Source organism: Molothrus aeneus, chromosome 8 (assembly GCF_037042795.1).
Source record: "Molothrus aeneus isolate 106 chromosome 8, BPBGC_Maene_1.0, whole genome shotgun sequence".
In the NCBI taxonomy this organism is placed as follows: domain Eukaryota; kingdom Metazoa; phylum Chordata; class Aves; order Passeriformes; family Icteridae; genus Molothrus; species Molothrus aeneus.
The window spans coordinates 21,065,026-21,209,204 of NC_089653.1; the positions used below are offsets into that span (position 1 = coordinate 21,065,026).

The window sequence follows — 144,179 nt, forward strand, 5'->3', positions numbered from 1 at the left end:
ATCTTTGTGTTAGGAGTTTGTTTTTTCCCAAAACCTTTATGAAAAGTAGGCAAATGGAAACACTAGCCTTTCCTACAGTAATTTGCAGAGAACTGTGTGCGTAACTGTTCTACTTACGTTTTGAAACCTATAATTTTCTCCACCAGTGCCAATCAGAAATCAAAATGACTAAATTACACTTAAATTCAGCTCAACAATGAGGACTAAGTAGCAGATAAATTGTCAATAACCTAAGATGAAAGAGGATAATATACCATGTACCTTTCAGAAGGAACTGTAATAATTTTTTTAACAGCTAATAACTTCTTTCTTGTAAACTGCAAGAAATAAGAACACCAGCAAACAAACAAAACCAAACATTTAAAAAATATTTCCAGAATATTATTATTCTAAGCTAAAAATATTTGCTCTGAAATGACTTTAAATTAGATGACTTTAAATGACTATAAATTTAAATTCTATAAGTTACTAAAATCACAATAGAAACATACTAAATAAACCCAGTATTATTAGAATACAAATGATCTATTTCTCATCTGGTGGATGTAGGAAATATATCCTGAAGCTATTCTGTATCTTCTAAAATAATGGACTGTTTATCTTCTTTGCTCTAGCATAAAATCATGTATTATTTCTGAAAACCTGGACTCTATAAAGCTCTAACAACCTTGATGTTTGTAAGGTGGAGAATATTATACCTCTCTCATGTGATTTTCCACTCCACATTGCTGCAAAGCTTGACATTATTGGTTTCCAGTTCAGAGCCAGTACCTGCAGATGGGGCTGAATCTTGGTGAGGTTATTTCCCTTCCAGGCTTCTCAAATCAGCAATTCACTAGACATTCAGGAGTAAAAAACACATTTAAAGGTGTAGTTAGTCAAATTAAATCCAAGTGCCTGACTCTTAATAATTTTTGAATTGATAATATGATATTTTTTGAGAATTAGCCTGTGCTCATAAAGATGTATGTCAGTTTCTCTGACAATAACTTTATGTACTGGAAAGTCTCCTACGTTTTCAGAAAAGTAAGTAAAAAAATAATCTTAAAAATGCCTAATTTCAATCCATCCAGGAAATAATCTATAAATGGGAAAATTATTCAAGGCGAGGAGATAAAGGGCACTAGTGTACATTTAAATATTAAAAAGATTTTTTAAAAGCACTGCATTTACCTGATGTATTGTGCAAATTGTTTAATCTAGTGCAGACAATTCTATAATTCTGGAGGTCTGCTTGGGATCCCAGAAGATCAGAAGAATACTCCAGCACCATAACAAATTTCTAATTTTTTTTCTTTTTTAATAAAGAAGCACCTTTCCTCGCTTACAGTGTTCAGATAATGCTGTTAATGATACCTCACTGAATTTTCCTGACAGAAACAAGAGCCATGCAAAGGGATGTGAACTGCATGAGCTTTCACTATTTATTTATTGATTTTTCATTCAGTTTTTAAGATACCTATTTGTCTAATCTAGAAAAACAGTCAAAGCTTGACAGAACAGTTGGCATCTGTTTTTTTCCTGTTGTTCTATTCATGGTCACACTAGATATTCCTGAGCTTACTGAGTGTTTTCTTTCCTGTTCCACCACAATGTCAAAGTGTTTTTTGTGGTGTGTGGTTTCTTTTTTTAATAGTGCTTTCCTTCTTTAGCAGATACTCCTGTCTTCTCTTTTATTTGACCTGTACACAGATTGCTTGGGTCAAAACCAATTTTGATGGTGGTGCAGGAGTCTTACGTGGCTAAAAGCAATATGTACTTCACCAAATGTCCCAATTAATCTGTTTCTAGATTTTATATTCCTGTGTTTTACTTTTTCATTCAATATTACTTTTAACAACATGCTTGGATAAAATTAATTTAATGTTATTTTTAATTCTTTAAAATGTTGCATGACTCACTCATGCCAGCAATCTACATGGGTAGGGTAGGTTTCTTCAAATGTAGTGTCTTAATGTATTTATTTCTAAGATTTTCTTGTGCTTTGACTTTGAGAAATCATCTCAGTCATACTGTGCATTTGGTGAATGTTTTTGGGTAGCTTTTAATAATTCATAATTTCAACATCCTCAATGAGAAGTATGTTTTAATAGAGATGTGTTTGGTATGGCAGATTTATTTGAATTTTCTTTCTCTTTGTATTTTGTTATATTCTGTGTGGTACTACATTTTAAACATACTTTAGATCTGTAAATGTATGTATACCATTATATGGTGTTTGGGGATTTTTAAATTATTTTGCATTGCACAGGTATTAAATAATTACTTCCCAATACCATAAAAAATTTATTTCGTACTTCATGTGAAATTGGGCAATGCACAATCCAGTTGCAAAATAACTTTATTTTCTAGGTAACATGAACTGTCTCCAAGTACTGATTGCCCAGTCAGAGTAACTGAGGCAAATAAAATTTATTTATGTATGTAATAAATCTTGTAAAAGTACTCCTTTTTCTCGATTAAGTATTCTTTTATTGTAATTTATGTGAGTGGCTGTGGTCTGGTAGAATATCTGTTCAGAAAATAGGAGCAGTAGGGTTGAACGGGTTTTGGACACTGGGTGGGTGGCAACTTTGAGTGTTTATAATATATTTTGGCTGACTTACACACTGCTTTTTTGCTGCATTAATTTTTTTTTCTTTAACAGAGAGGCGACTAAGAACAAATAGCACATTCTGTGTGCTTATTTACAACCCTTGCTTCCAATGTACACACAAAAAGCAAATGCTGAAGTGTGTGTTCACTCTGTATAACTTCAGGCATGTCAATGTAATACCTGGGTTGAGAGCTGCTCTGAAAATTGTCACATTAGATGGTGAAGCAGAAGGGTGCCTAATTGTATTCTGGATGTTTTACTGGAACTATTAAAAAATTATACTAAGCACAGAAGAGAAGGAAGTGCAGGTAGATCTTGTACAATGAGCTTGAAGAAAAATATTCAGTGAACTACTAAAACATTCAGGTTGTTAGTGAATTTAACAACCTGGATTTAACCCCTTTCTCTGCAACGTATAAAGCACTCAATACATTTCAGACTCCTTATAAGCTTTTCTCACTTCCTTTGCATTAGAAATTAGTAGCCTCTTTACAAAATTTTAATGAATATCAATGATCCTTTAAAGCAGACAGAATAGAAAGAACTAACTAAATAGGCATCTACCTGAAACTAGGATGTAATGTAAGTTTAATTACTTTTATCACAATCTATAATACTCAAATGGCACAGAATAACTGATTAAGTTTTGAACTGATTTTTGTTTTGTTTTTGTAAAACAAGCCCAGTAGCACACTGGCCTCTTTTCAATTGATTAATATTTTGTTATGGTCTCTGGCTTATTTTGGACAGCCATCAGCTTTTCTTGCAAGATGCAGAGGTTCTTTCAGGAGGTCTCCTTTTTGTCTTGACTAGATCTAGTGCTGTTTAGATAAACTTTCAGCGAGGCCAGAATTCTATATGCTTTACTTGTCACAAATTTCTCCTGCAAAGAAAAAGAAAGGTAGGGATTATGAAGGAGACAGTAAAATTAATGAAAAGATCAGAAATGAGTGACCTTTGCTGTATGAGCCAATAAGGGTTTGGTGGGGATAAATGTCAGTCAGGAGCAGAGACCTTCAGCTGTAAGAGTTTGCGTGGCCTTTATGTGGCCACATCCCTGCCTGGCCTTTCAGACAAAGACAGGAATGGGTTTGGAGCTTGACATGGGAGAGTGGCTTGATCTTACTGCCATCATTAAAAGTGGTTCTGGGAATCACTGGGATGAACATACTTTGTGTGTGCAGTGGGTGTGGTGTCTGTAGGAAGGGCTGCAGTATGCTTTTAGTGCTAGCAGAAAAATGCACGGGACCTGCAGTGGCAGGAAAATAGGGAATGATTGCCACGAAGAGAAAAGATGTTATCACTCCTGCTGTAATTTCTTTTGGTGACTTGAAGGCACATACTTGAGGTTGCAAAGTGGTCCTGCAAGCTCTCCACTCACTTTTAGAACAGACACAACTTTCAAGGGCTACACATCTCTGGTTATAGAGATATTAAGATAATACAGTGATCGTGAACTGAGATGAAAAAATTTGGACCTCGTTGAAATACACTGAGCTTTTCAATACCTACAAAAGTTCATCTGCATTATTTTAACAATAAAACCTACCTCTATTATAATTATTTCATAGGCATCCTTTGGAGAGAAGCACAACGGTAATTTACTACACCTTTGTAAATAGCAGATTCTCTTTGCAGAGTCATCAATATAGTCATTTATCTACCTCTCTCCTTTTAAAACTATGAAAAAATGTTTGAAGCACTTCAGCAAAACCCCAGTATGGTTGAAGGAGCTCTGCATGCTTTTTTAAAATTATACTTCATCCCCTGGATCACATCTGTCAACAGTCACACTTAAAAACATTTCAAACATGACTCCAAATTTTTTAGATGCTAAAAAATTAATCTGCCCTATCTCATATGTTTGCCATATCTTAAATCCCATTTGAAACTTATATCAGTTTACTTTAAAAAATTGCTACACGTGCTTCATTCGTATTAAATTTTTAATACATTCTTAATAAGATTTTTACTTTGGCAGATGATTGCTTTGTTAAACAGTACAGCAAAATTTTTGAGTAAATGGAGCTTCCTAACTGTATCTCAACAAACCAGCTTCATTTTGTTTTCTCTCAGTTACTTAAGCAGAGGGTATATTTACTTACTGATATTTATTGACAGCTGTGTATCAATCCTGTTCTCAGCTGAAATACCATTTTTGCTGCTGTGTTTGGAGGCCCTACTTCTGGGCCAGAATGAAAGGAGTATTTCATGTAGCTGTGCTTTACAGAGGGAGATTAGAAAGAAAGGTTTTGTTGGGTATGGAGGAGCTGTGGGGAGAGGAGGGTTTGCAGCAGAGTTGCTGCAGGACTCCAGTGCCAAAGGTGGTTTTGCAGCAGAACTTCCCCGGGCTGTGCAGAGGTGGTGCAGGCAGATGTGCTGCAGTGCAGAGCAGGGATCCTCTGCTTGCACTCACCTCCGTGCCTGGGCTGCAGGGGAAGGGCAGGGGGCCTGGCCTGGGTGGTCCCCAGGCTCCTTTGGGGCTGTCTGGCTGTGCCCAGCCAGCAGGAGCCTGCTGGGGATGGAGAGCCAGGCTGGGGGCAGGAGCCCTGGTGCAGGGCGCTCACCTCACTGGTCAGGGGGCCTTTGCAGTTCCTGATTTACAGCAAGGAGTTAATGGCCGTGTTAATGTCTGAGGTTCTCTCAGTATTCACAAGGGCAGAAAAGTTGCTTAGTAAGAGTAAGTACTGTGCAAAGACTGAATCTCAAATTGTCTTATGAATTTGTAAGCCAATACAGCAGAATGTTGAGGTAACACTAATGGGTACCAGGCAATAGTCCTCACAGGTTTGGGGGTCAGAGGCTGTGCAATATAGGCTTTTCAATGTTCATGGATCAAAAAGAGGGAAGAAGAGAAGTTTTTTGAGATTTGAGTCAGTGTGAATATGCTTTTGTACTGTGCTCCAACTCTGGGGTTATGGCACCTTTGGTCTTGGGGCAGTACTAGCTTGGCATCCCAAGGGCATGGAAGGAGCCCAGAGGGAATGCACACATTTTCCATCTAGGTTAGATCCCTGCTGTATTTAAGTAGATTATTTTCCTTCTGTTTAACCCTTCATGTTTGCTACTATTTTAATAAGCAATAATTTGTAGACATGAAGGCTCTCCGGTGTAAGTCAGCCACATCCTGAGTGTATTCTGAGATTTATAAATAAACCTACAAGCTTTTCAAACTTTCTTTTTCAGCAATTTCTTAAGGGACAGCTAGTTTATTTCAAAAGTGGATTAACTCTTTTAAAAGCACTTTTTCGCCCCCAGCTACCAATTAGAATTGTGAATTTCTTCATTCTTAGCATCCATCTTTATATTTTAACAGTGATTACTATTATTACCTGGAAATCTGTGCATAACTTTTTCATATAGACAGCATCTCACTTTCTAAACCATATACAGTCTTTCACTGGAAACTTCTGTCAAGGCAAATACCCTATTATTTTCCACCTCCATAACACACGCACAATGCATATTACTCAAAAAGTAGGAGAGGGATCAAATGATTTTCCTTTCTCCAGTATAAACAACAAACTGCTTTATATATGTGTGGAGAGTTATGGCTTTGGCCACACTTAAGTGTCACATAATATTTTCTGTATTCATCTTCCTGATTAAAATGTTTATCAGAGATACACTTGGTAACTCTTGAAACTGTTCAGATACTCACTTTTTAAAGAATTAATAAAGGAGAATTTCTTTGATTATAGTTTACTAGTTCTTCTTAAACTGTCCATAACGAGACAGTTAAGGTTTTCTTTTAGATGCGGTAGATTGTGTTTAGCAATGACCTTTAAATGTTCTCATCATGGCACATTTTAGTCACTGCTTCTAATCCTGCAGGAAAAAAAAAAAACTAAGCAAAAACTGTCTGGCTAAAAATACACCTAATAATATTATAAATAACATAAAAGATAACTTTGGCCTTTTTCAAAGCTCTTAACCTGTCAAGCCATAAGCTGCAAATGGTATTACTATGCAGGAACTCCAGGTTTTGCCAAAACCTTTGAGAAAAATGAAGGAAATAGCTGGTATTAATGGCCCTCAAAATTCAGGAGAACTTGCACAGAATAGGTTGCTTCTAAAAGGCATTAGCTCTTTATTTTTGTCAGAGAAGAGCAGTAAAGAATAAATTGTTCCCTTTTTCTTTCTATTTTTATAGTGTTTTCTGAAATACAATAATAGACTAGAGAGGCATACTCTTAAATGTTTTTCTTGATCATGGTAAAAAGAACAGTCCGACTCATTTTATTACTTAGAGTTAATTTAACCTTTAATATGAGTAACTAATATTCTCCATACTTTTCAGTTGACAGCCTTCCAGTTTGGCTCCCATTCCATTTTAAAGTGCAGTTTCATCAATTCAGATGTCATCTTGACAACAAAGGGGGTCAGATTCAACTGGTTCAAAGCAACTTGACACAATATAACTTCTAACTCAGCTTATATATGAAAAGAAAAATATTTCAAGGTCCCTCTTTTGCATTCAGATCTGTACGAATGATTCTTTTAGGTTATTAGTCCAGTGCTATCTTGCAGACACTAATCCAGAAATAATAACTGAGAAAAAAAGCTCAGTAAATGTCACTGAAGAGCATGAGTGATGATCATCATTTGACAACTAAATTCAAGTCCTCTGTTTTCTATTTTGCAAAAATCCATGTTTGTGCAGTTTGATTTTGACAATATGGGAATAAAACAAATAGGCTAAATGATCTGAGTTCTGGTGAAAGACAACTGTAAATCAAGAATAACCCTCTGTTGGGTGTTGTATCTGGTGTGCAGCAACCTTGTTTTTGAAAAATCATTCAGGGCTGAAAGTCAGGAAATTGAGTAAGTAGAAGAGGGTTAAAAGAGGACCACATCTATCTTTTCATGTCTTACAGCTGGACTGTGTGACCTAATTGGATGAAAAATTAAGTTACGTGTTAGTAAAACAGATTTACATGACTGATACTGCTCCTAGTGAAGTAAGTGATGAGGAGCCATTAATTTCAATTTAATAAGGAAGGTTTGGTCTCATATTTGATATTCAGAAAGATTTTATTTGCAAATTATGATTAAATTCTGTATTGATATGGCTTCTCTGAAGTTTGACAATAAAATTATTGCCTGTCTCGAGGAGGCTGGAAAAGAAAGAATCTTCAGTGAAGGTCCCAGCTGGGTGTTAAAATGTAGTTCTCTTGTGCACAGGGGCAAAGTGCCTTTTATTGCTCATTCCTAGGATTGTATGAAGTTGGTGTTTGTTTTTAATGTCAGTTCCCTCTTCCTTTTAGGTCCCTTCTTGAAAATTCTAAACATTTCCCTTCTTTCATCCTGTGCACATGTTTTCTTTATTCTGTTATAGTAAACAGCATAAATAGGAGGTCCTATATACTTCTGTATGGTACAGGTTGAAGGCATGAGAGAGCACATTATTTGGAGAGGAACACTGTTTTCAATGTTTACAACACAATGGGAAATCAGTAACAGAACTCTGATGCTCCCAAAGAATGTTTGGAGTACATTTGCATCTTGTTATTCCTTCTCATCCTCTTCTCATTAGGGTATTAACACATTCTGCCTGTTCTCAAAGTGGAAAACTGCAGCCATTCTCCAGGTGATCAAATGGCCACTTGTTTTAAATTAAAAAAAAAAAAAATTGTGGACTGAAAGCATAGAACATATGACCTAAAATTAAAGGTCTGAATGATGTAATATGATTTAAATTTCATATTTCAATCCACAGACCAAATTTAGGCTAGGAATGAATGGCACAACTGCCTTCAAAATGAATGGGATTTTTTTTTCCATTTTTGGAAGGCTGGAACTTAGCCCTCAGGTTCACATGATCTGCTGTTTCTTGATTGGAACTAGCTCTTGGTCTCTAGTTATCCACCAATTATGGCAAACTAATTTCCACTAATGACAACTCTCAAATCGTCCTTCACAAGTTTTAATCTAATTTCTTTTTTGGCCTTGGGCTTTCAGAACCATACACCAAACTGGCTGTAAATTAGCTCTAGAGTAAAGAACAAAATATTACACAGAAATGTGACCCTGTAATAATTAACAAGGTGCCCCAGAGGGTTTTGTGTGTTATGATACTCTTCTCTCTTCAGAAACATTAGTGGCCCTTGTGATTCCTTGTAGGTTCCAGAGTTGCTTTTATGCAGATGACTTTGCAATCTGCATGAGTGGACCATCTGTCACACACCTTCCAGTTGAAGTAAAATGTATTTTGAACCTTGTGCAATTGATTGCCTAAAAATGGATTTTAACAAGTTGTTCCTATTTCATCTTGAGTTAGAATTCTGAAGTATTTTTTGCAAAATATGCTATTTACATGTTGGGGTTTTTTTTAAAGGTTTAGGGATTTCTGCTCATTTTTTTAATAGACATAATTTTTTAGCTTTTAATGCATTTATTTAATTACTTTATCAATTAATTTTGAATAAGACATTATTATTTCTCTACATTAGTAAGAGATGATGTTCATGTGAAAGACATTTAGGATTAGTTTCCTGTTTTTCATCGCTGCAGATTCATTTCAGTGATCATGTACACAGTGTAACTTTTGTCATTTTACTTAAGATTCAAACAATATGCCACATTTCTGTTTAAATTATTTTGTTTTCACCTTTGTGATTTCCACAAGGACTCATGAATAGACTGAACTGATTATGCTGATATGAGGATTTTACCTGTGTTACTGTACATTATCTCATAGACTCATTTATAGAAACATGCATATTTGCATGCTTGCATGTAAATAAGACTGCAAGTTTCTGAGATATGGTCCTAATTATAATTTATTTAACAAGTAACTTACTGATATTCAGTGACCTGCATTTGACTTATCATTTTTATAAAGTCCTAGGTATACCACAATGGACATAAAACACGTACTGAACATATTTTTAAACTACTTTCATTTGTTGTTGGTTTTGGGTGTGGGTTTTTTTCTCCGGCTTATTTTTAGGTCCTAACATTGGAGGTTGTCATTTGAATGAATGCACGAAGGTCTCCTCAGGGTTTTCATCTTGTTTAAATAAATTGAATTGAATTGATTTTAGTGTTCCTATTACAATTTGTTAAAACTACTCAGGCTTTTGAAGGATGTAATGTCACTAGCTTTTATTATGAATTACAAAAGAAAAAAAAAGGGAACTGGTCAGCAGGTTGTTTTAACATTAGCTCAGCCATTGTATAATATGCACAAAATGCTCCCTTTGTGGCAAGATCTTTGATTATGTTTAATTGTTTTATATTCAGAAAACAAAACAGGTAAGCAAGATAATTTTTATTTTCCTTATGTAGTTCTTAGTTTTAAATCAAGAGTCTCCATTAAGTAATCATAATAAGCATCTTTATTATAGTAAAAAAAACCCCAACTATGATATTTTTTGATCCATCAAGAGAAGAAATAATGAAAGAATATGAAATAATAATGTTAAGAACATATTTCTTATGTTAAGAAATAAGAAATAATAATGTTAAGCCATCTAGAAACTAGGAATGTTGGCTTTACCTATGACATGGGAGATGGCATGCTGGACATCAGTGATTTTGAAAATTCTTTGGAGCCAGGGTAGAAAACTAGTTGACCATTGTACTGATGGCAATTAAAAGGGCCAATGTGATTTAAGGTCTAGAGCAGAATAAAAACAAAATGCAGTGGAAAGATGGATACTACCTCTGCATCAACAGGACAAAAGAGTTCTTGGAGTACTAAGATCCCTTTAGGGATTCATACTTTGAGAAAAATGTTGTCATGTTAGAATATGACACGTTATGATATTAGAAAGGTTTGAAGAAGACCCACAAATGTGGTAGTAAGATTGGAAATGAAGGACTTTGAAGCTCTATCTGGAATTAATTTATGGAAACCCTCCTGTCTGTGTGACACAAAGGAACAAAAGATCTGATTGGAATAAATCCTGCTAAATTGAAATAAAATTACTGCTAAGTAATTTTAAGTGAGTATGAACTATTGATTGTTTTTATAAAAAAAGTTTTGTTCTGAAAAATTCCTATGGAATGAGACATTCTTTGAGATCTGTTTTTTAAAACCCCTTTTTGCTATGTTATTTTATTGGAAATATCAAAAATATTTTCATAGAGTAACTTTTTTAAAAGGCTCTAATTTAGACTAAATAGAATATATAATGCCTGTCTCCAGTATATTCTTGATGGCATCACTCTGATTTATTACTCCAATCTCTCATCACAGTAACCACTCTTTGATAATGTGCAGAAGTGGAACAATAAATCTCCTGTGTAACATCTGAAAAGCTGATACATTCCCGAGTTGAATTTAGCAGTGTGTGAAGGTTTGTGTGTGTTGTGGTCTTAGGAATTTAGAAATCTTTAGCCAGTGAAAAACCAGACCCTTTCAGAGGCTGGGTCAGGTTCTGGATGGCCAGGTTACACAGGGACAGTGTCTCACAGCAGGCCTTGGGGTCCTGTGTGACAAGTCTCATAACTGGATTTGAATTGCAACCCTAAAAATCAGAACCTTCATCTCAGAAGTATTTAGGTAACAAAAATCTCATTAGCATGTTTTCTCTGGGATTCAACATCTAAATAATGTTAAGGATCTCAGCCTGAAGATACCTATGCAAGGTACAGGGGAGCAAAACTGTGAATCTGCAGGTTGATGTTCTTCCCACCAGGCAGTATTTGCTCACTCCCCAGTGTGCCCCACACCAATTTTTTTTAACAACATGGGGAAGAATGTGAATTACTTACTGGTTATGACCTATTCCTGAGAAAGTACTGAAACCAAAGGAATTTAGACGTTGTAGAACACAGCCAGAAATATAAGATCTGCAAAAGTAATGCTGTAGCAAGCAGAGTTCCTTGTTTCATTGTAGGCAAATAAGTGATGCTGTATTACACCATGTGATTGAGACCATTATATCTATGCCCTCTATGCTTTAAAACAGATATTGAAAATTGAAAAAACATTCCCGCAGGAGCCACAACAATGATTTAAGGTCAGAAAACCTGACAGGGAATGAAAGCCAAGAAACACTATCTAGTTATTTTACTTTTTAAATCCCTACAAAACCCTGAGAAGCAATTTAATATACTTATTGACATTTCCATGGAGAGAAAATTTCAGATGGCAAAGAGCTCTTTAATCTATCTGATAAATGTATAAGAGTCTAAATGTGGAAATATTCAGATTTTATCTGGCAACTTTGGGAAAGCTAAACAGTGGGTGCATTTTCACTCCAAGTATTTAAATCTGGAGGGATGTTTTTATGTTTTGGTTTGAGTTTTGTTTGTTTTTTTAAAAAAGGAAGTTTTAAAAGTTACTGGATTGATTATGGACATAGTTATGTTACAGGACACAGGTGTCAGGTGATGACTGATGGCAATAACACTTTTTTCTTACCTTCCTCAAATATCATCTTAGTGATTTGCAACTGAATAAACTATTAAGATGCAGAAGTTGTGGGGTTTTCCTTTCTTTAGGAGTGCTGCTGTCTTATAGATTTATTAGCAAGAAAAAAGCAGTAAAATTCATGAAGGGTGAAATCCACTCCTGGCAGAAAGCCAGAAAAGAGAAAGTGCTCCAGTTATATCGTGGTTGAGACCTGTTATGACATGGCTTTATTGAAAAAATGGTGCAACTAGGATTCTTGAAGAATTATTCTCCAATGATTTCTCGTATGCTGTGCTGATACCACTGTTATATCAGAACACCTCAGAAATTCAATTAATTTACAATCTGTAGCACTCATGAGGAACTATTATTTTCCCAGACAGAGCTGAGTGAGATTAAAAAGTTTTCCCAAGGTCATTCTCAAAGTTACTACTGAGGTAGGCACTAACTAGAGCCAAAAGAAAATCAAATTTTTATTCTATTAATTTAAAATTTCTTTGTGGAATACAGAACAAAAGCAATTGAGAATTCTTATTAAAATTTATTACAAATTTGTATGTGGGTAAAAGCATTATGGTTTGTTAAAGTATTTTTCCTTGAGCTAGAGTTTTTGAACTTCTTGTGTACATAAAAAAATCACAAACAAATTACAAGTCCCATTAAAAATGGTCAATTTTTTGCTGTTATAGAAGAAATGTTTGGTTTTGATTTTGTTGTTTTACTTTTTTCACTAAACTGAGTTTGTGCAAAATCAGCAGATCTGCAGGTATTCCTGTTAAAAAGAAATAGTGCTTTTTTCCTTTTTTGGAAACTCTTCCAATTAAACAGTTATATATGCTGCTTTCACTGTCCAGTTCCTTAACTGAAAGTTTATTCTTATTTTTTTTAGGGCACACTAAGAGATATATGGCTTTAAAGAAATAAAAGGTGTATGATTTAAAAAGAGAGACTTGGCAAACTCTGATTCAAGGTTTATTTTATAGCCAATGTAACCATCCATTTTTCTTTTTACAATGTAAATTCTGAGTACATTGTAGCAGTAATGATAGAAAATGCTAGCATTTTGGTATAGAAGTAGTTTTGAAATTAATTTTAATTCAGATAATCAGAAATACATTCTGTATTATGGAAGAATAGGATCTTGAAATGCTTAGGTAAAGTAGAAGTTTATTAGGTTGCCATTAGGTTTCTTTTAGGTTGCCATTTTCCTACCAGTGCCAGAGGTTTCCATTCAATTACATCCTCAGGGGCATTTTGCTTGTCTTTGGAGAGGTACATCTATGCCATGTAGCTATTTCAGTCCAGCCCTCTGGGGTTTTATAACTTTTTTTGACAGAAAAATCTAACAATGTTTAAGATGATAACAAGGGACTGTCAGACCCTTAAAGACTTCTGACAATATCAATCATAAAATTCATTTGACTTCTAAGATAATTAAATGCTAGAAGATGGAAAGAAAAGAATGGAATGGAATTCTTTGCATCTCCTTGTGCTCAAATTTCTGTTTTGGAATTGAAGTGTAACTCAATGACACACGAAGCACAGACTAATGAACAGACCTGGTAAAGTTTTGCCCTACTTTGACTCAGTTCTGAAAGACTGAAAAAAGGCAATTCTGATTGAGTACATCTTTCATAAGAATTACTCACAGATTAGTTCAAGATGTTTACAGACTTTGCAGGTTCTTCTTGTTCTCTTGAAATACTTTCTTTTTTTCCCCCCCTGCCAGTTCACACTGTTACCAGTGCAAATCAAATTTGTTTGACAATCACATCTGGAATTTGGAATGCAATTACATTATGTAGTTAAAAATAGTTATAATATATTCTAATTTCATATATGACCATGGATTGCTATGAAGCATCAATAAACCATGAAAGATCAAAATAATAGTAAGTATCATGAAAAGTGATTTAGAAATATCTGCTTTTTTTACATCTGTCTGTATACATACTTTTTATAAAGAACTTAATTACATACTCACCTTGAAAGCTGATGTATTTTTAGAATTGTTTTGCAACTTTGCTGCTTTGATTTGCAATGGATTTAGATTTCTTTTTGTAGCTCTGCATCTGCACCTAGAGATTGAGTGTGAAGGTAGGCATGGATAGCAAAGTTTTTCATGCATTTTGAATTGCTTTTCTGCAACAAAATGTTGTCTGGCAACGTTCCAGAAAGTACAATAGTACTTGACAAGGAGACTGAGAATCTTCTCATTCTTTAATACATGCACACTTCTGTCTACCTCCATTTCATCATTATTCTCAAAGATAAAGCTGTAGCTCCTATTCCCTTTCTGTTGCAATCACAAGGAAGAAGGGGAGAGTATTTTTGGTTTAAGCCCCAAGTAACGGAGAACCCAAGGGAAGTTGCAACCTAAATGAAACCTGTGAAATTTGGCCTGTGAAATAAGCATTTGAATTCTAAATCCATGGGTGACTGAAATACTTGCTAGAAATAGAGGTATTTCCATGGTTTATCACTCAGTGCCAGTATATGTATTATGGGCTTACCACTGCATACCTGCGTAGTAGAAATAGTCAAATCCACTTAACTGGATGAAGGTTACTCTTTGTCTGACAAAAATATTTTGATGTTCAAGGAAGAAAAGGAATACAAAAATAGACACCTACAAATTCATAGGACCATGAAAGCAGAAATAAACCCACAAACACCCAAAAGGTGCTGAGCCAACTGTCCACCCTCTATCATTTCTAAGAATTGCAGACTGAAAGGACAAGAGGCAGCAATTGCAAACTACAAGGGAAATTCCAGCTGAATATAAAAAGAATAATAAAATCACAATGTTTAGATCTGGAGTGTTGCCAAGAGAGACTGCGAAAACACCATCCTTGGAGATATTTAAAATTTACCAGGCAAATGTTCAACCAGATACATTATGTGGTTATTTATTCTCTGCTTTTAATCACCCTCCACTGCCCTTTGGTCAACTGCCAGATAATTCAATATAATAAGTACTAGCAGTAGTAACTACTGAAAAGTTTATTTTCTTGAAATAATTCCATGGAATTTACTGGTACAGATAGCTAATTTTCTAAATTACAGTAAGACCAAATGCTTGAAATAGAGAGCTTAGAAAATAAATTGTCAGGAAAGGTTTCCTTTCACATAAAAATGAATTAGAGGGATATAATACTTCATACTCAAATACAGCATATTGTAATTAGTTTACTCTATCTTTCTCAAGGGAAAGAAGGGAAAGCACCAAAGTAGTATTTCAGAATGGAATTAAATTCTTTATGATGAATACAGTTATTCAGTAGCTGACATCTAATGGCCAGTATTTTTGCACGAGCCTAACCTGCACACCTGATGTTATTAAACAATGCAGTGTTGCTTATTAACATTAATTTACTCATTCAGTGCACTGGAGTATTGATCTGTCTTTTTAGGAAATTGCAGTGGACTTTTACTATGAATCACGTAGCATAAAATCCTAACTCTGAGATTTAACTGCATACATTTTTAAATCCAAATAGGCTTAGTAAGTGAAATAGTCTAATGGAATACTCACAGTAGACTTTCAGCTGTTTTTCAGTACACTGACCTGCACACTTTTCTAGGACTTCTATATATACCAATGTCACAGGCTCCAGATGTCCAATAATAATATTGAATCTATAGGAATGTTACTCTAGTAATATTTGTAAAAATATTTTAGGAGAGTTTTAAAAAACGGTTTAGGTTGTCAATTCTTCCATTACATCCACATTCTTCTATAGTCAAGAGGACCTCGTAAAGCAAGTCAGAATAGAAAATGTAGTTATAAGCAAAACAGCAATTCTTCTCAATTATTGTAATTTAAAACCAGACTGGTTTCCTAATTTGACTGACTGGTCCCTAGACTCTCTTGAATGATAGAGTACATCTAGACAGTTTATCTTATTTTTATAAATGGGATAACCTGTGGGAACAATTAGTTTTACAACACAGCTATAAAGAAAGTGTTCTCTTAGTTGATATTCAGAAAATATTCAAAGCACTGTGTCGAGAGTAGATGGAAAGTTAAGGAGAAACGTTGACAAGGCTTTTGTAATGCTCAAATTGAATAAAAAACAGTTAGGAAGAACTGGAAGAATTAGAAAATTTTTGCTCTATTTCCAAATATATTTCATTACTCCCTTTAAACTTCCAATTTTAAATTTTAGTATTCCACACATTCCTGTATACTGCCACTAGGCATTGAAAATGAAGTTTGCTAAACAAATTAAAGGGATTTTTTTCAATTTTACCAGTTTAGCTAAAACTTACATACTTAATCTTCTATTTCAGTGGTAAAGGATGAATCTGACTACAGGGGTGGGGAAGAAAATCCTCTAATTTTAAGAAACAGCTGTTTAAAACCACATTTATTACTTTAGTAAAAGTCAGGAATATTCAGGAAAAATGGTTTCATATCCCATGTTCTGTCCTCAACCAAATACTAGCTCAGCATTCCTGGATTTATTTACATTACACTCAAAATGATGGCGGGTTTCCCTCAAGAATTACAGAAAATGCATGTGTTAAAAAAATTTTTAAAAACTTTTTAGCGTTACTCTTAGAATAGTACACAAACAAAAATTCAAACAGATTATAAACTGTGATTAAATCTAAGACATACAAATCAAGTATTCTATCAGAGTATCTTTTTGGTGTTAAGGATAATAGCAGAAATAATACAGATCGTGTGATTAGATATTTATTGAAATTAATCATTTTAATTATTCATAATAGTTTAATGCTGGAATTTAATTAATTGTATCTGTCATACTTTGATGTGGGAATCTTTGTGCAGCTGATAAGTGGTTATATAAATTATATAAAAATAGGATTCTAATGTTTCAAATATCAAGTTCTCAGACTATGTCTCCAGGTCACCTAAAATAATTTGCTAATATTCATAGCTTTGTGGATTCTGTAATTATAAAAAAAACCCCAAGCAACTAAACCTTATGACTTCGTACTTCTGTAACCGAGGTTCCTAAGGATATCTTAGAGCCTTATTACTAATATTTTAACTGTAAATTTGAGAAGGGTGGATCTCATAACTTCGTTCTTTTCACCTTTTCATTCTTAGCTTGTTCTATTATACCCATCATTGCATTGTGAGGGCTTTAGGATGGTTTTTAGCACATTATCAGTTCAGAGTGCATTTTTGCTTGAAAAAAAGAAGAGCCTAACAGATTCTGACTTCAGAAAAGCAAGCTTGTTACGGCCAACTTCATTATGTTTGGTTCCCTCTAATTTACTATTCTTTGAGTGTCATGGAATAGGTAGCAACATACCATGTAAAAATGCAATTGTCTTCACTGCAATGCCAGAACCTGACTAATCTTGTCCCTTTAAAGATACATTTTTAGGGGTCCAATCCAACAACCATATATATCAGACATCAGGAAATTTCTACCAAACCCAGCAAGGGCTGTGGCACTGCTAAATAAGAGGTGATTCATGTACCAAAATGCAGAATTTAAATAAATAATTTCTATGTAAAAAGCAACCTTAAATGAGTCCTACAACTACCAAAAACCCCAGAAATCTTTTTAACAGTGTTTGGAGCTGATGAAATTCTTGAGCTGCTGTTCATGGAATCACAGAATGGTCAGGTTGGAAGGGAGCACTGTGGGTAACCTGGTCCAACCGCTTGCTCAAGCAGGCTCACCCCAGAGCACATGGCACAGGATCCCATCCAGGCACTTCTCAAATATGTTCCTTATTTGATAAAAAAATTCTGATCTTCTTCTGTAAAGCATGTTCTTCCTGTTTGTTTGAGCTGACAGTTTCACCATCAGAAACACAGAGAGGAGATGAGCAGGATTACCAAATCCTAAGAGGGTTTGTCTACTGCTTTGTCCCTCCTCAATTATGTTTTTTGAATTTATGTATCTCTGACCCAAGAAATCAAATACTTAATTGTGCTTACAATGCAGAGGTAAATCCTCAACAGCATGTTGATGTGATTTTCTGATTGTACTTCAGAAGATTTTTAGCAGTTCTTAGTAAGAATAAATATCATACATATTCTACAGTTCTTGAAACAGAATTTTAATGTATAGCTGAAGTAAAGATCAAGTTATATTTGTTACATGTTAGGTTTTTTTTGCAGAAGTCAATAATAAATTTCTGTTTGGAGAAAAACTACTTAAAAATGTAAATGGACTAAGTTAAGAAGAAAGTATCAGAAGTTATTCCTCATTTAAAGATTGAATGGGATTCTTGTTTAATTTTGTAAATGCGCCATGCTTTCTTGAGCACAGTTAAATCCTGTTGCCATAGCAATCCATTCTCCACGGAATAAAACTCCTGTACTTTCCTGTGTATTCATTTATTTAGAGCTAGTTTCCTTCATTCTGATGCGTTTCAGTTTGTATAAACACTAAAAGGAAAAAGTATTTAGCAAACAAATTCTCAGGTTACTGCTCTTGATGACATAATGACACAGCACAGCAAAGTTTGCTTCATGTTTTCTTTGGGAATGAAGGGATAGAAATATGAGACTTTTTTTGCTTTTTTTTCCCTTGTAAAGCTCAAGTTAAGAAATCAAGGATAAAAATTCAAGATACCTGGATGTAATGTGGATTGTAAAAAATCTCTATTCTTTAATATGAGGTATGAAAAGATGTCTGGCAAAGTTCTGAACTTCAATTGACTTTGGTCACCGCCAAATTGCAGATATCTTGCAGATGCACATTGAAATGCTTCCTTTGTATATTTTTAAAATAGGTATTATATAAGAAAGCAACTTGACTTGTTTTCATGAATCTGATATTGCACCCACCAGAAGATCACAACAGTCCTTATCTAAGTTTTCTATATACAAACCTACATATGCATATGTGATACCACCTTATTATTTTCAGATAAAAATTCTATGTTTTTTACTTTCTACATTTAAGGAAACTGAGAAGAATCAGTTGGAATTCAGAGTGATTAATTGAATAGTTAAATGAGGTATGTGTCTTGCAATGAAGCTGTGTATGTCGATGGTTTACTCTTATGGTGTAACTAACACTGAGTGCTGCATTATGAAATGTCCTCTGGTTGAGAAGGGCTTGTCCCTGAGGAGTGCCATGGCTTTTGTGGGGGTACCTTTTGTACTTGGTTGTTTTTTTGCTAAATATAAGACAGAAATAATAAGCTTTATGTCCTCCTGAAATTAACTTCTTTTAGCCTTATTAACTGTACCATGGAAATTTTTTGTCTGCTGTTGAAGATGTACCACTTCCTCAACGCCTGCTGGTCTAAATTACTTGGAGACACTGGGAGTATACTTGCTTTCACAGGTATTTCTAGCAACTAATTGCCTGTGAAAATTCATTTGGTTATTTTCAACTTGAAATGACAGGAAGTGTTAGGAGAGCTGTAGGTGAGGTATATTCCCAGCTCACCAACCTCTAATTTTTAATTCTGTTGATTGAGTTTTACCATGTAGACTGTAATGCTGCTCCACTTACTACTGTATCAGTAATCAAATAATCCAGGTTTTATTTCTATATGAAATTAATTCTCTGCTATATTCTATGTACTACTTATGGAATGGTATTCCATTTTATATATTTATTTTATATAAATGGTATTCCATATTTGCAGGAAAAATTATTCTAGCAAATTGGAAGGAATGGCATGTGCTATTCTGGACTTCCCTCATTATCCCTTTGTATCATCAAAATCATAGGCTTGATCATCAAAGCTCAATAGAACTGTTACTTTCCTGCCCTCCCCCCTCAAAGTCCTGTAGGATTCAAATATTTTGGGACCATATGTTCCATGTCTTCAGATTTCACCCAACACCTTTTGAAAAATTAGCTTGTTAGCCAAGGACCCAGAGTGCTACTGCAAAGAAAAGCCTCAAAATTGGAGTAGTTCTGCCACTCATGATTCAAATTTTTCCCAACAGAGCATTTAAAAGAAACATTTGATTTGGTAGAAGTTGGAGGCTGTGAAATCACTGGTATTCTCTGTTGTGTAGCAACCAGACTTGATTCCATGATTTATAAATTTATGCTACGAGATGCTGCACATCTTCAGCATTTATTTGTCCATGAATATACAGATATACATAAATTGTCTATTTTCTGCAAGTATTCTTTCCCAATTTCATCAGTGAATTAAAGGAGGCATTTTAAAATTATAGTCTAGCTTAAATAATACAGCAAAGACTTATTTCTGTATGGTGTACCTTCTGTCTGTATTTTCTTTCCGAAGGTGTGCTGATTGCCTGAGTTTCACTGCAAATTACCCACCTGTTATTCAGAGTGCAGTGCCTAAGTAGACTTTTGTTGTTGTACTGGATCAACATTTTGGAGGAAGAACTTTTTCCATAAAAATAGAGGCATTCACTCTTTTAGAAGTAATCTGTAGGCAATTGTTATTACTTTGTCATCACTTTTTCACCCAGTAATTTTGGCTAAACTCTATACTCTCTATTCATTTATTGAAGAAGGCAAGTTAGTCATAGCCACAATTTTAAATCCATATAAAAGGTTACTTCCAAAATGGATTGTTCATTGTGGCTACATATTTTCTTCATAACAGAGTGTATAATATGTGCTACATCCAGGTGTCTGGGTTAATATTGAAACTGCTGGTTTCAGCAGCACTTCACTGCCAATGCAGATGCCCATTACAGATCATCTGCTTGTTTAGGTAATTTCAGAGCACACAGTCTATTTCCCCAGTATTTTTTGTGGCAACCTACCCTGCATAAAAGGGCCAGGAAGCAGCCATGGTACAGTCCAGGCAATTTTCCTGGAAGGATTGGCAGGTTAGGTCTCTTGGTTTGCTCTGACCTACATTCTTACAGAACCCCTGGTTATTCTTCACACCCCTTTCCAAGTCCTGTTATGTCTTTGCCTTATCTTTCCCAATCCTATTTCTAAACATTCAAGCCATATTCCAGCACTCTTCCCAGGCCACTTGTCCCTGCTTCCACTGTGCACTCCTTTTTTATTCCTCAGTTTGAGGAACAGGCCCATGCTCATCCAGAATCTATCTATTCAGACACAAAAATGGTTAAGAAAGCAGAGCAATGAAAAAGACATTGTGTCATTGTCCTGTTTGTTCTGGATTACAAACAGTTTGTGAGTCAGTCAAGGTCAGCAATTTAATTCTTAAGAATAAAGATTTTTGTGATAGTCCTGACTGAAGTCTGAAGACCATAATATCCAGTTCATTAATAGGCATTCCAACTTAGACACTTCCATCCCTTTTCCCTTTTTTAGATAAGCTTGTGAATTTTGCTTGAAATATTTTCTGTGTCTTTCCCGTTGTGATGCAAAATACATTTATAATTAACAATACCTCTGATTTTATATTTTTCAATCTTTTTACCTTATCTAGCTCTTTATTTACATTGTCTGAAAATGGATTTTTGGAAGCTCTTCAGCACTCAAAGGTCTCATATTATCTGTTGGTTAATGTCTCTGATTTCTCTATTGATCTACTATCTTTTTTGTCTGCCTTTCATTTTTAAGCTATCTCAAAGAATATCTGTCCCTTTCTTTTACTGGTTAGACAACAATGAGAAAATTGTTCTCCAAAATAAGCACAATTGATGCCATTTTTTGCTTGTAATTGCTTATTTGATCTGTCAGTCATCCCACCAATTTCAAACACAGAAATAAAAGTTGGACTAGAGAAAAATAGAACAAGGTTGAGTACTCTTTAGCCTTCTACACAAGCCTATAAATACAAAGAGATTTCTGACTGTAACTTTTGTCATATCTTTGAATAATGCACTTTAAACACAATGGTTTTATGCATGATTTAGCAACTGAACAAAAAAATAGGCAGACTTGGAATATGAACATGTTTAAAAGACAAAAATATCGTTTTATTCAAAGAAAGAACAAGTCTGTAAGGGAAAAGTTCCAGATATTTTAAAGGAGGGAAATATGTAAAAGGAAAATAGAAATTTCTAGTGTCTCAAGCAGATAACATATTACAAACATTTACTTAATCATTTTTCCTAGAACAATTCCGTGTTTTCCACTTAATTAAGTGTGGGTATCATTTTCACATGGCTTTCCATTTTCTGTAGATGTTAAGCTGAATAGGACTGCAATAAGAGTAACAGAAACAGCTGTGTTAGAGCTCCAATTCTGAAGGAGAAACAGCTACATCAAAAACCAGTAAGTGTTTTGTGAGCCAAACAATTGGCCCCACATGTTTGTGCATGTAATGAAAAAACCCTTCTAGTTCAGGTGTGTCTGCACACCAAGTGTCAAAGAAGATGGGTAACATTAAAAGAGATAGAGGACAAAGGAAAAAATTATATTTAAAATATCTGGAGCAATCATTATGACATGCACACCATGACACTATGTAACACTTATCATTTTTGTTCCCAATTTTCTTCCCTGTCATTTTGCTACCCTCTGTCATACCTGAAGATAACACTGTAGAATCCTTGGAGACAAAACCTCCGTCTTAATTTATTTTGAAAACTGCCAGCAGTCTTTGGGTGCTGTATAATAATATTCTGGATCTCATTAGCTTGCAGATGTATTTTGATACAAGTAACAGCATGTGATTAGTTTGCTAACAAGGTTTGTCAAAATCAGGGTTTTTTTCTCCATTATTTCTTACTACCTTCTCCTCTCTCTGTGTAAATCTATGTGCACATGGACTTTCATGCAATTACTTCTTTGTTAGAACTCTGTTCTGCATATTTGTTAAAACAGGATAGTTTCAGGGTATAACTGGACAGTATTTATTTCTTGTTGGTATTTCATTGTGGCTTAACAGGAAATGCAGGTGCTCAGAATCTCAAAGGATGTTCTCAGAAATTCAGCCTGTTTATGCTTAACTCAGGAAAACCTCTTGATGAAATCAGAGCAGCTACAGCCTGTAAGTCCATGAATGTCTGCTGTTTGTAAAGTATCAGATCTCAGCTGAGGGCTCAGTGGGAATTGACCTTGTGGGGTACCGGGTTTCTTCATCTCTCATTGGCTTCAGTGAGAGTTGAAAGGTGCTCAGCACACGATGGCAGAAAGCAGTAGAAATGTAGATGCCCAAATCACTGAGTATCTGAATATTATGACTGAGTAATAGTAGATGTTATACCTGCCTAACAGTGCGATGTTCTCAAAATGGGCTGTTGTGGTTTCTCTTCCCTCGATTTAGTGATCTCATGGAAAACAAGTCTTTTGGGGGTCTTTGAAGTATTTTTTTATGTTGAAATTATGGAATAGCTCCATATGTGATCACATATTGTAGAGACTGGATCTGAATATTAAATGATGGACGGAAAATGTGGAAACTAGTTGATCGTATCCTGTTATTAGGTGCTTTTCAATATATCTTGAAACTATACCCAGTGTAGAAACTACCCAGTGGCAGAAGAGATTTCACAAAATTTTGATTATTTATTTACTTACCTGGATATAGCAGGACTGCTTTAGTTAGAAATCATTGGCATGATGATGTTCTATCAGGTTTTGCATCACTGTTGGACATTAGATTGGTTCATATACATGGAAATTTCCTTTGCTGGTATTTCTCTACAGATTCTGGGTAATTCTGGATTTTCAAAAATTTAACATAAATAAGCCACAGCCTTTAGCTTTTTTTGTAATCAATTTACTATCATCTAGAAATGGCTCATTTTCTTCTTGGAAGCATTGGTCTTTAAAAAGTAAAGTTAATTGTGTGACAGAAGAGTTAATGCACTTGCTTCCTTTATATTCAGATATACCCCAATACTAGTGGAATATGCTCTCCTACAATAGATGGAGAATATATTGTTTGGTGACCTAAATAACACAAATTCAATTGCATTCTGCAGTACACCAACTCTTTTGTATGACTATATTATCTGCATCTTCCACTTTGAAGACTGCAATACAGGTAAATTAAATCCAAAATCAGAAGGAATAATTATTCTTGATATTCATTGGACTCAGTGACTGCTGAAGGGCTTTCAAGCCTGGATTCATTAGCAGATTTAATTCAGACATGCAAAAGTTATTTGTCACTCTGTTAGTCACCAAAATTCCCTTGGTAACTATTAGAGCAAAAGAGGAGCTGCCAGAAGGCTCAATGCTTCCATCTTAAATACCTAAAGAGGAATCATAAGCAACAAGCTCAGTGAACCTGTTTCAAGATGACTAAATTTAGGTGAAAATACCTTTGTTAATCTATGTTTGTTTAAAATAAGAAAAAAAAAATGTCTTGAAGATTGACTTCAATGGAACAAGAACTGTGTCCAGTGAGCTAGATCACTGAGCTGGGTTTTAAAATTTGTTTTAATAAGATACTAATTGATTCTGGCTATCTGACTGTAGAACTCTATAGTTAGTAGAAGTTTGTCATTAGGAACTTCATCAAAGGCTTTCTAAAAATATAAATCAGTAATGTCATCTGCTGTTAAAAATTGTAAGTTCCACTATAATATCCACAAAGCTAGTTGGGTAGAATTTTCCCTGTGCTGTACTATGCTAGTTATCCCTCTCTAAATTATTGCTATCCCTTAGAGGCATGCTCTGAAATACCTCCTACCTACTTATATTTTCAATGCTATTTCTCCTTGCTAATTACCTGGAAAGATGTAGGTGACACCTGACCTAAATTTTTAAGAGTAAAAATAGTGTTTTCCAATCTTTTTTAAAAAAACAGCTTGTGCTTTTCTTCTGATTAACATGAGATTCTATGTTCTGTATGATGAGACAACCTCAAAACATACATGAACTATAGATTGTATCTTCACAGATTCTTCATGGTTCAAACTAGAAGGCAAAGAAAAAGCAATGAAGGAGCAAAGAATTAATTTTGAAAGTCAATTGCTTGCCATTTTGTCTACAGTTTATTCAGGGTCTGAAACAGCCCACAGAACTCAGAATAGTTAACAAGACAATTTGCATGGTTGTGAATTGCTGAAGTGTAGTGAATCTGCTTTGTACTCCTCAGACCAAGTTCACCCAGCAATGAACCCATGTTCCTCACAGGCCAAACAAGTAGAAAGGTAAGTCCAGTACTCTGACAGAAATGTTCTCTTCCTCCCATTATTCCTGTAAGAACATTTTATTTTCTGTTTGCAAAGAAGTTAGTGAGTGTGATGACAATTGGGTCCAAAAATACAGGGCACAAATAGACTTCTGCCCCATGAATGAAGGCCTCTACATCCAGAGCTGCAATGCAAACACCTTGTTGAAAGATGAGGAGTTCACGATTCTCCATCCCTCTGCCAAAGGAAATCATAGAACTTTGGTTTGAAAGGGACCTCAAAGATCACCTAGTTCCAGTGCCCCTGCCATGGCCAGGGACAGCTTCCACTAGACCAGGTTGCCCAAAGCCCCATCCAACCTGACTCAGAACACTTCCAGACGTGCGGCACCCACAGCTTCTCTGGGCAGCCTGTGCCAGTGCCTCACCCCCCTCTCAGTGAAAGATTTCTTCCTTAGATATAACTCAAATCTCCCTCTCTCTGTTTAAAGCTATTTCCCCTTGCCCTAAACATACTGCAGTGTTTCTCCAGCTCTTTTGTACATTTCCTTAAGGTACTGGAAGGAGCTCCATGGTCTCCCTGCAGCCTCCTCTTGCCCAGGCTGAGCAGACCCAGCTCTCCCAGGGTGTTTTCACAGGACAGGGTTCCAACCCTCTGATCATCTTTGTGGCCTTCTCTGGGCTCTCTGGGAAGAATACTGGTGGTATGAAACCAACAATTTTCTAATTCAGTAACTTCTTATTTCTAGTGCTTTGCTTCCAGAATTGTCTGCAGACAATTCATGAAGTGCTCTAGGCAATGTTGATCAAGAAAGTTATGTAGAAAAAGAATTAACCAGAACTAATAGTTTACATCTTGCAAGTCTTAAATGGCTTGGTGTATTGCCAGGGAATAATGGTTTGTTTTTTCAGAAAATATGCTTTTTTCCAGTGTAAAGAAGTCAGTGGTGTCTAAGTACACTTCAAAGATTTACTGTGTGATCAAGGACAAGAGATTGAAGTGAGAACTTTACAGGTGAATAATGTTGCTCTGTGCCATTATTAATGACAGTCTTTAAGTAATATTCCAGGTTTGTAAAAAATTAAAAAATAATTATGTCACCACTTGAAAATGATAAAATTTATAAACTGATGCAATATCAACTCATAATAAGGCCACTTATTTTATTCTCAATATTTTAAAAATATTATTTTTTGAAAATTATTTTCAATTTATTCACTAATTTGAGAGTAGATTCCTTCATTTTATATTTTTTACTACAATTTTAGTCTTTATCCTTGTTCTCGATGCTTTATTCCATAGTTGGCAAAAACACTCAGAAAAATACACCACCTTATCAAAAAAGGAAATTTTCTATTTTCATGAAGAGGATAAAACTACTTACTCTCATCTTCACTGGAGAGATTTACAGAGAATATTCCTAAAGGAATAGTATTTGTATAATCTGATTTGAACAGAAGTTACCTCAACAACATTCTATTTTCTTTTCACTATCATTCAGTTTAAATCAACTATATAGGGTTTTATAGATGGCATTATGGGGGTTTGGACGTCAATCATTATCACTAAAAGGACTTTAAAACTCTGACAGGTTATTTTGCCAATACCTGCATTGCTCTGCATCCCTTGTGAGTTGTGGGCTGGCTGGGGGAATAAGGATCCTGCAATGGGAAAAAGTTAAGCTACACCCAATAGAGAGGCCCAGTGCTTACATATCCTTATTCTCATCAGTCTTATCAGTGTTGCATTGGCATTGTGAAATTGTGGTCACCCAAAGGTTGCTTGAATTGAATAATGAGATTATAGAAACTAACCCAAGATCAGAAAGGACAGACACATTCAACATTTTGAGCTAAGCTGTCTGGTCTCAGAGCTGTAACTGATTTATTAGAAAACTCATCTTTGCCTGGGTAGGACCAAAGGCTGATTGCAGGGCATGTAAACACCCTATTGTTTAATTTATGACATGGCGACTTACTAGTTTTTGTCAGATTTAGTAAGGTCTCCAAGTAAATAAATAAATACCTCTGATTAGTCAAGGGATTCAAAAAAGAAAGAAAAACATCACAGACTGCACTGAGTTTTCCTTTATTCATTTCCAGGCACCATTTAGTTCAGCACAGGAGAGAAACAAATTTTCTGAGAAGAATTAAAATAGTCTAGATGACAAAAGCCTCAAATGATAAAAAGAGGTCACCTAGGGAAATGCCTAAGGTAGGAATTTTTTCCCAGCTCAGTGAGAGATTCCTTGATGCACATTTTTTGGAGTTTACTGTTGAAACAAAAAGAGTGTGATGTTTATTTACACAGTCTTGGTTAGTGGTGGAAATACTTATGAGTGGAGCTACCTTATTGTCACTTTAATATTCATTACAAGAACTAAATGAGTTGATATGTCCTAAACAAATGTATATCCTCTTTTTAGAAAAAAATCCAAATGATACAAGTTAAATATATTAACACAACACTTTACAAAAAGATAACTCATGCTGTATCACTTATTTCTATAAGTTACAAATGATCTCATAACTCACAAGTGATTTAGCAAAAACAGAACTGGAAGTGACTTAGGAAAAATTTTCAGTAGAAATAAATAGCATATGCAGAGTCAGTCTGCTCGACAAGTTCTCTTTATGGAACACCCATTTTCATTGATGGACTGTAATAATTTATATCAAGTGCTGAAGCATCATTAGTGCCTTGGTTGAAGGGGGGTATTGACAGCAGTTTCAAAGTAAATAATAAGCAGGTATGTGAAGGTAACCAAAGGGTTGTGTTGCACTTTTTTACCCTTTCTCCTGAAACAATTGCTATTAACACAAGCAAAGAGAGACAAGAAGGAGGAGAAAACAATTTTTTTGCAATTTTTGGTAAATGCCTTATCAAACAGCACAGAGATCCTGTTTCCCAGAATTTTCAGACAGCCCTCTATCAAATACAGAGGAAATGGTGGAGCCAGAGGAGAATTTGGTAATGAGTTTAAAGGAGTTTTTTGTCCTATTAGCTGTAGCATTTTCAAGGAAAGATTAAAAAAAAATTACTGTTTCATTGTAGAGACCTGAATAGACTTTCTGTAATCTCCTACTCCTACAGTGTTTTATTAATACCAAAGTGTGAGTGAACGTGGGTAGAGAGGTTAGCTTTACTTTGACCAGTGCAATAACTGGGGGTGTGGATTGCTAAAAACAGAAGGGTTAAAAAAGGGGAAATTTATTAAAGCTGGAGAAAGTTGACTTTTAAAGAGACATTACAAAAATGAACTTGTTCTGTATGGCTTCCCAAAGAAGAAGTGACTTAATTATGATGTAGAAGTACAAAAAAAAAATATACTAAATGTTAAAAGATTATTTAAAGTAGCAGAAAAAAAAAAAGAAAATTCCTGGCTGGAAGCTGAAACCAAACAAATTCAAATGAGAAATAAGGCACAATTTTTCTGCAGCAATAGTATTTAACCTTCAGAGCAAAAAGCCAAGGGCAATGTGACTTTCCATCTCTCTGCCTTCAAATCAAGAGTAGACGTTTTTCTGTAAGATGTTTAACATATAAACTACTAAGCCGAGTAGAACTGAAAATGAAATCTAATGACCTATGACATGTAGGGTCAGAATAGATGATCTAATGGATCCTTCCTGTCTTGAACTATATGAAAAAGTTAATGGAGCTGAACTATTTTACAAAGATGAAGAATCTGTCTTTCGTGTCCATTACTCAGCACATTTTTTCCTGTTCTTTTCAACAGATCTGTGTAAGTAGATTGTAAAAGCGTTTTCCTTTGAAGATTTATTTTCCATGCATTACTGTGATGAAACACAGACAGCTATCAACTCCTCACATAGAAATTTTTTTCAAGACTATTTCAATTTTCTGAAAGTGTTAATGCCATCCTCATCTCTATCTAATGCCAAACAAATATACTCAGCAGTAGAGTCTTTGCTCTCAACATGTTTTTGTGTTTCTAATTAATTCAGATCTAATCATTCACTACATCTTCATTCCTATATTTCTCCTCCTCTGTGTCTCTGAGGTTTTTGGTAATTAGAGGGTTGGAATTACGAATTCACATAGTCTTGTGTGGGTTTCTTTTACCTTCTTTTTCTTGCCTCATCTTTAAGCAGAATTTTATTCTCACCTCTCCTCTTGCCCTGGAGGTCTCTACCACATCCCTTGTGCTTCTGTCCTTATTCTTTTTCCTATCTAGTAGCTTAATCCCAGATTGATTCATTATATTTCTCCGAGGCTCACTATAGCAATTTTTCAGATCTGATTTTTCTCCTGATACACACAGCTCTACTTTCCCCCCAGTCTCTTTCATGTTTTTGTCTTCCAGAAAGTCTGGAAGCCCTGTGTTTAGAATTAATATTCTTTCCTGGGAATAAATCATGCTTCTCATGTAAGTACTACACTGCCATGCATTTGATTACCAGATGTTCACATTTTGAATATCATATTTCTGTAATGGCATCTCCAGAAACAGTATCCTGGTTACACACTGGATGTAGAGGCACCCCATGAATATTTTATAACTCTGCTCATGGAAGATTATACTAAAGTGTCTTTTATAGATTAGTTACATGGTGAATCAGTTGTCCCATTGTTAAGGAAGTCCTTTTTGAGTACTGCTGTTGGTTCTATTAGAGCTAAGCATCAAGTCTCAGTGCATAAAAAAAAAAATAAAGCATAAATAATTATGCACCCTTCTCCTTTTTGTGATAGTTGCCTAAAAAGGGGGGACTTCTCGTCACTGTTCTGGTCAGGATCTGAACTTTATGAAGTGCAGTGGGACTTCTAGTAACAAGTAGTTGAATTTTCCAGGAATGACTGAACTAGTTCAGTCCTCTTCTTTTTAATTCAGCTCCATAACTTTAATAGCAGGCAGTGTCAGAAGTTTGACTGGAGAGTGAAACAGTTGTTCAAAAGGGAATTTAAAAAATGTTCAGCATGACTTACTTTTTGACATGAAGCATATCTACTATCTATAAATTAATATTTCTCTTTTTGATTTTGGGGTCATTCTCTTATTTTTCCTGATGCCTTTTAGAAAAGAATATTTCATTAATTGGATTAATCTTTGAAGTTTGTGTAGAAGGTATGAACTGACATGCATGTCCCAAACCCAAGTACATTAAAATCCTTTCCTGTCTCCAACAATTAACTCTCTCCCGGTATCTAATTATTGTATACGACATGAGGAATTTTTGCCGATTTTTTTACTGATTTTTTCTTACTGAAAACTCAATTATTTAAAATTGTAGCAGATTCAATTCTACTTATTCTCTTCTCTACAGCTGAATAATTTCAAAGCTTTGGTTCTCTGAGGTTTTAGGCTATATGTACTTCTAATGTTTCTATCAATTCGCAAGCATTTCTAAATGTGTATTAGGGAAGAAAAATTTAGCAGCTAAGGCTTTCAAATCACAAAACCTTTAACATTATTGTACCTTGGCTCTAGGGTAGAATTTGGACCAGCAGACTGAGAGGAATAACATTTCTAAGAAATTATTTATTCTGGTCCTTGTTTTAGAATATTTGGATTTGAAGAAAAATTTAGCTTGTAAACTGACTGTCAAGTAGAAAGTAAACTGTAGATAAACTTTAGATGTGAGCTGGAGCCATTGTGGTTTCCTTTTAATGGCTAACACTTCATTAGTATCTTGCTTGTTATCAGTTACAATGGCTAACACTTGAACCTCAGTGAGGAGGAAGACATCATTTTTCTGCCTCTAATATTGAAACTGCTTTCACTTTGCAGGATTTTAGATAGTGGGGTGCTTTTCATTTTTACTAAAGTGTCTACTGGTTTTGACATTTTAACCAAAATGAGTTCATACACTAAAATGTTGGGGGAAGGACGTCTTGGTGGAAATGTTTTTGTGGAAATAGAAAAAAATGTTTAATTAAAAATTACAATATTAAGCAAAAATGTATAAGTAACAGAAATACTGGAAACATGGGCAGTTTACATTAATTGGGGGGAGGGTGGGGGGTGGTGATGGGGTAGTATTAGAGTGTAAACCCTGAAAACCCTTACACATATATAGTGGCCATAGAGATAGACAAAATTTTACAAGTTTGAACCATTCAAAGTTCACCTATACACACATACTTCTTGGGTAATGCAAGCTAAGCTTATTTTCTTTCTGTCTTTTTGATACAACTGTAAATCTGAGAGGCTCAAGCATGCATGATACTCCAGTTGTTAGAGAAACACCATTTGCTTGGAAAACAATGTGGGAAATGTGCAAATTCCATTGTTAAGAAATAACACCAAAACCTGAATCCTATACAAAATTATTCTTATTCTCCAGTCATTTGTGTATGTAATTGTAAATATACAGCCATGGTGAAATTATGCAGTGAAATATATGCGTAAAAGGAAACCCCATTGAACATTTATTAATAATTATTGGCATTTGCTTTACTTTCTTAGTTTTATTGGCTGTCAAATTGATATTTTTATAGAATTGTGTGTCACAACCATGGATTCTTACTCCTTTTTGGTAATATTTTTCTTCTAGGTATCTCCTGGTTTTTTTTTTCCCAGGAGCACTACTTTACATTTCTCTATAGAAAATTTCTTCCACTGTGAGAATTTGCAGTCAAATCATTTTTCCACAAATCAGGGCAGTTCATCACAGTGGAGGCTGTTTGAAGAATGTGCTATAAAAGTTTGCTTAGGAGTACAATTGTCTGAGAGAATAGTAGAGTTCAGAAGCAGCTACTTTCTGCAGTTGGTTTTCCATCTCTGACAATGGACAGTCATATAGATTTTACATTTACTTTGGAGCAGTAACTCTTGAGATGGAGTAAGTACCATGGGAATGCAGATGCAGAGCCTGAGATTTTTTTTTCTTAAAAAAATGTACATGAAAAGTACTATTTTCAGCATTTCCTTTTCATTTATAGCAATTCTTCACTAGGATAATAAATAGCAAATTATTTTCTTCAGAGGATTGAGAGGATTACTTAGTTAATGTTTAAAAAGCACTTTGAAGATAAAAAGCACTATTGAGCTGCTTAAGACTTACTGAATAGTTAATTATCTAAAGGTCCCATTCTCCCCCCTACAGGTTATTTCTACATAGGGGAGAGTAAACTCTGAGCTTCATATTATGACTTTCAAAGCCAGGCTGTTTAAATCTTATTGGTTTCAAAATTCGCTTTTTTTTTTCCAGTGGCTGGATCTGATTCCTTTGAAGTCAATGGCAAAAGTCCAACACTGAAAAAAAATCCACTAGGGCATAATGTAGCTGTTCAGAATAAACAAGTTGAAACAGTGGTTAGAGTCCCTACCCATATTATTTACATTTGGTCTCAGGGTGCATATATGTGTATGTATAGATTCATATATACACTCACATGTGCATACATCTGTATATGGACACAGTGGTTTGAGGATAAGTGAGACAGATATTTTAATTTGGGACTTTAAGCATGTGGGACCAATTTCTTCAGGAAGAGAAGTGTTTGGAGGGACATGCTGACCTTGTGACCTTCTATGGGCAAAATGGATCTCATTGCAAGACCTTAACACAAAAGATGTATTCTTTTGTAACAGGGGTAGGAAAATAATAATAAGTCTCCACCAGGTGCCTGTTCTGGGGACCCCTGACAGCTGACACAGCTACCTCATACAAAGAAATGGAGAACAAGGAAAACGTTTTTGAACTCAACGTTCCAAGTCAGTCCTTGTCCATGACAGTGATTGAAAGTAATTACTAGTCCTATTCAGTCTTAGCTGTTAAAACTGCTTAATTCCTTCACTCTTAGTTGTTAAAACTACCATAACTAATCATTGTAAGGTAAAAGTTACTTTCTGCTGAGGACAGGAATCTCCCTTCATAGTAGGTAGTCTGGAACAAACTGTTGCACGCATACAAGATTTTACTGTAGAAGACATCAGTCCCCCAAACACCAATGCATATATTTAATTTTGCAAATATTAAATACCTCTTGATTCTGGTATGACTGATTAGGGGTTAGATGTTAAGTATTTCTTAATACTTGCGTAATTATGGCCTAAATTTATCAATATATGCCATTTGAGAAAAAGTCGTGACAGTTATGTATTTAACTGAAGTTCATAATCGATTCCTCCCTAAGACAAAGAACAGTATGTCAACCTGAACTCATTTAAATTTGACCTTTTAATGTGCTAAAGCAGCATACTATCTTATGATTTTAGCTGTGTTGGCTCTTAAATCAGGGTCTAGATGTAAAAGGTCATACTGAATTCTCGAGTTGAATTTTTAACAAGGACAACTCTTAAGTTTTTTATGATTAATACCAAGAGCATGTAGGGATTACTAGAGGAAAGAATAAAAGAGTGAGAAGAGGTTTGATTAACAAATTGCTTTCTGTATACCCTATTCTGTTTGCAAACATACACTAATAGGATGACATGAAGCATAGCAAAAGAAATTATGGTTAAAACACAATGCTATGAAATAAAAAATTAGTTGATCTTCATAGTAAGAATGTAAATCTTCAGTTAAAAAAAGAATGTTTGGCTCACATGTGTCAGACATTGCCAAAGCGCAGAGGTAATTATAAGTTTGTGGCTTTATGCTTCTAAAATATTCCTCTCCCACAGGATCTCATGAAATATGTGTATGTTTACAGGAAATTGTGGAAATAGTGAGTCATCTGTTCAATAATTAACACAGGATAATTTCTTGAAAAACAAGATCAGCAGGGCTTCTTTATTCTGATTACAAAGAATTTAGGTTAGCTACTTTTGGATATGCTCAAATTTTCAAAGTGACATTTGCTCTTTGGCAATACACTTTTACCACTAGTTGCTCCAGTTCTCTAAACCCTAATCTTGTATCTATCACTAGGATCTTTTAAGACTTCATTTTCTCACTGATATGGGGAGCACAAGATGCTCCCAATACATGGAAATGGCTCAGGTTTCTCTAGTTCAGTAGGCTTATGGAGTTTTCCATAAATACAATTGGAGAGATTGAAGGCAAATATTGGTAAATGGCTTCTAAAAAGTGATCAAAATCTGAATTGTCTGTTCTATTCTCAAACACTGCAAAAAAGAAAGGAATGATGTCACTCTAAGCATTATGACTTTGCTAAGTTCAATATAAGTAGAGCAACAAAAAAGCTGTGTCATAAAAAATTCATACATACATGCACTACTAACCAACCCTAATTACCAGCCCAGTGAGTCAGAGCAATGAAGTCCAGGGACTGTGACACTCCCTCTGACCAGTCTTTGTGTCAAGCCCTTGGGCAGAGGCTCAGCACCACTTCATAAGCTGTTCCACCTCAGGCACTCTGCTTCCACCTCAGGTACTCCTCTTCCACACTTGTTGGATGTCCACATAACATTCTCTCCAGCCCCAGCCTCTAGTACCAAGTGTCTTTATAGACAAATATTGGTGCAATCAGACCACAGCACCCCCTTCCAGCAGTTTCAGGTACCATTCCCTGTCAGTTTTGATCCATGGTCCACACCAAGTCTCAGATCCTCCTTGAGTGTCAGATGTGGCTCATTATGCTCAGGCCTTGTTTGCAGTGTCCTCTTGGCCATGGCTCATTATAATGAGCCACTCAGTCCTTGGTTAAGACAAAGCCATGGTGTTGCCTTCATGTGAAATGAAAGACATTGTCTATGGCTCTCCACTCAAAGTAAGCATTTATTCCTGTCAGGTGATAGTTTGTGGAACTCTGCTATGATTTTCTACTTCATGTTTCTGCATACTAAATGCTGGAGCTGCCTGTGAGTGGTCTAGCTCATGGTATAAATTACAAGACCTATTTGGGTTCCTCCAGTTCACATCTGAAACCACAGCTCCAGGGGGAACAGGAATAATGTACAAGCAATATAGAGAGCAATCATTTTTCTTCGGCTGCATCTCCTGTTGCAGGAACTGCAAGAAGAAAAGGCATAGAGTCACCACAACACATAAAATATAACTCCAGGATATTATTATAATGATGTAGAAATATAATGAACTCTTTCAAGTCTTTCTTATAGACAGCCCTGTAGAACCAAATGCTATTTTCATTATGAAGAAAATTCAGGAGCTTTATTGCTAAAAAATAGAGCAAGTTCTTGCAAATGCTCAAACAGAACATGATGTCCAGCATAATGAATATGCTAAATGGATTGCCACAGGATACAGAAATTGTTCTACAAGTCTTCTCCGTTAATCTTTTAAGAGAATGAGAATCTGCTGCAACACTGGAATTTTGTTTTGGTACTTTCTAATTTAAAGCTTATTGTAGTCTTCATTTCATTTGGAGCCTGCAAATAGTAGCTAATGAAATTTGACCTCATAGACAGAGAGTAAAATAAATAATATCTGTACTCATCAATTAAAAAAGCAAAATCTATCAGCACACATTTTAAATGCTTGTAAAGAATACATTTCTGACCTGTAGAAGTATTTTAAATTCATGCATTGACCTGTATGACCTTTTTATCAATATACCCCACATGAATAATGCAGCCACCCCAAGCTCATGCCATTAGAAATTGTAATAGTTGTCTGACATGCACAAGCAATGTTACACCGGGGATCTATTTGGCCCAGAGCACTCCATTAAAACACAAAGTGAGTTTCAAATGTACATGTTAAAATGAAACATCAGCTATAATGAAAAAGGAAGCAGAACAGAGTGGGCTTTACTTATTAGTGTACATTTTCCTTTTGAGAAAATTTTGCCACGCTTGTACAATACCTAATGTCATTCCATATTTGAAGTACAATCAATCCACATTTTATTTTGCTTTTAAAATTCTCCTATGAAAGGTATAAGGCAATCAATGCTCTAGAGAGATCTTGGTATTATTTGAGTTTCTATTGCTATTTAATATTTAGTTTTCAATAAAGCCTTGATTATAGTCCATTGTGTTAGTCACCATACAAGTACTGAGGAAAATGTGGACCCCAATCAAAATGTTCAGCATTTCTGTTTGAGTTATGAAGCTTTGGTAAGCTTAGAAAAAGACAGGTAAAACACAATAGAGTGGACTGGTTATTACTTGTTATTCAGATGTTATCTCAAACATTCAGACTGACATCAGTCCACCATCTTCACATTCTTATATCAGTTCATATAGCAGGATTCTAAACTTTAGGATACCTAAGAAATTATTCTGTTGGAATTAATGGGTTTTTTAAGTGATTTTAAAGACCTTTAACACTGCACAGTAGAGTACTGGATATTACATAGCTTTGAAAGATTGTCTTCCTAACAATCACTGCAGAGCTCAGTGAGAAACTGAACAGTTCCTCAGTTCCCTTTAGCAGTGAGGAATTCAGGCATGGCAAGAGGAAAACTCAAAAAGGGCTTATTGGTGTTCTTCTACTAAGAAGTGAATCTACCTTCAGAGACATCCTTGATGTGACAAGTGTATTCCAAAGTGTACCAGAGGTAAACCAACAGTGGATCAGTGACAGGAGAAGGTAATTTAAGATTTTGACAATCCTGAATTTATACTGGCTTGACCAAAGAATGCAGGTGAAAATTCTTTTAATGCATTTTTTTAATTTTAGTGGGGCTACTAGTGAGGAAAGTGGTTTTCCTGGACACCAGATGCAGATGAAAAAGTTAATGCTTCTGGGAGGCAGACCTAGTCCCTAAAGACAATATATGTAGCCTTTGGATTCCTATCTATAAAGCCATTGTGGATACTATGTACACTGGTATTTCTGAATCTCAAATATTATCGATAAATTTATTCCATAAAATGAATACCTACATTTATGCACTGCTCCCCACTCTAAGGTGTTTTTTAATAGAAGGCAGACAATGTTTCACAACTTGCCAGCTTTAAGGACATTTGTGTTTGAGTTGAAGTCATTGTACACATCCTGTGATTACTTTTATGCAGTCTCACAGTTTAATATTAAGACTAAATTTTAGTTGACTAAAACAAATTTATTTTTTCATTTTCTTGCTTCATTTTTCAAACTGGAGCATAATAAACAATTGCTTCATATTCTGAGAGGAAAAGGGCAGATTTTATATAACAAAACAATACAAAAGTTTAATATTTCAGATTATTATGATAAACATCAGATTTCAGCTTACAGTGAATTTTGTAACAAAGTGGAAAACAGGGATTTGGAAGAGAAATAGTGAGAGGTCTCCTCCTAACATTTTAATACTGCTGAATTTGAAAAGTTTATGAAAGTTTCCGTCATGTATAATTACTGTATCTACAAGGAGCATTTCCCAACAAAGAAAAGGGCTATACTATACTTAGTAACAGCCAGCCTGCCATCCTGCCTCATTTTTCAGCATTCCTGCTTTTCTTGGAGGTCATTTTTAATGACTATGTACAAGCACCTGAAAAATCAGGTCCATAAATTAACTACCAATTAAGGCAGTACAAAAAAAAACAAAAGAGGAAAATGTAATCACTTGTTTCTATATATAAGTCCACTCATTATGATAGGGAATGTGTGCATGTTTATCTTGTGCATGTTTATCACATAGCAATTACTGAGGCACAAAAGAAAAGTGACATTTTCATTGTGTTGCAGTCCTGAAACTTCATATAACATGAAGTAAAAGAACCTGCTCTCAAATTTGTATGTCAGTGCTCAATGTGGAAAGAATGTTATCACAATTTAATATAGCAAGTGCTTAATTATTTCTGTGTAACATTTCCCCACATTTGATATCACTGTCTGTCTGGAGTGGCTGTTGACCTAGTTTTCAATTAATTGCAATGAGAATTTTAAAAATGCCTTTAAAGCAATGAATTTTTCTTTACTGAATTACACATGGCAACTGAAATTGTGAATTCATAATTGATAAACTTTATTGCCACTATCAATAGTGAATTAGCATTATTACAAAAAATCTTATAAATACTAATGATATCAAAAAACATGAATGTTGAGATTCTGTGGACAACCAGTATGTCTCTCCAGTAGATAGTATTTTATTTTTTCTTTTAATATTTCAGGTAGGTTTACTCTTTGTTTAAAATTTAACTGCTGGAATAGAAAAAAGAAGACAACCTGGTAGCAACAATGTCCGTTTTATATAATAAGCTTTGCTTCAGTTCTTCAGTTATCTTTTATTTTATCTGTGTTAATCTTATGTATCTTAACTCCCACTGAAACCCAGGAGAATTTATATATCCAAATTCCTTTGTAAATATGGGGCCTGGAAGTGAGAACTGTACTCAAAAATGTTGAGGTTCTAAAACTGAGGTTCTCCACTGCCTGAGGGGATTCAAGCCAAGTATTCTCAGAGCTGGTCCTGCCTACATCCAGAGTCAAAATACCACTCACCCACATGTAGAATTTAGCTACCATCAGATGACATAATGGTTTTACAGCTGTATATGTTTCATCAATTTTATTATGGTGGTTCCAGAATTTTAATGCTAACAAGGAACACAGATGCAAATTGAAATTCACGTATGGTAAATACTCCCAAGTACCTGTGACCTCTCCCTTGTGCATCTAATCATATTTTCTTCTACTTTTTAAACTTTTTTTACTTTTTTTAAACTTTTTTCCCCAGAAATGCCTCTCAAAGTAAACATTATAAGAACAAAAGGCTAGTAATTAGGTTGTTGCTGACACCTCAGAATACAGGATGACTGCATACAAGTTAAGTAACATGTAGACTGTAACTTACAGCATTAGAGACATTTACTGTATGCTTTTTTATTTTCAGCACTATAATAGCTATGGTCTGTATTCAGCACCTGCTGGTAAAATTAGCCTCAGCTAACTGCATGTTATTTGTCTCTTTCTATTTCATTATTCACCACCATTTGTTGTTATGTCTATACTATTAGCACCACGTGAATCACCTTAAAGCAATTTAATCAGCCAAGTTCTCCTGTCACTTAATCCTGGTCAGCTTAGGCTGCCCTGGTATTAAGTGAATGCATAATGTAGCTCAATGGATGAAAATTAAAGGAGATCATGTTGTAATATAAATTGCACTGTTATTATTTGTATTTCAAGTTGGTTGCCCTTTAGTAAGTCTTCCACCCTGCATAGCTCACTTTGGTGACAAGGGGTGACAATGGCCTTTAGTAGCTGCTAGCGTGATACAGTTCATAGGGACCACCCTCTGCTAACTCTCAGACCAGTTATTATTTCCCATAAAACTACTTTGAAGTGCGCAAGTCAAGCTTGGCAATATTGTCATGGTCAACCATGGACAGTCCTTTATCTGCAAATACATAAGAAATATTCAGGATTCTTATTTAAAAAAAATAAATCTCTATGTTTCTTTTTTTTCACAGTGTTTTCCATATTTCTGGATAAAAGAAAGGCTGAAGACAGAAACATATGAGAAGATCAAGGAAGATGCAAAGTGGTCTGGAATTCTGTACAGGCAGGTAAAATTATAAGATCCCATATGATTAATCTTGTATGTAAGACTTTATTTGCTAATGTGAGAGGTTTTCTGTGAATTTGTTTTTCTGTTCCAAAGCTCTCAGTCAGCTTTTGGCATTAGGCAGATGATCAGCATCTTCATTGCATTATTTTCATCACATATCAGGACCCAGGATAGTAAAGTAGTGTTGTGGGGCTTCCCAGTATCTTTAAGGATACACTTCTGATATTTTTTGCAAGCAGGAGAGAAAAATGTCTCTCTTTTTTGTGATTATTTTAATAATTAATCTTAGCCCTTTTGACCTCTCTGTTTCATATAAATACAAGAGCAAGACCTATGTTTATTTTCATGACAGGGAGTACAGAATTCTCTTCACTCAAGAATGATGATTTCTACCTCTATGCCTTTACATGCATTAGTAAAAAAACCCCAGTGTTTAGAAGGAGAAAAGAGAATGAGGAAGACCTCTATTATGCTACTGATTCTTCATCTCCAGGTGGTAGAATGTTGCAAATCATGTGAACTCAGATGACAAATCTCAAAAGGAAGCATTTCCTTACCAGCTATGCCTTTTTATAATGCCACAGAGACAGATGTGATGCATACCAAGAATAAGGGTACAGCCACAGAAGCTGGAGTTGCAAGTAGATAGTGTCTGTAGTTTTCTCAGGTATCCCCACAGTTTACCAGGAAGTCATTAGGTAGCTAGAATTGGAAAGGCACTTGCTTCTCCCCTGTGCCTTTTTAATTTGGCAGCTCCTAGAAGGGAAAATCTGGAACCTCTGGATACCACATCTGGGATAAGGTTTATTAAAGTTATCCGTGAGCACTATCAAAATACAAAGTGTCTGTAGGTTTTGAAAGATGCATTGCATGCAGAAGCTGATTTGTATGTTATGCACATGAATTTAAAGATAAATGATGCTTCTCCCCCAAGTGGAAAAAACTCTGGAAACTTTGGAGCAGCAGTTACATGAGCTTCCATCCTTCACTCTGAAGGAAACTAAATGAAGTCACATGTCTAACAATACAGATATACTGCTGAGCAGCAGCCAGTGGGAGAACAGAGTTTGCTGACAAGAAATGAATAACAGCAGAAGGTAAAAATCCCAGGCAGCACTAATGGTCCTCAAATAGTCTTGAGTGAAATAGAAATACTCTAAGTTAGAATCTTGAACTTCAGGGTTTGCAGTTTTTTAGCTGTACAATATTAGAAAACTTTGGAGCACTTTGTGGAAAGTAAAATTGGTGTTCCATAAGTGACCTTTAAAAAATTATAATGTTGGATTCTTCCCATGCAAAATGCTTCAGATTTTATATCCACACTTTTGCATCTTATACTTCCAATTTTCAATTCAACAAAACCAAGTAATATCAAAACAGCTGAGTATTTTAAACATTACGTATATCAAAATCAAATGACATTTTTGTCTCTGAAAAGAACACACTTGGGGAAGGATAAAAATGCAAATATTTTCATCCATTTTTCCCAGAACTGATAGAAAAGGGATCTTTATGTCTGCATAGCCCCAGTCTTATTCCAGTCTTATGTGTTTATGTGACTAGATCAGCTTTGGAATGTATATATATATATATATGCACACACAGAATACTTGAGCTCTAATATATATAACTACCATGCCTTTATCAGTCAATATGTGTCCTGCCTTTATCAGTCAATATGTGTCCTGCAGTGTTTGTTTGGGGTGTTTGTTGTTGTTAGTTTTTTGTTCTATTCAGTAAAAATTTCTTTATCACCACATGCACAAAACTTCAAATGTATAGCTCCTATTTTATGTAAAAATTGTTTTCCTTCTTTGTTTGAACACATTATTGACATGCATTTTAAAAGAAACTCATCTGATCTGATAGTCTGTAACAGCTTTCTACTCTGTAACTGGTAACATTTTCCTCTAGATGCATTTAAAGCCTATGCTCCTAATTTGCCAGGAGCTCTGAGAGAGAGAGATGTAGAATGCTGAATATGTACCACATCTTTCACGTGGTCTATCTTTTTTCAATATGCAGTAACCAGCTATATCAGCATCCAAGTCATGAATCATCACATCAAGTCTCAGGAATGCCAGTTATGTTCAATTTCTTTTCCACAATAAGAATTTCTTATTCCTTTTATTGTGGAGTTATTAGGGACTCTCATAGGATCTGTACATTAGCAACTGAAAAATGTCATCTTTTTACTTTGTCGGTTTTGGGTTTTTTTGGTATCAGTTCAGGTTATTCATGAGGATTCAGATTTAAATCTAGTACAGTGATAACCAAGCTAGCTGCAAATGAGCTATCTTGGGTGTCAACATCTGTCAAGTTGCTACACCATAAAATTCAGCTTAGGCTAATATACTCAGATATTATCTGAGATCACCTGAAACTGGGATTGTATTCTGTTTGCTTCCTTACTTCAGGACATTGCTCATTTAGTTTCCTCTCAGCTGATTGAATCATCTCACAAGAACGTGACTCACAAACTTAAGCTTTCTACTTCACACCAGTTTCCCAATTAACAGTGAAATTTCAATACTTTCACTGCTAGAAAATCTTTCCTGATATTGAACACATATCCTCTCCCCTTCATGATGTAATTTTCAAAGACATTTCAATTACTTATAGTTCAGATCTGTTCAGAAACCTCTGAAGATGGAGATTCCCAGCACTGATAGGTCACTAAAACAGTGGAAGAGACCAGGGTTTATGAAACAATGCACTGATGCATGGATGTGCAGTGATATTTGGAAATCATGCACTAACCTTTTAAAAAATGTACACGGGGTTTAAAACAAAACAAAACAAAAAAATCTAAAGTCTCTCACTCTTAGACCTTCTCTTGAAATGTATCACATTTTTTCCTGTTACAACATTCACTTCCAAAGCTCTCTAACTGCTTCACTCTCATTTTAAACAAGAGTGCCAGATGGTACTTGCCCTGCGGCCAAACATACCTTCTATGTCTTGTCACTTCCTTAGTTTTAATGTGCCTTTTAAGAGAGTGATATCTTTTCCGAAGCAGCAGCAAAGATGTTAAAGCATTTTTTGAAGCTCCTCAATTTCTCTAATTTACTCTTTGCTTTTCACTATCTTTATGAGTAGAGTGATAATCAATGTGCCCATCTCAAGCAATCCTTTTCACCGTTCATTCTCATCTCATTAGCAGGGTAGGAAGGGCAGTGAATTTGTTTTCTCCATGTAGTTGAAATAATTATCAACCTACTCTTTTGCCAAAAATACAATTCAGAAGCAATTCAGAATCAATTATGTTGCAGAAGACCTCTGAGATCACCAAGTCACACCTATGACTGAATGCCACCTTGTCAATTAGACCATGGCACTGTGTGACATGCCCAGCCTCAAACACCTCCAGGGGTGGTGACTTTGCACCTCCCAGGCTGTCCATTCCAGTGTTTCATCACCCTTTCTGCGAGGAAATTCCTCCTACTGTCCAACCTAAACCTCCCCTGGCACAGCTTGAGGCCATTTTCCCTCCTCATGTCATTAGCTGCTTGGGAAAAGAAGCCAACCCTCCAAAGGAATTCTCATTCTGACGGTAAACATAAAAAATCATATTTGATATGTTCTTGTTTGCTTTGTTGTGCAATTAAGACCATACAGGATAGCAGATGGAAACTGATTTCCTCACCTGATATTCCTCAGTTGTAACTATTCCATTGGTATTTCATTGTTCTGAAAACTTCAGTATCTGCCTATCAGTCCTGCAGCCCTGCACAGCAAGTCCTGCAGCAAATCCCTGGGTACAGCTGAGAGTCTCTGCTGCAGCTGCTCTGGCTTTGTCTGCAATGTCCTGTTTTAAGGTAGTCCACATCTGCTGTCATATTTTCAGCCAGTTCTATCATGTTTTTCTGTTCCTAGGTGTCTGATCCATTTAAGTCAGTGGAAGGGTTGTAATAATCTTCAGAGGGCTTTCACTATCCACAGCCAGTCTTCTGTCACAATGTGCTTTTCACTAAGTTCTTCTGATACAAAGAAATACCTTGGAAACAAAAGAGAGAAATGTTTGTGGTCAAATCTTACAAAAGCTTATTTGACCAGTATTGTGAATTCTCAATCAAAAAACTATTTTTCCTCTGAAGATCTACCAGTTGACCAGACAAGCAAATGAAGGCAGTGAATTAACTTAATATCTGTACAACGCTTTATGCTAATTTAAATTAACTTTTTTTATGCCCTTTGCTCAAGCTCAGAGAAGAAATAAAGAATTTTGCAGAACCATTATTAGTTTCTTATATTATCTCTTTCTTTTCAGAGTTCTAGTAAGCTATACTGAAAAAACATTATTGAAAGCTCAGTCAGAAGAAAGAATGGGATTGCCCTGTCCTGTCCTGTCCAATTTAAAGGGTAGATAAAGGGCCCTGGAGACCTTGCAAGACCAAGTTCACCAAGGTGAGTTTAATTCTGTGGGGTTTTTCTCTGGGCTAAACTTGATTGGCTATTGGGACAAGGAATGAACATATTTTGAAACATTTAGAACTCTTTTTAAATACTTGGGAATGCATGATTTTTAACTCTACTATTGTTTTTTATGACCCTAAAAGGTCACATCTATTCTGCAGTCAGAGCAACTCTGCAGGGAATCTTATCTCTGACATATGCCAAATTTTGCAGAATCTCAGCCGCCTAATTGCACATCCTGTACAGTGACTTTTAAGGAATGTTTTTAGAGCCTCGAGACTGCTACTAACCTTTAAAAAGTCCTCAATCAATTTGTTGTGTCATTGCCTATCACCTGTTTAATTTTGGTACTGTATGGTTCTCAAGATAGAAAAAAAAAATATATATATATAAAGAAACAACCAGCCAACAAAAAACAAAACTCCAAACAAACAAAAAATCCACCTCCTCCCCCCACAGCTTGACCAATTCCTTTGTATGCACAGAAAAATTTGCACCACCCATATACAGGTGAAAGGATCTCTCTAAACAATCATGTTCTTATGGCTCATACAGGGCACATATCTGGCTTAATTGCAATGGCATCTTTTACATGAATTTAAAAATTAGCCCCTTCATGTGGCATTTCCTTAGAAACCTCTTGCATGGCCTCTTCTAGTGCTGAATATTACCTTGTAGGACCAAATGTTTTATAAAGATTCAAACTATCATATGGATTTTGTCTCTCTGTATAAAATGCTGAAATATACATTTAGTTCTGAAGGAATCTTCACTGGAATTAAGAGGAGTACATAGTAGATGTTGAAATTCAGTGGCAGCTGAGTTCTTCATTCACAGAATTATCTGTAAAGGTCTCTGCCAGTATCTCTCCTGTGTTTTGATAAATTTAGGAATTAAATATTAACATGTGACAAGGTCTTTATTACTGAAACTTTTAGGAAAATGAAATGTGCATATATATTTTATTTGTATAAAATACTAACAAGGAGTTTATAAACTACTACATTTTCCATCTAATTTAAACTGGCTTCCTTTTTGCCCAGTTACTGCAAAGCTGAAATTACTGTAGATTTCAAACATTGAATCATTGCTCTTTATACTAGAGATTACTCTAGTAATCTACTCTTAGATTGAGACAGATTCCTTAACCTAAAACTGGTTTGTCAAAAATTATAGACTTCCACATTCATGAAATCAAGCAAAGTTTAAATGGAATATGATTGCAAAAACTTTGATCTCAGACAGAATATGGAGACTTTGCATTTAAAACAAAGGAAAAATGGATGTAACATTTGGGTTACTTGCACCCTAAACAGCCCAACATAAATATCTGTGAGAATTAGTGTCTAAGAAACTCACATGGCTCAAGTAAGAATGTTTTATCTACATTAATGCTTCATTAGCTTTGTGCACGACTATCAATCAAACCAGATTTGTGGGGGTTTTATTCCATCATGGATAGATGGATTTCTGGGTTTTTTTTATTGCAAGTTTAACAGGAATAGAAATATTTCAAGTTTTTACAATTTGCTTTTGTTATTATTAAACTCTAAATACTTGAATAGTTGCCCTCCATAAAATGAAACAAAATCACCTTAAGGTTTCCTGTGTGAAATAATTTTTTATAAAGGTGCAATTTGGAGAAAAAACTTGCATGTAATTCATTGTGGGAGTCAATGCATTCCTGTAAATACATAGACTATAAATTAACAGATTACAATGCTCTTCCTGACATCTTCAATGACTAAGACACTGTGGAGAAAATCTTACTCCTTCTTTTTCCTAAAAAATGTTATGTAATTTACTAGAATCAATTAGCACAAACTTCAATTTGAAATGTATGAAAACTCTCTAGTACATACACCAGTTCATATAGTCAGCTTTTCCTAGGATTTCCCAGTGGTATCTGATTTGTAAAAAGTCCATCTATGTACAGCATTTTTAGTTTTGCAGAAGCAGAACATTTTCCATGCTGCTTCCTGCAGACATGAGCTATACAGAGTTCGTAGGCAGGAGAGTATACAGTGCAGAAATGTGAAGATGATGAATGTTTTTTATGTGCTTTTCATGCTTGGTTTCAGATTAATTTATTCAGACTGAAATGCATTTCAGTTCATTATTTCATTTTAGAGTGATCAAAAAGAAAGATCTTTCCTTTTAGAGGCCCCCTAAAGGAATAATTGCAAGGGCAAAGGGTGACATGATATGGTTAATAAATATCTCTGTATGTGTGACTGCTGGGCATCTTCAAATGCATACAGAAAAATCCACATGAAAGATGAAGACTACCTAGATTCTCCCAGTTCCTGTAGTTGTTTGGTAGTGAGAACTCTGAAGTTCTAATCCATCCTGAGAACAATTGAAGTATTTTCTCTCCATTTCCAGTGAAACAGTAATGGAAAATTCTCTCTTTAAGCTCACCCTGCTGCCTAGCAGCTGGCCATTTCTCATCATCTGTCGCTAGCACGGCACTGATGTGCCCGTATCTCACCTCTTTCTCTGAGAGGGGCAAGGAGCACCTTTGCCTCTTTAGCAGGTCCCTGTGTTTCAGTGTGATCACTGCCTTGCAGCAAGGGAAGATGTGCAGGAGCACTGCCTGACCCACAGTAACAGAAACTGTACAAAGATTCTGTCACTACAGGAATCTCTTTGCACTGCAGAAGTAACTGAAAACCATATTTTGTGCTGTACAGTCCAATCCTGTGATGTTACTCTTGCAGCTGCTCCTGAGTTAAATGTAAAACCTGCCCCAAATGTGTTTCGTTGAAGTAACATTTGGCATTTCAATAGCCAAGATAAGTGTCAAGAGGTGTTTTTGTTCCAGCTACTTTCTACTTAAGGACTGATTTTTTTTTCCTAAGGTAATTTAATTGTTAAAAACACCTTCAATTCCTATATTAAAATTGTATAATTCTTCAGAAAAGTGGGAATGACTCTACAGCTTCTATGCTTCTGGGGCACCTTTCCTTATATTTTATGGTTTTCATTTTTTATTCACACATTATTTTATTCACATGATTTTATATAAGCCTATAATATTTTAGATATATGTACTTCTGGAAAAAAATTGCTTGAAAAAATTAATAGTTCTTTATTGGCTTGCTGTTTCTTAAGGAACATAACACCACACGTTTACATTGCAGGAGTTAATAATTTATGGCAAACTCCTCAAGGCATTATCAAACTGTGTGAATTTGTGTATCTGATCAAATATTTATTAGTTGCAGTCTCTTCCTACACTGATTTTTCTTTTCATTTATTGCTCTAGGCCTTACTGCAGAACTCTTAGGTGATACTCATGGGCAAATGCCCCCAAAAGTAAGGCAATCATTGAAATACCCAACTTCAAAACAACACACTGTGTGAATTTTAATTTTTGTGGGGGATTTTTTTTAAAGTAAACAGAAACACTATTTAATTATCTTTTATCTCTCATTTACTTGATCTATATTAAAATTAAACAGAAACAAACTTTCATCATCTAAGCTGCTAATAGATTTAAATTTTGATTGAGCGATGTCCTTAGCTTTTATACTTTTTTTTTTAATATATTTATATTTAAGCTCTTCTTATTGTGGTATAATCCTATAGAGAGTGATTTGATTCTTCATTCACTGTTTACATGTAAAGGTCTGCCCTCTATTCTCCTTTTCCATAGGCATGTTAGGTGTGCAATGAATCCATTGCACTCCACTAGTCTGAAACTTTGGAAGCAGTAAATGTAGTAACTCATAGAAGAATATAAATAAAATGTTAATGAAAAAAAAGAAATGCAAAGTGTGCAAACTTCACCACCCCTCTCAGTTTCAACACTGTACATCTCTTTCCAAAATGTTCTTTACAAGAAAGTTTTTTACTTTGTCTTACTGGATAGCTTCAAAGGATAGAAAACTGTCTTCTGGACTGTGATCAGTTATGCTTTGCAATAGGACTTTGCTTCTCTGAGCACCATGCAGCAAGTTTTTAGGATCTCTTTTATAATTTGAAAATCTGTATGACTATTTTTAAATTGATTGAATGAAAATAATCCTGGTTTTGCTCAGAAAAATAACATGTCCTGCATTCTTTAGAGGCATAAGAATCTCTGGAGTAACCTGTTTTCAGTAATTCTACCGTAGGAAATTACCTGTATATAGGGAAAATCAGAGGCACTATCTTTTTATCTTGTTCTCTTTAATGTTCCTTATAGATTCTCATCTTACCTCAGAGGATATAGGCCACAGTAAGTCATGGAGACATTGTGTAAAATAATACTTATAATATCCCATATTCTCTTAAATAGAGACATCTTCAGAACTAAGTTAAATTGACAGACTGTTGCAGAATGCAAACTAACGCACACAGGCAAAATAATCCTGAGTTATGCTTACAAGAATTCACATTTCATAAAGCACAACAGGGAGAAATTCTTGGGATAGTGCAAAGAGAGACTTGTGAGAGCTATGCATTATTTAGATTCATACAAATAGATGAAGAGGTGCTAAGCCTATGATGAGCCCTAGGCAGCCTTGGCAATTATGAATAAGCATAAGCATCACAAAGAATGAAGCACCCTGCAGCACTCACTGCCATCCACAGCTCTGAGTGTTAGACCTTACAGCAACAGGAAACAAAGAAACCAATCCCCCCTTGTCCCCTTCTAAAGAAGAATTCTGGTGCTGGACAAATGATACATACAATATTGGTTATTTCATTACTGAAATTTTCTTTAGGATGGACGGATGGACGGATGGACGGATGGATGGATCTCCTGTGTGTGAATATATAGTCTTGTATGAAATGTGAGAAATAATGGTCTGCATTTCCATTGGTCACTACTAATAAAAATGAAACGTCTACTAAATAATCACTGACTGATACATTTAGAGCTACCTAAACAACATCTGCCCTGATATGCCAACTTTTAATGGTTTTTTTAAATTTGTATTATCAATCAAGCATACATATAGACAATTGATATGGCTAGAAGAAATTTAACATTAGTCCCAAGATTCCTTAATGACTCATCAAGGTAAAAGAGCTCTAGTCTACAATAATAAGTCAGCTTGGAGAAATAAAAATTTTAAAATTTAAATTGTTGAGAAAACAACCATCATGCTTATGTTATTCCACTAGCTTGGCCCTGGACATTGGTATAAAGAGGGCAGAAAACATCTGGTAGATCTGTTTATATTTCATGGACTGTGCTATAATTTTGTAAACCAAGCTAAATTTAATGCCAACATGCTTAGTTTCTTTCTTTCATTCTCCAGAGATGTCAATATGCTTTGTTTTTCATACAGAGATGGAGAGATGATTACTAAATTACTTTCTCCACCTGTTTACATATGATACCTGGTCTCTAGGAAGATTACTTAAGGATTTACAGGAAGAGTTTCAAAGGTAGGAATCGCAATTAGGTATCTAACACAGCTGAGAAACCCCCAAGAACTCTGTTATAGAAAGTGATAGAACACTTGCTTTTCCATAAGGAAAATGCAAATAAATTTATTTGTTTGAATTTCCTAATATGAGCTCATGTTTCTAATAAATTCCATCCTGGAACTGCTGTAAAAATGGTTTCACACTGAAAGGTTTCCTTTATCTATACAGCTATAATTACAGAAGAAGCCTAAACAAGATGAGGGGAAAAGTAGAATTTGTGATTGTAAATGCTTTGGTTAAAGTGGAGAAATGCAGAGATGAGCACTCTTATCTCAACATTGGCTACTGTATCCATTTACAATCATGATGATTCATCATTTGATAATTAAATCTCATCTTGCAAGTGTTGTTAAATTTTTGAATGTAAACAATATGAGTTATATGAGTGGTAAAAGGAATGTGACAGTATTTCATATAGGGCTGGGTTTAGATTTTTAAATTAATTTTAATCTTTATTACTTTTTAAAGTCACACTTGCACTTTCATTGGGAAGCATTTTTGAGAGCAAAACAATAATAAATTCCACTTTCTTTGCTGGAACTGTGTGCTTATCCTGTGAAAGGAGAAAAATGGTGTTGGAGTGAGGCTGTAGAGTTCACTGAGGCTTTCTTCCCTCACCATTTTTAGCTGAATCAAAGAGGACAAAATAGGAAGTTGAGATGATGAAGACACTCACTGTTCCAGAGGAGGGGGCTGCAGGCAATATGGAAGTTACAGGACTAACCATGTTCCTCTCTATCTCCCATTGGGGCAATCTCATGGATTATCTGTTTTCTGACCATTCCTGGAAGCATTCCTAGAAGAAATATGAAGAGAGCAGGATTGATTCTGTACCTTTTTCACTGTTCTGGCAGCAGAAAAGAAATGGAAAGCTGAACTAACTGGCTAGATCCAAACTGACTAAAGTTTTGCCAAGAGGTGTTGTAGATACAGGTCTTCTGGCATTCCCTAGTTTGTGGTGAGATTAGGAATAAATTGTGAAGCAGCTTTGTGCTAGAGGCTGGTATAGTAGAAGGTCTGAAGAATGACTGATGTCTTTTCCTTTTAGAGTCTAGGGCAGACCTAGGGTCCTTGCCCTGAATCCTTCCTGAGTTTCTGCAGCAGGTCTGTGGACTTTGGGTAATAAGGCTGGGCTGACAAATTACAGTCAAAGTAGCCGATGTAAATCAGTAACTTTTGTTTCCTCTAAGTGAACTGAACCTTATCCAAAAAATTTTCTACAGCTCTTAGAACAAGAGGCATAGAGACTTTTAAATAAAAATTGAGTTGTCAGGATATTACAGATCCGATAATACATGTAACAATATAGCAGAAGTCACAATTAGGAGGATGTGCTGAAAGTCCAGGTGTAAGTTAACATACTAACCAGCTTTTGTTTTCCCATTTCTCCTCTGAAATATGATGTCCTGACGTGTTTTGGGTTTTGTTGTAGTGGTGGTGGTTTCTCTGTGGGTTCTTACCATTTCCATTCAATTGCATTTTCATTCTGGAAAGAAGCACCTCACATTGGTATTTCTGCCGATCAGTTGAAAGTTTCCTTCTTGGCAATGTATAGGTGACTACCTGAGCAATTTGGGATGAGTCACACAGCACAATGCAAGGCTCATTATATATCTGTGCTTGTTCTGAACCAGTAATCATGGATGACAGAAGTCCCTTAAATATAATTTCTATTCCAGGAAGAAAGCAGCAGTATAACATACTGTCCTCAGCCTGAGCACACAATTGTGATTATGCTGTTCTTAAAACACGAGCTACTGTCTGTATATTTAAGTATATTCTAAATGCAGTAACACAGTTCACTGGGCCTAAATCTCTACTGTCAGGCATTCAGAGATGCCCTGTAAAATATTTAAACTTGTCTTTTGATGATGTATTACACTGCATACAGAGGTAAATTATTCTTAAATCTTGCAGGAGAATATAGATTTGGTCCCAGTTTAGTCTTTAATGGTGGATTTTGTTTTGATAAAATTACTCTGGTATATCTTTATTCGTAATATCAGGGATCCTGTGGCTTCAGCCAGCATCAGAGTTCAGGCAATGTAAGCAAATTTGTGTCTTTGCTTGAAATGACAGCTAGAAAGCTAAAAGCTCAGTGTGAATGGAAATGTGAATTTCTGTAATTAGCAACATGAGCATAGTAACCTTAAATGAAGGTCATATCCTTCCAAGGAAGTTTATAATGAGGGTGATGAGTACACATGCTGCTGAAACATAACCCTCTGAACTGAACTGCATAGAAGTTGTTGTAATGATTCCTTGGGTTTGTGGGGTTTTTTAATTAATTCAGTGATGGATGAAATCTCGCGTCTTGCTTTTATTGTCTCTTTGTGACCTTTGCCATATAATTATAATCTTTTAATGTTTCACAGGATCTCCCAGTTATTTTCAGTTCTTGGTAAAATCATTTTCACTGTTGATCCACAGCATTATGATTGGTTCTTTAAAGAAATTAGATCACATTAGTATTGTAGCACAGGTCTTTTTTTTTAAACATGAGTTTAGGGTATTGCTTGATGAATGGGAATGGTAAAAGTCTGGCAATTTTACTACTTCTCACTCCCTTTGCTGGGAATTATTGGTGGCTCAGCTGAGATTCACCAATGAAGTCTGTGTTTTCCATGTTCTTTCTTTGCTTAAGTTCCAGTGAGCCTATATCACTCTGCATTGAAACTGATGAGGATCAATCACACTCTTCCTCTCATGAGTCCTGCATTACCTGTGAAAAGGTAACAACTTTCTCCATTTCTTTCACCAAAATAACTTGTGATTTTCTTATCAAACCATTAATTGGCAATGTCACATAGATTTTTGAAAGTGTGGATGTGGGCTAATCACAGATATCCCTTTACTAATCACATTTCTCTCCTCTCCCAACAAAGTCAAGCTCCTTTTGTGAATTTCACTTGACTCTCATTTAAATCACCATTTTATAACAATTTAATCTTGTTTTTCAGCATTTTCTTTCATCATTCACTGTAATGATCTAGTTGCTGTGGTAGTGTCCTAAATTTGTATCAGATGAGTCCTTTCAGATCCTTCTCTATGTTTACAGATTCACTGATACTAAATATTTGGGGAAGAATATTCCAATTTAGATTTTTAAAAATGGTCCAAAGAAATTAGAAATTCTGAAGAGAACAGTATGAGAAGTAGATGTGCAATATAAAGGCATATTAAGTAGCAAAAAGATTAATAACACTGGCAAAGTTTATTCAGCAGAAAAGTGTCTTATACATTGTTGGGAAGGATTATGGATGTCTTTTATACTTGGCAGAACTAATGGCTGTAAGTCAGGCCTGGCTGTAAGGTTTTATGCATGTGCAAGTTTCTTTAAGAAAACCAATTGAGAATGGAAACTTCATTAAAATGACAGCTTTTTTTTAATTCCCCTTCACAGCTCTCTTATTCTAAAGGGTACGAGAATGATAGCTGACCTTCTGGATATAGAAATGACATTTAAAAATATTAAAAAGTACAGATTAATCCAGTTATAAAAGGAAAACACATTATATCATTTCTTTGTCTTTGGTACTACTGTTTTGCAGTGATAACCTGTCTCAGTTGAAATCTGTGGGAATTTACAATTGATTTTAACTCAGCAAAATGTGCCATCTCCTGACATCGGAAAAAGACTGACAGAAGAGCTTAAGGTGTCTGTAGAGTTTTATTTTTGGAAAGAATGCAAATTGACTTTCTGATGTATTCTAACAAAACCAATGTATACTGGGGCTGCTTTTTGTTACTGCTGTAAGCAGCTTTCCCACACTCTGGTTCCAAGGATGTATGCCTGGCAAGTGGGAGGCATACATTTGAACTTGCAGTGGCTAAGGAGAACAAAACCACAGTTTTTATGCTTTTGAACAGATTAGCTTAATTTATGAGTTGTTTTGAAAAAGGCAGGTATCATCAGCCAGCTAATCTTCAGAAGAAGGGAGTCCCAGCTAATTAAGTGCCTGTCTTCAGATAATTTATTCCAGAGTGCAGAGGATGGATGTGTGAAGGTCCTTAATAATGCTACACTGTCACTGCTACATTTGGTGGCACTTTTGGCTCACTGTGTGCTATGCTCACAGTGATTTTTTTTTGGCTGGAACTGGATATCTTCACCCCCCACCCCTCCTCACAGGGTGGTTTTTTTCTGTTAGTTTATTGAGATTTTTTTCTGTCTTTATCTACTCCGATGGGGAACCTGGGTACCCAACTTCCCTGGATCATCTTGTAACTTTTTGCCGCTGCTGCTTAAACTGGATATACTTTTGCCCCTTTCTTTTCATCCTAAGTTAATACACTTAATTTTCAGGGAATCATTTTCTCACTGTCTATTGCTACATCTGTTTTTTTTAAAAAAAAAAAAAAAGTAAATATTTATATACTATTTTTCTTGCAGGGGCTAGAAGTAAGTCAGATAAACTTGATAATCACAATTGATGTGGTAGTAAGTTGTCCAAGTCTTGGCCTAAAATTAGAACAATAAACTGGAATCAGTCCTTGATTTTTGTCCCTGCTGCATTAATAGTTAGTGCTGTCACAAGTTCATTTGTAACAGAGACTGGGACTGGGCCTGGTTGGAAAAATTCTAGCAAAACATTTCTATCAGACAGTATTAGTTTGTCAGGACAGGGTGGAAATGTAGTAATTCTGTTCAGTTTTTTAATCAAGCCAGACAAGTTTCTGGTAAATCTGGTGTAGTTTCCCAACAGTTCACCTGACCTCATTGTGTCTGTGGTAGCCCATGGGAAATTGCAGACCCAGGGGCTGTGGGGGAACCAAGGACTTTGGGTTATCGATTCCCAGATAACAGACTATATTTAGTTTCCCAATCATGAAAGCAAAAATCCCCATTTAAAAAAAAAAATTAGGTCTCCAGCAGTTTTCAATAGGAATACTTTTTGCAACATAAATCTTTTAAAATGGATATATTTCAGATTCTGGGATATTAAATCTCTTTACCTAGAGGAGAATTCGGGGGGGGGGGGGGTGCAGTAGTTTTGTTTGTTTGTTTGTTTGTTTGTTTTCTTTTCTTTTTTTCCCAAAATTCTTGAGGATGGAGAAAAGGCTGTTGGGTTTTTTTACCCCTGTAATAGATAGGATTTAATTTTTTGACTGAGCACTGTGCTAGCCAAGTTATTTTGTAACTACCAGAATTTTGTAACTACCTACTTCATGCTGTCCTTTATAATTACAATCATCACCATCAGTTTAGTGAGCTTGAAAATGTGCAGGGATTTTTGCTGTATCTCCTCCCACCGAGTGTGTCTAACAGTATCTTTAAAAAGGCATTGAACAGAGAGCATGGTAGCAGTCTTACTATAACGAAGTCTGCATTTTGTTAAAATATGCTTTAACAAAAATGGAAAAGAGCATTATCATTTCCTCTCTTGCTTCTGTAATGTAGTTTTTTACTAAGCTGGTGCTTAGGAAAAAAAAAAACCTGACAGGGGAAAGAACTCCTCTTGCTTTACAGCTGCAATATTAGCAAGAAGAAAAAGAAATTCCTGTGATTTTTAGGCAGTTTCTGTTAATGACAAATGCATCAGTGAGTGGTATTGAGGATTTCATTTCAGTAGTTGAATCAGCTGATAAACTACGGAAACTTTTTTAAAGTGTGAATGTGATTATAAGCAATTCTTAGCAGTAGGAAACAGGAGTGGGATTTCTCAGAATCTAAGCCCACAAATTGCTAAATCATAGTTCCATCAACTTCAATTTATCAGAAATGTTAAGGTAATGGAAGTCAGTGTATGCAATGTAAAATACCCCAGTGTAAAAACTGAGCTGGATTTTTTCATTTCCCCACTTTTCCATCAAAACCATTGTACCAGTGCAGAATATAACACATTATTGATTTGAGTTTCTCTGCTACCCATTCAGCACCAAGCCAGCAGTGTCCACGGTTTCTTTTACTGTATCTCCTAAAAGAAGGTCTTTTTATGCCCTTAGTATCTGATTCACTCATTTTTGCTCAGCAAATACAGAGAGTTTAAACTATTCTAAGACTGGCATAATGGTTTTGGATTTCTAACATTTTCCCACCTCAAAATCTACCCATTTATTACAATGAGAAATTACACAAAGGTTTCAGTAGCTTGGCTTGACACATTTTTCAAACTAGCAAAGCCTTGCTCCATACACATATTTTTCTATACATATGTGTGTATGGGTAATTTTTTTTTTTTTGCATTTTGCATAATTAATTAATGCACAGTAATAAATGCCTTATAAACAAGCTATGGTAATTGTAGTCATTGCAACAGAGATGACAGAATTCTGTTGCTGCATTTGGCTTTTTGGCCTAAAGCCATTTAAAAATAGATAATGGAATTTCATTTTTCACCCTGGTATTTAAACATGATGAATTTTCCCATTAAAGATCCCTGACATTCTCATGTGACAGTAGATGAGACTGAGTGACATGAGCCTCTGCCCTCTTGTGGCAGATCAGGCTGATGAAGTAAGCAATGATTAAAGATATTTTCTTCAACACTATCTCTCTTCCTTTCCATGGTGTCTCTATAAAACCATAAAAAGTTTTAAGGGCTCAGCTCTGCAGATGCAGAATTCTTCACCTAACTCCTAATGGAATCAGGCCCATGGGGAGAATAACGGCTGGTGTTTCTGATTCATCTCTGCTCTTCAGACTGTGCTTTGAAGACTGGTATTTTCAAATTTAAGGAAAAGAAGAGTCCCTGTGCCATGGTGATGGGTGAAGTTCTGCCTGCAAAAGATGACTCATATTTTCTGCAGCTTTGCAGCACACAAATCATCAAATATAGGATTAAGTTGTAACAGTTCAATCCCATCTTCTAAAGATACCAGGAAGAGTTAAATGAAGGCACATTTGATCTAGGTGTACTTTAATGTAAGTGTTAAACAGAGAAAACTAGAGTGTGGATGTGAAAAGGAATCAAAGGAGTATAATTTGGACATTTGGGCAAGGAAGAAACTCTTTTCTCCTTTGTTGCCCTAGCAGCAATTTTCCAATAGTATTTTTCAAGGCACTTGCTGATTCTGCAAATTCCCTTTCCTGTTTCGAGCTTCTGGCATAGTTTGTAGATGGCTCACTATGAGAAGAGGTATAATAGTAGAAAATGATAGTAGCACGTTGGTGAACAGAAGTAGAGAGTCAGGAAGAATTTGTGAAGACAAACTAAAAAGCTCTGGGTGCATCAAAAGCTATAGGATGTTATAGTAAAAGAGTGATTCTGGTTAAAATATTGAAAAACAGAAAAACATAGCTAAGGGAGAATGAAGGTCAGGTTTTGCTTGTCAGTGCAAAGCTGCCCGTCCAATTCACTCTTGGAACAAGATCAGAATGGTCATCTTAGCTCCAACTCAATATAATAAAAAACTAAGAAACAATCTGAGGGGATAAAAGGAAGAAATAAGAAATTATCTGTAAAAAATGAAATCAAAACAACCCACCTCCAAACAACAACAAAATCCACAAACACAAACAAACATAAGAATCAAAACAAGCGTCAACCAACCAACCAACCAACCAACCAACCAACCAAACTACTCCAGGTTCAGCAAGTAGAAAAATAATTTCAGGATAAGTATAATGCTGTGGAAATTTATTTATTTAGTAATGTATTTTATTTGAATTTTGTAACATTAGTTCTGTTTGAATCTGGGTTTCAGTTCATTAAGGTCAGAAATCCCCTCTGTTTGATGAGTAAGATGTGACACTCATGTAGCTGTTGATTGTTTTGAGCTCAGTAGTGCAGAGATCTCTACCCCAGATGCTTTAGTGACCACCAAGTACCATGACGTGCTAGATGACTCAATATCAACAAATTTATCCACCATAAAAAAGCCCCATGAACTACCATATAACCATATGTTATTCAGATGTCAGGTTGCTGAATAAAACTGTCTATATGCAAGGTAAAAGAAGAAAACAGCTGAAACCCATAAGAATAAAAAGTAAAAATAGGAAAGTAAGAAATACCGGTTCTTAAAGTTTGTGAGGCCAGCTTAGCAATGTAATTTTTTTTTCTTTTTTTTTTTGGTAAAGTAGCATCTGCTGAATGTCCTAGGTAGTCAATACCAGGGAAACAGTCAACAGAATGCTATTGATTTGGGGACATATGAGGTAAAACAAGAACAAAAGGCAAAAGAGAGGACAGTGGAGCTTTTGCCATGTGTTTTGCAGAATGTGCTATATGTGTGTGTTGGCAGCTTTAGTATTTCTGTAGTTCGTAATGAATGGCATACTAAATGCCATACTATCCAACCTTGCCACTCTGTGTTGTAGAATTTAAGACACCTTGACACCAAAATTATCAAAGAAAGAAAGAAGGAAAGAAATAAAGAGATAAAGGGAGGGAGAAAGAGAAAAAGGAAGGAAGGAAGAGAAAGGAAGAAGGAAAGACAAAGGGTGTGTGCCCAGACTGAAAATAGTCAGAGCTCCAACTGACAGAGGAAAACAAGGATTGTGAGTAGGTGCTGGGACTGGGAAGGCCATACACAGACAGAGTAGGAAGGAAAGCAGTGGAAAGAAGTGAATGGAGAACACAGAAAAGCTAATTACTCCTGTTTGCAGTAAGCTTGCTTACAAAAAGTATTTGGGTTACTGCTGGTTTATACATTTAGTTGAAATTTTTTTAAAAAACCCCACTGTGGATTAGCATCCGTGTAGCTGTGAGCATATTTATTATTAAATCCCTCTTCTTCATGTCCTTTGTGTACTGCTACCATGAGCAGACAGCCTACTATTTTTCAAACATCTGTTTTGAAAGACTTGTGAATATTTGCTTACAGTAGCATATATTTAACATTCAAGCACTTTCAGCAACTCTTTGATACAATTAGCTCATAATGAGCAGCTTCCATGCTAGCAACCTATGCTAAAATGCTTATTAAAAACTTTAAAATGTTGAGACTGACTTTAACAAAAAAAGGCCACACAATCATCAGCTCACTCCTGGGAGTCTTTCTGAGATGTTGTTTCTACAAAGCCAAAAATAATTGCTGCAAAAGTTCTGTTTTACTCTAAGCTCTTGTGCCAGGACAGTACCTGAAGGTACCTCAAAACCTGCTGATGTTGAGTGCTTTGTGACAGATTCCTGAAACACCATTTAACAGAGCTTTGACATGGTATATCATAAAAGTTATTTGGAATTTTCTTGGCCTTCCTCATGAACTTTTATCTCGCTTCCTTCATCATCATCAGACCCAAGGTGCTACCCTGACAACCCAGCTGTAATAACTAGTTTTGACAAGATACTCAAGCCAGGTGAAAGAAGGGAAGGCAGAGTGTGCTTGTTGACACCACCTGCTACAGAAGAAGGCAGCTGATAATGAGGTCTTGCCACCGGCATAGACCACCAAACAGAGGAACTCGTGTCCCAAACAGGCTTTTTCCTGTGTTTCCTGAACATGGAATAGCGTTGCTAGGGTTTGAGAACTTTGCCTTAAATCTCTCCTTGAGAAGTGAGCAAGATTTCTTTGTGCAGATCCCTCCTAGAGATCCCAGGAGTCTTAAAACAACAAGAAAACCCAAACAATAGAAAAAGACTTCAGCCTTGGAACTTGATTTCTTTAGTTAGCTGAACCACAAAAATGTAAATAAGTAAAAAACCTCTCCACCTCCCCCCTAAACTTTAGGAATGTTTATTATTACTTTAAGATGCACACCCTTCTTTTCTAAATGCACTTAATTTGTACTTTGTAAATTCTAGACGCTGCAAATCAAAAAATACCTAAAAGGGACATACTAACTTATATAAACCCTTCTAATAGAGGTTTTCTTTCATATAAAATATGAGTAAGAAGGAGTTATTTCAAGTTATGAAATATTTAAAAAGCAAAACTGCTATGAAAAATATATGGAATACATATGTGTGTGGAAACCCAAGAGACTTAATTTGTTATTGATAGGCCCCTTGGTCCAGAAGCAGCCTTGGTGCTTCCATGTACAAGAGGCAATTTTTGTCTTGACATCAGTGGCCTTGTGTATTTAGCTTAGATGCTTTACTCCAGCATCCTCTATCTTGGCTTCTTTTGTCTTATTATGTGAATTGCAGTGTACATCACATTCGAGCCTATTGAAAGTTACTGCTCTTATGAGGAAATTATGAAAATTTAGAGACATGTGTTTATAGAATGTGGTGTGCAAATATTTGGAAGTACTTCCCTTTTTCCTTCATATTCAAACATATTTTAGACGCTGTTCTAAAATATGCATTGAGAATCAGAATGATAGAATGTTTTCCCATTTTCTAAATAGAAAAGAGTTCTAAATTGTTCAGATTCTACATACATAAATGAAATAACCAATGCATCTTCAGTACACCTTGTTTTCTGTGATTAGTTACATAATTACCATAATTGCCCATTGTATTCAATGCATCTTGGTAATAGTCTAACTGCTGTTATATTCCTGAAAATGTCATATTACTAGTCATTGTCAACCCCAGGGCATATGTGCTTGGCATCATAAATTATATATCATCTCAAAGAGAAATAATCAGTTTATCCTTGGTAACTTGGCTAATTTGGGGGTAGAGGAGGAATCTGTTCCTAAAAATTTTCTACTTTAAGTGTCTGAGTATTTCTTTAGATCATGATTTTGCATATGTCATGAAATAAACTTCTGTGAATAACTTGAGCTAAATTACCCACATTACAACTTGAACAAAACATCAGCTTCCTCAGCAGACAGAAAAATAAGGCTCATAATAATTTTTCTAAAAACCATAATTAAAAAAATAAGCTTTAGTCATTAATATTCAGCAAAAATTCTGAGGCTGGTTCTTCCACTGTTAGATAAATTAATGTTAGCCTTTCAATGCAAACATAATTTTTGCCTGCCCTTTCTCTGAAGTAACATGAGCCATGAGGCAGCTACAGAGCTTCAGTAGCTCCAACACTCTGCATCACAACAGTCCACAGCTCCTGTTGGGAAGATGCTTTCCTCTATTCAGCTCAAAACATACAAGACTGACACTGTGTCTGTTGGTAAAACACAGTGTCAGTATATCCTCTGTCAATATCATCTCATTTAGTCATTCATTAGGCCTGGACTCAGCCTTTTAGTTCAAATCAGAGTTCTACTTTTGTTGGAGATTTTTCATATAGGATCCTGTTGATACACAGGACAACAACCTTGCATATCCAAAACTCTCAAGAACCCAGAGAAAAAAAGAAGCACAAACGAAAAACCAAAGTAAAATTAAAACTTTACTACTTATGTTTATGGTTTTTAGGTGGGCTTAATACAGTTAAACTACCTTAGTATAAGAATATCACTCTTATAATTATTTAATGTATTTATTAAATGAGGATGAGTACCTATAGTTACCACTTCAACATCAGCTGGGTTTTGAAACACTAACCAGTCTGAAAAATGAGAGTTTGGATATGGTTGGATATGTCAAAATTGAAGGCATATGTTTAAATCTTTGTAATTATCTCTACCTGTGGAGTTAATAAGCAATTAAGTCTGTCTGCAAAAAAATCTGGGGCAGAGATCCATTATTTTCTGTGTCAACTTGCATGGTAGCCTTTGCCTATGAAATATTAGTAGTGGAGGGTTTATTTTCTCCTGTGAGTTTAGTTTTGTATCCAGAACACTATGTGGTACCTAAAAACCTGGGAATGCAATTGCTCTTTGTGGTTTTTGGAGGGGAGTCTAATTAAGCAGGTCTCCACTGTTACAGGCACAGATGTGAAAGAATTGACTGTAACATGAGTTATGTATCCCAAACTGAAAACCAGGTTGGTCTATAGAGGATTATGTTTATTATTTGACAGTAGAATCAACAAAAAAGCATATAATTAGCATCAGAAGAAAAGAGATACCATTATTTTCTTGTTTCAAGTGATTTCTTTTTCTTTGACAAGTATGGTAAGTTGTTCTTTTAAGGTTAACCTGCTCTTTTAAAAACTGAAATCATCACAGTGTAAGCGTCTTTGGTGATTTAGAGGTCAAAAGAGGTGGATTCTATTTAGTTAAAATATTCCATAGTGCTCTGAAGTGTTAAAATGACCCAATTACTGTATATACTTACCAAGAAAAAATCTGACTGAAACATCAAAAATTACATAAAAACTATTACAAAAAGACCAAATACCAAAATCTAAATGAAGTCAAGGGCCACACATTTTAAAATTAATGTCATTTCCTCAATATAAAAGTGTGTATTTCCTCATTTACCTCCAGTGTCCAACAGTTTCAATGAAAAAGTCTCAACTTATTTCTACAAATGCAGACAGAGAGGTGATCTACATGTAAACAAATGAAAATGTGTTCAATGTGAAAGCAGGACTTCCAGAGTTGAGAACTCTTAACTTTGAAACCTGCAGTGGATTTAAGGAAATACGGCAGATTCAGTCTCTAGGCTACCATAACATGGACTAAGCCTCTAAAGAAGTTTGAGAGCTGAAAAAAGTGTAAGTACCTTACCTAGAAGTCTTGCAAGTATTATTTTTTCATAATTTTATGTTTAGAATAAACATATTCTACATTCTACATTCATTCAGATTTATTTAATCCAGAATGATTACAGCTACATATATGAAAATGAAGGCCACATGGTTTTATACATTAAATAATTGGCTGTTTAGAGAAATTTCTTTATTCTAACCATGAGTATTTTATTTTAAGTGTATTTTTCCTGAAACTTATCTGCTACAAAGCCTTTTTTTCAGCCAAGGAATTCAACATTTGAGGCCACGAAGCAAAACCACTGATTTTTTTAAAATCTAATTAGAGAACTGTTAACCAGCTGTGTGGATAAAGGAACTTTAAATGGTCTGAACTTTACAAACGTGGGGAAGTAAGTAAGAGAAAACACATAAAAGATGGAGTGAATAACATAAAGGTATGATTCTATGATTATTCTTAATGTAATAATCTCTCAGTCTCTGTTTCATACGGCTGATTGGTAAGACTACACACTTGAAACTGTAGATTTACTCAGTTCTTTGTGTTAGTCTCTTCTGTATCTTCTGCTGTCTAAAGCCTTAGTCAGTTTTTAGCCTGATAAGAACATGCTAACCATTCCATAATGTTTGGATAAAAAAAGTCCCCATGCAACATTTCTTGTGCACCTACAGGAAGAACGCTGAGTTTCTTTCAGAAAAAAAACAACTTTCAGAAAAACAAACATACTAAGTTGATAAGGAATTTCTTATTTCTTAATAGATTATGTTTTCATTTTTCTGCCTATCAAAAAGACACCAAATCATCTGCAAAAAACCCTAACCTGGAATTGTGCCCATCATCTTTTCTCAGTCCTTATAAAGTGCAAAGCACAGTCCTTCAACTATGATCTCAGAAGTTTATGGTTACCCTTTGGTATTCCCTTTTCCACAAGGTCATACATTTAGAGTTATGAACTTTTTTCTGATCCTAGAGGCCCATATGCCAAGAAAATTTTGCTTTGATTCATGGAGCCTGATTCCCCATTGTAAAATGTTTGCAACTGCCTCAGTTGTTTTCGGAGCCCTGAGAAAGGATCCATCTCCTTTCCTTCAAAGCTTCCTGTGAAGTGGTGTCACACAGTGCTTACACAGTGGGCTGGTGATATCAAGGCAAAGATGGTCCTGTAAATTATTTTGATGTGGGTATATTTCTTCATATTCACTGTAGTGCCCTTTATCAGAAAAATCTCCTGGAATAACAGTGACAGGGGTAGTAACTTTTTAACAGTGCTGCCTGAATTCTGTTCAGAATGGATCTAAGAGCAAATTAAAAAGAGTTGTAATAGACTAATGACTTATCTATGTGATTATTACCCCTATTGTCAAAGATCTGAAACAGAAAAAGTTCTATCATGGATGGATTTAATGAGCCAGCTCAGGTTATTCAGTGTTACCACAGCAATCAGACTGACTGTATGTAAAACACTTTTCCATGAATATTTTTTGAGCCTCAGTAATAATCAGTTATGCATCAGTGTAGACTGACTAACCATCCCATATATCTTGCATTACAGACTAAACAGATGGTTTTAAATCCCTCCCTTTGAAATCATTATGGCCTCTGGAGTTCAGCAGTGTAGAAGATGATAACAAATCCCAGGAATGAGGGGGATGAAATTTTGTAGCTGTTGCTTCACAATACAGGAGTTTAATATAAGATGAATGACTCTTTATGGTTTGTATAATACCATCTGTGTGAATAGCAATTTGTGCCATAAAAATGAACAGGTTTCTAACTATCCTGATTTTCCAATGTAATACTGAAAACTCAAGGTCAGGGTTAGTTTCCTTCTCACCTTTACAACGTTTGTAGAATCGCTGTAGAATAAATTATTGGCAAGAATGAACTAAAAGGAACTAAATACATTGAGGAATTGTGTTGACACATTGCAGTACATGAGAGTAAAACTTGATACAGACCGAAAAACAGATTTCCCTGAAGTCAATTGGAATTTTGCTATTGGATTCCACATTGCCAAAATGTCACTGCCAGCATAGAGTTTGGCTTTTTACCTTTAACTAATGCACCATTCATCTGTTTTCCTACCCTTCCCCACTTATTTTCTCCTCTTCCTACTCTCCCTCTCTCCTTACCTCTCTTGGTCCCTGTCCTATATCTGCTGCATCTGCCAGGCAGTTAAATTTTAAAATAGCTTTTCCCTTTGAAGTGCTAATACCAGCACTGCTATTTCTATAGCAAGTAACTTCACTGACTCTTGTGGTTTGCTTTTACTCCTTGTTTTGTGTATTTGTAAGTGCATGTGTGGGTTTTATGTGATTTTAAGAGTGAGGAAGTGTAAAAAATGGAAAGAAAGAAAAAAATCTCCCAATTAATTTTTATAAATGAGAGTTAAATCCCAGCTGCTCCACATCAGGCTGTGATTTTGTCAGATCTCATGAGCTAAGCAGGTTGAACTTGGTGAGTAATTAGATAGGAGACCTCTCAGGAAAGCCCAGGGTGCTGTATGTGGTGCACAGAAGATTCAGGAGCTGTGATGGTTCCTCTTCAGAAAGGGTAAATCATTGTTTGTGTTGTTCTTCCTCCATTGAATCCATGCATGGCTATGAAACATGACAGGTCTGTGCAGAAAATCTGTTTCAGAAAATAATACTTTTAATACTTTAATGCTGCCAGAAGGTAGGAGGATGTTCTGAAAGGAACCACTTTGTACGTGCACTCACTCACAGCCTTTAACCATCTGGCCAAGGATAAGAACGTAGATGAACTGCACACCAGAGACAGAGTACTGGACCTTTGATCAGTTCCAGCATGTGAAGTATTCCATTTTTGTGTATTGAGCACTTGAGCAATCACTGTTGTCTTCTGCAAGATGTCTCTTTTTGCTGTTGCATATGATATGAATGTGTGTTTATTTTAAACTGTCCTTATGTGACCATTTTACACTGTGCTGTGCATTTATTTAGCAAAGTGAAAAAAAATGCATTCCATTCTTGGGTGTTAACCTTAAGGATTTTGTGAGTCCTGACTGATACTGTGAGATTTAGAGAGCTCAGAGGTGGACATTTTAAATATTTTTGCTTCATTCATGAGTGTGTTGCGTCTTCCACTTAAGTTTGTTCATTGATTTGCAGGTATAGAAAAAAAGTCACTGATTAATAATGAAGTCAGAAGTGACATATGCACTGAGAAAATTAATCACTTGCACTACGTGGATTACTCTCAGAGTTTCCTTTGGGAAAGATAATTTGAGATAACTGTTTCCTGGTCTTTATAAGTCAGGAGTGTACTTTGATGAGTTTAACAGTGGGTCAAAACTTGATGGCTTTTGTAAAGCTAGATCCTTTTGTATGGCTGTTTCTTTGAGATACTTCTGTTTGTTTACAAAACCTACAAAATCTTATTTCCTTGAACAAGGCACTGGAGTATTTCTTCACTTCTTGCTCCAAGCCACTTTCAGTCTACTACCCCAAAAGACTCTCTCCTTTACTAAGCTTCTTTCAAGGCATCTGGGGGCAAAGTCAACAGATACCTGCCTACGTTCTCTTTATTTTTTTCCTGGACTTGCTGGAGAAGGGATGTAAGTGTGTTGGGGAGGTTACAGACACCTAAATCTTCATCTAGAAACTGAGAATTAAAATATTTTTCTCCTGTATAGGAATGTCTTTGATTTAGCAGGTCCTTGGGGTATTTGAAAGCTGGATATAGCAGTCACAGCTCCCAAAGTGTAAATGATACTCAGGGGAATACTTAAGGGAAGGCACACCTCTGAAAATACAGGGTGGGAATTCTGAAAATCAATTAATAATGATATGTATATTTCTAGCTGAGATTTATATCTTTAATAATAGCATGTGTATTTACATCTGAGATCTGTCACTCTGTCACACAGCTTTGTTACTGTGTCCAACAGCTGGTCAAAATTTTGAGATTTTTTTTTATTATTTTCATTAGATAGGGGAGCTGTTAATAGAGATTGATCTTTTATCAGTGCAGTCCTATTTCTAAGAAGCAACCTTAAAAAAATCTTCTTTCTTTGAGCATAGCAGAAATTATACATATTAAAAAAGCTTTTTATTTTTCAGAGATTCAACCCGTGGCAGTTTGTGCCAGCAGACCAAAATCTGTCTAGGTTTACTCCTCAGTACCTGTTCTTTGGCATTAATTTGACATGAGCTTCTACATATTTCCTCTCTCTCCATATTTATACATGTCCTACATGCATAGCCTACATACATTGTGTCACTTTCATTTGTATCCTTCTTAAAAAACAGCAAAACCACTCCACCCACTTAATTCTCATTCTGACCTGGCTTTTTCAAGCTTCTGTTTTGTACAGAGATGTGTAATTGTGTTTGGGGTTTAGAGACTAAAGTCCTTTCAGTTACCTGTTTCAGCAAAGGAGCATAATGAGTTCTTACATCTATCTTAAATGAAGAGGGACAGCTATACCCAAGAGCTGCAATGAGGTTTACCTGACCCATAATTTTACAGCATTATAAACCACATTTCAGCGGAAACATCGGGGCTAGCAAAACAATAATGGTCTTGGATCAGTGTTGTGGTGTAGTGAGTTTTCCTTCCACTGATTTCATGTCTGTTCCTTCAGTAGCAGGAAACGCATTGAGGTTCTGAAGGGCAAGCCTGCAACATGCTTTACTCTTTTACTCTTTAGCAAATTGCACAGCCTCAGGAGGATGCTCAGAGGTTGTACACTGTAGACACCAGCCTTGTCTGCAGCTTGCCCTAGCTTTGTATAAATCATTTCGGATTGTTTTCAGGGTGAGAGAACTACAATAGAAATTGCACCTTAGTTACAGTCTGCTCTGAGACTGCAAAAGGTACAGCTCAGCTGGACCAGCAATTTGGAGTAATATGGGTTTTTGGATCATCTTATTTCTTGCTGTGATTTTTCAGTCACCCTTCCCATTTTCTCTCTTTCTTCAGTTCACTGCCTCTGGTGGCACAATTTAAGGTAACACAATTGACATATGAGTGAGGGTATTTAAAACTGAGGGCAATTTCAAAAATCAGAAATAATGTATATAGCAAAATGTTTCAGTTTCAAAAATTATCTACACTTTTTGGAATGTCTCAGCATTCCTTCAGGAATGACAGAATTTCCCCTCTTTCAGAAAATAAGTATGTCATCTTACAACATTATTGGTGTCCTATCAGTATTTTGTGTCTATTGCTTTATTGCTAATAAGGATTTCTAACAGCTTTTCTGAGTTCAGCAAGAAAAAGTCATTTCATGAAAATTAAGATGTCAGAAATCAGAAATCGTCAATGACCAGATAAACATGAGAGAAGGTGCACTTCTCTGGAATATTCCAGAGTTGTTACTTTAATAAATAACAGAGGTTGCCTATGTTAAGCCCTGAGCTTTTATATGATATAGTTCCCATAAGTTTTATAGAGATTGAAATCCACATTTGTCTACATAATCTGACTTTTATAAATCTGAGAAGAAAATTTCTTTGGAGAATGAGGAAAGTTGAGTCAAACTCACTCTTAATTAACATTAGTGCTTTGAATTCCAAAAGGTAGACCTGCCCCATTATTTGTCAGATATTTAATTCACTGAAAATTCATTTAAAATCAAGGCAAAAGACACTCTTTATGCCTTGAGTTTTAGTCTGTGCCTCAGACTGAAAAAAGTAATAATAATTCATCTGCATCCACAGTTTCCATGTAGTAGCCAGAATTAGTCATAAATCAGACCAACTTCATGAACCTTAACAGATGAATAACTATGACCAAGCTTTGAATATTAAGCCTTGAATCAAGAAAATGTCATATGGCCTTCAGGCCAGGGATATTTCATAGAGATGTACTATTATCATTTCCTTTTAGTTTTACTGTATCAGGATTGACTCTATCATGCAATATTCTTCCTTCAATATAATTTATTTTCTAGAAATAAACCTAGACACATGTATGCTTATATTTAATATAAGCTGCTGTAATTAAGGATTTCATGTCAAATGTAGTGAACCCTCAGAGAAAAATCAGTGAATGCAGTCCTAGCTCTGATGAATTAGCTAGAAGAATTTCTTTGATTTTTGTGTGATTGAGATTTCATCCCAAGATTTAGGCTTAGATACACCTAGAGCAAATGTCTAGATGTGGCAGCACTGAAACTTGATTCACAATATAAAAATAAATACTACTTGAAATGTTTTTAATGAATCTGTATCCATATAACTTCAGATATTGTGGTAGTGGAACTATGCATCCATCTTTTCATACCAATAAGGTATCAACAAGGATATTAATCATTTCATAGAAACATAAATTTGTACTTCAGCAAATAACAATAATAAAAGAAATCCAGCTTTAAATTTTCCATACTTTGATAGTTACATAGTTCTACCACTCTCAGTGAGATGACACATGAATAAAATTGCCCAGGCAAGTGAGTTCTGTAATAAAGAATCTGGAGAGTTTCCAGAAATAGAAGAAACGAGTGAACAGCATGGAGAATAGGTCCACTCTCCCCCCTCTCCAGCCATGGTGATTTTTCTTTAAATTGTAGTACTAGGCCATTTTTAAGTTGGAAATGTGGCACAGCAGATAGATGACTTTTACCAGGCTACTTATGAGTGGTTTTCTCCTTTGTTTTTAATTGTACTACATCTTTATCCCAAACTCTGTAACAGTTGACACCTCATACACCATCTCATTTAACACCTTTGCTTTCTCCAGAGTTTAACCTGGAAGCAGTCATCTGTGTGTGGGCAGCTATTGAAATGGAAGACAAGAAAACCTGTATAAAAATCGTGAAGTGGGTAAGGACCTGCAAAGGAAGAGAATTTATGCTGAAAAGAGATAAATGGAATTTGCTAGGTTTGTTAAGGCTCAGTTCGTATTATTTCTGTATCCCTTAATAAATTAATTAATAATCGTACAAAATAAAAAATGTGTAATTTGCTGTTGATTCGCAGCTTGTCAATAGCACACACAAAAGCCAAGAAATACAATAACAAAATTCAAGATTATGCACCAGAGCCAGATAAAAACTTCTGGAATGATCTGGTAATTTGAGAGTCAAAAGTTGTATGGCATGAGAAAGACTTGTTGGCATTGAGCACAGGACAGGCAAAAAGCTATGACATAGGAAGGTCAAGAAAGAAAGTGAGGCAAAGCCCTCCTTTATCAGTGCTTAAATGGGGCTGAAGAGACCCTTGTGGGCATTACTTAATAAGAGTTTACTGGAATGTCATGTATAAAGCTCTGTCCATCTGTCATAGTTTAAAAATTACTAATTCAAATTGTAATAGATCATAGATATCATCAGGGAAATCCAGAACTTGATTTATGGAAAGAGATTGAAAGAGAATCTGTTTCAACTGAAGAAAAATATGAGTGTTGTATATAAATATAGCAATAGGTGAACAGAAAAGAATAATACTTAGAATGTTGTGGGAGAGAAACAAATGGGACAATTTCTAATCAGGGGAGCCAGTGCATGTTCAGGCACTGCCTTCACTAGGAAGAGTGAAATGAACTGATTTTAAGACGAAGCACTGGATTACAGAAGACGTTAGGTAATGTCTGCTAAAAAGCAGAGTTTTGGATTGGTGATTCAAAGGTTTTAATCAAGTTCCATTTTTTTATGTTCTCAGATGAGCACATCAGTTTTTGCAGGAAACATTTGATTCTGATAAAATCCTTTTTAAAAAAAAAAATGTAGGTAGAACAATTCAATCTGCTATTATGTAATTATCTTGGGACACCAGTACCAAGTGCAATGAAATAATATAGTGGATATAGTCTGTGTTACCCTATTTCTACTTAATTTTACAAGTTAAAAATCAGCTTTATTTGTGTTCTTTTCCTACAGGATGAATGGCTTCTAATATACACAGGAACCTTCAGAATTCAGAGATGAAAATGGGAAAATCTGGAAAAAGAGGACAATTAAGATTTTTCTCTGTAGAAGGCAAGTAAGTATTATTTTTTAGAAGAAAATTCAACTGTAATTCTTATGTGCTATTGTGCTGTGTAGTCTAAATGCAGCATTCAAGTATTGAACCTAGAGATTTTTACTCCCGCTATAAGTGCAAACCACAACACAGCCTTAACTGAGTTAATTATTCTTTTGTGTATGAGCAACGCAAATCTAGAGCATAATATAAAAGGAAAATTAATGTGTCATGTAAATGAATTTTTCCCACAAAACTGCTCTACTTTTTCATTTATTTTCTGTTTCCTCCTTACACAGCTTTAAACCTCCTTGCTTATGATTACCTGTCTCAGGGCTTGTGACAATTTGGGGCTCTCCCTATGTAAAGCTTATGAACTCTGTCTGGTACTTGGCAATCTCTATATATAGTTGTGTCAGCTTGGAGATTCTTTGCTTATCTAAAATCCACAAGAGGTGATATTTGCTCCTGGCACACGTTCAATGAGGAATTGTTAAACCATGGTAATATACTATGCAAATACATTCCCTTGGAGTATGACAATAGGTAGGCAAACATGGTTTTATAGATGAAGTGAGGCAGTGATAAGGAAGTGATAAGTCATCTGTTCTATGCAAATTTCATCACCTGACTAGGGACCTACCTGACTAAGAAGGTAAGGTGGCATCTTGCTTGGTGTTGTAAAGTACATCTTGTATTAAATTTTGGAGGGGGATGGTGGACTTAGAGGACTTCTACCTATGTTTGGAGTGGAAAATGAAGGCAGAGAAATGCAAAGGGTTTCCTGCATTTAACAGCTATTCTGAAACCCTTAAAATCACAGTGGTCTTGTGCCCCTTCTGTGGAGAAACTCAAAGTCCAGCGTACCGCTAGTTTGACAAATGGTGTTTGAAGAAATCGGCGCTGCTCTCAGAAGACAGGGCAGCAAAGCTCTGTGCGGAGGACTGGGGAAGGAGCCGGGCTTGCTGCCTCAGCAGACCAAGGCAAGCTCACATGGACACCAATGATGTGTGGCATGGAAAAACCTGGCTCCAGCAACTGGCGCGTGGCCGAGCAGTTGTATTCACCGAGGCTGAGGAGGGGTTTGGACACATTTGTGCAAACGAGCTTAGTCCTGCTGCCGTGATCGCGGCCGCACGGATGCCCGGGATGCTGGTACTGCCCGGCTGGCCCCTCCGTGCCGGCAGCTGGGGCCCTGCTCCGCCACCAGGAGACCAGGAGGGGCTGCAGCTCCCGTGGAGCTGAGGATGCTCCCGCTGAGCGGTGACTGCAGCCCGCCCGCTCCGTGGCGCGGAGCCTTCCCAACTTCCCACGGCTGCCTCGCCCATCCCCGCCCGGCTCCCAGCGCGGTCCCGCCGGCCGGGAGCGGGGCTGCAGCCCGGTGCCCTGTCCGGGGAGGGGAGACCCCGCCCTCCCTCAGGCCGGGCAGGCACGGGGACCCGCGGGAAGCCGGGCGCGGCATCCATCCCTCCCTCCCTCCGCGCCGGCGGAGCCCTGAGCCAGGGGCGAACTCCGGGAGAAGGGACCGTCCCGTGCGCCCTGCCTCTCCCCAGCCCCCGCGCCTGCCTCCTCCCCTGGTCACTGGGACTGATGAATTAATCATGATGTGGCTGCTGTTAATGCATTTATGTGGAGCGGGCTGTGCCAGCGGCTCGCGGCGCGGCGGGTGAGGGAGCGCGGGGAGCGCCGGCCCCTCCGCTCCGCTCCGCTCGGCCGCGGCGCTCTCCATGGCTCCGGAGGAGGTAATGGGAGTCGGCACGCGCTCCCCGTCCCCCGGCAGCCAGGGAAGGGGCAGGGCGGAGGGGGCGCGGCAGGGCAGCTCCAACTTGCCGGCGGGGGGACAGGAATGCTCGGGTTGCCGCGGGAGGTGTGCGGGGTGTGTTCGCTTCGCGTCCCCGAGGCTCCCCCAAATCCTGCCCGTGGTTTGAAAATCGCTCTCTTGGCATAAGTGCGCGGGAGCCAGGCTCACTTTATCGCCGCTGACGCTGTCGAAATCGCTGTGGCTCCAGCAGTAACAACGGCGAGCCCCCTCCCCGCATCCCTCCCTCCTTCCCTCCCTCCGCCGGGTCACCCGCTCCTCGTGAGGAACCGAACGCTGATATTCCATTAGCTTCATCTTCCCCGCTTACGCCAAAGTGAGGAAGACTTGCTAATTAATTTACATACGAGGGAATGATGTCTGAAGGAAGGAAAAAATACCCCGTTGCACCTGCTCCGCCGAGACTTGTCATCTGAATCTGGAGGAGAGCTATAAATCATGTAAAGTGTTCGCGGTGGAGTCGGCTTCTTCTGAGAGCTGTAGGATTATGTATCCAAATGCTGAATTTATATTTCCCACTAGGAAAAGACTGAAACTCAGGTCAGATATAAACTACATCATTTCATTTAAAACAAAACTGTAGTTATTTATTGTAATTATAGAGGGGGTTTTTCTTCTCCCCTGATTAAATAGAAAGTACTATTAGAGCATGTAGTAATGATTTACACATTACAGCCTGAAATCTCTTGCAGAGTTGGAGGTGGTGGAGTGTAAGGATGGTGCTTTAGAATCACATATGTCCTCTTATTTTTGCCACACATGAAAAGACTGAGAATAACCAGGCTGGTTTACCTTGTTTTTAGTGTGCACAAACCCATATTTTCTGAGATGCAGGATGGGGAAAACTTGGACAAGGGATAGCACAACTTCTATTGAAAATGTTGACTTTCTCAACTACAGCAACTAAAATCTGTGTGATGTCTCCTTTGATTATTTTCACCTTTTGAAATACTTTAAAAATGTCAAAAGCTACTTCCAAGAATTTCACTTACTGCCTCTAAGGCAATACAGTAATTGTTTTTGACGCTTGCCTGCTAAATGAGATGAACTGGGGAGACCTACTGTTCAGTAAGATGTTTGTGTTATTCTTGTGCCAGGTATTTCATCATAAAATACAAAATGACAGCTTTAGTCTGATGAGATAATGGTTTTATATTGTAGAAATTATTCATACTTAATTTTGTGACTTTTCATATATTTCACTAGGTTTGTTGCTGGCAAAACTAGACTGAGGTTTTGTCATTTCAAATGGAACTGATTTAGATTGGGGTAAATTGCTTTAGTAGCCTAGAATATTTTTGACCAAACTGTGAATGGCAAATATTACTAAATTTTTTTGTTCCACTTATGTAAAAATACTGCTTTTTGATTAAAAAGATGTTATGTGTTATAGATGGATCCTGTACATTGCTTCAGAATGAGGAAACTAAGGAATTTGTGTGCTTTGACAGAATGTGTGGTTTGCAAGTTTCATAAGTTGTGAGCTTATTGTAAAAGTGTGTGTATGTGTGTGGCAAAAGACTGCTATGCTAGTAGAAGAAACTAATAAGAACACAGAAATCTGTGAGGTAAGCAAGAGCATATGAGCCAGGCTAACCACTCAATATGCTTACTTTGAAAGCAAGCCTGGATGCAGTAGTTTTCACATCACTGTTCTACAGCAACAAAATAAGGGAGGCAAAAATCTGAAAGGAGACTAGTCAGGTGGGGAAAAACATTTGGAAATCAAGACTTTCTGTCAAATCCAAGAGTGCAGGTCATTGTTAAAAGAAATCATACTCACATACACAGCATTTTTATGGCATTTAAGGTGGAAGCCTTGGTCTAGACTATAACCAACCAACTAAAAGAGATTCAGTTGTTGAGAATCTAGTTTGTCACCAAATAAGAGATGGTAGAGGTCAAATGACAGTCAATAAAAGTGGAGTTCATCTTTGAACTTGGAACAGGAGAATAATTTGTTTTCTTTTCCAAATCTTCTGTGTCTAACTGGAAATGCTGTCATGGACACCAGTCCACAAAGTGGTCAAAATTTATTAAATAGTGAACGTTTATTGTTCTGAGATACCATTATAATAGAAATACTTTTTTTTCTGTGTAACTGGCATTCTTCTGGCCAGTGCTTTGGCTTTGCAAGTAATAAATGAAATATGGGAGTTCTGATTTGGGGTTTGAACAATATATGTCACTGTGTAAATTTCAGTCCAGTGTTCATTTTTGTTTGGCTGCCAAGCATTGGATTCACTTAAATTGCAAAAACATTTGCTTCATTTCTAAAACAAAATGTAAAAAATCACTTGTCAGCCAGAGGGAGGTGGGGAAATGTGGTCATACTCACCAGATTTTTTTGGCCTTACAATAGTGACTTGTGTTTGATACAAGGGATTGTGGGGTTGGTGAACGACAGACCCGCCTACATTTTCAACATTTGCAACAAGCTGAGCATGCTTTTTGGGTCAGGAAATCACAGTGCTGCTTGTTTATTGATGGACACATCTTTGAAAGGAGCTGAATGGAGAAGAGTTGGCTGTCAACAACATTGCTCAATATTCACTGCTGCTATACAAATGATTATGTGACAACTGGCCAGTAGCTATAGGCATGTGAATACGCCCTCTCTCTTTTCTGTAGCTGTTTTTGCTTTACCCACTGCCATGGAAAACTTCTGAATGGGTTGTTCAGTGATTAACATGTTACCATGTTATAAAGGGTGGGGATAATTGTATGTCTTAACAGACAGGTTAAATTACATGATTCTGAATAGTGACAGCGTTTGAGGTGTATTTGCTTGGAGTACAATCAAATTCTCTTTTTGACTCTTTATATAGTAAGTAGGAATCCATTAAACTGGCCAGGAGGACAAATATTTAATGAAGACTCAAAAAGGCAATATAATTTCTGTATGTTTGCAGTGCAGTGCACTGCTCTGTTTGGGTGCTGAGTAAATCTTCTGATCTCAAGGAGGTCTTCTAGTCATCTGCTTTGATGCAGTATTCCATAAAACCATTTAAGCTAGAGAGGTAGGAGTTTAAGTCTTAAGATTGTTTTCTCACAGCCCTAGTTGAACTTTAGTGGGAATAGTGAGCAAGAAGTCTGGGAAGCAGGGGAGCAGAACCAGGAGCAGTTGATCACAGTAGTAATTCCAGACTGAAGAAAAGATCTTTCTGAGCTAAACAGTAATCTTATCTAACTTCAGTTATAAAGTCATCACGGTCTACCTTTAAGTACATTGCCCCGTTGCTCTTTCTGGATATTTCAAAAGATATTTCAAAACCTCTCTCCTAATGCTTAGAGCTTTCTTTGAACTTTCAACCAAAATATATTCTATGATTCCTAATTTTTAATCTTGCTATATTGTTATTTTAAACCAACTCCTTCCTCGGTGTGTAGCCCTCAATAAATTATAAACATCGATCATGTGTCTTCCTCAGCTTTTATGTGCTAGGATCAAACAAGCAGAGCAAGCACCTTTTAGTCTGTGTGGCAAAACAGAATAAATAGGAAGATACAGAGGCTAGTAACTTGATTTGCCTGAATTTGAACCTTGTACCTGAAGTGTTTGCTCAAAGTCTTGAATAAGACTGCTAATGCTCCACTCAGTCTTTTGAAAATACTTTGTCAGACGCTGGTGAATATCAAGTTTGTTTTACAGATAGGCCAGGTTAGTTTAATCTGTTAATAGTAAACATGGGCCTGTGATTTATCTTTTTGTGTTGCTCTCAAATGCAAGAGAGATAAATAATAAGAGACCATCACAGAAATAATCAGAAATTTTGCTATTCATAATCATGTGGCTTTGAAGAGTAGCTAAAAGTTTTCTCATTTCTAATCCTATGCAAATGCTCCTCCAATTTCTTCTGTAAGTTAGCAAGAACCTCCCCAGTATCAAGAGGGCTTCCTGTAACCAGTTTTTATCAAAACACCTCTGCTTTTCACCATGTTTACAGAAATATAGTGAGATGAGTGTGAAGAGCGATTTTAAAGAAGTCCATTCAATATGTTACCATTAGTCATCAGTAGTTACCATTAGTTATCATTCAATAGTTACCATTTATATCAACTTTATTTTTGTGTTATGCTTGTATTTCCAACTCAGTAAATAATTGCTGGGTGATACCATATCAAATTCCTTAATGAAATCTGGAGAGAGTGGATTTTGAATGTCCTCTCTCATAATGTTTTCTTTTAAAAGGATTGGCTTCTCCCTCCCACCAAGCATTTATAAATACTGATTAAGATCCCTTCTGAGTCTTCTCCAGGAAAAAGTAATTCAGCTCTCCCTTCCTTTCTTCAAATGACAGATGCTCCAAGACCCAGATCTTCTCTGTGTCCTGGATGGCCATACTGGATGTACACCAGTATGTCCATGTCTGTTCTGGGGAACCCAGAACAGGAGGCAATATTCCAGATGTGACTTCACTGCTGCTGAGGGAAGGACCATCTCTCTCAGCCTGCTTTTCCTAACTGTTTTTCCTAACACAGAAAGTGTTGGGTGTTGGCTTTCATTGCTACATGGGCACTTTGCTGACTCATGTTTAATTTCTTGCCCACCAGGTGGGCAAGTCCTTTAGTGCTCAGTTCTTTCCCCCTGGTTGGTCCTAAGACTTTTACCAGTCCACAAAGTTATTTTTCTCTGGGTGAAGAATGTGTATTTCCTTTTGCCAAACTTTATTTCTCCTACCAGCTGAGGTCCCAGTTAACAGCAGCACAACTGTTCCTTATTTCACACACTCTCCAACTTGCTGAGGGTGCCCTCAGTCTCATTATTCTGGTCTTTAAGGGAAATGGCCCCAGTTGGGTGCACTCACAGGGGTGCACAATTAGTAATGTTCCCAGCTGAATTTTGTGGCACCGATCACAATCCTCTGAGCCCAGTAATTCCACTACTTTCCATTTCACCTCACTTTCATGCTTCATTAATAATAACGTAATTGTTAGTAATAATAGTTAGCAGCATCAGTAATAATTTTACTTCTGCTGTGTGACCAGGAAAATTAACAGATAAAAATATCTCTTCACCATCTTTCCTTGCTCTGGTTTACTAGCACTGGCACGTGTGTGCACACACGTGCACCAGCTGTCTGTTTGTCTGTGTTTGAGTGTATGACTGTGAATTACTCATACCATATGTTTGACACAGGGAAGATACTATTTTACATGTCATACAGGCACTGTATTTTTTTTTGCATTAGATTTATTTCCCCACCTCATTTTTAATAGGTCAAATGAACCTCTGGGCTTGTTATAGTTACGGGGAATTTGAAATATGTAATCTTGAAATTGATTGCAAAATACAGAAGAATTAATTGCTCTATAGCTGATGTTTTGGAAGCCAAATGGTCTTTCATTCAGGTGAAGAAATTGTGTACCTTATGTTAAAAAATGCAAGGGCTTTTTTTATGTTTCCTTCAAATAGCAAAAAAATGTTTTGAGAAAAATTGCTTCAGTATTCCCTATTTTCTCTTGCTACTCATTTTCACCTGCTTTGCCAGCAGCAGTGAGAAAAGACACTGAACTACCCTCATTGCAAGCAATGCTTAAGATTTCTAGGGTGAGACTTAGGGCTCTGTGTTTAGGCTCAAAATATTTAAGTTTGGTCTAGGACCAAGCTGTTTTGCTGCAGCGAAATTTATTCAATATTGCTTGAAGAGAAGGAGTTTTTAGTTTCTTTAGCAAGTGACTGATACTTTTGCCTTTAGCTAAAAAAATATATATTTTGTTTGTGTGTGTGCATGTAGAAGAGTGATGAAAAGGAACTTTGTAATCAAATGGCTTTCCATTTACAGAATACTGTAAAGATAGCACTTAAAATACTGAAAATTATGATTCTCTTTTTTCTCCATGAAATGAGGAAATAGTGTCCTAGGGACAGTGATGAGCTAATTGTACTTACAACTTAGTACCTTGACACTGATTTTGAGAAGCAATCCAGTCTTTGCAGTTTGATTCTGAATTCACATTCTGTAGTAACTACATCAGAAAAATGGGAGAATTTTGCTTCTCTGTGTGGTGCTAAGGCCTCCAGAATTTGGAGAGAAATGACCCTTGGCATTCAAGCTGCAGTGAATAGGTGGGAATTGAAAAATTATGGATGGGCACCTGTGCAAGTATGCAGCTCTTGCCTTTACTTTTATTTCCAAAATCAATATAAGTGCATAAATGCTCATCATCTGAATTTCAGAAAAATAATAGCTTTAGTTTTTTTTAAATTTTTGTTGTTGTCTCTAATTTCCTGTTAACACTGTACATCTGTTTAACTTGGAAGGGCAGAGCAAATCCTTTTCAACTGAGGTTATAAAAGGTACAGATACAGTTTTTAGTAAAATGTTACACATTACTGCAGAACAATGGAGAAAATGATTTAATATTTTCTCCTACTACAATTCTCCAGATTGCTAACCAACCATTTTGTGTCATGTAAGTTTCTGCAAGTGAAGAAACTCAGGGTTTCAGAAATTCAGAGAGGTAAAAAACATGTTCTACTTTTACTAAACTGCAAAGAGTAGACTTTTTTCCAGAAACTGGCAACAGAAAAACGTGTTCTGAGGTTGTATTTTTTTACAATGGGATCTTACAGTGGACAGCTGAAAAAAAATTGAAGCAAGATGTTAGGGATATATATTATTTTGATAAATGGCAAAATATCAGTTAGTAGAGATACTGGGTTTTAGACATGAATTAATAAGATAATTCAAATACAAGCAAAACATTTTTAGCTTCTGGATGGAGATAAACTGGGCTACTTCTGTCCTTGTCATAATTTAGCATTTATGTAATGTTTACAAGGTAAAAACTCCTTGTAGATATTTATGATCATCATTACACCCTCTGAAGGCAGGTAGGTTCTGCAAATTAATGGTATAGGACCAATATATTTTAGACCTAGAAATCTGCTAAGAGTTTGAATTTTGGTATAAATGTGTTTGAAGTTTATAAAGGGCAGACTACATCCCTCAGAATCCAGAATCAGCTCTTACAAGATATGCTTTCATTTTTAAGGAACAAAGATACAGGATTTCATTGAGAACACTTGAATAACATCATGTCCCTTTGATAACAAAGTCTAGTCAGACATAGTTTTTCCTGAATAAAAGTGTTGGATACTATAAAGAACATTTTTTAAAGGTTCACGCAGAATAGATCCCTAATTTACAAACATTCTATAAGATTCTGCCTCCATTTTGTGGAAAGGTATATACACATGGAAAGAGGGAGCTTGTCTCTCCTGTCTCCACCCTCCTTGGTTGACAGACTTTCCCTCCAGCAAGCAGTTGACAGCAATCAGTTTGCGGATTATTTCTGGAAGGAAAAAGTTTACAGCTTTTCTCCAACAGTAAGATTAAAAATAAAGTAGCTGTCATCTATTTCCATGGCTTAACTAGTTAAAATCATAGCCACAAAAATGCCATATTAGTCAGCTAAGCTGTTCACTGCAATTTATACAATAAGCAGACCTTATTAAATAAAGGCAGTCAAGCCTTGCAAACAATAGTTTGTAACACAAAATTTTAAAAAATTAAATTTTTACTGGAAGTTCAGAATTTGTTATTTATCATTTCTACGTACACTGTTTAAAATAAGCCTGACACAGATATTATAAAGAAATATTTAATTTGGTGACCTTGTCACATATGAAGGGCATGTTGGTAATTCTCAGGATGAGAGAAGTTCGTGTCTTATGACAGCCAGATTTTTGAGCACCTTCCAGAGTTGGCTCACATTAATCCTCACAGCACTGTGTTTTCTATTGCACCATTTATAAAGGTAAATACTGTCAAGTTTAAGATGGAAAATAATTTGCATTTGTCAGCTTTGACACTTTCTAATGCTAGATTCTTGAGATGCAATATGAAAATAAACATGTAAGGGGTTTCTTTTTCTAGACTGCCACAGTCAGAAATCTTTTAGACCTTATCCCCAAACATTAGGCTATTTCAGTCTCACAAATTATGACTCAGCTTCCTTTGCACCACATGCTACCTTTAGTTTATTCTGTAAATAAATAGTTCCATTTACTTAGATGGTGTTTTGTTGGGCTTTTAAAATCTACTTAATTTACAGAATTTTGTTGTATGGGTTTGATTTTGTTCTGTACTATACAATGTGAAGTCTTCCAGTAGTTTTGGCAACCACATCACTGATTTCCTGGCTATGGTATTTTTCCTCCTGTCCTATAGTAGAGTAATGAATTATCCTTACTATGTGTAGACTTTGTTGTGCTTCTAGAGTTTTCTAAATTCAAAATCTGATATGTGCACTGGAGAATAAAGAAGAACAAAAGGCTCATTATTTTCATATTCTGCTGCATTCTTATCTTAGCTCTAAGTTTCTGGATTCTAAAGTAAGATTCATGCCTGTATACTGCAAACACTCCTGAGAGCTTAGGCCTCTTTAGCCAGTTAGAGACCTGAACACTTGTGTTGTTTCATTTAATCCCTCCTCTGCAAAATTATGGAAGTTTAGGACAGTTATTTCAATGGTTAATGGCTGGCTTTTTGTGCTTGCAACTTCATCTCCTTTATCCTGAGAGTATAAATAGTACCAGTGATAGAAAACCAAAGTTTTGAAACTAAATTTATCTTGAAAAGAGAACTGTTATGATAATTATGCATAGAGCTTTAGAAAATGGAAATAATATAAATCTTCACTGAATAGTCATTACTCAAAGTTAGATAATCTACTATTCCAAAAAGAACACTGTATCATTCTTCTTTTGAATCCTTGTGTGGTCACAGGCACAGAACGTGGTGCTGTAATACTCCAAGGAATTGTTCTACTTTGCTTCTATAGGGAAGCACTTTCCTTTAATCAAATGAAAACCAATAGAAATACACGAGCATCAAACAGGGCTCTCTGTTGCCTGCTGGGAGATATTTAAATTTGTGCTAGCTTGCACTAGAAGGAAATGCTGTTAAAGCATTTTGGTTTGTTTCTATAAAAGCTCTAATATTCAGTGTGTAAAACTGCCATTAAAAAAAAATCAGATAATATCGTATATACTGATTAAGGCAATTAACTGTTCAGCCAATTGTGGAATAATACCATAAATGTTTTAACATGTTTATTCCTGTACAAGCTGATCATATTACTTTATACTATAAAATATATGGCCTACTCTATTGTTTCTACTTTACTTTTTGTGATCCTGGGATATTCTCATTTAGTAAATGGAAATAATCGTATATATATGTGTGTGTATATGTGTGTGTGTATGTATATATGGAAGTAAATAATGATATAGGTTTAGAATTGCAAGTATTGTTTCAGTTAAGATGATTTTGCATTTGTCTATTAATGATTCTTTGCTAAAAAGGTTAAGAAAAAGAAGAATGTTCAAATTACAGAGTATTTTTTTTAATTATGAGTCAAAAAATATCAGTTGTCTCTGCATATGGTGTATTATATGTGCATTAGTATTTTGACACATTCTCTGTCTGTTCAGCCATGTGCTGTTGATCCTGGTCCCATGAAATGTGTTATTTGTGCATAGCTATAACTATTAATAGCAATAGTTACTTTAAAATTTTTCTTTTGTTGATTTTTTTATTGTGGATAGTAAGATTAAATTTATTTTTTCCATCTTGTTATAATCTCATTTTCTTAAACAGATGGAGCAACGAAGCATATAGTGTGAGTTGTTACATAGGAAGCTTTGGATAAGATTCAGAATTAAGTTTTGAGTTCGTAGCTATTGAATGAGACATTTTCAGTATGAGAATGTAGCCCATGTCCAGTGGTTTATATATATTGTGTAATTGAGGTGAATTTGTTCTTAGCACTTTAAAATGTACTTATGTCAGGCATGAGGAAATTTTAGGTATTGACATAGGGTTGGTAAGAAACTTTTGGAGGGAATGTCCCTGTCCACACACTATTTCAGCATAATATTACCAGAGAAAATGTTGATTATGTTTAATAGAATTACTCACTTCCTACTCCTAACTAAGTTTAAGAGAACTACAGGTTTCAGGAAGCTGAGTTGTAGGACAGAGCTTACCATGCTGGCAGCAGGAAACCTGTATAAGTGGTGGAGTTTGTTTCACCTAACTTAATAGAATTTTTTCTTTTTTTAACAAAGAGCTAGGGCAAAACTTCTTCCCCTTTCTACAAATGACCTGAGGAATTTTACTTCCTAAATGAACTAATTTATAGTACTACTGGAGCTTCAGGATTCCTCAGAATATAAATTCTACCTTCCAGTTAGATAAATATCCAAGTATGAAATAATTTTATCTTGACCTTTTAATATCTTATTTGAATTTTGTCTCTGAGTAAATACCTACTTACCTTTAATACAGTCCTGTTTAATGGGGAATGGCTCTGAAAACTGATTACCATCAAATTGTTAAGGTAATAAGGAAAACATTTTCCCTATTTGAAGTTTTTTACATTAGTTTCCTCCTATTTAATGTCAAGAGCATGGGTTTAGGAAGGCTGAGTGAAATGGGAGGAGCTATAAATGATTTTCCTCCAAGATAACTAGACAATCCTGTCAAAATTTAACTGAACTAAGAATTTTAAAATGTTAATAATTTTAAAATCTTATTAATTCAGTAAGTATATAACACTTCTCTCTTCTCTCCATTCAGTGTATTTTACTGAATGGCCATTATATTTTTTAAGAAATATCTGTACACACAAATCAATATTTTAGATTTAATTTGGCCTAATATTCCAGAGTTTTCTTATATTGATGTGACCTCAGATCCTAGCTGGCAAAGTAAGGTGTACTCTGTGTGATTGTCTGAGAGCAGCTACTTCATGTGCTCAAGTCATAGACCCACCCGGTGAAAATGCAGACAACTTAAAAATACTGTTGTACTTTCTTGCCAAACAGATTTCATCTGCTGCATGTGAAACTGTTATTTTGTAGAGAGTAAATAGAATATAATAAAAAAATAGAATAGAAAAAGTAAATAGAATATAATAAAAAAAATAATGTACTGATCTTTCTGGGGGTAGCAGAGGATATGAAACACATTGAACAATAGGCTGGAAAGATAAATGCTCCTGTTTTAATGCAGCCTAGGTAAGAGGAATGCCTGGGATTAATCTAGTGGTAAATTACTTTCTATCCTACACTCATAATCTGTGTTTATTGGACTTGTTATTGTGTGGTAATCCAATTTCTCCATATGACACCAGTCTAAAAGAGAGCTGTCTTTGCCTGCAGAGACCAGTGCCATCTATTTTCCTGCTCGTGTCTTTCACAGTCCAGAAAGTGATTGTACACTGCACTGCATTTCTAAGTACAGCCTTCTTTGCTCTTCATTTGGTATTCTTTGGTTCTTCATTTGGCACAGAAAACTCAGGAACTGAGTCTGTTTTGATCTACTGGGCTTGACTTTATAGATGAGGCTCAGATTGGCTGTCAGTGGAAAAGCTGATTTTTTTGCTCTGAATAACCAACAGTTGGCCAGCAGCTGTATGTGGAAAGGGCTCAACTGTAGAGCCTTGTTGTGAAAAGCCAGTGTTTTATCATCCATATAATTGGTGTCTGAAATCCATCTGCAGCCAAGTGTTAGCAGATCACTCAGGTTAGAAATTAACAATCTCTACCTGTGATAGCCAATTCCTGGAGAAAACCAAGGATGCTGGAGGAATTAGCCACTGTCTTTTATTTAAGAAGCTTCACAACAAAGGTATATTACTCAGTAAAATAGAATACGTGCAGCTGAGGGGTTTTGCTGAAATAAACCTTAGAAGAAATGAGAAAATGGCACAGAAGTGAAAAATGAAGCAAATGCTCGTGACCTTCTGTAAATGACTATTTGAAGTGTGAATTCAGACACTACTTTGTGAGAAGTTTTAGATGGAATGGTAGATGAAGGAAAATAGTAAGTAACAGAAAACTTGCTTGCTTGTGATTTGTTGTGCTAAGAAAAGCAGAAATTTACCTCTGTAAGTAAGCAAGATTGCACCAGACACCAAGTTCCATCATCTATTTCTTTTCTTAATAAGAAAAAACTTGGAGAACTATGTAATTTTATGTACAGCTGTCTAGGTCAGCTGTAGTTGAGTTGATTCTACCTTTAGCAAGAACCAACTCTTTTCATGCTAAAATAATCAAGAAAAGAATGGAAAAGACAGGTCCGTCATGCTTTGAATCATTCCATCTCTGATCTGTGTAATTGGCCCAAGGGATTGCTAGAGAACTTCAGTTTTCTCATTTATATTTTTTTAGAGCACTTTAGTCTTCTAGCTGGGGAAGGAGTTATTAAATCTGCACAGTGCACTCTAACTCACTTCTGAAAGACTTGCACTTGCTTCCACTGAAATGTCTGAGAAGGCAGACAGGGTATTGGATGAGGAGAGGTCTGAGCACACTTCTTGCCCCTGACTTGTTAAACAGCTGTTGAGCAACAGCAGCTATAATTGTTGAAACCAAACCTGGTCATGTTGGAACTGGAAAGAGATTAATTCTTCTAGAATGGAATGTTGATTTTTTATGTTGTGGGTAATACAGGTTTTTTTATCCATGCTTGCTCAAAAGTATGAGAACCTGGAATCTGCAGCATGTGCAGTGTGCAAGATGATAGAATCTACCAAAAAGTGTTATTTCCTGCACTATTTTGTCTCTTGCTGTCTGTGTAAAACTAGTTACAGAAATAGCATTTAACATTTCTTTCTCTTACCTACCTCTACTTTAAGACCTTTTTTTCTTATTCCCATACAGTGTGTTATTTGTGGTCATATTGTGTGTATTTCTTGAAGATAGATGATCTGTTTTGCATCTTTTTGTTGTTGTTTAGCATGGTAGTGCTACCTCTGACCTTATTCTGTTCCTTTAAAATGAGTTCTGAATACTTTTGTGAATACTTCTGTGAATACTTCACAGATTATAGGCTCATACAGTAAATTCAGGTTGGAAGATACCTCAGGAGGTATCTTGGTCCAGCCTTCTGCTCAAGAAGTGTTGAAATCAGGCCAGATTACTCAGGGCTTTCCCAGTTTGGTCTGGAAAACATCTAAGGACAGAAACAATACCACCTCCTGGGACAACCTGTTCCCATGCCTGACTGTCCTTGGGAAAAAAACCACTTTTCTTTATGGGCATCTTTCTTTCAATTTTGTTTTTAGAAACATATTTTTAGAAACAACAACAAGGCCAAAAAAAAATCCATGAGTACAATAAAATCATTAGTTCTGTTTTCTCTGTATCTTATCATCTGGCTTAATTATTATTATACCTGCAACTAGGTCTAAAGAATGCTTTAATTCTATCTCATCTTTAAAAATATAAAATTTAAAGTCTCTCCTGGAGTCATAATTTGGTTTTTATATTTTAGGATTTGTTTTCAGGACAACTGAAGAAACATACACGTATAAACTCATATTACAGATATATCTTCCTTCTTTTTAACACTGTGTTAAATTTTGTCATGTTGCTTTCTGTTTCAAATAGATAATAAAAAATGTTTTTAAATATCTTCTTTTGGTTTTAGTTCAGCCCTCTTTTCCTCAGACTATCTTTTTGGGACACTGGATACAGCTTCAGGCAACACTTTTTTGCCATTTGATTATTGCTACTAGAGCAATGAAACTGAAAATGGATTTCTAAAACTGAATATCAGGAAGGACAGTGTAGGGCATGGATATAAGGTACTACAGAGCACCTGGTAGCTGCTGATGTTTATGTGCCCGAGCAGTTGGGGGTGCTTAAAACTGACACAGCACATTGAGATTTATCAGACTGATAACCATGAGCTCCACAGACGTGCTGTGGGCTAACAGAGACACGGTAAAGTCTTGTCAGGAATGAAGTGTCGTGGCTGTAATTGTAACAGACAGTGATCCCTACCAGTTCTACAAGTAAATAAATATATAAGCTTCCTGTAATGAACCTTTTTGACAGCCTGAATGTAATGTATGTAGGCTCTTTTTCCTTGTCTGATAAATAGAAATTTTTAAATATTCTGAGTTTTGGGGGTTTTTTCTTTATTCTTTAGAAAAAGGACCTACATTAAAGGTATCACAAGCACATCCATTTTCTGAGCTGCTTCACTAAGTGATCTGTTTTGTAACATTGTACTTAGAACAAGGCAATTTATAACTTCAGGCACATAGCTAATTTTGAATAAAAACATTGCTGCTAAAAAGATTTCATATCAGTGGTGTTAAAGAGCAGAGCTTGTTGTTTCAATAAAGATGGCTACCCTTTAGACACTACACAGTAATCTTTCGTTTGTATTTATATATACACCTTCAACTTTCAAATTAAAATCTAGTTGATAGAACTTGATGAATGCATTGGTTTCACTGCAGACTGAAGTGTTTTGCAATGGCTATGAGCAGGCCTAACAAAAAGGTCACATGTGCTTTAATTGCACATTCTTCAATCCCAATCCACAAGTTTCCTTTTTCTTCGTTTCCTCCCATCTATGGTGACTGTATAGATACTACTGTGGCACAAGTGGACTTTAAAGGTAGTTATTATCAATTTTAATAAATTTATAAAGCAACAATAATTAAAAATATTGACTTGTTATTATAAAGCAACAAGAGTCAATATGTTTAATTATCAACATCTTCACCCACACCTGTATCTCTTCTTTGTTGTTTTGAACCCCTGAATATGTGCCACAGAATAGATTATAAACGAAGGCTATTTTTACTGGAGGTGTCCATATTGCACATGGTTACAGTTGTAGAGTATTGTACTTTTAATGAGCCAGATGTAGAGGTTTTTCCGCTGTTCCCAGAAACTTCTGATGCTTTTACCTACTCTCATAACTTTGATCTCTGATTAAATTTAAATAATACTAACAGTTGTTTTCTGTAATTCTTGCTGCTTTATAATTGTTTCTAAGAGTATCAAAGACTAGAATGAAATTTATATTCTTTTAAAGTAATTAAAATGTTTTACTGTGGAATACTAAACATAACCTTCATGATCAGAGTGTGCATATGAAACAACTCAATACTAAACTGCAGGAAAGTACCTGCACACACAGAGAGATTCATGTGTAGGATTCATTGAAGATGATGCTGGAGAACTTTGCAGCTTGTGAGATGTGGCAACTTCATGTGTATCTGCCTATGCTGCTGTGATTATAGCTCTAACTCTTGAGGGCTGTTTTGTTTATAAACTGCATCTTACAATAGCAGAAGATGTCAGTTTTCAGCAAGCCAAGATGTAGAAGGCAAGTGTAATCCCAAGCTGTCCCCTAAGGCACTGTTGTCTGATAGCTATACAAAAACAGCTCTTGAATGACTAAAATGGAGGTATTTTGTATTTTTTAAAAATACATTTGTTTTTATGCTCATTATTAATACTTTTTGTCTTTTGCCTAGCAGTTGGTTTTGGATTGGATTGGATTGTTTTGCTTGGAGTTTTTTTGGGGCATTGGTTTAGGTTTTCTTAATGCTCCAGAAAGTTCCATATTTAATCAAATACAAGGAATGCCATGTCTTCAGGGCAGATACACAGCAAGGTGAGACCTAAAGCCAACCTGTGTTTCCTGTGTTTGATTCATTTTCTGCTAATGAATAAGAATATGATAATTTACCTGTAGAGACTTTTTCTGTTTAACTATATTCATTTCTTGAGAATGCCTATAGTGACCATTTAGCAATGTCCAAGTTCATGTTGAGCATCTGGCTCTTCTTTATGATTCAAGTGTTTGATATATTAATTTTTGAATAGAATCTTATGTGGATTAGATGATCCAACCTTTTTAAAACTTCCTTTCTATTTCTTTCAGGGAAAATTCAGGGAAAGAGATGCTGATGCTTTGATACCAGTTTCTTCTTCCTTTTCTTTTTCTTAATTATGTTTCTGCAACCATCTGTTCTTTTTAATCTAGTTTGATGCCAGAAGGTTCTTACTCAGGGCAGAACTAGCTTCACAGACAATACTGTGTCATCCTTGCATCATCATAGACAGAACTGGATTTTTGCGCAGGAGTAACGTTTGCGCAAAAGTCTCCAGCTGAAAAAAAAAAAGTACTGGTGGCTTTCTTGTGACCTTTTTTCCATTGAAGTGTTTCTTAAAAGCATGCTTAGTAAAATCCTGATATTAATAAGTAGCAGTTCATATTGAAAAAAGCTCAAAGACTTTTTATTCTTTGTTCTCCAATGGAGAATTTCATGTGTGAGGCTACTCATGCACTGACAGCACTGCCTGCTGTGACATTTTCTGATTATTAGTGATTATTGGCAGCACTTTGCAAGTATTCCACAGCAGAAAATATTTCATTATAGGTGCTGCCAAAATCTCAGTCAAGAACTGCATCTCAAATAATAGATACCAATGAAGTGATAAAAAACAAGCCACAACACAAAAAAAACAAAACAAGAAAAACATGAAAATTATCAGAACTCAGGGATGACTTTCAGTACAACATCATGAAATTGAAATTTAGAGGCTTTCTAACTCTTTGGACTACTTTACTTAAAAATGTTAGTAGTTTATTTTTCTAATGTATTTTTCACTGTGCCTCAGTTTTAATTCTTTATTTAGCTCTTTTGTGAATTATCTCTAGAGAGTTTAGTAGCTCAACCTCGTTTGTTATTAAGAAACTAAAAGAAAAATGGCCAAAGGTCAGGGAAAGAATATCAGTCTTTAAAATTAAATCTTATACATATATATATATATATTCTGAAGCCTTTTCCCCCCTACTATCTCACCAGAGGATCTTTAGTTTGTCTCTAATAAGATAAAAAGGGCTTCAAAATAAACTCTGTCTAGTTTTCAAAGTATTTTCTTCAAAAGCAGGTTTTCAGTAACACTATCAGATGTTTTTCCTTGCAGAAGTTAATTACTGAAGTTATGCTGAGCAGAATAGAGACATGAAGAGCACTGCAGAGTGTCCAGGCAGGAGAGCTGCTGCTCCCCTGCAATACCCACAGGGACATCCCTGCTCACAGTGACAGGGGCACCACAGTCACTGCCCAAAAACTGCCTGCTCCAGGCTGGGGGCTTCCCTGCCTGCCTTGGTTCCTCACCAGGAACACTCCTTTGGAACACAACAAAACTGCAAAAGGCACCTTTTTTCAATTATGTAGAATATCTATTTTTAGAGAAGATAATTATAAACCATAGGTGGACAAGAACTGAAAAGCTGCAATTGCAAACTAGATATAACTAAACATTTATTGTATTTTATTTGAAGAATTTGAGCATGGCTTGTAAATGCTTAAAAATATGCTGGGATATGATAGTGTTCCTTGTGGAGTGGGTTTTTGCTCTGTGGGAAGAGGCCTTTCAGTCACCTCTGGTAGTTGCACCTATGCTTTTGCCATCCTGAGGTTTCTATCAGAAAATGTTCACTTTTACTGGTGTGTTTTATTTCATTACAAGATTTGGTTGCCAGCCCCTCCAGATTTGTCTTCCCTGCACACAAGGGGCATAACATAAGAGTGAGATCTCAAGGAAACTAATATTTAAGGGGTTATTTTATTTACTGTATTGCAATGTGTCCTGGAATTCAAGCCTGGGACCACTGGGTGGGGCTGTACAAATGTCAAAGACTTCTGCCTGCGAGTTTGCAATACAAGCATGAGCTAAGAGACAACACATGGATACAAACCAAGAAGGAGGAGTAATATAAGGCAGCAGTGACATGTGAGATGATAATAATTCAGCAAGAAGCAACTGGCTTTTGAAGGTCATGGAAGTAAAGAATTGAAACAGAGCAATGAAGTGGCTTTGCTGATGCTTTCTAGGATGTTTTGTGTGCAGAAGAGCACCAGCTGTGCGACCCTCCTGCAAGTACAGCAATGGGCAGCAGACATGAAGGACAGCTAGATGATGAAGGATGTCAACAGAAAAGGATTGATTATGAACCACTGAAGAAAATGAGGAGAAGCAGGAGACTCTACAGATTTTTGGCCTATATTTGGTTTACTTCAAATCCTTTCAATTTTACTTCTCTTAAAGAATTTTGTTGTAAAACATCAGGGTTAAAGCATTCATTCTACATACAGTATATTATAGTTTATCAGAAGAGTTGCATGTTAATCTGACAAAGTAATTTCTGTTATCTTTCAGTTCCAGTAACTACAGAATCCAAATGATTTAAAGATTGAAGTCTTCTGAGAATACATCTGATTCTTTCCTTTCGTGTGTCAGGTTGTTGAAAATTTCACTCTGAATGGCTGCTGCCATGCTTAATTAGCAAGCAGATCATAAGTGAAACTGCTTCCTCACCGACTGTGACCAGCAGATATTGACAAGAAAGCCATGTAAACTCTACAAATGACTGCTGGTGTGCTTAAACCAGCAGAAAAATAGGTTCACTTCAATGTCCCTGGGGCATTTAGCTTTGTATTAGACAGCAGCTTTTACTGGAAATGCGAGCACGGGGCTTGTGAACTTGCAAAAATCTATAATGTTCCAGCTGTTTGAAAAGGTCCCCACACACTTATTGGTACAATGTTGTCAATATTTAACTCAGTAAGTTCAAAACTTTTCTTCTAGGGGATATAAATCAAAAAAGAGATTGTCCATTTTTCCACTTTTAAAAATTGTTTTTGATCTATTTTTGTTACTCTTTTTTTTCCCAGATATTGGGACTAAAGCCTTAAAGCTGTGCTTTTCCCTTCACTGCAAGATCTTTTGCTCTCTACCACCATGAAAATTTTAATTTGTCTAGTAAAATTATTCTCACAAAGGAGAAAAAAAACACAACCTTGCCGGAAAAAAGTAAGAAGCTTAGTTAATGTGTATTAAATTCTGGAAAGAGTTGTTGCCTTTGCAAGTAAAATCCTGCTGGGTTTTATGTTGTTAGGAGAGAATTCATTCTTCATCCTTACTGCAACCAACAGGGATTCCCATCTCCTGCTTGTGAATAAACTGTAGTATTGACCCTTCAGTGCCAGTCAGGATGCAGACAGGTGTCAAGAGCCATCTGGCTTGGCCTGACCATAGAGTCCTCATTTGTGAAGGTGCTAATTTCTTTATCATTAGAACCTTTGGCTTCAACAGACCTAGACACGTGGGAATCGATTGCATTAGAAATTTGTATTAATCCACAGTCTACCCAGAGGGGATGTGTGTGTATATTTATATACATGTACATGAAATATAAATATATACATATATATATCTTTATATATGTACATGTGTCCTTCTGTTTCAAAATAATATGAAAGTAAGATAAATTTATTTCAAATATACTATTGGAGAATTGGAGAATTCAATGCATTTGTAGCTTGATTAGTTGTGAAATTCTCTAATTTACTAATTTAAGATCATTTGTGATCAGTTATGCAGAATTTCTCTTTTTGAATAATTGGAATCCAACGTACATTTTATATCCCTATTCATGGAGATATATGTGCATAGTCATTATCTGCATGAATTCCAGAGTGCTGTATTGTGGATTAAAACTGGAAAGAATTAATCTTGCAGACCAGTGTCAGTAAGGACTTTTGCTATCTTGAATAGTAGCTGCAATTTTTAACAATATTTTTGCAGATTGCCTTTCCATCACTGGAAATTTTACAAGATCAGGTTTTGCAAACATCTGTCAAGAATGGTTTCAGTGGACTGATCAAGCCTAAGGCCAGAGTGGCAAACTGAGTGACCTCTTGAGGTCCCTTCCACCTCAGTGCGCTGTGACTCTGTAGCACTGTGATGCCACAAATTGTAGATATGTATGTAGAAGTTACCCACTTAGAAAACTTTATTTCTACTATTTTATCCCACCCCCAAGTAGAAAAGAAAGGAGAACGGTTCCTAATTATTATGGAAATTTTTGCAATTTAATCAGATTATTCATTTTGAGATCTACCTTGAGACTGGAAGGAAAACGAAAGCAAAGCAGCACAGATGAAGACTTGGAATTTGCTAAAGCAACCTTTCTTATTTAACTGATGGTATGTTTAGCAGTGTTTTTAGCCTTTACTAACAGGTGATACAAATCACATGCTAATTCAGACTGTTCTGTGCTGTTCAAAATGTGCATTTGTAGCCTCTCACTTGTCAACAGGACTGAAATTGTCCTGGTGATGCAATGAGGGCAGATTTACCTTCAGGAGTCTTCAGAACTATACATGCCAGCTGATGACAACATTGTTCATGCCTCTGCAGCTACACCTGCAATTTCTTATCAACTTCCCAATCTCAAAAACTGAAATCCCAAGGGAGGTGTTAATTAAACTGGAGTTGAAGCTGGGTAAGGAGGAGAGGACACAAGTGTTACTCTTGAAGTGGTCTGGTCTATTGGCAAATTAGATCTGAGCCAGACTAATCAAGTGCTTGACTGCTCCCCCTGAGCCCAGACTGGTGTCCTAACAGCAGCCCTTCAAACACAGCTTAATGACATGACACTTTTGTTAAAGTGTTTCAGTTTTGGGGCTCTGCAGAAGCAGCATCTATTAGGAAACTTCAGAATGTAAATGGCTTTGCAGTAGTGATCTTCAGTCCATGTTGTAGGTACAGTTAATACAGCTCAGAAGTTATGAGAAACACAACATGGATTTTTATTACAAGGAAAGCTAAGCTTGCTAGAATTAACTGAAATAAGATCTCTTATGGAAGTGAAGCAGTAGTTTTGCTGGTAGAACAGAACTGAGGTTTCTCGAGTCTTGAACAGTGACTAATGATTAAGTCATCTTTCAAGCTCAATAACAATTTCTATCTGTGCGTATGCATGTCAGTGTTTGCTTTTTGTTGTTCAATTGAAGTAATTTATTTTAGTTTATTTAATTGGTTTTATTTTGGGTTTAATATTACTGAGTTCTTATTTTTTTAAGTCAACATTATTTGATATTGTTATTTAATATTTCTGTCATTAAAATACATGTCTATTATTAAACATCAGCTCTTGAGAATGTTCTTTAAATACTACCATGTAATAATAGACTGAAAGTTTTAGGTTTTTGTAACTGACCCATTTTTAGAAGTTTTTGCAACATTTGCAGATTCAGAATACAAACAGCTACACCATTTATAGAACACTCATTAAAAATGAAGTAGCAATTTAGTACAGGAATAATTAAGAGGTCAGTGAAAGTCCCTGCAGCCTGGGACGAAAGCATTGCCTTTATTTGCCATAGTACTTAAAATTTTTCATCAGTAAGATTAAATACTTGTAAAATGAAGGTAACATAAGCTGTTATTTACCTCAGATGGACATGCAGTTAATTTTCTTATTCTGAATAGACATATTAAAATAATAAGCACTGATAATGTAAGCACATGTGCAAATATCCATTTTCAAAGTAACAGTGGGATAAAATACTTTCTCTTGCCTTGAAAAATATTTAGCACACATATTTTGAAGTACTTATTAATTATATATGCTGCTATTCTTAGGTGTTTGGTGTAGTTATTATCAGGTGTCAGTCAGGTACCGACTGTCCTTGTTAATATGGGCTGTATTTGTAGAACTCTTGTACTTGGAAATCTTGTATATTAAAGGTTGTTTATGTCGTAGGGATGCATTTTAATATTAGTTTAGAAGGGATGCATTCAGATCTACTGGAAATGTCTAAAAAAGGTTGCCCTATGTTTCCATGCCTATGGAGTCTTGAAATGTGTGTCAGAATCTAATTTTTACAGAAAATTACTAGTTTGAGCCTTTTATTCTAGTTTGGTTTTGTTCTCCTTTCTAATTTGTCACAGTTAATCAAGTATTTAAGAATGTGTGAGCATTTCCAATGAATTTAGAAAGGGAGCTGTTTACATGAACCTTAAGATTACATGAACCTTGCTCAAGTGAAGTTCAAGTACCAGACACAACGATCTAGTTAAAATATCCCAGGACTTGATGTGGGAGATCTGCCAACTGAAGGAGATGTTGCTGAAATTGCAGCATGATACTGGAAAAAAAATATATATATATTGCCTGGTTTTCTTTGATTACAAAATAATGTAAGCAAACACTTTTAGACTGAAATATGGTGCTTTTTACCCCAAGGAATTCTAATGTGTGCCTAAATTCAAGAACACGATTAAGAGCTTTATTTGATATCTCTGTTCAGTCATATCTTGATTAGAGAGAAAAATGAAAATATAGTTCTTAAATTTAGCTGTGATACTGACAACTGATCTTCCAGAAATAACTGCTCCGTGTCAGAGAGGTTGCATAGCCTTAACCAAATAATAAAATGTCAGGTGTAAAACATTATTGGTTTATTAACATTTAACCATTCTTATGAACTGTTCCAAAGCTTTTAAACTGAGTACAAATAAATCCCACGGGAGGTGGGGTTTGTATGGCATGCTTATTGTAGAGGAGGTTTATTGCAAAAACATCAGCAGATCTCAGCAAGTGAACTGATGCTTTCATCTAGGCCACTACCAAAGCAGTGTATTGGCATATTGAACTGTATGGTTGGTTTTAGTCTTGGACTTTAGTAACAAATTAAGATCCTCTAGAATGCAAAAATTTCAATTGACTTATTCTAGTCCCTTTGATTATATATTAAATAGCTCTCTTCAGCTACTTTTGCTATTCCTCTTAGAGATTCATTTAGTCTGTTCTAAAATCAGATTTTGGCTAAGTCTTCTTACAAGGAGGCACCCACAAATCAGTATGAAAGAAATTAAGGCAGGCCTGTTACTCCATTATCCAAGAATAACAGAAACACAAAGCCCAAAAATACAACATTAAACCACAATAGTGTAGATTACAAAACAGCTTACAAAGCAACTTGTTAAAGACATAAGACCAGTATTATTTCAAATGCATTAGAACAGGAAAATTTATACAGGAAAATTTACTGCTGATAGTAAATTATTTAGAATAGGAGAAATGAAAACAAACTGCAAAGAAGTACCTCAGTGATACTGAGTGATAAAGTGATGAGTGAAATTCACTGTAAATAAATTTAAAGTGGTTCTCAAAGGGTTAAAAATTATAAATTTGTGCACAACAATGGACTTCAAACTGACAATTATTTTTTGAGAACTTCACTGTGAGATTATCAATTCACAGTGTATTCACTGTGAGCTATGAAAACAGTAGCAGCAAAGAAAAGAAAATTTAATATTACACATTTTTAGAAAGAAATAGAATAAATTAGAAAACATCATGGTTACAAGCAGTGTCACAGCACTGCACCTGCATCTTGAATAGGTAAAGAGAATGGGTTGGATGAGTAAAGGATGACTAAATAAATCTTTTAAACAAGGAACAGGTAGAACTACAAGCTTTCAGTCTGGGAAGAAGAAAACGGAAGGAGGCTATGGCAAGTTTATTAACTCAGGAGTGGTGAGTAAAGAGATGAGTGATTGTGCACTGGCTCTTTGCTGCAGGGACATTGGGCATTGGGTGAAACTGGCAGGTGGAGTGTTTGAGTTGAACCAAAGGAAGTATTTTTTCAGTTTCACATAGTTACACCATGGAACTCCTAGACACAAGCTCTGTTAACAATCACTCAAAAAGTAATAAGATTTACAGAATTACTGATATTGTCCATTAAGGACTATAAAGCTCATACTTCTGTTTCAGAGAGCCACTGGAGCTCAGACTCATGAGAGCCCAGGAAGGTGTGCTCGGAAAAATCACTGCATGTTTTTCTTGGGTTTGTAGAGTCCCTCAGGTGTCCCTGAAGGGCCACTGCTAGCGAGGGGATACAAGACAAGTAAATGCTTGGTTCAACCAAGTGTAGGCTGTCTGAGATGAAGCTTGACAAAGGTTTCAGTTAAAAACACTGCTGATGCAAACATGCTTCAATTTGCTTGTAGCTTCAGAGATGGAGAGCTAGCTTTGTCTCTTCTATGTTTCTTTTAATTTTACTTAATCTGAAATTAACATCTCTATTGAGATGAATCGGATGGATTTATAGATGTTTGTTGTTTGTCACATGAAATTATGTTCCTTTCATGGCTAATTATATTTTAATTTTCTCACTGCATATATTCATATCTCTTTTTCTTCATTTAATCACATATAAACTCTTGCCTTGTATTTAATTCCTGTACTTTCTTTTTAATACATTTTGAATGAAAGCTGAGGAGTTCAGTGTCTATTAGCAAAAAACAACATCAGACTGCACAATTTTAAAGCATAAAAGCCACAGTAGGTGGTTTCTTTTATTAATTACTTGGGTTATGGGGGAGACAAGGGTGACTTCAAGACAGGAAGAGTTCAAGCATACTGGAGAATAAGACTGCGTCAAAATGCTGTTGCTATCTCCAAGAAAAGGTTTGCATAAAATAGGCTGCAGTTTAATAGAAACAAGTATAAATAGAAAATAAGATAAATGTTTAACTGTACAAATCCCAAGTGTGGAGTTTTTGCCTAGATAAGAGTTCTGCCCTGAAGAATTTCATGTGATTTGATGGATTAGAAATCATTCAAGAATATCTGCCACCTCCAAGCAAAAAAGCAGGAGAAATGGAAGGAGTATTTACATGGACCATAATCTTGTTATTCTCTGTGTTAGTGGGGTGTGATCTGAGTAAAGAGCCTAGAATTTGGTGTCTTGATTGAATATGAAGCAACAGAAAGTTTAGCAATCAGTGAGAATGGCCCAAGTCTAGAACACGACTCACAATCTGAAGTTAAATGAACTGTGATTGTTATCACATGCCCTCTTGAGTTTAATCATTTATTCATGCTACTTTGTGCCCTGGCATCTATGAAACCAGAACCATCTGAGTTCCTTTCTCTAACTAAGTTAGCTTGTTTCATTTTTTATATTTGCAGCCTTTTCCCCTCTGGAATGAGACTCCAATCTGGCATGCTGTTCTGGTTTTCCTTGTCCTCTGTAGATCCAAATTTGCCTTTACTTTCAATGTCAATGTCAGACTGTATGCTCTGATTGTATATTTCCTAGTCTTTACTAAATTAGTGAAAGGCAAAAATTGGGCTTTGAAATTAAGAGTGGAAACTATGGTCATTTAGTTGGAAATGGAGATTTTTTTCTCTCCCTCTTTCCACAAAACTCAGTAAACAAACACATCCAAATGCATTTAAAATTATTTAAACTTTATTGATATGAAATTTCTTTGAAAAGTATCTTTAGTAAGTTGCTACATATTTCTGTATGACATATCTCTGAGGTATTATGAAGGTAGAAATGCAGTTTTCTCTAATTGATCTCTGTTTCATCTGAAGCTCTTGTAAAATCCACTTTTATAGTAGATTTTTTTATATAAGAAATTTAATACTGCATTTTGAAATGCAATTAAATATGTCTTTTTTCTTTGTTGGTGGTTGCTTTCTTTCTGTTTGCATTATATAGGTCTGCAGTAACATTTAGTGGCAATGACACTCTTAGATTAATTGTGCATTGTTCAGAGCACATAACTTTGTCAGTTTTAATTTCCTTGCCTTTTTGTTTCTCTGAAATATGTTTTGTGAACTTGTGAGGGAATGAGCAAGGGTTATCTTAGTTCATTTATCTAATGCAGCAGTCAAAGTACAGACTCTGCATTTTTTTACTATCTCCTTATATTGACAAATTATTTATGCTTGTGATCTTTTGTTGGCAGCCACCTCTGAACTCCCTCTTCCTTTTGAGAGTGATTGACCAGAATGAAACACGCTGTTCTAGTCACTCTGAACCATTAGTTTACCCAAATGCATTCAAACTGTGCTGTCATTTTCTCTTACTGCTTTTGCATACTAATAATGTGCTGGCCTTTGTCCACTGCTGTGCATCCAACTGGAATTTTCACTGAGATTTTTGGGTGCTTCATAAAGAATCCTAAGGGTAAGGCTTTCCAGGAAGTCTAAGGGATCTGGGTCCATCTCTAATTTGAAATTCAAATTTCAAATGCATCAGTAACTGAAGCTCCTTGGACTCTGAATCTCTCAGCCAGTATCTTTTCCTAAAGAGATGTCTGGTGCACGCTTGTGAATTAACTGGATGTTGAGCATTTCCTGTGCATTCCTACACTTTGCTTTCTGAGCAATTTTGTTAATCCACATTGAATATTTGCTTTTTTACCCTGAAACCAATAGTGAAGTACTTTGTCAGAAGGCCAAATAAACTTTGTCAACCTGTTTTTCACCCCATGTTATTTAGCTTGCATGACCGATAGAATCCAAAAGCAGAGTAAAAATTTTGTTCAGCAAAGTAGGCTATGTGTTTATTCATACGGGAGGGAGGCATAATCTAAACAAATTGATATAATTTTAGCATATCATCTATATTTTCCACTTTCTTACTAATTTCAGTGTATTTTCTCTCAATTTACATCAATGACCATGATATTTTTGTTATTGTTCATAGGTTTAAAATATCTTTCAACATGTGGGCTGATATTGCTTGGTAGTTTTTCAGCTCTGTGGTTTAAAATCTCTCCAGAACACCTGGATGTATTTCTAAACATGCATAGTGATTAGATGTTTCCTTTATTATTCAGCTGTAGCAATGCAACTCAGTACTTCAATCTTAAGGAATTAATTTTATGGTTTCCTACATTCTTCTACCACGTGGACATTTGAGGTGTTTGAATTTGCCCATGTAATATCACTACAAGGTGAGAAATACAATTCTGAAAAGCACAAGATGAGGAAGAGAGAGGAATCTTTCAAAATTTTCATAATTTTGTTATTAAGTAAAAAATAAAAAAACCACTATGACTGACTTCTGTGGGACTAGAATGAGACCTGCATAAATGATCCTGAAAAATTTCACTCTCAAGGCTTGTCTTCAAGGGGAAATTACTGTGAGAAATCTGAGGTGTAAATTATAAAACACATTAGCTGCTGAACATTAACACCCCATGTGAATAAACAGAGTTTGAGTAAGTTGCTCTGTTTGGAAAGCATGTAATCAACTGTAAATTCAAACTCACTCCATCTCACTTTGTTATGGCATTACGGCACAAGTTATGTTTGATCCAGTCCCCACAAGAAAATCTGAAACCTGAACTCCAATTAAGGAAATTTCCACTTGAATCTACTGCAATACCATCCTTAACCACTTTTGCCTCCCTTTGTACCTGCACTATAGTACAATCTAAATTTTCTTAAGGTTTGATATGTTGTAACATATCTTAAGTTCTTCTGCACTTGAACATTTGATCCTGAACATGTTTCCAGTGTACACATATTTATCTATTTGCAATCCACTTTTATGATCTACATTTATCAGCATCTTCTGCATTGCTCATAAAACTACATAATTTGAATCCTTTAATCTGTCTATATTATTTTGTATTACTGTCTGTTCTATATTTCTCTGTGTGCTATATATATGTGTGTTTGTATTTGCACAAGTATAGAACCTAACTGTGCTCACTAAAATTATTAACAACCTGTGTTTTTCCTACAAATGCTCAATTTTTTGCTTTTCATCACTTCCCTTGCTTTCTCCAATCCTTTACTCTTTCACTACTGGCTTTGTGGCGCATTTACTAGAAGATGGTTTTGTGTTATAATTTAAAGTGTTTCACATTCAATTTCTCTTGCATACTCATACATACACAGCAGATCATGATGTTTTATGAAATAGGTTGGACTTCATTATTTATTTCTCCTGGTACTTTTATATTTGACTGAAATATTTCCACACCCTGAATGACAGTTATATCAGCTACATTTTTTAAATGTCAGAGGAAATAGCTTTATTTTATTACTTTTTTTTTTGACATGCTATGCCCTAAATTCTATAATTTTGGTAAGTTCCATAGTATAGGAATCATGATTCTTTCACATTCAGTAATTGAATCCCTTATTTCTCACACACTGACAGATATTGTTTGATCCCAGCATCTTGATTCTGATCTCAAAAATTTGCTCTGCTTATTATCTATAAACTCAAAGTCACTTTTTCTGTTGACTATAATTCCTCTTAAGGTATTAGTAGTTGTAATAATTTTCCAAGTGTATCCATATCACCTCCCTGGACAAAAAACCTTCCAGGGGAAATTTAACCTTCTCTTAATATTAATGTTCTTTCTGCTTGAAATTGATAGATGCCATTAAGAATAAGTGGGGCATGAATGTGAAAATATTTTAGCTAAGAAATATCAAACTACAAATCTAAGATGAAAATTCAGCATAAAAAATGTGAAATAATCTATACAATTTACAGTTTGTAGAAGAAATACTATCTTCCCTTGAGAGGAAAAGCTATTATCTGTGCTTTAACACAGAACTGGCATCAATAACCAGTAGCTTACATTGCATACTTGCACTACCTTTTTTAGTATGCTATAAACAGGAATAACTATTCCATGTTTTATAGCTACAAATAAAATTTCAAATCCAGATTTATTTTCCCTTGTGATCACATATTTTAAGGTAAGAGGAATGAACACTCATAATCAGAATGCAGAAAAAAATCCTTTATTGTCACGAAATTAAACATGATGTTGCTTTAAATAGAAGTACACATTTCTCACAAACTGGGCTCAGAGGAAATAGTATTGTGGCTATATTTTCAAAACACTCTATGTGGCAGTGGCCAAACACTGAGATACCAAATCCTGAGAGCAGGAGGATGGATAGTTGTGTAAGTAAACTGGAGATTCCACCAGAGATTCTCTTTCCCTAACTAAATTTCATATTATTCTTTCTGAACTAATGTTAAAGTTCTTATGAAATGGTGCAAGGTTTGGACACAACATCAGCTGCAAAGAGGGAGGCTGAAAATATCTGCTAGAGAATCTTTACACATACTGGCATATGTTTCTTCCCTCTTGCTGAATTGGAAAATTGTTGTATCAGTGCCTGAGAACAGGCAACCTTCAGTGGAGTTCTCAGCCATCCTAAAATGCAAGAGAGGCCTCAGGTGCTCAAAATCTTTAAAAAGTGCACCACAATTTATGTAGTGAATTAAGATTCTCTTGTCTCAGTTTCAGCACTATCCAACTCCATCTCCATTTTATTAAAGGAATAAACTCCTATTCTCTGTGGTAAGCAGCAGCAGAATATTGGTCTGATTTACATGGTTTTTGGCAATGTGATTAGAATGTGTTGGTTTGGTGCTTTTTACTTTCTGGTTTTTATCTATGAATCCCAATGGACTTGTAAATTAACTGGTATTCACATGTTGACGTTTGTTCTTCAAAATGTTTAAAATAACTTCTGAGACACCAATGAAAGATGCTGCAGAAAACCTGCTAGTAATGTCCTGTTAACTCTGCAAAAACTCCAGATGCATTCACAAGGAGAAAAAATGTAGTCAAAAGTAAAATGTACAGTGAGACAATGATTTTTTTTTTTTATATTACACCATCCATAGGGACTGCTAAGGGTATTAATGGGGCAAAGAAACAATGATCAGGATGCACAAGATGTGTATTTTTTGCTTAAAACCACTGCATACTAACACCTACATCTTTGCTTTATATAGCAGTGTTGTACTGGTAATAGAGAACAGTGAAAAGAGAATTTAGTACTGAGCATCAATTTTTCTCTTTTTTTAATTTGCTGAGGAAAAAAATAAGTGGACTAGAACAGTATGGAATATGTGGATCATAAGCTATATAGTATGTAGAAAAAACTAATTGCAGCTAGAACATGGATCTAGGATCACAAAATTTATCACCTCCTCCTACAGAAAAAGTAAAGGTTTTTTGCCAGTTTGGAACTAAAATAACAAAATTTGGTGCTTTGAGGTTTTTCTCTTTTATTTGGGAAGGAAAGAGACTGAGAGAGAAAATATAAGATAATGGAGGTACCTGTCTCCTCTATGCTACATGGAAGTATTGTTCCTTGGGGAAATGTCCAGGTATTGTGGCACAATGAGACCAGTCTGCTGTCAGACTGTGTCTGCTCGAGGAGCTGAAATCAGGGGATTAGAATCAATTAAAGTACATGTGCTGTACAGCCTACCTAGTCTTAAGAGAATGGCTTTGAACGTTCTAACTCTTTGTTGCTCTAATTAATATGCAGTTAATTATGAGAACATATCAGAGCCCTTCCTTACCTCTGCCTCTTTCTCTGCTATAGGTATTCCTAACATCTTATCAACTCTCTGAATACTGATAAGACCATTCAGATTTGAGGTGAAAAATATGAAAAGGTACCATAAGATACCTAGGTGCAAGAGATGTTTTCCAAATTGACTCTACATATTCAAATAAAAAATTGCTACTAAGAAAAATTATTATCATAAATAGCAAACACAGTATTTGAATCTGAGAGCAACTCTTACCATGCTTTTATTTTGTGTCCAAGCACATCTATTGTAGCTCTTTCTAGTTAAAGTTTCTAATGTGACAAACTCTCACCATTTGTCACAAATCTCACAAGTCTAAAGTCCTAAAGTCCACATCCTGAATGTATGTGATGACTCCTAAATATGATTTTACCTTTAAGACTTAGGTGAAAATTGACAGAACTTAAGGGTGCCAAAAAATTGCTGTAGGCACTCTCAGCCATCAAAGAGCCTTTCTGAGAAGCTGTAATTGATTTGAAATGAAGCAGCACTAAAGGAAAAGTGTGGAAGAGGTGTTTGGGTGCACCATGGCATTGAGCTATGGGGCAGAAGTGATGCTGTGTGCCGAGGAGCATGCTCTGCTGGAATTCACTGCACTGTGGAATGCAGCGGCGTAACAATGGAAAGTGTTTTTGTGAGGACACCTTAAACTTGTAGATGCAGAGGATGTTTTTGCACAGGGAAGTCATCATAACAGTCTGGACTGAAGGAAAGGAATTGCTTTGTTTTCCACTGAAGTGTAGGAGTTTTTGACATGTACCTGAATCTTCGGTCGTACCACTGACATGACAACAGGTTCGGGCTGTACATCAAAGTTTGAAAAATATGGACTGCGCTGAAACTTTCCTAAGGTCTGTCTTTCCTAACTAAAAAGTGGAAAAGACAGTCAGGTAGAACCCTACTAAATCTCCAAAGTCCTGAGAAAATCATTAGAATTTTGTGGTATTAGATGTCTGCTCTCAGACTCTTATGAGTGGTGAGTATTCTTTTACTGTACTTTAATGTGCAACTTTGGCACTGGAAAAAGATTTGGTAAGGAGCAAGGGTCTGATTTCTGATTTTCCATAATAGCCAGAAAATAATCTGTCTTTTACTTACTCCATGTGTTCAGCCTGTCATCTTTGTCTCCCAGTACCAGCCTGAGGAGCAGTGTGAGAGACACAAGTGTTGCACTCGGGGCTGTTTTATGTGTTTTATTCCAGTTGTCAGGCATTTCCAAGTGTTCCCTAAATTGCTTTCATTCCTGCATCTCTACAGCTATCTGCTGGGCTGAATGTGCACATAGCTTGATGATGGATATGTGTTAAGGCATCGAGCTTCTATTCAAGAAATGTTTTATCTATTTGTTTCTTTTCTAATATGCTTGCCTGTTCTCTATTGCAGTCTATTTGCCTTCTTTATTAGCAAGAATTTGCTTACCAGTAGAAGACACAGTTTTGACCAATATATTTATTTTACTGATATATTTTTATTTATTTTACGAATATATTTATTAATCAGTGTTAAGTCTTGGTATGAAGTTGCTTTCTATGGTCCCTTCAAGTTGTACTTGTTTGTTTACTTTGAGAAAAGATGGACTATGAGGTCCTTTCTGTAGAATTTTCCATCCTGACCCTCTGAGGAGTTTTTTCCTTTAAAAGACAGGTCTCTAGTAAATCCTCTGCATCAAATTCTAATTTTATTTCCTAAACATCTATAAGTATTAAGTTATTCTTTGTGAAAATGAGTGGGGGAAAATTAATAATATTCAATTAATTATACCAGAGGCAGAGAGGCTGAAGTTTGACCTTTTTGCTGTACTGTAGAAATATACACAAAAGCTACTTATCAGCCACACATCATTACATCTTGCAGCTTTATAATTACATGACTACTGCTTGTTTGGCTGAAGAACTGGCATGGCATCTTTGTTACCTCAATTTATATTAATTCAGATGCTTAATTAACAATTAGAGGTGTAAGTTTAATTCAACAAAATGCTGATGCAATTCCTTTTCAAATATGCCAATGTGATAAGTAAAATTGGCCTTCTCATCTGTGCTAATCTGATCAGTATCCACTCTTTGCATCTTAATAGGATTGAATTTTTATTTATGTCTATTTACAAGTATCCCTAGAATGTACCTGGTTTTATGTGCTAAACATATTAAAGATCTTTATGAAACTGTAATTCAGTGACTTTTATGTGGAAGGTTTGAGTATGATATTTTCCAAAGATACCATAAAATATAAGTGTGTAAACTACAGCTGTAGAAGGTTTATTTAGCTCAGAAATTTATTAGTGTGTTTATACTGTAATATTACTGTTCTGCTACATATTTGCAGTCAGAAAAGGAATTAGGAAATGTAATGCTAGCCTTAGGGAAGCAAACTTCTTTCAAAACTCCTATCTGCTAATATCACCTGCCAATGATTTAATGGTGTTTATAGTTCATGCTAACATTTCTTTGCTTTCCTTTTTATCCATTATCATCTGTGTACCTGGTAGAAGCCTGCAGCCAACTGCTGTTACTTTGTAGCTCCTACCATTACTCACCAAATAGCTATTTCCTTTTTTATTCCTTTTTTTTGTTTTTATTCCTGTAAGGTAGTAACTGTTGGCTGTTATAAAACTGCAATCTCATTAGAAAAACCTCACACAAATAAATTCTCTGCTGAGATTAGGACTTTAAAATGTTAATGTCTTTGTCTTTCTTTGTGCTAACATATATTTTATGTTGATGCTTAAAGAGAAACCTTTAAACTTTTTCATTACCCAATGAGGTGTTACAACAGCAAGGCAGCATTTCTCGACAGTCTGTGGGTTCATGGGTTTTTAGGTACTACCTCATTTAGGAAATTTTAGTGCATCTCCCTAACAAAAATACACCCATAGTTTGAGTAAAATGAAAGTGAACAAAATTCTTAGGTGCCCACAAGACTCTTAATCAGCAATATGAACTGCTGCAATGTTTATTTGGCTTTGGGTCTGTGGTCCTTTTCATACTTTGTCCTCTGCTCCTTGTATGAAAAGAGATCACTGAGCTGAACTTGCAGCTGTTACAAAACTTCAGTGTTGTATTTTACTCTCTCTTACTTTACTCTTGCTTTGGAGCAGAGCATAAAAGTGTAGCAGAGCACTTGCATGCCATATAATGGGTTATCTCTCTGGGATAACTCTCCTTTCCCACATAGTCTTTAGTCTCATGGAATAGGTAAGTTGGGATTCTCCTGAATGAAATCTCATTTCTAGGGCACAGCTCTAAAGTTATTCAATTGGCCCTGATTGGTCTCATTCTAACATAGACCTAAAGTAATTGCTCTGCTTGTAATAAAATTAACACTCACAATTGTTTCTACACAGGAAACTTTTCCAAATTTTTTTATGTTTTTCACACTCAGAAATGTGCTTTCATTGTCCCCTGAACTCTGCCTAGGCATGTCTCACATGTGTGGGTAGAAGTAGCTGAACTGCGTTTCCTTCCAATGAATATTAAGAAAGGATACTTTTCTGTTCAACCATTGGACATGTGCCAAATATTTTCAAATGTCCATTATTTCACAAATTATATTATAATCAGAATTAAGGTATTCTGAAGAGGACTTTTGATGATAGTATTATTTCTAATATTTAATGCTTAGAATTAATTGACTTAGTCATTACGTTATTGGATTTGAATACATTGATACTGGATTCTCTTAAGCAATGTGTCCTATATGCACTGGATAATTCATTTGCCTGTTTTTAAAAAATGTATAAACCATACTGAGTGCAGATTTGCATTTCTTATGCTATGTAACTAATTCTAGTTTTACTAAAGGAAAACCACCAGCCTAATTTCAGATATTCCAAAACTTTTAGAATTATATTTTTGTTGTTGAGAACTATTTATTACATAACCCAGACTGTATAGGGATACTTTACATGGGTCTAACTGACATCACATTATGATTGTCCTTCCAGAAATTTCTGAAGCTGTTCACCTTATCTGACCTTTGGTTGTAAATATATTTAGGCTGGAATTGTTTTTTTATATTGTCAGCATTAAAAATGTTCTTAATTACAGAGATATAATAGATATAATTGAGCTGTTCCAAGTTTGTGTGCCAGTAAGCCTTAACATATTTGTATTGTACTCTTCTCAGTGATTGATCTTGTGTCAGGATAAGTTCGTATCTAACAGGAATTAACAGGAAAAACTGTACCCTATTTTGAATCCCATTATATTTTTAAAAATCAAGACAAAAATTCGTGCTTTGTTATATTTGCTCTGACTACCCCTCATTGCTGCAGTTTTCAGTCACCAACAGAAGTATTTCTGCACAAAAGCCTTGAAACGACAAAATCCTGAGTTTGTAGTTAGTACTTGATTCTTTTTTCTTTTTTTTTCTTTTTTTTTTTCTTTTTTTTTTTTTTTGGTGAGGAGCAAGAAGCAGCTTTATTAAAAAAAAAAAAAAAAGTTGAGTTTTATGCTGAAACATTGAGAAACCTCTTTGTTTTTCAGTTCAGCATGTATTCCAGCTATAAGTTATCATAAGGGTTGGGAGAAGCTGCTATGGAATGGCACGAAGTCGGAATTGAAAAGGGAATTGGAAGGAGAATTAGAAGCCCTGGAGTTTTTATTCTTGGTTGGACTATAAACCTGCTATGTGACCTTGAGCAGATCAGATTAGCCTGACTTTCCAAGGCATTTGCACTCCTGAACCGGATCTATCCATTGGTCAGCTGCAATTTCCTGTAAGGTGGGAATGGTGCCTTAATAAGTTGCAGGCAGTTCATTAACACAGAGTGCTGCAGAATTCCCCAATGAAAAGAATTACAGGCAGTGTAATACAGGAAGTATTATTAGGAACTAATAATGTTATAAATTAGTAATAATATATGTAGGTTTACCCAACGATTTTGTACTTTATCCCAAAGCAAGATAAATCGTAAGACACTTGGAAGTTTTTTCAGAGTACAGTGCAGCAGTTAAGGGTGTTTGGTACAGTTCTGTAATATTAAAATGATTTTTCAGCCAGCATAACAGCTTCTCAAGTCTAGTCTAGGTTTTAAAAAATAAAAGAAACAGCAGCCCAAGGTACTATTTACTTAATTAGTCCTTTCTGCAGAACAAATTTGTTTCTGAACTACATTTCTGCTTAATAAGTATCATATCTGTTGATGTTCCTTATGTTACTAAACAGCACCAACACTACCAAATAACAGGGAAAAATGGTAGTAAGACACTGTAATTCTGATCATGTGTTATGGGGTTAGTTTTACAAGAATACTTTCAGATTCTTCATTGGTGCAGTGCACCAATGTAAAATATATTGTTTTCATTATAAAAGGCAGTCAATATCTTCTAAAAATGTAATTGCATAAAGGCATAAAAGCAACACAAAAATTATTCTAATAACATTCCAATTATATGTGATAAATCTTCTTTAAAACCTTTACATTTATGTAGCAATTATAACCTAACCACAGGATCTAAAATCTTAGAGCTTCACTGAAATCAATCAAATATCTTAGGCCAAAGCTGAAATGTTGTTGTGATAGAATTGCTCCCAAAGGCAATTTTGATCTATTTAGGAACCAATTTTACAGCACATTTTGAATTTGATTTTTTCTGTAGTATTTCCTGGGTAAGGATTTTTGCTAGCAATGATTCTAAGAAATTTTTAAAACAACTAAATAATTTGAAAACTGGTTAAAATGGTTAATAATTATGTTTAATTATTTTTTCAAACAATACTTCAGTCCACAGAATATGCAGAATTCCTTCTGCTACTTGCTGCCTGAATGTGTCTTACAGAGAACTGCTGATTTCAGATGGCAAATTAATCAGACTCTCACTCATATCAGAAGTGAACCTGAGAATATTTTGGAAGACCAATCTTTCCTCAGTGATAAGTATGATTTTCTCATACAGCTTAGAGTCTTCTTTGGGTTTCAGTATTTGTACCTGATTCTTAGGAGTACGAAACAGGAAAACTGAGTTAGGGATGAAATAATGTTAGTGTGTTTGAATTATTTAAACAAAATTAAAAAGTGAATGTGAGAATTTTTTCACCTGTCACCAGATCTAGGAAGAGCACATCCCTGTCTATGCTAGTGCAGAGTCCCAATATGAAATACTTCTTTCTTATTTACTCTACTTTTAGTTTATTTCAGAGAAATTCCTGCTTTTTCCCTCTTCCTTTCTATTTTTTCAATTTAAGCTGTTAACCTAGTTAGTCTCAAGAATACTAACTCTCAAGAAATCTAAAAATAGTTTTCTTTCAAGTTAAGTAAAATTGCCTAAAATACCTGTCTAGAATCAGTTCATGAAACTGTTTCTAAATGGGATAGTTCCAGAATTTAAATCAGATAATGAACTGTATGTCGGCACTTTGGTATTTATAAGTAATCCCTTGCTTGCAGACATTCAGACAGGTCTTCCCTTAGTTCAAAGTACTTGTAATCTAATGTATAGATGTGTAAGTGCATTTATAATGTATGACATGCTGTATTATCATGAAAGTGGTAAATTGAGAAAACCTGTAAGATTTTTATAAAAATAATTCCTCAGTCTTCCTGGAAGAATTTTAATTTAACAATGAAGATTAATAGAATGCAAACTAACACCAGGATTTCAGAATTAATTTCAGGTTAAAAGAATGATCAACTGCTCCCTTGGCCCCTGCTCCCAAATCCCAGCCTGCTGGCATCACAGGGCTGGAAAAATGCCATGGTATCATATAATGCTACTTCTGATCCATCTAATGCATTGCTGTGCCTTTCCTCAGATTGAACTATTCAGGAACCTTGTGAATTGTGAAAAATTTGGCTTGAAATTCTTAAAGCGGAGTCCCTTCTTTGAAAGCTGGCATTCCAGGAATCATCTGGGGTGCGATGCTTCACATTTTGTGCTGTGCATCCTAAGGATCTTTCCAAAACCAGCATTAGCTGCCATTATTGTAAAATGCATTTTAGTCTCTCAGCAGCACTGAACAGCATGGTTACCACTTTCCAAACTTGCCATCCAAAGGAATAGTAACTATAAATGATTTTGGTATAAACATACCTGTTCTTCCCTCCTGTGACTGCCATAGAAATTCTCACATTCTTTTCTCTTGGGAACCTCAAACAGAATTTCTGAGTGAAGTTCCTAGTGGAAAAAATGGTGATTTTTAAAATGAAACCTCCATTCAAATTCCTAAAGAACAGCATTCCACTCTGTCATTACAAAGTAAATTTGTACATGGACTTTTCCAATATTTAGTAATCGTATACTCACTCTTCCTGTTGAAACTATGCTCTCTTTGAAGAAGCAGTTGCCCTTTGTCTTGCTCAGACATAACAGGGAATGTTCTCTGCAGATTTCTTTACTAAAGGTCATAGTTTATTTTTTAAATGACAATTTTAGGGTTAATATTTGCTATATAACTGTGAGTGTAGTGCTCTTTGAGGCTGACTACAATCATTCCCTAGATATCCAAGAAGCTGGAGAAGGTTTCAATAAAATTTAAAAAAGAGATTTAATGAATCTGCTGCATTGCCTAGACTGTTATTATCAAAAATTTTAAGTCTTTAAGCCTGTAAAGTAAGACTCAAATGAAACAATTTTTAAATAGAAATACTGAATGCTCCTCAGTGCCATGACAATTGGGAATCAGCTGTGTTTTCTAAGGCTGTCTCTAAGAGATGAAGTACTGTGACCAATACGTTCAGAAAAAGAAAGAGACAGCGGACACTGGAGAAAGAGCTAAGGTTGTAACATTTCTGAGACTACCTTAAAATATGAGCCATAATTCAAAATTATTCCAAAAATGTTTATTGTTTATTAAATGACTGCTGCTTCAATGTAGGAAAAAAACCCCTTTTTTCTGCATGCTACATTAAAAACAAAACAAGAATGTAGATATAGCCCACAAATCTTTAAATCATGTAATTGCTCAGAAATGGAGTGAAACTCAAGAGTCCTCTCAATGGGAATTTGTCCTGTAGGATTTTCAGAGTTAAAAACAGGCAATCCAAGCACAGTGGTTCAAGTGCAGGTGTTGCATTGATCTGAATTTTTTATGACCATTGTTGTGATGGCAGATCCATAAGCAATCTGTTTCAAATATTATGTACAAAAGTTACCCAGGAGATTTCAAATGTTAGTAACACAGTTACATAGATGTTTTCTTTCACTTACATCTGCACATGCACATACCTGCAAGCCTGAAGTTTTTGCAAATTTTGAACATATTTAACATTCGCCACTTCTTAAAATGACCATATGCAATGTGGATTAAGTAAAAGAAGCTGTTCAGCCTCAAGCAGACTTTTCCTCCCTGCAGAAATCTCTCAGTGACCAGAAAGCATCTGGATATGTCTTATATAGAGCTTTGGAGGAACTGCAGAATATTATCTGAAGATCTGATTTTGCCCAGACTGTTCCAACACGCATATGACTGTGCAGCGCAACACTTGGATAGTTACAGAGAATCCATCCACCCTGCATCATTTATTTTTCCCACACTGATCCCACTTAGCCACTTTACTTTTGTTTGACAGAGTTAGTTTTCTGCTCTAATAGGCTTAGATTTCAAAACTTTGCCTCTATCTATGTTTTGGTTTTTGTGTCTAAGTAAACAGAATTATTTTTGTATGATTCATAGCTCACTAAAACCCAGATGGTGGCACCATCATGCAGGTCTGTTATTTATATGAGAATAGATTATTCTAGCAGGGAATTTGAGGAAAGGTGCTGACATTCAAATATTCCTTGGAATTATTCTCATACGGGGTACGGTATTTATAACAAGAGAAGTATGTGCTACATATGGAAGATAATTAGGAAAATCAAAATGGTCAGGATTTAAAATCAAGTAAACAATTCTAATCTGCTCAGAGGAAATAAAAGTTGTTGAAAGGTTAGTAACCATCAGTGGTCACTCATGGTAAGGAGAAAAAAGCCCCAACACATGGGACTTTTCTGTCCTTCTGATATAAACTCAGGGGAAACAAATAATTTCCTTATTAACTTCTTATTGGGATCACAGATTAGCTTTGTGAATTGAATTGTGAGTTGAATTTTTGATGATGAGTTTATAAGCACTGATTTGTCTTATTTTCTTTTGCAGATGCTTCAGAAGCTTGCTGTGTGCTTACCACGGGTTCTGCCAACCATCTCAAGAGGGGACTCACCTATTCTTTCATTAATTGAGCAAAACATTATCTTGAAATAATTATTCCTCTCCACATGGCCTTCCTACTTGTGTCAGCTTATCTTCTGCTGACTCATGCTCGGGGTGCTCCTGTTGAGAATGGGGCACTGATGGAAACACTGAAGTCACAAGTGGGATTATTCAGCAATAAAAGTGAGCACTATTCAGCACAGGTGAGACCTCCTGGCACAAGCAGACAAATACCTCAGACAATCATCATAGGAGTTCGTAAAGGAGGGACCAGAGCTTTGCTGGAAATGTTGGATATTCATCCTAACATTGTGGTGGCAGCTACAGAAGTCCACTTCTTTGACTGGGATGAAAATTATGTGAAAGGAATAGACTGGTATAGAAATCTGATGCCATTTTCTTATGGAAATCAAATTACAATTGAGAAAACACCAGGTTATTTTACATCACCACAGGCTCCAGGAAGAATTCATGACATGAATAGCTCCATTAAACTGCTGCTCATTCTAAGAGATCCCACTGAGAGAGTTATATCTGACTATACCCAAGTGTATTACAACAGAGTAGAAAGTCACAAGCCTGTTCAGCTCTTTGAAGATATTGTTATTAAGAATGGAGTGCTTAATACCAAATACAAAGCTATTCAGAGAAGTCTATATGATGTCCATATGGAAAAGTGGCTTAAGCATTTCAGTTTGGATCAGATTCACATAGTGGATGGAAATACTTTGATCAAGGACCCTCTTCCTGAATTACAAAAAGTTGAAAGATTTCTAAATCTTCCATCCCGAATTATGTCTTCTAATTTTTATTTTAACCAAACCAAGGGATTCTACTGCATCAGAAGTGATGGGAGGGAGAGATGTTTACATGAATCCAAAGGACGTCCCCATCCTCTTGTTAACAGCACTGTTTTAGAGCAACTGTATTCTTATTTCAGAGAGCACAATGCAAAATTTTACAGGATGGTTAATCATTCCTTTGACTGGCATTAATACATTTGGGGTCAATATTTCTTAAAAAGGCCCTGAGACACACTTTCAGACATACCTTTCTAAACTGTAAAGACTCATATTATGAGAATAAACACACTGGTTATATGCTTCATTGGAACAACACATCTGTTACTCGTTGAAAGGGTACTCTTTATGTTGGGAAAAATAAGTTTTATGTATTTGTATGATTACTGGGAGTCATATTCTGATCTTCTTTGTCTTACATGCAAATACATTAACTTCAGCAAACTTAGCAAAGGTGTATCTCTACAAGATTTCTGCTGTTTTGGAAAAATGTATCTAACTAAAAAATGTAAATATTGGAAATAGTATTATTCTAACTGTCCTGTATTTTTTGTTGTTAGTATTTTTTATATCCCACACAATAGTGGTGTTGATTTATAGAATTTTTCATAATATAAGTTTAAATTGTATGTTAAAATAGGGGCATACATAGTAGCTCCAATAAATAAATCATAATCTTTAATATGCTGAAGTACTTAATTAATAATAGAAGGAATCTATTTCACCTGTAATTTTGAATAGGTGAGCTAGAAGCTACCTGTCTGTATAACATGGGTATTAAACCACACTCTTATTACCTTGTGTTTTCCAAAAATCTCCAAAGTAAAAATATAAACTGTTTGAAGAAGGTTAAAGTGAGGGTTCTGAATGCTAAGAAATTAAAATATCCCAGGAACACTAATATTCTATACACTAAAATAAAAATCAATGCCAAAAAAATACTAACGATTAACGAGTGACTGTACAAATATTTGATTGCATAAATTTTATCACTTTGCTCTTGAATGGAAAGGCTCTTAGAACTACCATATGAATTATGTTTGTACTCTCTGACTAATTATTCTATTGTTCTCCTGACTTTGCTTTATATACCTCTATTGGCACAATGGTTCTTGTTAAAAAAAAAAAATTATTTGCTTGCCCCCTGAAGCATGGTGTAGGTTTTTTTTGCCATTTCTGATGCAGACCGTGGGATAGTCTCAACATTAAAAAAACCTCTTGTGTTGCATATCTCAGACAGTATTCAGACATACTCAGGTTATATGTAAGAACCACAACCATTTCTAGCCCTGCATCAGGATTTTATTTTCAATATTTTTTAACAGTATTGTGCTGATTTTTCTGCTTTTTCATGTAAACAATTTGTTACATATCAATACCAAAGAAGAAAATCAACTCTGAGCATCAAACCCAATGAAGATCCTGCATCTCTGTCCTTCTACCTAAGTCACTGCTCAGCCTAAAGGAGTTCCTACCATGGGATTCTTTAATTTTCCAGGCTAAGAGGTATGTATTGCAGGGCTGATTTTTAGGCTTTTAATACTTTATGAGTGGGCTACTTAGGCAGGTAGCAGTATTCTTCTGAAGCTGGATAGAATCAGACTCTATGTAGAAATATCTTTCACCAAATATTCTCTCAACAAATGTAAAATGTTAAAAAGAATATAATGAATCTTATTCTTTAGCTGTTCTACTGCTTGTATATGTATGTGTGAGAGAAAATATGCTGTATGTATGAGAGCAAATTATTTTCATTAACATGTAATAATCTCTGAAATTACCTTTCTGAAGTATATTTACTACATCCCTGATTTCTACAGATGGTGCAAATTGTCTTTTATTTCTTCCACTTTTCTGAGATTGTGGTTTCTTAATCATTAATATTCATCAGATGGAGGCACTAAGAAATACAATGTCAAATAAGAATTTGTGGAAATACAAAAATTTTTGTTTCAAATTAGTCAAGGAACAGAATGTTTATGCTGGTCTTCTACCATCTCTACAAGGACATTGCATAGGCAAACTGTAATGAATACAGTTGTGCAGTCTAACAGTGTGCTCTTTGTCTTTTGTCAAGTAAAAAGCTAGACCAGAAAATTTCTGAACTCTGAATTTACAGTGTGATTCCATATCAGAATTGTTCTTTCTTTTCTTTCACAGCACTTTAGTCTGATAACAGAACACCCAAATCCAGATTCCCAATATTGTCTAGCATGGCTGGTTCTTTCTGACCAATGCAATGTCAGTAATAAACAAACCTCCTTCCAATTTCAGAAATACATTATCAAAGGGAGCAACATAAATGTAGCTTATATTGGGCAAAAATTATTACTTTCTGTTTCTTATACATTCTCAAAATTTATTTTGAGTTTTTTTATTTTTTTCTTACAGAAGCAAATTTGAAAACAATGTATACTTTAATAAAAGTTTCAGGTAGATGCTAGTAATTGAAAAACTCATACGTCTATATGCCACATTAAATTTCATAGTCTCCCAAGAAAAAGGAAGGGAGAAAATTCTAATGTCTTTCTATATTTATGCTTGCAGGCATCAAGTCTTTCTTTTCTGAAGTTTACAGCTAATCTTTAAATGAGTTGAATGCAGGAGCACCAGTTAGCAGAAGCTGCATGCATCTTTGAAAATGCAAGTCCCTTTCTGGAATTTACATTTCAAGGAGAGCTGAGCTGTATGGATTAGTGATGCATATATCTGTTTGATTTGTTATCACTCCTCATTCCTGTTCAGCATTTTGGGGAAGAACAGAGTTGATGGAATGAATTTAATATTATTTTAGAGTTTACCAGTATAATGAGAAGTATATAAAGTATTAATAAATATGTGAATATAATCTGGATGAGGGGTTGGTTTGGTTTGGTGTGGTTTTATGTAAACCAAGATTCTCACCAGAAATTTTGTTTTAGTAAATGGTCAAAAAACATGCACCTCACCCTCTGCAAAACAGAGGTTAGACTGCATTTTTAAATTGCAAACTTTCAATCAGTTTCTTATTTGTGGTCTGAAAAATACAAAATTTCATGTTGTCCTGACCTTTTCCATTCTTACAGTCTTTAAGAAAACCCTCCTTCCCCTCATGCTTAGGAAGGTAATCAGATCAATTTAATATACAATCCACTGAGCCATACTTGAGTAATAGTAAAATAAAAAGTACTGGTTTTGAAACTTGGAATTCAAAAGTAGTCCATTTTTTGGGAAGACCATAAGGCTTACAATCAGTATGCAGATGTTATTAACAAGACAGTTCACAATTTAAGAAATTACATATATCTCATGAATTTACACAATTGATAGTAAACTCGATGTTCCTTTTCTCTAAAAGAAATGATCATCTCATTATCTGGTACTCAAGTGTTGTTTGCAAAAGTAAATTTCATGTGGGGAGGTCACTTGAAGAAATCACGCAGTTTTTCAAAGGTCTTTGGGAGCATCTGGAACAGATGATATAATTACATGTGCAAGACTACTGCAGAATTTATGATGGTTTGACCAGTTTTTGATGTTCTGTTGCATTCCAGAAATACTAAATTTTCACTTTAAATATTGTTACTTTCCTTTTTTAGTAAAAATGCCATAGTTACAGTTTCATTGATCTAATATTACAGAGAATTAACCATATCAAGCAGCTGTAACTGGTTCAGTTTAGCCACAATAAGCTGCACACACTTAATGTCTAGATGAGTCTAATATCACCTCTTTTTTTTCTTTTTTTTGGACTATATATATTATCTATAGTACATAAAGGAAATTACCGGGAAACTTAAAAGCTAGGATTTTGCCCCCCAAACTCCTAGTACTTAACTAATGAGGAAGAAATTAGGAAGTTCCTCCATTTCCCTCTAACCCATTCTTTTTCCAGGAAAAGGGTTGCATTTTTGCATTGTATCCCCTGTATCCAGGTGCTCAGAATCCTTGGAGCCTGGCTTCTGGTCTTTCACAACTTAGCCTCGAAAGACTAACATTTGGAGTCTCTCTTAAAGGATACCTGTTAAAGCAGAGACATTTTCTTATTCTGGAGAACTTTACAGAGGGCACACACATCATTGTATGCTGCTCCACATCAGCTCCTTTATTATCCTCTTGATACAAAACTGATATTCCTATAAAGATTATCTATTGGAGACCAGTCAGATTGACTACTGTAGGGAAGCTTATCCACATAAGGAGTTTTCTGTCTTTGTGCACATCAAAAAGAAATTTTAAAATTAAATTGTTTCTATCAAATTTGACTTCTTATTGCCTTTGTCAATTCAGATGTTTTTGTGAGTTGGAAAAAAAAATTAATATTTTTATAATCCCTATAATTTCTGTTTAATCTATGTGGTCAAAACAAAAAACATGATTTATCAGTTTACTTACCCAGTTTAACTGAAAAAATTAAAAAAGAAAAAGAGGGACTTACCCCACAAAACTTTGATTGATAATATGAATTGCACAATAACTTTTCCCTTATGAGAAAGGAATATTTAAATTATTAAAGTATTAGATTATTGTAGATTATTATTTTCTTCACTTGTGGATTTGGTCTTAATTGCTTTCAAAAGCTTGAATTTTGTCATAAGTATGTAGACACACTGGAAATAGAATCAGTAATAATTTGCCTAGAATATTAATCATTGCCAGCAGTTAATGAACAATATTTAGTTACTGGCCAAATAGTTTCCACTTTGATTATTCCAAGTTTCAATGTGACTTTATAAATTGTTTTGCTATTTTCTAAAACTAATTTAAAAGTTAGAACCAGTGGTGGCTAAAAAGACTGTGTAGTATAATTCTGTGATTACAGAGGAGTTGTATTGTCTTCCCTTTAAGGTTAATTAACAGTGACATGAGCTTACCACAATTCCTGAAAACATTTTGGAAACCAAGACACTAACAGAACTGCAATGTATAAGTCAGTCCCTGAAGGTGAATCTGCTACTTAGGGGAAATACAATAGATTAAAACAGAGTGATAAAAATAATAGTTTTCTGTGAAAATAGATGTGATGAAAAATGCAGACTCTCCCATATTAGCCCATGTAACAAGTAATGTGAGGTCTATTTTCTGATTCAATATAGTTTTATACTTCCACATTGTGTATTCTTTCAGTGCCATAACAAAAACCTCTCAGTAAAGTGTTTAAAAAAATACCTTCATGTAAACTCTAAACCAGGGGTACAGTTTTTCTCTCAAAGGTTATTTCTCTAGTATTATATTGTTTCCTCTGAGATAAAAAGGTGGCTTGAGTCACCCTGCAATAAAAGTAGAAAGTTATGACAGAATTAATATTACTTCAATTTGCTACAGTTCTCAGTAAAAACCACTTCTAAATAGGGACAGATAATAGCTTAACAGTCTCAGTATTTTCTGTCTCTTCATTACATAATACAACTATATTCAAATTTTTCTTATTCTGATGAATGTTAGACTAAACACATTGTCACTCTAAAGCACTGCCTTTCAGATTTAAATCAAGTGGCAGTAATTAAAGGGAAGCCATTCCCTTTAATTCCAGGTAATTAAGGAGCCATTCCCTTTGCTACTCAAACTGCATAAGGTTTTCTTTTTGATCCATCATAAACTTTGTTAGGGATGTACCAATCAAACTTGCAATAGGAAAAAATAAGGGCAACTAGAACAAGATAAAACCAGAGCTGAAGGCCTTCTGTGAAATATTTGTTAACCCAATATGGCACAGTTACAAATGAAAACTATGATTGGCCTGGTTAAACAATGCACAGGACTAGGATGCTGTTTCAGGGATTTAGCTAGCTCTTCTACATGTCTGAATGAATTTTGTGCTCATTAGGCTATTAGGAATATACATGAATATACACTTTCAAAACACTGTATTTCACCTTATCAGAGAGTCCTACAGTGCTGTAGGACAGGTTGAGTATATTATGCCTATCCTTGGGTGAAATTCTGCAGTGATACCCTGTTAAATTGGTTGGGAAGTAATAACTGTCCTCACTAAATGTTGGGCATTTTAAAATGCCTTGGAAATGCCTTATGGAAAATCAGCAGCACTAAATGCAGCAGGTTTGTTGTTGATTTGACAATGACTGCCAGCCTAGAAAAATGCTGTGCAGCTGTCATGAGAAGATTGAGGATACCTTTTCTATACTCTGCCATGATACAAATCTACAACTCAAGACAAGCGATGCAGATGGAACTCTGCAAACTGCGGGGGGGCAGTGCTGCCTCAAGTGAAGAAAGATTAAGGGCTCATAAACAGCATATGCTGTAGTTACACATGCATCATACACAGCTTACAAAATACCCTGAGTCTAAAACAAAAAGGCACAAGCTACAGCTGGGCACTAAAGTGATGCTGCTGAAGGCATACCAAGCCAGAGGTAACAATTATATATGAGTTATCTGTAACTTTTTGTCATATTAACTATGTGTTTGCCAGACAACCAGTGTTTATGTGTTTGAAATTCTTTGTCAAGTGTACATATGACATAATTAATAAAACACATGTACAGATTAGCTGGAGAAAAACCAGCAGGTGGATCATATACATAGGGCCCACTTATGCACAGGAAGCACACCAGACCACAGTTCAAGCAAACTGTCTTTCATACTTTTAAAAAACAAACTTTCTCTATGTTTTAGTTTCTTTTAAATGTGTGTGTGCGTGTGAGTGTAAAATCCTCCTCTACACTTTTTAATAAAAAATGTGGAATTTTAAAATTCAAATGCATCCAAGAATTCAAAAATACTTTGGTTTCAGTGTCCTAAATAAGGTATTACCTTTCAAAAGTTATTACATCTTCAGCAGCATTGCAACACCATCAACTTCTCGTTTAGTTCTTTTATGCCTCACACTGCCCCTCTCAACTCTCCCTTGAAAATATGTTTTCATAGGAAATACCTTTTTTTGCCAGCTGATTTCAATTTTATATGGGTGCAGTTCAAAATATGCATCACTTGAATTAAATATACAAAGATTAGGCATGGGGACAGCCAAGCCTTACACTTCCAGATGAGTGAGAAAAATGGCCTATAAAATATAACTCTGGTCACTTAAAATGGACACCTGCTGAATCATACTGAGCTGTGTGCCCCAGACTGGAGAAAGCAGGGCTGCTCCATCAGTCAAATGTCTGCTTGCAACAGTTTTTGAGAGCTTGGGAAGAGTGGTTTCCCCCTCTGATCAAACAGAGGTTCAGGCTTCAATCTGAGAAAAATCTTTTTCTGGTTGGTTGAGTACCTGTGTGGAAATGAGTGATCAGGTGCCTTTTTACCCCTCAAATCACCCACAAGACAGATTTTTGCCAAATTGCAGTATGTATTTCATTGGTAACAGAAAACTAAATTTGGAAGCCACTTTTTTTTTTTAAACTAGGTTCTCCATTATTTTTGTGCAAAGCACTTGTTTTCACAGATGGTAACTATGCTAGATAAATAAAGCTACTCAAGTAAATATGAATAAAATATACTAATCTGGCTTTCTGTATCTACTGGATACAACAAGCCAGAAAATGCAGAAGCTTGTTATCTGTCTTCTTTGAGTCCTTTGTCCATGATTCCTTTTTATCAAATAAGAATTGGATACAGTTGTATATGCTTGTATGACTCCCTGTCCTGATTATCTGTGTATTATGATCAAAAGGAACAGGATTATGTTACCTCACTTTAATGCTAAAACCCAGAATATTTATTTAACGTAAATGCAGCTTTCCTTCCATTCATCCACTATCTTTGAATTTCTCTATCTCTAAATTCTGTGTTTGATTTTGTTGTTTTTGTTGGGGCATTTTTTCATTTATTAATGAATTCTGGCTTTTCTTTTTTTATGGAATAAATAGTTTTGATCTTAAATTGAGCTTTCCTGATCTGAAAACAGTAATTGCTGAGACATATACCCTATGGTTTGCAAAAATAAATATATGTTGTCTCTCCACTGTTAGTATGTCAGGGAATCGGATTAAAAAATTGCAAGTGATTAAGACAAAATAAGAAATCCTAACACATCTAGCATGCATAATTTGAGATATTTTGGGAGGATAGTTTAAAAAAATCACCTTCCATTTCAAAAAAAGTTGTATTTATTTGGTATTTAACAGAAGCATTTGGATTCATGTGTTCCACTAATGTAAAGTGACACTGATGACAGTCCGCTAGAGCAACTGCAGTGAAACTACTCTAATTTGTGTTAAGAATCCAGCCTGAAATTTATATACCTGGAGAATCCTACTTCAGTCTTAGGCAGCTGATAAACCAAATTAAATAGCTGCAATTTTGGAAGCATAAATACTCTTATCACCTAATACACAAATTAAACACTTGATAGTCATTCTAATATAGAAGCTGCTTCTCGACTGGTTTGATTCTTCTGTAGAAATTCTAGTCAGTGAGTTAGTCAATGACAAGCAATAAACTGCAAGGAGAGGAGGGGGGAGAATTCCTTTATTTGCATCGCTGGCCTCATTCTGTCAACATATCACCCAGATTGCTGGATACACACAGAGATACATTCTGGCAATGCTAGGAAGGGACTTGCATTTCCTGCTGTCTATTTCAACTTATTACTAATAGGATGATGCTTCTGGCACATCTAAAATAAATTAATATTGGATTAATTCACTTCAAAAAGGTGTTAAGAAAATATGTTGCAGATTCATTCATCACAAACTTGAGACTAATATGCTTTAAAAAATACCATAGTAATTATATTTACATGTATAATTGCCTAAAGCTGAGCCAAATGACAGAATATATTCTAACACTTCACAACATGCCTTCAATGCTGATTAAGCCACCAGTTCTTAAAATAAATATAGTAATTTCAATGCTAATAATAACAGAAATTATTTTAAACAGTTTTGTTTTACTTTAGAAAGTGTTTTATTTGAATTACTAAAATATTTTTTATTGCAGTTGATTGAAAGTTGTGTTCAGTTACTATTTCTTTACTCATCACTGATGGTCATTTAGATATCTTCGAATATCAAGAAATACAGAGCAGCAGTGCTCTTTTAGTGGTAATAAGATGGGCAGGGACAACTGTCAGACTTTATTGCCTTAAATAAGTATTGCTTGAAACATTTTATAAGACCATAGCTAACCAATTTATATATAGTATAAAACAATGTCAAAAGTAAGAGCAATAGAAAAGTCTGAATAAATGTTTTAACTTTTCCATTACCTTATTGGTAGGAAGATCAAAATAAACAAAATAAATGGGAGCCTAATTCTGTGTCTTTGGCCAGAAAAAAACCTGTTACAGACACAACACCTGAGCTGAAGTTGCAGATCTGGACCCTTTATTTAGATGTGTCTGTATTCTGATCTTTTATTTGCACTACCCGTGTCTTCAGTAGGAGTAGGTACAGACATATTCTGCTCAAGTTAAGTAAACCTGTCAGAATTTCACTGGATGTGGGTGTGACGTATGGTTGATGCATGGTCCCCACCTGTGGTATAACTAGAAAACATTTAGTAAAAGTGTACATAGCTTTTAATATTTTCACTATCAGATTAGAGTAACACACTCCTGGATAGCCAATAGTATAACTGTTCATGCACCTGCTAACCAATAATGTAAGTTATTAAGCTCCTAATATCCACATCAGCTTTTTTTCCTTAAAACAAGTGCTTGTATAAGAATTTTTTCTGCAAACTACTGGTTCTGCTACCTTTTACATTATAGAAACTTTGTTACATCTCTCCTGCCTTGACTGAACAGTCCTTGCTCTTACCCAAGCAGACTTTGTTCTCTTTTTCCTTAGCGTTCTTTGTTTTCTTGCCCCACACCTCCCCCCCTTTTATTTACTAAGCATTGCAAAGTGAATACAGTGTGTGTCTGCATAAGCATTACCTGCTTTATGTTCTGATTGATAAGCTGTTGAATACAAGAAAAGACACATGGCAAACATAACATAATTATCAAAAGTGCTGTTAAGTCCCATTATAGCTAAACCAACTATGTGTTTAACCCAAGGCCCAAAATTTAAACTTCCCAACCAGGAGAACAGGTTGAAAGCATCCGATCCCAGTTTTTGTTGCAGTTCTCCAGACAGTTTCTTCAGTTCCAGAATGCTTTTGTGAATGGATTCAGAGTGGTCACTCAGGGTCATGCAGGACATTCCATCAAAGTCTTCACATCGTGTCCGTGGGCCAAAAAAAGTCTATTGCTGCTCTATTTTTCAGTGTTGCATGATGTACAGAGTTAACATCTGTTAATGATCCTGTTAAAAAAGCATTACTTTCCTTCACAAGCCAACAGGCTAGTTTATTAATTATGCTCAAGGCATATGCAGTATCAACAAAGGCAGTTAAAGAACTAAAAACTCTCTTTGCAGGATTCCAGAATTCAACCTCAGAGTTAAGAAGGGCCAAATGACTTAGTATTAGTATCATTTTTATTTCACCTATGTCATAGTGTCCAATTAGTTAGTGTTTCGAGACTTGGATGAAACATGGTTAAATGACCAAAAGTACATGGACCTCCCACTGCTTTACCTGGAATGCCTTGCACTGCTCTGTTGCCACATATTAAAAATATGTTACAGGCAGGCTTATTGCATTGGTCCCTGATGTGACTTGTGAGGGAGTAGTAAGATTGCACCAGGAGAGGCATAATGGTAAATGCCACTGCCACTTATATCAACTCCTGTGTTGTCTGTGCTTGGATTGTTGGCATAATTAAGATAAAAACATACAGGAGTTTTATAGAGCCTAGTACATCCAGTTCTTGAGGCTGTAGTGAGAGAGCAGGAAAGTTACTTACTTTCCTCATGCCTGTAACATTGCCCAGACACCATCCCACAGACTGGCCAGCATTACATTGCCATATTCCCAAACACCAACATGACAACCTATGCTTACCTGGAGCTGTACAATCACATGTAACTCTCTGATTGCATAACTTGTTCCATTCATCCTTCATTGAAGGAATGCCAACTAGACATGTTTGTATATACATGACCACTCCTAGTGACCCATTTCAAAGCGTAGATTGATTAATTGCTTTGGCCAATGTGAGCCAAACATTGGTCTTTGGTTGTGGGACCCATGTTTCATTCACAAATCTCAAGAAACCACTGAGGATGACAAAAAAGGCACATATGTTGTGCCTAAACCCATTGTAACTGATTACCAAACTAAAATTGTGATGCCTTCAAGCTATCCTTCCTTCTGCAGTGGGTTTGATGCTCTTTGCAGATAACCAGTAAGGTCCTGTTGATAGGGAAACACAGCCATATCCATGCCCCCATGTTAACAAAGGCAGAAGGCCTAGCCATTGTCCACTCTGCTAATCTTTATAATAGACAGGTGGTTGAAAATCTGTTAAAGCATAATGGGAAAACCTTCTTTCACTTGCTGTTTTGTTAACAAATCTAGAAATATTTTAAAAATTTAAAACAAATGTTGTTTTGAAAATTTTTCCTGAGGTGCTACACCAAGGGGATTCCCTGTTTTTTGTTTAAGAAGCATATTCTTTTAAAGGGCATGTGTGCATTCCACCACAGTTTGACCTCTTGAGGAATGAGGTATGCCAGTTAAGTGACATGTACCCCAAGAATGAAAGAAGGTTTTCATTGATTGTGAGACATATGCTGAGCCATTATCACTTTTCACTACCTCAGGAACTCCTAAGGCAGCAATAGCTCACAGCATGTGCTTAATGACATCTCTCCCCTTTTCCCCTTTATGAGCAGAGGCAATAAAAATTTTGGAATATGTGTCAACTGACACATGCATGTATTTTAAGGTATCAAAAGAAGAAATGTGTGTAACACCCACCTTCCAGACTTTATTGACACATAATCCTCTTGGATTTGTACCTAGTCTGGTAAGTAAAGGTGTTAAGTGTGCACAATCAGAGAATGAACCGTTTGTCTGTTTTTTGAGAAAAAGTAGGATTAAATTGTTTACTCAAAGCTTTTGCATTCTAATTATAGAACTCATGCTACAACTTTGCCTCTGTAATTTGACTTGGAACTGTTGCCATTATCCCAGGTCCAGGCAAAGATGAGTGAGACCTAAGTTGCATAACATAAAAACACTGAGATGGCATTGGACATAAGCATACAGAGTAGATAACAGTGTAAAAATTCTTGTTGTCCACTCGCTTTGGAAAGGAATGTTCAACATGGTTTAAAATACCAACTTACAAGGAATCTGATATTCAGTTGAAAGGCTTATTTTAAAACAGCTCTTAGCTCTGTCAACCCTGGCTGAAAAATCACAAGAGTTTTCCCAATCCCCTGTGGAATTTTTCCAGGCAACAACTGCTTTCTGAGTTTTCCCAGAGCCATCGAAGACTGTCTTTCCTCCAGGCAGGGGTTGTGACAACATTAGAAAATGTGACTGTAGAGAAAGGTCTTTTAAACATTGCAAAACTTTACTTTTTGGCAAAGAATTAACAATGTTTCCCAAAAAGTCTGTCATGGCAGCCTGTAAAAATAATGATTCCTGGAACATATCCTGAAAAGCATCTGCATGCAAAGGAATGTGGATATAAAAGGAAAAAAAAAAACCCATGTAGGGTTTGGTATAATTTTTGTCCTCTGGAAACAAATCTAACAATCACATCAAGTAATGTGGTTGCTGTTTTTGAAAATGTGTGAGGTAAAAATACCCACTCTAGCATCCACAATTGTTATCATCACATCACTGTGCTATTAATGCATATGGTTGGAATTCAGCTATGATAACAAAAAGTCTCAGTGGTAACTCTGCTTGTTGTTTGGATACAAAGGATGTCTGAATTTTATCTTTCACAATTTGCAATGCTTCATGGGATTCTGGACTGAGTTCACAAGGAGATGGTAAATCTGCGTCTCCCTTAAGTAAATTAAATAAGGGTGACAATTCCTCAGTGGAGATACCAAGGATAGGTCTGAGCCAATTAGTAGTTCCTAATAATTTTTGCAAATCGTGTACTTTTTTAATAGAGGTCGGCAGCACAATGGACTGACAAAAAATTTTCTGTTCAAATGATAGAAACCCCAGGTATTTCCAAGGCGGGGCAGTTTGAACTTTGTCTGCTGCAATACAAAGACCAAATTTGTCAAGAGAAAGACCCAAAAAGACAAAATAGTAATACAAAAGAGTCATCTGCTGCTAGCAGTATGTCAACCATATAATGATACAATAGAACCGTTGAAAACTGCTGCTGCACTGGTTGTAAAGCACTTGTGGCCACAAGCTGGCATATTGTAGGACTTTTTCATCCTTTGCAGTAACACAGCCCAGTGATACCTTTGCATGGGTTCACTGTTGTTCAAGGATGGTAATGGAAAAAGCAAAATGAGGTGCATCATCAGGGTATAATGCAATTGTGGAAAAACAATCTTCTAAATCAATAATTAATGATTCCCAAGTTTCAGGCATCATTGCTGGATTAGGTATTCTGGGTTGCTGTGCACCCATCAAGGCTATTACTGCTTTGATAGCTCTCAGATCTTGTAAGACTCTCCATTTGCCAGTCTTTTTTGGAGTGACAAGTACTAGGGTGTTCCATTGGCCAGTGGAAGGGACTATATTTCCCATATCCAATTGTTCTTTGACCAGCTTTTGTGCTTGTTGCAGCCGTTCCCCTCTGAGGGGCCACTGATGAATCCACACAGGAGTATGTGTTCCATGGGAGTTGAACTCTCGCCTGCTCATCACTGACCACTTTTAAAGACTTGTTGCCAGTGTCAGTTCCCACTGTGATCACAGATCTCTCAGATCTCTTCCCCACAGTCTACATGGAGTAGAAAGTACATATGGTTTAAGAGGTGCTTGTTCCCCTTCTGGCCCTATATCATGAGTTCTTTAGCTGACTGCTGTGGTGTGTGCTGACCTCCGATGCCTGCAATGATCGATGATCGCTGCTGGAGTTGTTAAGGGCCATTCACGTGGCCATTCCTGTTTGCTGATGATGGTTATGTCTGCTCCAGTATCTGATAATCCTGTAAAAGACTTGCCATCTATTACAGAGATTAGAAAAGTTGTTGTACTGAGATGAGCTTGGACCAACAAATGTTGGGAGTACTGGTACTCCCAAAACCTCCAGTGCCCCAGTCAGATGGCATTGACAGATGGTATTGATTGCATGTCTGGCAATAGAGGGTGTGGTATCAGCTGAGCAATGCATGTTCCTGCTGGGATAGTACAAAGTGGGTTAAGAGTCCAAGCTATGATTTTTATTTCACCCCTAGAATCAGAGTTGATGATTCCTAATAAAATAAAAAGTCGACTTTTAGATGATGAAGTTTTCCAGAGCAGCAATGCATGGCATTTAAAAGGAAGGGGTCCATTTAAGCTGGTAGGTGTAAGGTGAACTGATGTGTCATTTATTCTGGTTGTGGTGGAAACTGCCAAGTCCAAGCTGGCACTGCCTGGGGTTCTCCTGATGTAACTTGAGCTGTGTGGGTTTGCTGTGCCTGGATCCTGTTTTGTTCTGTGGCACTGGATTTCACTCCGCCCTTCAATTTTTGCCGCTGTGGCAGAGGTTTGCCATCTTTGTCATACTTAGAATGGCATTCATTACTCCAATGGTAACCTTTCTTGCATCTGAAGCACAGTTTACTAGGCTTTTTCTTCCCTTGCTTATTCTTTGAGCACTGCTTTTTCACATGGCCTTCCTCTCCACAGCCAAAGCATTTAATTGCTGCCCGAGCCACTTGTAGCTGTTGAGCTAAGGCAGTTGCTAGTAGATCTGCTCTGTATTGTTCTGTACCAATATGTGCACAAGTTTTGATAAAGTCAGTTAAGGAAGTACCAGGTTTGGTTTTTATTTGATCGAGCGCTTTACGACAGTCAGTATTAGCATTTTCATAGGCTAAGGATTTCAATAAAACTTCTGCTGCAGCTGGTAAATCAATTTGCCTGTTCACAGCTGTTTGCAAGCGATCGATAAAATTAATGTAGGGTTCTTGGGGTCCTTGCCTTATGGTGTAGAAGCCAGGTTCAGTTCTGTTCATGTCCGACACTCTCTTCAGAGCTCTTATAGCCAGCCCCCTCACTTGGTTATATGTCTCTGGGGGCATTCTTAACTGATCTCTTATGGTTGTCTGAGCTCCAGTCCCAGCCAAATGATCCTTTGTTATTCCAGCATTACCAGTGTCCATGTTCGCCCGCGCTTGATTTTCACATAACTCTTCATACTCTGCACACCATAGCGAATATTGTCGTGTTGTCATAATCAATTTAAATAAAGCTTTCCAGTCAGCAGGTAACATAACATAGTTTTTTGCTATAGCTTCTACAAGTCTCATCGTATAGGAAGACTGCAGACCATTTTCTTTCACAGACTTTCTTAATTCCTTAACCATTTCATAAGAAATTTGCTCATGATGAGGCTGATTGCCTTGATAGACTGTGGGCAGAGCATGGAGCAATTCAACATCCCCTTGATCTAATGCTTGTCTTCGGCAGGTGTCTAAAAAGCTTTTTGGCTCAGGGGACAGCGAAAGTTCATTATCAGTCACATGTCTTAAGGGAGACATGTCATAGGGTGGGAGACATGACTGCTGTTTTAGCACCTTTGTGTCAGTAGATGGTGATGCAGCCATAGGTTTCAGTGGCTGTGGCTTTATAGCAGGATATAAATCACATTCCTGTCTTAGATCAATAGCTCTTAGATTCACGAGATCGCCCTCCGGTTCCTCCCCATTAATTCCCTCCTCCACTTGCAAAACAACCGAATCAGGACGTGAAAGTGGTGCTGTGAGTGCATGGGAAGTGTCTGCAGACAAATTTACGGCTGGGTGTAATATTTCTTCCGAATCGCGAAAAGCTTGTAGTGCAGAATAAACAATCAGCCACGTAATGAATTCATCAGGATTAACCTCATGACTGTCTAATTGATGAGACTTTAGAGACTCCCCCACTCGCTTCCAGTGCTCGAGGTCATAGGAGCCATCGGGGGGATACCAAGGACAGTAAGTTTTCACCCACATAAGGAGTTGTATAAGCTTTCTTTCTTGTATTTTATACCCTTGTTCCTTTGTAATATGCAGTAAACAGTCTTTATGGAGAATTTCCAGTTTACTGATATTATTGCCCATTTTTATGGGGAACTTTTCCCGACCAGTGGCAAGGCTAACCTGTTCCTTAGGCAGTGACGAAAGGCCATCCTTGGCAATCCCTGAAGGCCACCATTGGTACAGTCAGGATATGCTGGAGGTCCAGGATGGCCTAGGAGCTTGTGTGTCCCTGGTCAGGGAGCCATTTGTGGTGTAGGAATGATGCACGGTCCCCAGGCACAGTATAACTAGAAAACATTTATTAAAAGTGTATGCAGCTGTTATAATATTTTCACTATCAGATTAGAGAAACACACTCCTGGATAGCCAATAAGTATAACTGTTCAAGCATCTGCTAACCAATAGATCACGTTTCTAATGTTCACATCAGCTTTTTTTTTCTTAAAATAAGTGCTTGTATTAGATTTTTTTCTACAAACTACCATGGTTCTACTACCTGTCACATTTTAGAAACTTTTTTACATCTCTCCTGCCTTGACTGAACAGTCCTTCTTCTTAGCTGAGTCGCCTTTGCTCTCTTATTACTAAGCGTTGTTTTCTTGCCCCACATCTAGGGATGAATTTGGATTTACTCCTCTTGTAGTTATGACAGGCATATGAAATACAGACAGAGTAATAAAGATACCTCTAGCAAAAGAGTCTCAGCATGCTTAGTAGCTGACCTTTGTGCATTCTACAAATGAAGAGCATAAAAATCTTATTTGTCTGAAGTACTTAATGTCTTATGATTTAAAATAAGCAATCATAAAAGCCTCTCAGAGATTCTTAAAAGTACTGGAAAGTAAGCTGAAAATGTCAAATTAATAATATTTCATAACCAATGTCCAAGGCAAAGAGTGATGATTCTAATAAGACTAGGATATTTCCAGTCTTTCTTCCTTAGTCTGCTACTTTAAATCAAAACTAGTAACAGTTAAATAATTACAACTTATATTATTGTCATGCAAAGCTTAGGTGGAAAACATATTTTTAAATATACTAAATTTATCACACATTTGAGCTCTGGAGGGAAAAATTACACATGGCCAGTACTCCAGAGGAGAAGATACTGTATACTCTCAACTGGCTCATTTCAGAAAGCCCGCAGGCCCCAAATCTCTCCCTCCTAACCATCAAGATAGAAATGGAATACAGGCATCAGAAGCTCAAAAATGCACTTGGGATGCAATCCTCTTGGGATTTTAAATATTAACATGAAAAATCTTAAACCTTGGGCTACCAGGCAGCCAGCCAGACAGCAAAACATTGTTAGGAGTCACACTCCCTTCTGCTGATCTCTCCTTGCAACAATAACACAAAATTACACAGTGAACCAGCTGCAGGCAACAGATCATTTATGCAAGGTGCCCAAAGTGCCACGTGTATTTCATTAATCTGTCTGTCATTTCACAAAGATATGCATGGTGATTCTCACAGGGAATTCAAAGACAGCATGGTCTCATTTCCATTGCAATGGAGTTACCAGCTGATTGCAGGTCCTTGCACAGCCTCTGGTCAGTAGCTGCCCACACAACCTGCAGCCTCAGGGACAGCACCTCACTAGCATCCAGGGGAACAGCACCTTCTTCAGAGCTCCTGCCCAAGCCCAGCACAAAAAATTAAATCTGCAGTGGTTTGTCTCAGCTAATCTCGCCATTTGATCACATGCTTCAGTCATATAGAGGGAAAGCAATTGCAAATCTTGTTTAGTTACAGCTGGGTATAAATTATGCTACTGGTAACTCAGGCCATCTTCCTCTCAAACTCTCAATAAGTCAGATTGTGCTTTCAAATAAGTGCAGGAACCAAACCACAGCCCTGTGAGACCCAATGCAAAAACAGGCAAGAAAATAACTAGGTTCAGAAGTATTCTGGCTCCACTTGCCATCCCAGGTAGCTTAGGAAAATAAACCAGTCCCAAAGAAATGCAAGACTGTAAGAAAAATCAGAGGTTTCTTAATGTTAGTCAGTTTGATACAACCCTCTATTGTTTAAGCCTTCAGGGTGTTCTAGTGTCATATTTCCATGCTTTTCTCTATCTACAACCAGAAAACATAAACACATGCTGTAATTAAAAAAGAGTAAGGCATGATACTTACACTAATATAGTCCCAATTTTCCAATAGCTGGAAAAAAGAGCACTTGACACTCAAACTTCAAACATAGGAGCTGGTAAAGTGGGAGAGAGACTGATCACACTCTTCCTATTTCTAGTTTATCAGCTGGAGAATTTTCTGGATCTGCACTATCAAAGATAATTCAAAAGGTGGTCAGGTGAACAGCTATAAAGCACAAGGGCCATAATCTACTCATGAGATCCTCTTTTTTTTTTTTTTATGCTATATGGCATAATTCAAAGCCAGATTCTTCTGCTACTATAATCTGAATTTGGGTTATGGTAGGAATTTAGAATATTTAGATCCATTTAAAATATTTAGATCAAACTCTGTGAACAGAAATTTTTTATTATCTGGGAAATGTACACTTCTGTTTATAATAATCAGTGATACATGCTCCTTACTTTTTTTTTCTTCTAATGAATCATATTATTCTTTAAGAAGATATGTTCAACACATTTAAACAGAAACTGCAAATTTTCAAACTCTGCCCTATAGAGCTCTTTAGATTGTGCACATTTCATGTGGATTTTGCTATTACTCAGTCATGAAGCTTTGTTATTCATTTATGCAGTAAAGGAGATAAACCAGATTAGGGTTGTATTAATGCTCCAGTACTTTCAGGTATTCTGCATACAGGAATGAAATATAAATTGCATAATTTAATGAATGTTTTATTTGATAGCTGTCATGGGTATGTTTTCTTGATGAATAATACCTAGAAGTTAGCAGTTCTATTATGGATGGGAATGACATTAAGTTTGCATCTATAAGCCCATCAACAAATGAGAGATCCATTTTTTTAAAGAGCTAAGAAGCAAAAATTTCATTATAATTGTTTACTTTATCCTCAACCAAATTCCTGTGCTCTGACACTTAGTAAAACATGATAGTGTGAGATTTCCTTCTATTCTTTGGAAGTCAGCAGTGTTTGCTCATAGATCCTAATCTCTCCTCCATCCAATTCTCATCTCTTTCAGTTTGCCCTGACCTCAATCACAGCAACCAAATAACTGAAGAGAAACTGCTTTTTTTCCACCCAAGCTTTTTGTAAGGAGGAAGGAGCAGTTTTCTCTCTAAAGCTCCAGGCTTACCAGCCAGCTGTTAATTTACTGTGACTTCCTTCCATAACACTTAATTTGGACGCATGTTTAACCAGGGAAAACATTGCAAAAAACAAAGACAAGTATTGCTGGAACAATTTCTTTACATGATGCTATAGAATTTTAAATAAAAATGAAAACCCACGCTTGTTTTGCAGGCAATGCCTCTATTGATGGGTGACCATTGGCATCCTTTGTGTATGGAATTCTGCACCCACTGCTGCAGACACCAGGACTCTTATTCCCCAAGCAGATCTCTGGACTGTGCAGGCAGAACAGCCACACTGTGCCAACACCTCTGCTGTGGGCAAAGCCTCCCCAGGGACTGGAAACCTGTTCTCTGCACTGGTGTACCAGTGGTGGTTTATCAATCTGACCTCCTGGTGTCACACAACAAAGCAAAGCAGAGCAGAAAATAAAGCCTCTTCCAAATTTCTCAAATGTGATGGCTCCATATCTTTCAATACTGGGGAGGGAGGGGTAGAATACCACACTACTGGGAACATCTGAGAGAGAGAAAAAGGTCTTGCATTAATTTATTCCAAAAGCAGACACTCAACAAAATTTCTGTACTGAGAGAAATTTCAAACCCCCACAGTAAAAGCATTTGAAGCATTCCTGTCATACATGGGAAATATAAAATGGTGTCTAAATTTCATGTAGAAAAGGCTAAAATTATGGAGATTTACTTTGATGCTGGGTAAATCAACAAATGTTAAATAGATTCTAATTTTAAAAGAGAAAAGAAATAATGACTTAAACAGTAAAGAAAAAAAATCACATATTGTATAATGAGAACATTTGCTAGATTAAATTTAGTGGGGGACTGTTTCTCATGTATGTTATGTAAATATATTATTTGAATGCTTTCAATCTCATCTATTATATTGTTGTTTGTAGATACAGCAGATGATTTTTTACCTCTCAAGATTAATCAGTGTTTAAACACTCACTTTAATGTAATTACAATACTGATGATTTTGGAAATATTCTGCATTATAGGAATTATCTCTCAAATAAATTTATTTTATAAAATATGCTTTAATGATAGAAAACGATAATATGAACATTAGCAACCAAATGTGCTGAATCAGATGCTGAGACATTAAGAACATTTTTCAGAAAAAATAAAGGCATGGTGGTTGCTCTTGGATTTCAAAGATACATCTTGGCTCTGTAAGTTTCACCCAGTTAATTAGAATGACTAGCAGGCTGAACTGACAGCTACAATCACTTTTTCCTGCCACAGCAATAGTTTCTTTTTTTTTCCTACATTGTTTCTTGTGTTTCTTTTGTGAAAGCAAAACAGAAAAAAGAGCACTACAGAATTGGTTTTCCTTGGAGAAATCCTACCTATGGGTTTTGTCTTTACTGAAATGAAGTCTTAATCATAAATACATATTTGCTTAAGTTTTTTGTTGTTTTTTTTTCATCTTTCTCTGTATTATCTTTACTCATCATTGTAAAACAGAACTGCAGAATTTTCTTTGTGGTCAAAAAGAATCTGGCACTGAATATGGATTTTTTTAGTGCATGCAAGTATGCAGAGCATATTTCTAAGTAAGTATCATAGAATTTGTTATTTCCATGTAAGTATAAGGAGCAGGGTAGAATTAGTAGATTTTTCAGATGTATCTATTTAAAATGCAAATATGTGTATATGTGAGCAGAAAGGTCAATGTCTATAAAACGCTTTTTTAAAAGCTCAAATTCCTGATTATTTTTTCAAAGACTCCTGGAGATTCTTTCATTCAGATCACCTTTCAATTTTTAATTTACTTTATTAAAATCTCAATAAGTCATCATATTATGAACTTGTCTATCTGGAATTCATTAACATATCAGAAGATAATTTATCAACCACATCTCATATATTGCTTCTCATGCATCAATTTGTCATTCTCTGCTTTCATTCTCTTTTATGACTAAGAAATCTCATCTAATTTCAAAGTTCTATTCATTCCAGACATATAAATTTTGACCATTTAAAGTAATCTAAATGCTAAAGTTAACTAAGTTTACACATGCCAACTTTTAAACTTTTGTGCTTGACAGATGAACATCTTGAGATATCAACTACTGTTTGAGGAAGCAGAGGTATATTTTATAGAATTCAGTTAGGGTATGCAGAATATCATTAGATAAGAACCACATTAGATAATCGACATGGATTAGCAGAAACTGGAAAGTGACAGAGACTTTACATCATTTAAACATACTGTTGCCTAATTCTGAAAAACACAAAAAAGCCAAGCCTTGTGTATAACGATCTTAGCAGGCCAAAAATGGTCCCATTTTAAAACTTTGTAATATAAACAGAGGAATGATTCCGTACATATCTGATAAAACCCATCAGCAAGGATAATAAAAAGTATATGGTTATGTAATAGCACCTTCTCAGGAGGGAATATAAAAGAATTTATGGAATGGAAACACCAAGAAGAAGCAGAAGAGTCTGTAGATAATCTCTCTTAACATTTTGCAAGACTGCAACTATGAAATACAGTTGTGAGAAACTGTGAGCCATGATTGATATAACATTAATTCCACCTAAATTTTCATGTTTACATTGTAGCTACCTGCATATAAGTATTGTCTGGTTTTTTTTTTCAATTAGACGAAATATGCAGCAGGGGAAGAAATAATCACTTATAGAACATAGTTCATCTGACCTATTGTAGACATATATGCAAAAGAAAAACTATGCCCTAAGGGTGTCTGTTGCCATTCACTGAAATATACATAATAGTTGACATTTTCAAATATATGCACTGAAAGTGTCTAAGTTCAAGCAGATGAATCTTGCCCAAATTGTTGTCAATGAGAATAGCAAATGAAGAGTGTTTATATATAAACTTGGATGAAAAGAACCATATTGTCTCACTCTGGCAACCAAAAGCATTGTTGTGGCCATGCATAATTGTGGAAGTTCAAGTTGAATGTCTTCTCTTTAATTCAAATACTGCCCATTTTTTTATTTACCATTGTACTCAGGGTTCTTGCTTTTAAACTCATATCTATTTTATCCATTCTGAAAACTACTCAAAGGAAAAAAAATTTACTAATTGCTATTAATGAACCCTTAAAAGCTGCTATGATCAGCTCCTGACTTGCCTTAATGACCTCCTGAAATAGCAAGTGCCAATGAATGATTACTCTAGGAAAAAAAAAATTCCTTTGGCCTTTAATTTCACTTTATCTCCTTGCTTCACACATTGAGATAGAGCTAAAAGGAAGACAGTAGTCACTTCTTGCTAATCTTCTCACTTCAATCAAATCCCTATTATTCACCTTATTCAGACTGAATTATCCTTGCTCTTTTCAATAACTCTTTGTTCCTATACAAGTTCTACTGTACCCTTAATCAACTTTGCACCTACCTGGATGCTTTCAGTCTCAGCTTTATCTTCTCGAGGCAGCTGCCAGAGCAGGCTCTGGGATCACAAACAGGTACAGAAACTGGATAACAGTTTCTCAGAGAGGGTTTCCCAGATTGCCAGTGAGCTCGTGCACACGCACTTGTTCGTTCCTCCAACCTGAAATACAAGATGTTCTTCTGTAAATCCATAGACTGTAAATAATCTTCTAGATTACACAATAGGCTGTAGAAGGTGTGGAAATTTCAAATGACAACACAAACTTGTAAACTCTTGTAAATAAAATAAAGTCACAAGAACAAAGGGGCAGTCTGTCAGAGCTCATGTGTTACAACTCCGGGGGAGTAGTGTGGGAAAATACAGTGAATTGTATGATAGAAAATGCGGGCCAAGCAGGCACAGAGCTGAGCCAAAGTATAAAGATCACAAAGAGTTAAGAGGAAAGAACAAGTCAGAGGAAATTTTAAAAATAGCAAAAAATTAGCTGATCTAGGGTATCTGCCTAGGTGGAAGGAGAAAGATGCTGAGAGATCAGGGACATTTTATTCTGGTAAAAGTGTCAGAGAAAATGAATTCTGAGAAAGTCCATATAAAATTTTGTTCTGAATCCTATGAAGTTATCTAAAGTTTATCTCTTCTGTCCTCTCCCCTTCTCACCAAAAACATGCACAATAATCAAATGGGACCTTTTGCCCCTTTAAATCAAGCTGGATGCTAAGAACAAAACATTAAAGAACAACTTTTCCTGGACAAAAATATAACTGCCTGTGTAAAATTATTGATGTTTTAAAAGAAAAGGACAGAAGTGGCATAACACAGCTGAATGATCTTGGAGGTAAAACCATCACTCAGAGTCTTGAAAGATTTGCTGCATATTTTTCAGATAACATCAATAGAGTATTTGGGCCAAATCAATCTAACTGTTCATAGCAACCTAATTACATGAGGGACACGTGAGCCACATTTTCTCGAAAAATTTACAGATATCTAAAGTCAAAGAAAAAAGAAGATACTAAGCATTTTGTCATAAAGCTTCTTAAAAAGATTCTGCATGACAGGAAAAATAACACTAAATAAATTTTTAAAAAAGAAAAGCTAAGCTTAGCAGAGAACTGTTTGCCAAAACAGTAATTCTGTTTGAATCAAAGGTTTTTAAACAAATTTTGTTGCACCAGGATGACATCAAATGGCTACTCAAGCCATTACTTTACACTTGCTGGAAACAGTCATTATGACATCTCTTTAATAAGGTATTCCTACTGTGTAAACATAATTGTATTACCAACTACTGCATCTATTTCAAATTCAAATTTTGCATGTCTTCATTTCAAATCCTCTGTGCTTTCCTCAAGCCTTTCTAAAGAAATAATAAACCTTCCAACTCAAGGAATAAATTCCTCTTCTTATAATACGTTTGAGTTCAGGGAATCATAAATTAAGACTTCTGAGGATTTAACAGATTTATTAAACTTTATAATAGCTGGAATAATTAGACTTAGCTAATAATTCTTTAACTATAAGGAAGAAATTAATCCTTGAAAGATCTTCTTGGTATGTAAAACACATAATTAATAATTGAAAGCAATCTCATATTTTAAGCCAATGAGAACAATCAGCCACTACCCACCTCCCCAGAGACATGGGAGAGCCTCCATCACTGGAGGTTTTCTAGATGTGGTGGGACAGGTTGGAAATAATCTCATCTCTGCTCCCTTTCCTATGAAAGACTGGACCACATGACCTTTCAAAGTAATTTCTTGCATAGACTGTTCTGTCATTCTATGTTTCAGACAACAAACATCTGTGGATTCTATGAATTTGTATTAAGGCTATAAAAATATGATAATCGATACAGAACTAGTTAATGCATTAAAATTTCAAGCACCTTTTGACTTTAATAATAATATGGTTCACTACAGTTTGTATTTCTTGACGTTTTATTTCAAGAAATTTCAATCTTCAAACACGGCAGTAAGGATTATAATCCAAATATTCTATTTCCAAGTATTTAAAAGACAATCTCTTTGCAACATTAAGGATGTGATCTTACAAGTTTATAAGTTCCCTTCCTAGATGCTGCACAGAATGTAAGAAAACCTTCAAAGAAAAATAAATTGATCTATAAACAGCAGAAGTAATGAAACCCTCCTAAGAATTTTTATGCTTCACTCCCCTACAAGGCTTTACTCACCTCAAGAACCTCACCCTTATTCCAAAGAGCCAGGTATATTCTACCTGCTTTTCATTCAGCGTGACATTATTTTGAATAAATCTCCAGCATGTGAGTGACACAGATCTCATAGGAATTGAAGTATATTCCAAATTTGCTTGAAAATAGCTATAATTTCAGAAGTTTTTATGGGTGCAATGACCAGATGAAGAGAAGCAGGGACAGCATTGCCACATCAGCCCTGTCTCCTCAAGAAGGCAGCAAAAACAAAACACACACCAAAAAAACCACCACAGTCACCACAAAACAAAACAACCAAAACAGATCTCAAACCCTCCACTATTACCTTGAACAGATACAAATTTATAAGGTGTCTCCATTGTTTCTCTTGCTCTCCCAATGTCCTATATGAATTTATTGTAGGCTCAAAGTCTTCCACATTGCTTTTTTTCTTTCCTTTTCACCAGGTCTAAATGCACTTGAAAAGATTACCTGTTGGGGTACAGGTGTTGGTGCAAGGAAAGAGTTAAACAGAGAGCAGCAGCAGCAGCAGCGTCTCAGGACAGCTGTACCTGAGACAGAACTGGAGTTTCTGCTTCTACATCAGCACAGAACTGTTCACCCTGCACGCTCCCTTACCACGGCCTTGGAGAGAACAATGGAAAATGTCAAGAGAACAGATTTATGGTGGGACTGTGATTATGTCTGTAAGCTGTAACCAAAAAAAAGCTCTTAGGGGTAAAGATAACACACTGAACACTTCTGAATAAACCTCAGATTCACTCTCTGCTGGTGGGTTTTGTCCCTTCATGTATGACAATTCACCACTCTGAAGATGTCTTGCAGAAATTACCTACAGGAGATTTCTCCAAACCTTGTCTTGGCAGCACTTTCCGCTCTGCTTGCACGTCAACTGACATCTTCATTCAAATACTCAAATTACATCAAGCTGCCAGGTTCTGCCAAGAGTTCCTCTAAGTTATGTTGTCATGTTTTTATTTAAAATTTCTCATTGACCCTTGGAAGGATGTTTTTATCTGCTGTGAAGCCCACAGTAAGGAGATCCATGCTAACCCCTAGAAAAACAGGCCTGAAAGATACTACTTGTCCAGAAGAACTAAGCTGCCCTTCAGAGTCTGATATTCACCCAAACACCCTCGGGGGCTTTTCTAACAATACAGTCACCTTGTCTTTTCTGAGCTTTGGGGTTTCAGAGATAGACTTGATGAGGAATGACAGCACTTAGTCATGGCAGATTCTGGAACTAGCAAACTTCTTTTAAGTGACAGACAGAAAACTTGCTGCACTGAGTCCATGATTTTGTTGTACTGGGTATAAGACCGTTTTTCAAATGTATTTGCCTTCTAAATACCTGTGTATTTTTTTCCTTCAATCATTTATTCATATTGAAAGTAGTTTTAGAACAATAGAAGCATGAGGGTTGCATTGTCAGGATTAATTTAACCAGTATTAAACAGAAGAAACAAAAATGCTTGAATCTGTTTTCACTGAAATTCACAGCAAAATGCATGAATTTTAACAAGAATATACCTGTGGTCCTAAAATTTTTAATACTTCAGCTTTGAATTTTTAAAATATTTCCTTTAGTAGCACCCTGCAAGTTCAAGCATTTATTAAGTTTGGGCCATTATCCATTTGAAGACTTTAAACTATTACTAGCAGCTTAGTCTTACAGGTATTGGGCCACATATTTAGATGTTCAGATGGCCTTTTCTAGTGGTATCTCCTTGTAATATCCACCCTTGGTAGCTTTACCAGTTAATTTTCTTTCCTCCCTGCAAGAAGAAAAGGACATTTGTTCATTGCATCTTTGATTTTCTTTGTTCCAAATAATTCTGGCCTTCTATTTTTAGGACAAATTAGAAGTGAGCTGTGATTTCCATGATGCACAGATAAGAAACTATGCTCACATTTCAGTCACAAACTGAATAAAGAATACAGAATTAAGTGCTAACCAACTGAGATCATTCAGTCATTGTCTGTACAACACTGTCAGAGAATGGAAACATGGGGACTTGTCTGGAGCACTTTATAAAAATTATCACAAACAGTATTTGATAAATAGCATAAACATTGACTAGTTACCTCACAAAACCTAAAAGATAGTGATGACATCTATCAATAAAGAACAGATATAATCACAGACCAGTTTGGGTTGGAAATGACCCAAAGATTGTCTAGTTCCAACCCCCCTGCCATGGGCAGGGACCCCTTCCACTGAACCAGTCTGGCCCATCCAGTCTGGCCCAGAGCACTCCCAGGGATGGAACAGCCACAGCTTCTCTGGGAAACCTGTAACAGCATCTCACCGAGCTCACAGTAAAGAACTTCTTCCTAATATCTAATCTAAACCTACTCTCTTTGAAGCTACTCCCCCTTCTCTTATCACTGCACACCCTTGTCAAAGGTCCCTCTCCAGCTTTCTTGTAGGCTGCCTGCAGGCAGTGCAAAAGCTGGTGCTGGTGTTCTCCAGGGTGAATAGCCCAATTCTCTCAGCCATCACAGGAAAGGTGCTCCAGCCCCCAGATCACCAATTAAGAAGCCTGTTATTGTTGTTGTCCGATGCACCTTTCAGTTTCCATAATTTATTTTTCAAAGCTTTCAGGCTTTTTTCTCTAATTAAGGCTAACAGTGTGTATCAGAGATAGACAGAGCACGAGCAAGCACAAAGACAGGGAGAGGGAGCAAATATGTACACAAAAACTGCTGAAAGTCATTTCCCACAGGCTTGAGCTCTAACAATGGAAACAATAAAAAACTACTGTAGCTATTTAAAAAATATCTTCTGGGGTTCTGTTTTAACAATAATTCCACATATTTGCCAATATGTTTCCATCACTGGAAAATTCAAGTATTTCCAAGTACAGGAGCAAAGGAACAAAGGAATGATAATACAGCTTGCATAAACACAAGGAGAAAGGCTTTATTTCCAGACTCCAAGACAATTTTGCTTCTTCACCTTCTTTTAGGACAAAAAACTCTGAGAAAGTGGTCTGAGTACTAAAGAGGGTGTTTGCATGGCTTCCTTTTTAAGGAAGAGGAAGGACCTATAATAGTAGATAAGAGATTCAGAATGAATGCCAAGTACTTTGTAGAACTACTTTGTTTTGATTTAATTGTTTTAATGATAAAATATCTGAAAGTCAAAATAAAAATCTGTTAATGCATTATCGCTTGGCAACTTGAGGCTTGTTGTAGGTTTGTTTTCTTGAGAGTGAGATCCTTACCTGATGAAAATGCACATCTGTCCCACTGAGCTGGCTGTAACCTGATGAAGTTTTGTGAGCTATTGCCTAGAACCAACAGAAAACATATAACTGACAGCAATTTTTTTTCCCTCTTATGTAGAATGTTATTATAACCTGAGGTATAATTAGTTGCAAAAAAGGACTAGGGAAAAGGAAAACTTCATAAATCCATTTCTGGTCCTACTGTCATGGGCAGAACGTGATATTGCAAATTAAAAGCAGATTGTAAAACAATTAGATAAAATAACTTAGTTCTCTTTAATTAATTAATGCAATCCTGCATTGTGAATCTAGCTATAAAGAATGCTTATGCTGTTGCTTAGACAACTACAGGCAAATGAAAAATATCATCATACAGGACTGAATCCTTTCATCAACAGACCTACAGTTCCTTTTGTTACTGCTGTAATGGTAGGATCAGTTATGGCTTCTCCTTATGTCCTTACCCAGTGTTAGCTCCAGCTAAGCCTGGCTTGAGGGATCTCGTCCTTAAGCAATGCTTCTGTAGCATCTTTGGTGCCTAGTCTGGCTCCCTATATGCCCTCTTTTTGCATTAAGAAGCCATTGCTGGCTATTTAGGGTTGGCAATAGTCTGGTAGCAGGAAGCTTATTGGGGTACAGGTGTTGGTGTGAGGAAAGAGTTAAACAGAGAGCACCAGCAGCAGTGTGAAACAGAACTGGAGTTTCTGCTTCTACATCAGCACAGAACTGTACAATCTTCATGCTCCTTTAGCATGACTTTGGAGAGAACAATGGAAAATGTCAAGAGGACAGATTTATGGTGGGACTGTGATTATGTCTGTAAGCTGCAAGCAAAAAAAAAAAAAAAAAAAACAACAAAAAGCTCTTAGGAGTAAAGATAACACACTGAGCACTTCTGAGTAAATCTCAAATTCACTCTCTGCTGGTGAATCTTGTCCCTTCATGTATCACAGAGGTTGGACTAGCTGACCCTCAAAGATCTTTTCCAACCAGTATTTCCATGATTCTGTGAATGCTTTTTTCAATAGCTGTTGATTTCTAAAACAATATTGAAAGTTATATTAATAACAGTACATATAAAATTTAGCATTTAGTGTGATTTACTCATCAGAACACAGCCAATATTAATTTTGGAAGACATAGAATACTGCTCCCATTCAGTAATCAATGGTCATTATCTCAGAAAAAAAGGGATTTTCACAAAAACTTTGGCACTCATATTGAACTGCCATTATTTAAATAGAAATATTTTCTTTGAAGAACTAATACTGTTCTTAATATCTTAAGAAAGACAACAATTTCAGATCCTAAATTATTGGCTGCTCTCATCTGATGATACACATAGATGTTTTATTAAAGACAGGTGAAAAAAACATTTCATCATTTCCACATGATGTGAAAGCAATCAGACAAAATCACTTTAAATTGCCACAAAGGGTTCAATTCCCTATTCCTTTAAATTTCATCACAATAATTTACAACTATTCAGAAGGTATGCAATCTGTTACCAAACTGATTTGGTTTCATTTAACACCTGATGTCACTCTGCATATGTGCAAATTAATAGCTGAGGTGCAAAGCAGTGGAGAATTAGGATTCAAGGCAGAAAACTTTGCCTGGTGATTAGGATTTCATAATGTACTTACAGAATGGAAGGTCACCTGAGACAACTCCTAGAGTACAACTAAGTAAGCATAAAGTTGTTTGAAACTCTCAGTTCTGTACCCTGGCAAGAGAACAGAGGTTTGGGTTAGCCCAAGGATGGAAACAGACAGGAATTATTCACAGATGAGCATCCAGGAATAGCTGCTCCCAGCTGTCTCCAGCTCTGTACTGCTGGGGTATCCCAGGCAAACTAGGCAGCAAAAGAAAAGTATAGCAGAATTTATGAACCCACATTTCCTTGTGGAATTTGACTCAAGATCTAAAGAAATTAATAGTCATAGGCAAAACAGTCTTAACAATCAGGGAATTTATTTTAACTTAACTTATTACCAGTTAACACAAACTTACAATGTCTGATTCAAATATTGGGTGTAAGAGCCTGAGATGAGAGATGTGGGACTCCAGGCAGCTCTTCCAAATGCTGTTTATTGTATAGGAGATGTTACAGCAGTCTTGGGTCCTGGGTGACAGAGCCACTCCTACAGCAGTCAGCTGCAGCTTTTAGGCAAGCCTGAAGCCACTTTAGTTCTGGTTCCAATACATTATATATTTTTCTTTGCTGAGCATCTTAATACATAACAACCAATCAGCATCATATACAATACTTTTACTATCACCTACAGCCTATCATAACTACAATCATTATCATATTATGGTGATTACTATCCAATCACATGAGTTAGTATGTCACAGTTTAAGCTTAAAGTTGTTTTTCAGTTTTCTTGCAGTGGAAAATTCTTAGACCTCTTTTCTACTTGCCACGTCAGCATGTTTGTTTGCCTATGGTATCTTTCTGCTTTTCCTAAGACTTATTTCTGCTTGGTAAAAACATCTTTTTTATCTGTGGTCAATATATCCTTTGCTCTAGTCATAAAACCCCCTTCCAACTCGACTTAACCTTTGCTTTCTTAGCTGTCCAGTAACAACTGGCTCAGCAGTTGTCAATTTAGACATCTATTGTTCTTCTATATCAAAACTTGCTTCCATCTCTGTCCCGTTCTCAGGTTGTACATTCAGAGAGCTTTCTGCCAAGTATACATATCTGTGAAACTTTCTTGTCAAATTTTCATCTTTTCCAACAATTGGGAAAAAGGAAATATAATTAATTAAACAAACACTTATGGAAATATCTTTCTCTCCCCTTGCTCAGGCTCAGCTCAGGCCAAATTCATACCCTCCTCCACCTGAAAGTTTCAGTTTCCTGTATTTCCCCCATGACTTATGTTCTGCTCATCCTAATTTCCTAGTGAGATGACAGAGAATGCAAAAGTTTGGCATCGAGAGTGTAATGGCTTCTTTCTGCAATCTGGGCCGGGAAAATGAGCTGCACCAAAACCAAATGAAGATAACAGCAAAAAGAGATTTGAGTTGCAGGAACAGCCAGTCACCAATATTTGTAGGGAGTAAGGAAGCTTTCTCTTGGGAAGACTAAATTGGCACAAGGCTTTTCAATATTTTTGGCCTTACTTAAAAGTACCGAAAGAAATTACAAAGTCCCTGGGAAAAAGAGTTGTCATGCAAATTTGCTGCAAGAACAGTACAGCCCCAGCAGGCAGATTCCAAGGTAACAGGGTGATAAAGGACTTGACAGCAACTTTAAAGCTGGAAGGAAGAGCCTGTAAGCATGCTGAACCAGTGCTAAGAGGCTGACCTTCAGCTAGATAGATTTAAAGGCATTTCAGCCTCACAAAAAAGTGAAGGTCTTTCCATAAAGGGAAAGAACATTTTACATAGTCCAGAAGGCAGCTGTTTCTGTTTCTTCTGTAAAGAAGCAGAATAGATAACAAATAGCTGGTGTGTGTGATCATCAGGCCAGGAAAAAGCTAAACAGATGCAAAATTAATTTTCAAGAGTTATTATACGAACTAACAGGAGTTATTATATGAAGTGCCTAATTTGGGTGCCTAAACTCAGAAGTTTCAATGCAGAAACAGAGAAGTTTCCGGGACTGCAACACCCAAGCATTAATTTCCTTTGTGCTCGCCTCCTTTGACCCTATCTCTAGTTTAAAAGGCATCCACACAACATCAATTTGTTCTTTATCACTAACAAAATGAAACTGGCACCTAGCGGCAACACCCTGACAGAAAGGACCGCCGAGATTTTTGGGGTTGATTTCTTTGTTGCCGGGATTTCACTCATTCATGGCACAATAACCTGCAAACTGTCAGTTGTTTACACATCAGGAGAGTCGTCTTGCATGGGAGAATGCAAGATTATCCTGATATATCCATGCGAAATCAGGTGCCAAATGCAATAGTGATTAATTACTGCACTGTTCTGCCTTGAGCTACTTACCTTGCTTTGCCAGCAAAGCAACCAAACTAAGAACACTCATCTTCTAAAACTCTTCTGCTTCTGAGGTCTGAGCCACTCATGCAGAGCTGATGGCAAAAATATTCAGGAAAATAGGCCATTACATAATCTCTTCAACAGCTTCTTTGGAAATAATACACATCCAGACTAATAATTTCCACATAAGAGCCAATGCAAACTGGCTTCATCTTACTAATTATTGTTTGCAGTATGAGTTCTATGCCAGTGGAGAATTCAACAATTGAATAAATAATACTAAACTCTTCATATCTTTGTTACAGTAAAGCAACAGATAGTGCAACGTGTAACTCAAATTAGAGCAGACATGAAACAGTCCATTTGTCCTTAAGTAAAACTCTGAAAATTTATAACAAAGGTCACTATGAAAAGCAAAATAATTTAAGACCCTATGGTGACAGATGCATGGCAAGTTTATATTAAGTTTGTAATATTTAAATGTGAACAAAATTATCCTTTCCTCAAAGTAAACTGCAACGTCAAAACAAAACATAATTGTAGTTCAGGTTCTTGGGCTCAGACATGCAGCTTCTTGTGTAAAAAGAGTTTTATTTATGCATTTTAAATCTCAAAAGCAAATGATCCTCTCTCTCTCTTATCTGTTTTTTATTCTCACCTATCGCTGCTTTAATTTATAGGGACCTCAAGATAACTGAAATCTGTTCTATTTTTTCAATGTTTTAATTAAGTTCAGTATAATAATGGCAAAAGGAGTAGCAAAAACCCTATTTGAAGCAAACAAACCAGGAGTTAGCTGAGCTGGCAGATTTTCCTGGGCTCTCACAGCTTTAATTTTAACACTGAAAGTCTAATCAAGTTGCAGTTTGAAACTGAAATGTTACTTTCTGCTGCTAGATTCAGTGCTAGTAATTACACACTGTGTTTTGTAGGGGGGAGGGGAGAAATATCTGTGTAGATCCTCCTTACCTGGACTTGGCAGAATGCCTTCCTGCTTTCAGAAGTCCATTCAACAATAGCTTATTGTGCTGCACTCTCAGTTTTGTTAACTTTTATGAGAGCAGCTCCTTGGCTGAGTTCAGCTCTTCTCAAGAAGCTCAGCTTGGATCTGTGAATTACATAAAGCAGAGATCTAACAACACAAGCATTTGTAAAAGATTAACCTAATGTTCCAAAGATCCTACAATAAGCAGAAAAACTTTGCACACTATAACATTAATGTAAAACATGTTTTGGAGCAAAATCCAATTAAACTCTCTTCTGAGTAATAAATATTACAGTATTTGAATA

At 36.0% G+C, this 144,179-nt stretch overlaps 1 protein-coding gene across 5 annotated transcripts; it reads left to right on the forward strand.

The window, feature by feature from the left end:
* The first annotated feature begins 43,559 nt into the window (after window positions 1-43,559).
* Window positions 43,560-113,798, forward strand: LOC136559344 (heparan sulfate glucosamine 3-O-sulfotransferase 1-like). 5 transcript variants are annotated; one of them, XM_066554493.1, is made up of 5 exons: window positions 43,560-43,647; window positions 51,725-51,812; window positions 68,183-68,323; window positions 69,321-69,423; window positions 110,093-112,997. In XM_066554493.1, the coding sequence occupies exon 5, from the start codon at window positions 110,212-110,214 to the stop codon at window positions 111,139-111,141; it is 930 nt and encodes a 309-aa protein (XP_066410590.1). In that variant the 5' UTR covers window positions 43,560-43,647; window positions 51,725-51,812; window positions 68,183-68,323; window positions 69,321-69,423; window positions 110,093-110,211; the 3' UTR covers window positions 111,142-112,997. The 5 variants fall into 5 exon arrangements, 4 of the variants coding, with proteins under 4 accessions (XP_066410590.1, XP_066410589.1, XP_066410592.1 ...); XM_066554492.1 differs by lacking the exons at window positions 43,560-43,647; window positions 51,725-51,812 and having other exon boundaries at window positions 68,156-68,265; XR_010784001.1 differs by lacking the exons at window positions 43,560-43,647; window positions 51,725-51,812; window positions 68,183-68,323; window positions 69,321-69,423 and adding exons at window positions 71,299-71,761; window positions 113,494-113,798 and having other exon boundaries at window positions 110,093-112,452.
* The last annotated feature ends 30,381 nt before the right edge of the window (window positions 113,799-144,179 follow it).

Bases quoted from the DNA above. Each gene is read 5' to 3' on its own strand.
- LOC136559344 (XM_066554493.1), top strand. From the start codon at position 110,212: ATGGCCTTCCTACTTGTGTCAGCTTATCTTCTGCTGACTCATGCTCGG.